At 39.6% G+C, this 137,997-nt stretch overlaps 1 protein-coding gene across 6 annotated transcripts; it reads left to right on the top strand.

Annotated features, from left to right (window-relative positions):
• The first annotated feature begins 1,995 nt into the window (after nt 1-1,995).
• On the top strand, nt 1,996-102,838 carry PGGT1B (protein geranylgeranyltransferase type I subunit beta). 6 transcript variants are annotated; one of them, XR_007516098.1, is made up of 11 exons: nt 1,996-2,158; nt 18,976-19,094; nt 35,563-35,630; nt 40,984-41,135; nt 42,686-42,818; nt 48,523-48,568; nt 74,144-74,328; nt 82,554-82,662; nt 86,777-86,859; nt 88,399-88,601; nt 94,670-94,750. XR_007516098.1 is itself a non-coding variant. In XM_049873622.1 (11 exons), exons 1-10 carry the CDS (start codon nt 2,019-2,021, stop codon nt 94,769-94,771), a joined length of 1,137 nt encoding a protein of 378 aa, XP_049729579.1. In that variant the 5' UTR covers nt 1,996-2,018; the 3' UTR covers nt 94,772-94,778; nt 94,888-102,838. The 6 variants fall into 6 exon arrangements, 5 of the variants coding, with proteins under 5 accessions (XP_049729579.1, XP_049729581.1, XP_049729578.1 ...); XM_049873622.1 differs by lacking the exon at nt 88,399-88,601 and adding an exon at nt 94,888-102,838 and having other exon boundaries at nt 94,670-94,778; XM_049873624.1 differs by lacking the exon at nt 88,399-88,601 and adding an exon at nt 97,343-102,838 and having other exon boundaries at nt 94,670-94,778.
• The last annotated feature ends 35,159 nt before the right edge of the window (nt 102,839-137,997 follow it).

Consider the following 137,997-nt stretch of genomic DNA (forward strand, 5'->3'; position numbering starts at 1 on the left):
TTAAATTTACAAACTTTTGTACATTAAAAATACAAATTAACTTAATTTAACTCAACTTTTTATATTATAAAATCTTAATTCCTAACTTTAATTCATTTTCACTTTATAGAAAGGTACCATATACGTAATACAAAAAAAATACATTTCTTACATGTTTTAGAGTATCTTTATTTCTAATTTGATACTTTTAGGTCAAATGATTATTGGAAATTTACTGTGAGTATAGAGATCAAAACCTTTTCTTATTTTACAGTTAATATCTAAGTAGATGATTTCTAAGTTCTGGCAACTGAATTTTGATTATAGAATTATTGGTGCAGAATGAGAGCATTGACAGAAAACATCTTTTATTGGGAATGCTCATTTATCCTACATGTTCTCTATAACTTTTTTACATGATCTTAGGCAGTTTAGAAATAAAGTAGGACCAAAAAAAAAACAAAGTTGCCATCAAGTTGTTCCAACTCATGTTTCATAGTTCAACTGTGCTCCATAGGGTTTTCAATGGCTGTGATCTTTCGGAAGTAGATGGCCAGGTCTTTCTTTGGTGATACCTCTTGGTGAATTCAAACCATCAACGTTTAGGTCAGTGAAAAAGAAACAAAAACCAGGGAAAACAAGTTGGCAAGGTTGTGGAGAAACTGGAGCCCTCATCCATTGCTGGTGGGAATGTAAAATGGTGCATCCATCGTGGAAAACATTGGCATTTACTCAAAAAGTTGAATGTAAAATTAGGATGACACAGCAATTCTGGTCCTACGTATATACCCAGAAGTGAATGTAGGAATACAACAGAAACCTGCACACCAATGTTCACTGCAGCATTTTTCATAATAGCCAAAAGGCAGCAACAACGAAGTGTCCATCAACAAATGAATAAATAAAATGTAGTTCCTGGTGGCATAGTGGTTAAGTGCTACCGCTGCTAACCAAAGAAAGGGTTGGCAGTTTGAATCTGCCAGGCGCTCCTAGGAAACTCTGTGGGGCAGTTCTACTCTGTCCTATAGGGTCACTGTGAGTCGGAATCGACCCGACGGCACTGTGTTTCTGGGTTCTGTATATATATATACAATGGAGTATTATGCAGCCGTAAAGAGAAATGTTCTGATGCATGGCCCAACACGGGTGAGCCTTGAAAACATTTTGCTGAGCAAAATAAGTCAGTTGCAAAAGGACAAATACTGTATGATCTCACTTACATGAAATAAGCAAATATATGGAAATCAAAGATTATCAATGGTTACCAAGGGCGGGAAGGAGAAGGAAAGGGAAGGTTTTTGTTTGGGGAGCATTGAGTTTATGTTAGTGGTAGTGGAAAGTTTTGGATGAAGATGGCAATAGTGGTAGCACAAAATGAAAAATATAATCGATTTCACTGAGTTGTAAATAATGGAAGTTGTATTTGCAGGTGTTGTGTTGTGTTATGTTTTCACCAATAATAAAACCAAAACCAAACCCACTGCTGTCAAGTGGATTCTGACTCACTATCCCGATAGAACAGTAGAACTGCCCCATAGGGTTTCCAAGGGTGTAATCTTTAAGAAGCAGACGGCCACATCTTCCTCCCGCAGAGGGGCTGGTGGGTTCCAACTGCTGGCCTTCATTAGCAGCCGAGCACTTCAACCCCTGCACCACCAGTTTTCCTTTTCAACACAATAACAAAAAGAAAAACAGTTGCTACGGAGTCAATTCTGACTCATGGAGATTCCTTGTGCTGCAGACTAGAACTGCACTCCCAATTACGGAAGAGAAAAGTTCTGACACATTTGTGGGCTTGGCTGCAAGGTGTTTCCAAACCTTTGGAGATAAGAGTAGAAAAGATGAGCCGTGCACTACCTACGGAGAAATTGTAGAAATAAGGTGCTGCGTACGACTTTGAGTTGACAGTGGCGAGTTCAATCCCCTATCCGCCCGCCAGCCCGCCAGTGCCCGCCCACCCTGCCGGTAGCCCTTCGGGGCTCCTTCGCGGCGCGCTCCAATTGCTTCCGGGTCGCGGTGGACGTTATTTCCGGAGCAGCATGGCGGCCACGGAGGGCGAGCAGTCGGCGGGGAGCAGTGAGGGAGAGCGGCTGGATTTCCTACGTGATCGACATGTGCGGTTCTTCCAGCGTTGCCTCCAGGTCTTGCCGGAGCGTTATTCTTCGCTTGAGACCAGCAGGTAATTTGCGGCCCCAGAAGGACTGGTAGACTTGTGACCATGGTCCCCGCAGAAAGGCGTAGCGGAACCTGATGGCTACCCGGGCGCCCTCAGAGGGTTGCGCCGCCGCCCACTTGGCACCTATCGGGCACCTCCGCTCTCGGGTCGACCCGCGGTGACTGTCGCTCTCCCGAGTTCCTATGGGCGAGTTTAGAATCTCCAGTTTCCGCCTTTTCCACGTCTCATCCATTTTTCCTGTCAACCTGAGCTTCCTTTTTATTCTCCTAAAGCCTGTGAGTCACCACTCTGAGTATCTGAGATAGTTTTTGCCCCGTGATTTCCAGGCATAAAAGGGAAAAGACAAAGCGTTTCTCATTGGTGTTATAGATAAATAGCCTCTTCTGTGCTTCTCTTTCCTCCCCTAAAGTCATTAACCCTTAATTGAATGCCTGCATGATGTTTAGTGTATAGGAGCATCAGAGAGTCTCTTTAAGGTCTGGGTAGAAATTTACTTTCCAGGAATTGTAAACTAATGGGAAGAGAAGACTAGTAGCAAAAGGAGATGCAGCGTCGTGTGAAGCAGCCTGTTGAAGTATATCTGCAATAGGCTTGATAAAGTTGGAGTTGATTGAAGAGTATGATTTGGCAAAGGATAAGAAACTATGGATTGGTCATACAGAGTACAAATTTGGGGATGAGAAGAACAAAAGGCGGCGGCGATCTTTGCTCCGCATTGCTGTTTTTTGTAGTGAGACTCCAAAGCTGTATGGGACTGGGTGGGGAAGAATCAGCCGATTGTTTTTGCTCTGATCTCTTCCCACATTTTTTAATTGTTAGTCTCTGTTATATTTTGAACAGTGCATGAGTGGGTCAGTTGTGGGGGTTTTGTAAATTATTTCTGCAGAGTGGCCAAGAAATATTTTTTGTGGTTGTTGCTGGAGTACACTGCTGAACAAGAAAAGGCCTTTGATTAATTCTGCACTATTTTTTATATGTCAGTGTACGTTCTGTAGGAGCACATAGGAAGGGCAGGCACCTAATCCAGATTTCTTTAGAGAAGCCATCTCTAATCACCCTTTCCAGAAGAAATCCACTCCAGTCACCACGTGAAATAATACACGTATTGGTTTACTTGTTATAATATATTTCTTTCACCCTGGAAGTAAACTTCATCAAGGTAGGATCCTTGTGTGTCTTGTTCACCTCTGTAACACTAGGGCCATCACTCCTATTCGGCTATGTAATATGGCAGCCACTAGCCCTGCTTGGCTACTTTAATTTAAAATAATTAAAATTAAATAAAAATTCATCTCCTCAGTTTGCACTAGCCACGTTTCAAATGTTCAGTCACCACATTGGCCAGTGCTACTATATCTTTTATTGGAACTTTTCCAGAAAGATCTATGGGATAGCACTGCCCTAGGGCCGTGAACAATATCTGGCACATGAGAGGTACTAAGTAAATATATTTGTTGAATGAATGAGCTGAGCCCCGAAGGATGAACAGATTCTGGCAAAACCAAGAGTGAAACATTATTTGTATTTCTTTCGCTATGCATACTGACTAGCAGAGCGCATAAAAACCCAACCCAGTGCCGTTGAAGCAGATAACATACCTAGCCTTAAATTAAGATTTCCAAAATCTGGTCAATTGATTGTGGTGATATGGGATGTTAAAAAATACATTGATAAATCACATTTAGAGTTTTATGAGGATTAATTTTATGTGAATTCAAAGCATTTTTGATAAATTCTTCCGTTTTTGTTACGTTGTGATTAACAGTTGAACTTTGCTTGTAGCTGGTTATAGGTCTCTGGTTGCGTTTTTGAAATGCGGGTTGGTTTTACTCATCTATTCTGTGTAATTTCAGCATGGTTAAAACCACACAGACCAAAGCGTGTTGTCTGTAACAGTAATTCTGCTCACTGCGTAAGTAAAACAGCAAAGATTGTCTAAAAACTAATTTGACAATTGATTTAACAACTTTAGCATAACCTTAGGATCTACAGCAGGTATTCTATATTAGATAATAGATGTACAACACCTTGGTGTATTTGTTAAGAAATATTCAGTATATCCACTTCTATGCCTAGTGTTTGTCACTTGCATAGATTATTTTTAAAATGATTTTTGGTTGTCTTGCAGCTCATATAATACAATAAATAAATTTAAGATAACTTGCAGGTACCAGTTTTTGTAGTGATTTTAAAATTTTTCAGTTTTTCTCCCACCTGATTCAGAGTGCTTACTTTCTTTAGTTTAGCATCCAGTCCTCTTGTGGTGTGTGTAATTCATAATAGACCTTAAGATGCTTGTGAAGAAGCTCCAACCTTTTAAGCAAAGGTGACTGGTCACAAAATTTCTACTGATACTAGGAGTTTTAAGCCAAACAATGCTTTTGCCAGTATTCTCACCCAGTATTAGCAATGTAGTTCCTAATGTGTGTCTGGCCACTGAGGACTCAGTGTTAAACAGTGATTCGGGTGTTCCTGTGCTCCTTATTACTGAGAGAGATGAAATAGCTGGCTCTCAGGACTGGATATTTAGACACATTTTCTGGTCCTGCATTTTTGTGAAATAATTCCATTTCCTTTCTTCTCATAGTCTGACAAATAGGAACAAATCAGAAAATTAGAAAATTAACTTCTTCTAATGACCATGGCTTTATGACAATGAAAAAGTATATTGTTTACTGCTTATATCTGAGGTTTTTTTTATTATTATTAACCTCCAAAAAGTGGTAGTTAACTAGTTAACCCACTTTACTGGTTCAGTGAATATTAAACCTTGAGTTGTGACGTTTAGCAATACATTTCTTTTCTTCATGAATGGTTTGGAGAGGTTCCCCGCCCCCCCCCCCCCCCCACCGCCCCGTATGTGTGGTTATATATTATTGTTGCTATTTGTATTTGGGTAATGGGAATTAAAATACACTTTTTATTGAGGAACAAAATATTAACCATTTCCTATCATTTTATTTCTACTATTGGCAACCTCAATGTTCTAGAAAAGTTTAGGTAATTAACCTGTATTTTATACAACATTCATCATCTACCTACTTTTTCCGTTCTCAAGTCTTACCTTTTTCCTCTATCCTATGTTGTTACCCTGGTGGCGTAGTGGTTAAGTGCTACGGCTGCTTAACTAAAAGGTCAACAATTCAAATCCACCAGTCGCTCCTTGGAAACTATATAGGCAGTCCTGCTCTGTCCTATAGGGTCACTGTGAGTTGGAATCGACTCCTATGGCAGTGGGTTTGGTTTTTTTGGTTATGTTGTAACCGATCTGCTGCCTACCATTCCCTAACTACTGTTTTTGTTTTTTCATTTCCTCCCTTATCTCAAGTATATCACAGTGTAGCAGTGGATTTCTCAAAGTGTGATGGTGATGGTGGGAGGCTCTTCATCAGTAAAAATGGGGGTGCTTATTAAAATGCACATGCCTGGGCCCCTACCCAGATCTACTGCATTGCAATCTCTCCAGGCCTGTGAGTCTGCATTATAACAAGCATCCCACATGGTTCTGATGCACACTAAAGTTTAAGAACTGTTTGCCTGATGCGAGAAAAGGTATGGAAACATTATTATAGCAGTGCTTCCCAACTTTAATGTGCATATGAATCACCTGGGGATCTTGTTAAAAATGTAAGTGAGGATTGCATAGGCCTCAGGGGAGGTCCGAGAGGCTACATTTCAAAAAGCTTTCAGGTGATGCTGATGCTGTTGATCCCCTGACCAGACTTGGAGCAGCAAGACATTATGAAACAGATTGTATGTGCATTATGGGAGGGCCTAACTAGCTCAACCTGATGAGAGCCAGGGCTTCAGGGAAGGCATCCTTGAGGAAGTAACTTTGGAGCTAAATATTAAAAAATGTGTTCCAGTTTTGTGGGGGAAGAGTGTTATAGGCAAATGGACAATAAGGTTAAAGGCAAATGAGTAAGTGTTGAGCAGAGAAACTTCAATCAGTTGTCTAACAGTGATTCAAAATGTAGGATGGATGTGATAGGATCGCCTGGAAAGATAGACTTGGGCCAGATCACAGAGGGATTTGTGTGTAATCCAGGGCTGGATTAAGGCATGTGAGGGCCCTAAGCATTGATAATCTGTGGTGCTGTCTCCTCCATTCACTCACTTACAGACAGGATATGTGAGTTTTATATATATATATATATGTATGTATGTATGTATGTATGTATGTATGTATGTATTTGCCTCCATGAGGCAGAAAGTAGAGAATACCAGAAAGATGTTTACTTGCATTTATTGACTATGCAAAGGCATTTGACTGTGTGGATCATAACAAATTATGATAACATTGGGAAGAATGGGAATTCCAGAACACGTAATTGTGCTCACAAGGAACATGTACATAGATCAAGAGGCAGTCATTCCAACAGAACAAGGGGAAACTGTGATTTAAAGTTAGGAAAGATGTGTGTCAGGGTTGTATCCTTTCACCATACCTATTCAGTCTGTATGCTGACCAAATAATCTGAGAAGCTAGACTGTATGAAGAAGAACGGGGCATCAGGATGGGAAGAAGACTCATTAACCACCTGCGTTATGCAGATGACACAACCTTGCTTGCTGAAAGTGAAGAGGACTTAAAGCACTTATTGATAAAGATAAAAGACCATAGCCTTCAGTATGGATTACACCTCAACATAAAAATCTTCACAGCTGGACTAATAAGCAACATCATGAAAAATGGAGAAAAGATTGAAATTGTGAAGAATTTCATTTTACTTGGATCCACAATCAACACCCATGGAAGCAGCAGTCAGGAAATCAAAAGATGCATTGCATTGGACAAATCTGCTGCAAAAGACCTCTTTAAAGTGTTGAAAAGCAAAGATGTCGCCTTGAAGACTAAGGTGCACCTAACCCAAGCCTTGGTCTTTTCATTCGCCTCATATGCATGCAAAACCTGGACAATAAGGAGGATCAAAGATGAATTGATACCTTTGAGTTATGGTGTTGGCGAAGAATACTGCATATACCATGGACTGCCAAAAAAACAAACAAATCTGTCTTGGAAAAAGTATATCCAGAATGCTACTTAGCAGTAAGGATGAAGAGACTTTGTCTTACATACTTTGGACATGTTATCAGGAGGAATCAGTCCCTGGAGAAGGACATCATGCTTGGTAAAGTAGAGAGTCAGTGAAAAAGAGGAAGACCCTCAATGAGATGGATTGACACAGTGGCTGCAACAATGGGCTTAAGCATAGCAGCGATTGTGAGGATAGTGCAGGACTGGGCAGTGTTTTGTTCTGTTGTACATAGGGTCATAGAAGTTGGAACTGACTCAATGGCATGTAACAACAGATGTATGTGTATGTGCGTACATCTGCCTTAGCTATCCATGATGTGACTTCTTTTTAAATGTGACTAAAATGTCAGCAATTGAACACAAAAGTGGCTTATGCCATTTTAGTGGAATGAGATGAACTGAATTATAAAATTTTTAGAGCATATGGGGTACTAAGATTTTTACTATATACTATATTTTCTACAAAAAGAGTATTCCACATATTCTACAGCAAAGAAAATGAGTCTGTGAACTTAGTTGTTTCAACAATCAATGTAAAATTCTGATTTCCCACAATGAAAAATTGACTTCTACCGACTTTGCTTTAAACAGCTCATAGTTCAGTTTTGATGCGTGTTTTGTAATAAATGCTATAATTATAAATGACCAAATGAAAAGATGTCTTAAAAGAAAAGTTAAGGATCAGAAAACATAACACATTACTATATCGTATATTTAGATAGATCTTTCGTCTCTAAGTTTATAATTAAAAATATTTCTATTCTTTGATCTTACAAATTCTTCAATGCTTTCATCACAGTTAAGCTGCTGAACAGTATCTACTTCCGTACATAATAAGGATAACGAATCGTCTTTTTTGAATCGTTGTATGCTGAGGGTTTTTGAGTCTCTTTAGGGATGAAAATGAGTGCTCTGTTGTACAGTTTGTGATTATTAAAATTAGGAATATATGTAAAGCAGTTTCAACATTGAGAAGTACACGTTGTGTTTTATCTTCTCTTATGGAATCATACATGCCTATATGAGTAAAATTTGTTTTTACTGAATCTGTAAACTTAGTTTTCATGTGAGAATGAAATTGTCACACTTTTCTGTAAAGATACGTATTTAAGTCATCAGGATAAGCTTGCAATAATTTCTTAGGTGCCTTTATGCATTCTTCATCAGGTATATCCACATTGTTTAAGAAGCAAAACCTGTTTCAAAGAACTTCATACACTTTCACCCCTTTTCATGCAAGATTCAATCGTGTCAATGACGGTATAGTATGTGGTTACACGAAATTGATATATGGCAGTCAGTGATATTTCTGGAGCACTTCTGTCATTTACTTGTTTCTTTCTAATGCTTCTACAACAGTGACCTGTTTGATAATCAGTATTCGACAGTATTTGTTTTGCTGTGTTTTCAAAATTTCCTCTTAAATTATGTAAATACCCTGTTAATGCCTGGTAGAGATATGTGCATGTCTTTAAATTTGCTTCTGAATCTTGGAGAGCTTGGGTTCTCCAAGAAATGTTATATTATCCCATATAACCAACATAAATACATACTCTAGTGTTTGCATTTTGTTGGTGATGTTTTCAGCTTCTCCATTTGGCATCTCCTTTTTGTGTCTGATCTTCAGCAGTATTTTCTAAGGCACCTAAAATTTGAGTGTAGGATTCCAGGATGGCACTCATTGCTACAGCATGCACTTCTTAACATGTATTAGAAAGACATTTTAATACTAGATAATTGCCTAAATATGTTTTAAGAACTGCCCACTGGTGAGTAGAGGCAGCAAAAATGTATAGAGTGAACAGTAGGGAAAAAATGAACTGCTTCTGGACAACAATTTACTGTGCTGCATCCTACAAGATTAAGTCAGTCCGTAGCGTGTGGTATGAAAATGGTATATTCATTACGTTCTATACTTTTCTGTTGCATGCCTTTATAACACCCTGACATATTGGCAGCATTGTCATAGGACTGGCCTCTGCTTAAAATATAATATAACAGCATTTGTTCCAAATTCTGCATCCATTCATTGCTGTAGTAAAAAAAATTAATGGTGTAGAAAAGTGAAACTATTTTAGAATCTGAAACTGTCGGATATGCAGGCCCCATAAGTAACAGAAATACAGACTCTGCTTTGTGGAATAATTTTTCTTCTAATGTTGTAAATTATTGCATCGAAAGAGGACAAAATGATTGTAAATATCAATTTAAAAAAATCAATTTTGCAAACTTCACATAAATAGTGAAGTACTTTATTTGCAGTTTCTCCACTGGTATGACTTTTTAAGCTAGTAAATGTGATAAATCACTCGATAGGTTTTCTATCTGTTGAAGACAAGTATCTTTAAAAAATGCTTAGCTGATTTGTATGCGAAAGACCAGGAGTGGAATCTACAAACTGAAATATCGAGCTATACTTTTTTCACTGAAAATAGTCAATTGAACTTAATCACTTTTTAAGCTTATTAATTCTTCCCATGTTCTTTTACATATATACGATGGGTTGCTCTTTCCTGTGTTACCGTATTTTGAGATGTGATCTGCTAAAAAATGAATCAAACTGAAAACAAGTTCAAGTAAACCCAAAAGATTTCCATTTTGTGGGGACCAAAACATGTCGTTTCTTCCTGAAAAGATAATTCACGTTCAGCAATTGTTATAATGACAACAGCATGTTGCAGAATGGCTTTTCAATACTGACCTTCTTCATTAATTTGTGTTTCCAGTTCATGAGTTAAACCAAAACCATGTCTTTGGTTTAAATATGACAACATATGATCTCTGTGAATTGAACTGGTTTTCATGTTTATCAGTCATATTCAAGTTGCGCCTATCACTAAATCTCTGTGTAGCAAATTGCTAATTAAATGATTTGCGACTGAATCAATATGCAGAGCTGACTGATGGAGAATACAGTAGCCACTCCCTCTTATAATTTTCACCATTAGCTTTGCACCCTAGAAATATATTCCGACTCCAGAACCTTGTTTGTTTACCTTTCAGAAATTTTCTATATGAATTTTCAAGTGGCCTGCTATGATGTTTACAATCACTTTGCCCTCTTTCGATGGAATAATTTGCATCATTAGAAGAAAAATTATTCCACAAAGCAGAGTCTGTATTTCTGTTACTTATGGGGTCTGCATATCCGACAGCTTCAGATTCTAAAATAGTTTCACTTTTCTACACCATTAATTTTTTTTACTACAGCAATGAATGGATGCAGAATTTGGAACAAATGCTGTTATATTAGTAATTTCAGCATTAGCAGTACTAGTACAACAATTTGCACCCATTAAACTCAAGCAGTCAACAGAAGAAGTCTCTTCTGATTCATTACATTTTAAAAAGGAAGTTAATTTTGGAATTGCTGTAGGGATTCACAAATCATTTTCTTTTTATCTTCTGTGAGCTTTCGTTTTTGTGCTCCACTTAGTTGTTGCCATTTCATTTTTACCTGGATATAAAATTATGTTGCTTTTTAAATTTGGTTCTATTGTAGCAAATGAATTTGAATAATTGAAAATAAATAATGAATTTGAATAATTGAAAATAACATTTATGAAACAAGTAAAATTTATAAAATAAAATTTACATTCGAATTTGGATGATAACACAAAAATTTATATTTGAAAATTAAGTAAAAAATTTGATTAGAACATGTAGTTTTGTTCAAGTTTGAAATAGTCAAAAGAAATAGTGTTTACATGGCAGTTGGAAATAATTTCATATGTTTGTTGGTGGGCCCTTCACAGATCTCCATGAGTATTTTTTTGTCTTGAGATAATACTTTAAAATTCCATCTTTTGATGCTGTGTCTTTGCAGTTCATTGGATTACTGCTGATCACAAAGAGCAGGGTACAAATACAAGGGTATGCTTAACCTGAAGACATGTTTTGGTTCACTTTACACAGAACTAGATTTACAAAACATATTTTGCAAGATAAATAAGTATTTAATTTTGCATCCTCTTAATGTGCCTAATGCCTCATTTATTAGCATATACAGAGTAATATCAGGCACTGTGTCCCAAGCAACAAACAATAAAAAACAAAACTCACTTGATAACATACAAAACTTTTCATGTTAGATAAATATTAATATTTCCAGTATGTTTTAGACATTTGCTATGTTAGTATTAAATTATTACTGATGTTAGTATTATATTAAATGTATGCTAGATTGTTCCTGCATGTAAGCCAAACACATTCTAAAGTTAAAGTTATTGTTTACAAAACTTAGGACATAACCCTGTAAATGCTAAATAGTTTAAAAGTAACTTGATTGAATTCATTGCAGTTGTCGACTTATTTGAGCTCCCTCATTTTTGTGCCTCATCTGGGACTGGAGTTCCCATTGGTTGTTTACCAGGATGTGTGCGAGAGCATATCCTTGTGTTTGTGTCATGGCAGAGTGTTGCTGGCCCTCCTGGCTGGAGTTGCTGGATCAGCAGGCATGGATGTATATATAAGACGGTTTTCTCAAAATGGATCAGAGACCTGTTATCTATTAATATAATCCATCCTTGCCCAGTAACCACTCGTGTTGGATGCAGTTGAATACTGGGTGAATGTGGCAAGAGTTAAACTTGACAGCTCCCCCTCCCCCAGCCTCTTCTTTATTAGAAAAAAAATAGTATACTCCCAAGAAACCCACCGAGATAAGGAGTTTCAGTTACATTGGATGAGACAGGTATCAGCGAAGGTGTTGAAGTGGTAGGGACCTCGTAGCTTAAACAACCCTGCACATGGGCACCCTCGTGACCCTGTGTGAACTTTTTTCCGGCTGGCACATTCTCACGCACAGGAGCTGGCATCATTTTCATTTAGCGCCCATTCAGTTCCTTTCTACTTAAGTGCTCACATTTCCTTGTGTCCTGTCTGCTTTGCATCTATGGATTTTTGCTTTGCACAACTGGTACCCCTGTTTTGTTGATGCCCTAAGCACTTACCTTATTGGGTAATCCATTTCTGGTGTCATGTCAAGGAACTTGAATTTGATATGATCGGAAGTAAATGATAGGAAGTCACCAAGCAGTGGCTCCTTATGGTTAGATAAGCATTTCAGAGTGATTATGGTATTTGAGATTTACCCTTGTATTGAGTGGGAAAAAAACAGGACCAGGAAGACCAATAAGGAAACTGTATGATGACTTAGTCCAGAAGAGGTGCTGGGGCAGTAGAAGAAGGGATAGAAAGGAGGAGATGAAGGAAGAAGGAGGAGTCGCAGGTTCTCAGATTGGGCCTGGTCTAGAGAACGAGAGACAAAAGGAGCAGTTTTATAAATGAAGAAGATGTTTTCTACAATAGCATTTATCACATAGATGCTTATTTATTTCCCCTGTAATTTCACCTGCCTAAGGTTTTTGTTTGTAAGGTTAGGAGGTTTGTTTTATTCATTTTTGTTAAATGACACCTAATCTGTAGTAGATGTTCAGTAAATGTTTCTTACTGAATAATTACGATGGTGATAGTAGAAAAACTATTTCGTGTGTAAAATAGTTTCAAAGATGTGCAGCTATTGTCACACTTACTAAAAATACCTACTAGATGAGTCAGCCCTATATAACAGATGAAGAATAAGCTTTAAAGTCCTAGAATTCATGTAATCTTTTAGTCATTCATTACATAATATTTCTTGGGGGCCTCTGTGCTAGTGCAGTGTGATTAATTACTTTTGTGTGTGGCCTTTCTACCCATGGTCTTATAACTCCCACCCAGGTTATTGGACAGGACTGTGTAGTAGAGTAATTGTGGCCTACCAAGGGGATTGGTCCATTTTGCCTTAAAAAAGAGCCAGTTCCAGAGCAAAGAGGATCCTACCAAGGAAGAACAGCCAGGAGCCAGCACATCCTTTGGACCTGAGATCCCTGCACTGAGAAGCTCCTTGGAGCAGGACACTGAGAAGAGGGCTAGCTGTAACCCTGAAGACAGTGAGAAGCGGTGGCAGGAGAGACCTGGCAGCAGGAGATGGCGTGATGGACTTCCCAGCCCATGGAGAGAGAAAGTTGAGTGCCTTTGGGGAGAGGCCTAGGGCCAGGGAGAGGTGTGTCTGCAAGCACCGCTGGGGAGAGGCTGTCCTGATGGAAGAACTGTGTCCTGAGTATTCCTAAGCCTGAATTGTAACTGTTACTTCACTAATAAACCTCATAATCGTCAGTATGGTCTGTGAGTTCTGTGTGGCCATTGCAATGAATTATCAAACCCAGCAGAGAAGTAGAGAGTGCTGTGGGAGGGATGGTTGGTGTCAGAATTGGTAAAGATGGCAGAGAGAGGAGGCTTGTCTGGCCTCCACCACGTGGGAGTCAGCCTTGCTCTGTTAATTTTGGTTTTCCTTCCCCTTTGTGGGGTTGGAGGAGGTCAGACACTGTCCCCATGCCATTTTTACATTTTAACGTAGTATTTTAACTTCATGATCAATTCTAATGTATTCTTTAAGCCTAAGACTCTTTTCTTTTACTGCTGTCATCAGTTTTTTTGAGCATCCGTGTTCTTATTTCTTAATGTAGCTGCTTGATAGAATTTTAGAACTCTTTACAATTTGATTTAGCCTACGAGAACTAGGCAGGAATGGAATCCACTGTTAAAGACACTTGGAGATGCAATTTGTAAAGGAATCATATTAGAAAGGGGCAGAGCTTGTGATCCAGAACTTGAGTATCTAATCATAAAGCACTGTTCCCAATTTTACCCCCGAATTATCACTCACTACTCTAGTCTAATGGAAACCCTGGTGGTGTAGTGGTTAAGTGCTACAGCTGCTAACCAAAGGGTCGGCGGTTCGAATCTGCCAGGCGCTCCTTGGAAACTCTATGGGGCAGTTCTGCTCTCCTATAGGGTCGCTATGAGTCGGAATCGATTCAGCGGCACTGGGTTTGGTTTAGTTTTGGTACTCTAGCCTAACAGCATTTACTCATTCAGTGGCATAGGAAAATCTGTCAGTACGGTTAAATCCTTTTCTCTCCTTGGACTGTTTGTTTTTTCTTTTGTTCTTATTTAATCTTTGTTTCTTTTGTTCTACTGCTTAAGCCTGGAAAATTTGAAATATTTTGAGACATTATTTAGTACCTCCCAACTGCAAATTGGAAACCCTGGTGGTGTAGTAGTTAAGAGCTACGGCTGCTAACCAAAGGGTCAGCAGTTCAAATCCACCGGGCACTCTTTGGAAACCCTATAGGGCAGTTCTACTCTGTCCTATAGGGCTGCTATGAGTCCCAGTCAACTCAATAGCAGTGGGTTTGGGGTGGTTTGGTTTTTTTTTTTTTTTGGTTTATCTGCAAATTGATCTACTAGTAAAAGAATTTAAGAGGGGCATGTGTTTTCGTCCATGTAAATTAAACTTTTTATACGTACAAAGGCTTTGTACAATATCACCTTTGGAGAGTAGGAGAAGGGGCAGGAAAACATGGCTTACTTCTTTGGGCTTTTCAGGCTACACACTCAGATTGAATTCTAGGGAAAAGATGTTCTCCAAAAGAAGTTTTAAAATAAAAATCTTACTTTCCTGGGTTTTAGGGCATTCGTTAACAAGATTATCCCTATATATGCCTGCACCAGGGGTGGCAATGCAGCAGTTGATAACCTAAGTAGCAATCACCTGGGTACCATACTCTTTGCCGTGGTGTCGATTCCTACAACCAAGGCTGTAATCTCTGCAGAAGCAGACTGCCACATCTTTCTCCCTCGGAGTGGCTGTGGGTTCAAACCACTGACCTTTCAGTTAGCAGCTAGTCATTTAACCACTGCAACACAAGGGCTCCTTGGGCACCATAAATTTCTCCCAGAGGCCCACAGCCCAAATTTCCCTTGTATTTCTTTTGACATTGTTCCAGGGCTACTTGAGAACTTTGAGCAGAGCCTTGGTGGCTCAGTGGTTAAGAGTTCACCTGCTAACCAAAAAGTTGGCACATTGAATCCACCAGCCACTCCTTGGAAACCCAGTGAGGCAGTTCTCCTCTGTCCTATAGGGTCAATGAGTGAGAATTGACTCGACGGGAACAGGTTCAGTTTTTGGTTTTGAGAACTGTGATATGACCAGATAAGGAATTTTAGTCCATCTTGGAGGCTGGACATTTGCCCCCAAGTGAGGACTTGGTTCTGTCTGCTAGCTACTGCTGGACACTTCTGACAAACATAAGCTATTCACTTTCCATGTGTTAATCTTATAAACCTAGCAGTCTCAACTGCTGTGAGTTGAAAATGGTGGACTGGCAGGAGCCATTAATAATTAGGTATGCAAGATATTTAAATTACCACCAGATAATTGATTTCTGGTATATGATACTTGCTTATAAGTAAAATGCATTCATATACAGGAGCAAGTGAAAAATAAACCATTCAGATAACCTTTACATACAGGTAATGGTATGACTTCAGAGCAGGATTTTTCATCCTTGGCATTATTGATATTTTGGCTGGATAATTCTTTGTTGTGTGGGGTCAGAGGCCTTACTGAGGCATAGGGAGGCAGGGGTGGCCTGAGCAGTGCGTGCATACTTGCCCAGGGTGTCACTTGAGGCAGGGCGCCAATTATCAGTTTCTGTTGGCCCTTAGAGGTTCCATTGCCAGCTGTGAGAGATCATTCTGCAATTTAAAACTAATTGCCCTAGGCGCTGTTTTCTGTAGTTAGGCCACTGTGTAGGTTGTCCTGTGCATTTTAGGATGTTTAGCGGCATCCCTGGCCTCTGACCCTCTAGGTATCCGGTAGGACCCTTCCTCCGATGGTGACAACCAAAAAATGTTTCCAGACATTGCAGAATATTACCTGGAGGGCAAAATTACTCCACAGTTGAGAATCACTGCTCTAGAGCAGTAGTTCTAAAACCTGCATATTAGAATCACCTGAGGAGCTTTTTAAAAAGGCCAGGCGCCCAGACCCCACATCACCCAGAGGTTCTGAATTAATTGTTCTGGAATAGGGCCTGGGCCTCCATAGATTCTGTTGGTGGTGATGTAGTCGTCATCTGTTTTTAAGCTAATTGTAACACGTAGTCAGGTTTGAGAGGCATCGCTGTGGAGAACACCACAGTACCACTCAGAATTCCTGGTAGTTTTGATTCATTACCTAGCTTTAAAGTCTTGAGCAAATTACTTGAATTCTTTGGGCTTTATTGTCTTTAGCTAAAAAATTAAAGACCAGACTAGATGATTTCTGAAGTTCTTATCATAGAAAAGAATACCAGCTTAAGTTGTGGCACTTTGAATATGCTTTCTTATTATGTCATTTTGACTGACAGGAAGGTCATGTTTCATCCACCCTTGTTCTTCATGTTGTTCACTTTTATCTCTGTCGTCTTTTTGCTTTTTTGTATAATAATGCTTTTAATAAACTAAATTAGATGTTTAATTTTATCTGACTATAAAGGTAATTTTCAGTTTCTGGATTACATTAAAACTGAAAACCCTGTTAGACCTCTCCAGGAGGGTTTGTTAGTTTGTTAGATGTAGTATTGCAGGAAACCCTGGTGGTGTAGTGGTTAAGTGCTATGGCTGCTAACCAAAAGGTCTAGCAGTTCGAATACATCAGGCACTCCTTGGAAACTCTCTGGGACAGTTCTCCTCTGTCCTGTAGGGTCGCTGTGAGTTGGAATTGACTCGACAGCAGTGGGTTTAGTATTGCATGTCTTTTGTTTGTTAGTTAATACAATAAATATTTGAGTGCAGACCTTATTTCATGAGCCATAATTACCACCAAGAGCAGTGATTTTCAAAATTGGCTGCTGTTGTGTAGAGATTTTCACATGTCCTAAGTATCATTTTGTTTTGGAGAAGAAAGTTTCCCTGGGAGAAAAAAAAAAGGTTGCCAACCAACAACCTAGACAAAAGGCCTGATAGAGTGAAATTAGATCCTAAGGTCATTGTTGGTCCTGTTCCTCTAAATCAGGGAAAACATCAGTAATGATAATAAGTTAAACCCATTACCATGAAGTCTGTTCTCATAGCAACGCTGTAGGACAGAGAACTGCCCCATAGGGTTTCCAACACTGTAATCTTTATGGAAGCAGACTGCCACATCTTTCTCCTGCTGAGTGGCTGGTGAGTTGGAACTGCCAACCTTTTCGTTTGCAGCCGAGCACTTTAACCACTGCGCCATCACAGCTCCTTAATACTTTCCATTTATTGAGTGCTTATGCGCCAGGGGAAACCCTGGTGGCATAGTGGTTAAGAACTACAGCTGCTAACGAAAAGCTCAGCAGTTCAGCTCTACCAGGTGTTCCTTGGAAACTCTGTGGGGCCTGTTCTGCTCTCTCATATAGGGTCGCTGTGAGTCGGAATCGGCTTAATGGCAATGGGTATGGTATAGGCCTAGTAAACAGTGACTGTGAGGTCTAGTCGTGATTTACAGGTGAGGAAACTGAAACTTGGAAAGAGTCTTGTGGCAGGAAATTGTCAAGCCTCTGATTTGAAACCATCTCATTTGACTGCAAGGTCTGAGTTCTGAACTATTGCGTAACACTGCTTCTCACATAAAGGGTTCCACCAGTCTTAATTACAATTTGTCCAGATAATCTCCTCCCTAACTAGGTGGATCTCAATGGGTGGTTAGAATTAAATTGAAATAATGTATGAGAAATTTCCAAGCTCCGTGCCCAATGCACCGTTAATAGTCTCTCAGTAGTTTGTTTCCCAAATATATATTGTTCTTAGGTATACCGTTATCACATTATTTTTAGTTTTTGTCCTTAAGCTTTGGTTGGAATTAAATTACTCTGATTTCTCCTCCTGTTGTCTAATGGATACCAACCTTTTTCAACCATGGATCAGAGAGAATTAAGCCCTGTAAAAACCTGAGTGGCTGTTTCCTCGATTCTCTTAAAGTTAGTACACAGTACCGTTCTAGATGCATAAGAGAGAAATTAATTTATTAATGCAAGGGATGCCTTAGGATATTAAGGCTTAATTCTCAGTTGAAAAGACTACAGAAGTCTTTAAGGGCTTCTATTATAAGTTTTTAGACCAGATCATTTGAAATATTAATTCGTTGGTATTAGTCATAGGAATAATTAGAATGTGAAAATGAGGTAAAGTGTTTTAACAAGCAGCATTATAGGTTGCATCTCAACATGAAAGGAAATATGTATATACCAAACTCTTATGTAAAAAGCATCCATGCTGATTTTCATATAACAACACAAGGTCTAGATCTCTGATTCAGTGTATAATCTGGAAGGAGGAGGGTATTGCCTTATAGTTTTTATTCTATTGAAAAAATGTTCTTCTTTGGGAAAATGGAGTTTAAATGCCTTTGTATTTATTTTTAAAAGTGTTCCTATTTCTTAAAGCTTAATTTAAATTTTTTCCAAGGAGTCACTATTCATAAGCAAATTTGAACAAAGGTAATTTTGTCTTGACTTTCCTCAAGAATTACGCACCAGCAATTAAGAATAATTCTCTTGGGAAGTGAGTAAAAATTGAGATTTTTTATATATTTTCCACCCTTTTGTCTATATATTTGTATTGAACAGGTGCAGGGAATTATTTTTAAATCTACTTTTAGCCTTCAAGTTACAGATACTCTGGCTTCAGTGAATTCATGTATGCCTCAGTTAAGTAGGATTGGTTTCCTTCCCTTCTAACCCTCTAAATGTTTCTTTAAAAAGAAAATTTGAAACAAAGGTTTGACTGATACTATTAAATTAAAAGAATAAACTGTATTGGCTATTGCATAGTTGGAGTGTTGTTAAAGCTGTTATAAGATTAGAATGAGTTAATTGTTTTTCTGAACTAGAAAGAGTTCAGTGGTTTGATAGTTAAGATGGAATTTTACGTTTTTTCCTTTTAGGTTGACAATTGCATTTTTTGCGCTTTCCGGGTTGGATATGTTGGATTCGTTAGATGTGGTGAACAAAGATGACATAATAGAGTGGATTTACTCCCTGCAAGTCCTTCCCACAGAAGACAGTGAGTGAGTTTTTAGCATTTTATTTTTAGTGTGACTAGTCGTACCTGGCGTATCATGTGCTGGATAACAAATCTTAATATTTATTCATGTGCTGTTATGTAATACATTTTATTCATCTATGTTTTTCCTGTAATACAAAACTCTCATTCTGTTCAAATACAACACTTAATAAATCTAATGATCAGTCTCTTAAGAGAACAAATTAGAGTTGCCTGGAATTAAATAGAGATATGGTGATTTAGTGTCAGCCCTCATAGTTTCAGAAGTCTTTGTTGGCTCGTACTCTCATGTGTTTTCCCTGTAAATGTTCCCTTTGTGTGGTTCCCCAGTGAGCAGCTCCCAGGCCGTGACTGTAATGAAGCCTTACCATCAGGACAACGTTCAGTGTTTAACTCTTGTCTCTATGTCTTGCATTGTATTGTTCACAGTTGTAGCACCATTCCATGATGTGTAATTCCACACTGATGACTGCTTGTCAATTATTGGTATTTGATATTTATATTTGATTAGTTCTGTAGCATTCACTCTTTTTTTCATTTCCAGATTCTTTAGTGAAAAAAATCTTTCTTGGCCATCAGAGTCTCATTTCAGCCTCCTGGTCGTTTCCCTCTAACGTGTCATTAGCGTTTCTTTAATGGTTTTTTAGAGCTTTTACTTATACTTCAATAATTGTTATACTTCTTAAAACTAAAAATTTTGAACAACTAAATTCTAAGAAGTTTACAAATTATCTGATCAACTAAATGCATCTATATACATTATTTAAATTCTTTAATTCACTCTATTAAGTTTAAAATACCTGACATAGTTTTCACTTAATACGTGTTAGAAATTCTAACCTCAAAAAGATCAAGCAAATAAATTCCCAGAAAAAAATCATGTACTTTTTATCAGTGGTAACCACTTAGCTACCTTATAAGGGTCAGGATTTATAAATTAACAGCGTAGATCATTGGTTGGAGTAATTATGTATAAATCTCACCCAGATGAACTTTGGACAAATAATAACCTAATGATTTTTTATTTTTAGAAAGAAAGAGAGGTTTGATCTATGAACAGATGCTCCTGGGCCCGTGGACATAGTTTGTGGCTTTTTGTTGTTTTTTAAGTTCATAGTGTTTGTATTTTTATATAATTTTTAAAATTTCTACTTGCTGGCATATTATTTTAAAAAATGACCAAGGACAAAACCACAATGAGATATCACTTCATACCCACCAGAATGGCTATGATTAAAAACAAAACAAAAAACTGAAAGGCAACAAGTGTTGGCAAGAATGTGGAGAAATTGGAACCCTCATCCATTTCTGGTGAGAATGTAAAATGATATAACCACTGCAGAAAACATTTTGGTGGCTACTCCAAAAGTTAAGCATAGAATTACCATTTAATCCAGCAATTTCACTCCTAGGTATGTAACCAAAAGGATCAAAAGCAGGAATGCAAAAAGGTACTTGTATATCAATGTTTATTGCAGCATTTTCCACAATGGCCAAAAGGTGAAAACAGCTTAAATATCCATCAACAGATGAATGCATAAACAAATGTAGTGCATATGTACAGTGGAATATTACCCAGCCATAAAGAGAAATGCCCTGATACATGCTACAACATAGACGAACCTTGAAAACATTATGCTGAGTGAAGTAAGTCAGTCACAAAAGGACAGATATTATATGATCCCAATTATACGAACTGTCTGGAATAGGCAAGTGTATAGAGACCAAAGTTTATTAGTGGCTAATGAGGTAGTGGGAGGGAGGAGGGAAAGAAAGGCGTAATGCTTAGAGAACACTGAGCTTCTGTTAAAGGTGATGGAGAAGTTTGGGAACTGTTCATGGTGATGGTTGAACATGATGAATGTAATGTCACTGAACTGTACATGTGAAGATTGTAAAACAGCAGTAGTTCTGTTACCTATATACTTACCAAAATAAATAAAAGAAAAAGTGACTTAAGGATTTTGAAATAGATCTATCAGAATTTAACACATGTAGGGGTCTCTGCTAAGTCAGGCTCCTCTACTTTTATGGTGCTGTTCATGTCTGTTCTGAAATTGCTTCACCTTTATAATCCATTCAAAACCCTTCACTGCTGCTCCCTTCTCCAAGATGCATACGTGCACAAGGATTACACTCAGAATATGGGGACCTTGTACTTTTGGAACCAAGTCATTGTTTTACAGTTATCACCCAGATAAATAAAACATCTTGGGCCAAATACAGCCCCCATTTTGTGACCCAATGCCTTACTCGACTCATTTAGCACTTTAAAATAATTTGAAGAAAGTCTGTGAGTGGCACAAATGGCTATTAACTGAAAGGTTAGCAGTTCGAGTCCACTCAGAGGTACCTCAGAAGAAAGGCCTGATGCCTACTTCCAAAAGATCATAGCCATTGAAAACCCGATGGAGCGTAGTTCTACGCTGAAACACATAGGACTGCTATGAGTCAGAATTGATTTGAAAACAGCTAGTAGTATAAACTAATTTGAATTAGTTACCAGTATTTTAAAATCAAGAACTTTCCCGTTAGAATCTGTAATTCTGGTTTCTTTGGAAAAGTTGGAAGATGTGGTAGTGCTGGACCTGTCTTCCTCCTGGTAGCAATTGGCTGGAACTGCCCCTTTTGACTGCTCTTGTTCTCTCCAGTCACTACCCCCCACCCCACCCCGGCCAGTTACCTCATTAGTCTACATTTGTTCAGTGCCTCTAAGCATCTGCATTTACAACCTTTGCTGTGGATAAAAACTGAGCCCTTCAAGCAGGAGATGTTAATGAGCAAGGGCCTTGAAGCTAGAAAATGTTTGGTACAGTGAAGGGGCTTGGAAAAAGAGCAACCTCCACAGTAGCAATGATGCTCTTTCATTTTATGCTATTAGCTTTCCAGAAAAATTCAGTCTTTATAATCTAATAAAACTTGTATATTAAAAAAAAAAAGGTTTTTCTTAAAAGGAAACTTTGTGAGGTAGGGGCAATTTATCCATTTTAAATAGCACAAAGATGCCTTAAAGGAGAATTTTCCTTCATGGAAGCACCCCCAACAAAATTAGGGAATGGGGAAGAAGCAGGTACTGATGGTGTATTTTGTGTGACAACCTGCACAATAAAGGTGTCACAGCATTTACTGAGTGCTGGGCAGTTAGAATGTATGTACATTTCAAGCAATTCTATAATTTCAGAATTGGGATTATTCTAATAGAAATAGCCTCCTTTGCAGGTTTCAGAGAGACACTTTACTGCCGTAGGCCACCATTTCAGGCTGTGGGTCATGAGTAAACTTCTGACAATGTGTTCCTTGCCCTTGTAATCTGTGGTTGCTGTTATTATTGTTAGCTGAGTCTGTTTGACCCATTGCTCATGTCGTGCCCATAGTGAAAAATTGTTCATCCTACTCCTTTCACACCTGCTGCTTTTGGAAAAAGTAAATAGTTGAAATTCTGATATCTTTGGTTTGATTTTGAACCAAAACTAAAACTCTTTTGAAATACAGAACATGAGTGTTTCGTGTTATTCAAGTATACCTCTTTGACTTTAAAGTGAAAAAACTTGTCATTTTACTAAACAGTAATTAGGGAACAGATTTTTAATGTATATTATGTCTTAGTTTTTTCAGAGCTGTTCTAAATATGTTTTTATTTATAAGATTTTTCATCGCTATGCTTTCAACAGTTTGTTGACAATGATTAAAATAAAATGTTATTTACACATTTTCTTCCCAGCATGCAAAATATGTATGGTTTGTTAATATCCAGAATATAAGAAATTCTTAAAGATCAAGAAGATAATGCACCCCCCTTTAGAAAACAGCGAAATTTATAAGTATTCATAAAAGAAGGAATGCGGGCAGTCAGTCAATATGAAAAGATGATTAACTTTACTAGAAATCAAGGAAATGCAACTGAAATGATGGTGTTAAACATTATTTTTTTACCTAACACATCAGTTGAGCAAATCGATTTTAAAAGTTGGCGACAATGTGGGGGAAAGAGTATTTTCATATTTTGTTGATGGAATAAAAATTATTACAACCTTTGAAGGGCATTTTAGCAGATAATTTTTTATCCTATCTGACATTCTCATGTATGCACAAAAATATATGTAGAAACATGTTTGTTTTAGCATCATTTGTCACAGTAACAGAGTAGAAGCAAAGTAAATATTCATCAAAAGTGACAAAGTATGGCACAGTAAATAATACTGTGCGGCAGTAAAAAGAATGAGTAGATCTGTATATGTACTGACATGGGACTCTGTCCATCATATGTAGTTAAGTGATAAATTCTATATGCAACAAGTGTTTTGGTTTTTTTGTTTTTGTGATCTGTTTGAATATAAATGTGGAGGAAATCTCTGAAAACACATACAGAAAACCTTTGTGGAGGGGGAAATACACGGGAATGGAGGTAGGGTCTCGGATGACAGGATCAGATACTTAAAATTTTTCTCTGTATACTTTCGTTCTTTGAATGTTTACAATAAGTATGCATTTTTATATTTAAACATTTAAATTAGAAAGATTCTTAGCTGAAGCTCACTTCAAAATAAACAATTAAAAACTAAAAGTTGCATTGGTTCTATACAAAGATTAATATTTTGCTGTATGGCTGAAATAATGCCATATACTATTTAGTATTTTTTAATTTTCAAAGCACTGTCAAATACATCATCAAATTTGTTCTTTACTTCGTCTCCCTTCCCCAGAGGAGGAAACTGAGGGATAAAGTGATTTAAGAGCCTTGCCTTAGGCCACACACAGATACTCAGTGACTGAGTGAGACTGAAATTGGGGCTTTTGATTCCATGTCCCAATGCCTGTTTATTGTTTACGTGTATAGTTCCCTAGTGGAGACTCGTGTAACAAGACTAGCATGTATCAAGTACATTGTGAATATTTAATCAGCATTAACCCAGACCACCACATAATGCCAGTGTTGTAAAGACCCTAGTGGTGTCATATTAATACGTGAGCAGTCAGACCACTGGGGAGTTGGAGCCCTTCTCATTAGCCTCAAGAAGAAATTTTTAGGAAATAAAGGCATTAGGCTGGGAATAGTATGTTGCCTTCTCTGGTCAAGGGCACAACCAGAGAATTAGAGCTAGAACAGAGTGTGACAGACATATTATAGTCAGTCATTTTACAAATGACGATACTGAGGTCCAGAGAGATGATTAATAATAATTGACCACAGTCATAAACTAGTTCATACTGGAAACAAGATTAGAATCTAGCCCTTTGATATTTCCATTACACAGTGCTGATTCAATGCAATAGGTGTTTTGTTTTATAATGTGTCTTTATCTGTGAGATACAGAATTTATCATGAGAGCTCTGAAGCTATTTTGTGGCTGTAAAGGAAAATGCATTTAGTATCTTTTCCTTAATAAAACAAAAAAAACTAAACCCATTCCTGTCAAGTTGATTCCGACTCATAGTGACCCTATAGGACAGAGTTGAACTTCCCCACAGTGTTGCCAAGGAGCGCCTGGTAGCTTTGAACTGCACCTTTCGTTAGCAGCTATAGCTCTTAACCACAATGCCACCAGGGTTTCCTTTCCTTAATAGATTCCTGAAAATATTAGGATTAAGTGTTTAGAAATGTAGATGAAGCATGTTAATATTAAAAGATAAAAGTGCTTAATTACTTTGTAGTAGATTTTTTGGTTGGATTGCTGGCTTGTTTTTAAATAACATGCATAAAGCATAAGGATCCTTTCATATGGCTAAATCAGGAATGTTGCAAATGTTAAAAATTACAGAGCACAGCTTTTGGAAACATTGTAGATGAAGAATTTTTGCTAAAATCATCCATAGTGGTTGGTTTATGTCCATAACTTTCCAAATTATATTCTTGTAGTATGGAATGATCATATTCTGTAGATCGTTCACAGTCCGTCTGTAATTCTAAATCCTCCATTTACTGTTATGTTGGAGGAAATGATATTAAATCTCTGATCTCTGTGAAAGAAAGTTAGTCTTCCATCTGCCTTTTCTTTAATTGATCTGGGCCCAATGTCTAAAACTGATTAGTGAAATTTAAAAAACAGATGTAGAAAAAAATATTTTTAGCTCTTGTCTGGGTCTCTCTTAACACCTTTTTTTTATTTTTTATTTTTCTCTTAACACCTTTAAATAAGGACTGTGTATGATATGTCCTATTTCTAGGAGCCCTTGTGTTTTTTGACACCTGTTGTTGTCAGGTGCCATCAAGTTGGTTCCGGCTCATACAGACCCTATATATAACAGAACGAAATAGTGCCCGGTCCCACACCATCCTCACAATTGTTATGTTTGAGCCCACTTTTGCAGCCACTGTGTCAGTCCATCACATTGAGGGTCTTCGTCTTTTTTGCCTACTTTCTATCTTTTTTTTTTTCCTGTCAAGTATGGTGTCCTTCTCCAGGTACTGGTCCCTCCTGACAACATGTCAAAAGTACCTGAGATGTAGTCTCACCATCCTCGCTTCTAAGGAGCATTCTGGCTATACCTCTTCCAAAACAGGTTTGTTTATTCTTCTGGCATTCCATGGTAAATTCAGTATTCTCCACCAAAACCATAATTCAGAGGCATCAATTCTTCGGTCTCCTTGTTCATTGTCCAGCTTTTGCATGCATATGAGGCGATTGAAAACACCAAGGCTTGGCTCAGGCATGCTTTAATCCTCAAAGTGACATCTTTGCTTTTTAACACTTGAAAGAAGTCTTTTGCAGAAGATCTGTCCAGTGCAGTGTGTTATTTGATTTCTTGACTGCTGCTTCCATGAGTGTTGATGAAATCCTTGACAACTTCAGTATTTTCCCGTTTTATCATGATGTTGCTTATTGGTCCAGTTGTGTGAGGATTTTTGTTTTCTTTATGTTGAGGCGTAATCCATACTGAAGGCTGTGGTCTCTGATCTTCATCAGTAAGTGCTTCAAGTCCTCTTCACTTGCAGCAAGTAAGATTGTGTCATCTGCATATCACAGGTTGTTAATGAGTCTTCCTTCAGTCTTGATGCCATGTACTTCTTGCAGTCAAGCTTCTCAGATTATTTGCTTAGCATACAGATTGAGTAAATATGGTGAAAGGATACAACCCTGACCCTCACCTTTCCTGATTTTAAACCACACAGTATCCCCTTGTTCTGTGCGAATGAGTGCCTCTTGGTTTGTATACAGGTTCCTCATAAGCACAATTAAGGGTTCTGGAATTCTTATTCTTTGCAGTGTTATCCTTAATTCGTTACGATCCACACAAATACTTTTGCATAAACATCTCTCTAGTATTCTCTGCTTTCAGCCAAGATGTATCTGACATCAGCAGTGATACCCTTGTTCCATGTCCTTTTCTGAATCCGGCTTGAATTTCAGGCAGTTTAAGAGTATGGCATCTTATGTTCTTGTAGTAGGGAATGATCACAGTCTGTAGATCATTTTCACAGTCCAACTGTAATTTTAAATTCTGAATTTACTGTTATGTTGGAGGAAATGCTGTTAAATCTCTATTCTCTGTGAAAGAAAGTCAGTCTACCACCTGCCTTTAATTATTCACCCATTTTTAAACTATCTTTAGCAAAATTTACTTGTGTGTGATATTAATGATATTGTTCAATAATTTCCACATTCTGTTGTATCACCTTTCTTTGGAACGGGCACAGATTTGGATCTCTTCCAGTTGGCAAAGCAGCTGTCTTCCAAATTTCTTGGCATGGATGAGAGTCAGCGCTTCCAGAGTTGTAACCGTTTGTAGAAATACCTCAGTTGGTATTCCAACAATTCCTGGAAACTTGTTTTTCACCAGTGCCTTTAGTGTAGCTTGAACGTCTTCAGTACCATCGGTTCTTCATCATATGCTGCCTCCTGAAGAGGTTGTGTGTCAACCAATTCTTTTTGATTCCGTGACTCTGTGTATTCATCTTCTTTTGATACTTCCTGTGTCATTCAATATTTTGCCCACTGAATCCTTCAACATTGCAAATAAAGGCTTTAATTTTTTTCTTCAGTTCTTTCAGCTTGAGAAATGCCAAGTGTGTTTATTCCTCTTGGTTTTCTCACTCCAGGTCTTTGCACATTAGATTATACTTTGTCTTCTCGAGCTCGCCTTTGAAATCTTTTCAGCTTTTACTTCATCATTTCTCCTATTCACTTTAGCTGCTCTGTGTTCAAGAACAAGCTTCAGAGTCTCTTCTGATAGCCATTTTGTTCTTTTCTTTCTCTCCTGTCTTTTAAATAACCTTTTGCTTCATGTCTGGTGTCTTTGCTGTCACCCAGTAACTCATCTGGTCTTCTGTCATTAGTGTTCATTTTGTCAAATCCATTCTTGAGATGGTCTCTAAATTCAGGTGGGATATGCTCAAAGTCGTTCTTTGGCTCTAGTGAACCCGTTTTAATTTTCTTCACTTTTCAGTTTGAACTTGTAGGTGAGCAGTTGGTGGTTTGCTCTGCCGTTGGCCCTTTGCCTTGTTCTGACTGACAGTATTGAGCTATCCATCCCCTCTTCTCACTGATGTAGTCGACTGATTCCTGTGTATTACATCCAGTGACGTCGATGTGGATAGTCGCTGTTTATGTTGTTGAAAAAAGGTATTTATAATGAATCAGTTGTTGGTTGTGCAAAATTCTGTGATGCGATCTCCAGCATTGTTTCTGTCACCAAGGCTGTATTTTCAAACTACTGATCTTTCTTCTTTGTTTCCAACTTTTGTATTCCAGTCACCAGTAATTATCAATGCACGTTTATTGTATGTTTGATCAATTTCAGACTGCAGAAGTTGGTAAAAATCTGCAGTTCATCTTTGGCATTAGTGTTTGCTGCATAAATTTGAATAATATTCCTTGTGATGGTTAAGGTTGTGTGTCAACTTGCCTGGGCCATGAGTCTCAGTAGTTTGGTAGTTATATAATGATATAGTTGGGCACTTATGTAATGATATAGTTATCCCCCATTTTGTGATATAATCATCTCCATGATATGATCTGTTGTAAGGGAAGTTTCCTCGGGAGTGTGAGCTGGATCCAGTATATATGGATGTTCTGGCAAAACTCACTGGATTTTGCTCCTTCTGGATCCTGTGTCCAGCTCATCCTATTGAAAATGGCCGATACCAGTCAATTTCAATGGCCCACTAATGCCTAGGGTGTCGATGTTTTTGCATTCTGTTTCATTTTTGATGACTTCCAATTTTCCTAGATTCATACTTCATGCATTCCACCTTCCAATTATTAATGCGTGTTTGTAGCTGTTTTTTCTTATTTTGAGTCATGCCACGTTAGCAAATGAAGATCCTGAAAGCTTTACACCTTCTACGTCATTAAGGTCGACTCTACTTTGAGGCAGCAGCTCTTCCCCACTCATGTTTTGAGTGCCTTCCAACCTGAGAGACTCAGCTTGTCACACTTTTATCAGACAATGGTGTGCCACTATTCATAAGGTTTTCACTGGCAAATCTTTTTAGAAGTGGATCACCAGGTCCTTCTTCCTAGTTTGTCTTAGTCTGGAAGCTCCACTGAAACCTGTCCACCATAGGTGATTCTGCTAGTATTTAAAATACCAGTGGTGTAGCTTCCAGCGTCACAGTAACACTCAAGCCCCCACAGTACAACAAACTGATAGACGAGTGGTAGTCTGAGACCTATGAGGTTTTATTTATACACCTACTTCTCACTTATCGACTGTCACTTTATCAGACATTTCACGTTTACAGCAATAGAAAAATCTGTCTGACTATTTTGTGCATTAATGACGTGCTTCTGGCAATAACAAACACTGAGGTGAGAGGCAAGAATAACACTGGCTGTGATGGTTGAGGCTATATGTCAGCTTGGCTGGGCCATGATTGTCAGTGGTTTGGCAGTTATGTAATGATGTAGTTAACCCCTCACCTTATGATCTGATGTGGTCATCCTCCATTTTTGTATAACACCGATTTTCATGTAACGACTTGGACTTTAGACCCTAACTAACCATGTTGATAGAAATTTGTGTATTAATAAGATGTAAATACCTAATTTTACATTAATAAAATTTTACATTCTTTACTTGTTTGTGTAGTGTAAAAACCTAACTTTTTAAATGGAGATCAGAAAGTTAAGAATGTAACTAAATCAGATCTTTCATTACATTTAAGCAGCATGACCACCATTATTTATTTATCAGTATTGTCTGGTGATATTTTAGCCTTAGAGTTGTCCTTTATTTAAAGTACCCATATATAATTTGAACCATGTTTTTATTTTATATTTTATAATACTACTGTCTTTTAAAAAGAAGGGACATGCTCTTCTTATGGAAAGCAGCTTCTCTGGTTAAACTCTAATTGAAGTTTAAGCATCCTACAAGTTTATAATCATTTTGTATTTTTTAAGAATAAATACAATGTCTTTATAATGCTTGACACGTAACTGGTTTTTAATATGAGTTTAATAATAAAACCCTAAGTTTTATTTTAAGTTATATGACCAAGCTTAATAATTGTCTTCCATGTGTACACATACAAATAAAGGTGGCAAAATGCTGTGAGGGCTACTTCATGAGGGAAAAGGAGAATCAAGATCAACAGCCCAAGGCTGAATCCTATGAGGCGGAGGTCAGACATGCCTCCTTTCTCCACCATCTTTACCAGTTCTGACACTAACTGTCCTTTCCACTGCGCTTTCTACTTCTCTGCTGAGTTCAGTAATTCATTGCAATGGCCACACAGAACTCACCAAGAATACTCATGATTATGAGGTTTATTAGGGAAGTAACAAGGTACAAGTCAGGTTCAGGAATGCTAAAGATAACAGTTTTTCCACCCGGACAACCTCTTTTCAACTCTGCCTGCAGGCACACCTCTCTCTGGCCCTTTTTCCTCTGCCCTACTTGGGCAAGTGTTACAAAACTCTTTCAGCTCTGCCTGTAAGTGCCCAGAAGCACCCCACCCCTCCAGTAAGCCCTGGCCTAAAGGTGCTGAACTCTAGCTCTGTGGGTTAGCAGCCTAGCTCCACTAAGTTGCCTGGAGGCACTCTACCCCTCCAGCAAGCCTCCTGCCCAAAGGCACTCATCTTTCTCGCTTGTGGGTCAGGAAGCCCAATGCTCCATCTCCTGCTGGTCTCTTCTGCCATTTCTCTCCCACTGCTTCTTGCTGTCTTTAGTGTCACAGCTCTTTCTCTTTGACTCTCTCCCTCTCTTTCTCTTTCTCCCACTCTCAGTCTCCTGATTCCAGGAGCTTCTCAGCACAGGGATTCCAGGTCCAAAGGATATGTTCCATTCTTGGCTCCTCTTGGTTTTGGTGAAATCCTCTCTTTCTGCTTCTAGGATAGGTCATTTTAAGTCTAGCAGGGTGGCAAAACTGACCAGTCCCCTTGGTGAGTCACAGTTACCTTATTTGCACAGTCTCACCTAGTCACTTGGTTAGGAGTTAAAGGACCATGGTGAGAAAGTCCACATAAAAGCAATCCATTTGCACTGCAGAAGGGATTGTTTTTGCTTACAGTTGACAGGCTAAACACATTACATTCTTTAATAATACACCCCTATACATACCGTATGTATATCTCTATGTATACAGATCTGTCTGGGAAGAAGTACAGCCAGAATGCTCCTTAGAAGCGAGGATGGTGAGAGTTTGTGTCATGTACTTTGGGTATGTTATCAAGAGGGTCTAGTCACTGGAGAAGGGCATCATACTTGGTAGAGGCTCAGTGACAAAGAGGCAAACACTCAGTGAGACGAATTAACATGGTGGCTGCAGCAGTGACTCAAATATAGCAACGATTGTGAGGATGGGGCAGGACCAGGCAGTGTTTCATTCTGTTGTACATAGGGTTGCTATGAGTTAGAACCAACTCGATGGCACCTAACAACAACACATACACATAATCATACATACACCTGTTACAACCATATACATATTCCCGTTTTTGCTGCTGCTGTTTTTTTTCCTACCTACCGAGTTTTCACTTTTGTGAAGTAATATGATTTTTGTGATATGTTGCTTTCTAAACTATTTCTGTATAAGAAGATAAACTAGTTTGACTATGACTGCAAAAGTGAAGGATGTATTCACCAAATCAGTGGTTCTTAATTCTGACTGTGTATCAGAGATTTTTTTTTAGTATGCTTGTCTGGGCCCCACCTTCAGAGTTTTGATGCAGGCCTGGGCTAGACCCAGGAGGCATATGTATTTTTTTTCACACTATACAGTTGATTCTGATGAATAGTCAGACCACACTAGGAACTTGTTTCATTTGCTCCCGCTGAGTAGAAACACTAGATGGAGCTATTTAATCACCTTCGAGGGAGCTGAAAAGTTTACCAAAGCATACATCCAGCTGTAAATTTGGAATGAATTCCATGTTTATACTTTAATAATTTTCATGAATAGATAGGTTTACCAGGATTATAAAGGAAAGTACAATAGCAGACAAATCTTGACAGGAATCGGAAAGGAGTGCCTATTGAATTAAAAGTGTTGAAATGTTACTTAATAAGCATCATTTAAAAAAAAATTAGAATTTAAGCGTGTATCTCTAAACTCAGTTGTGAATCTTTTTTCTTGGTTTCTTATGGCATTTAATGTTGATCAGCTTTCCATAGACAATATTAAGATATATCTCTTTTTTTGTTGTTTTTACTGAAATAAACTAAGCTTTGCAGTTCGTTTGCATTCAGAAGAGGGGAGAAATACTGCGCTGTCTTTTCCATATGCTGTGACTCTTGGTGCCTAGGTTCATAAATGCTTTTTTCACTGCAGCATGATGTGTTCTCTTTTTTGAAAAGGGGAAATTAAGGCATTTTTACTTTAAAGACACTTTTCTGCAAACTGCAACAGAAGCTGTTAATTTCCTCTGGTTTCACTTGTCAGATAAAATCCAACCCATCTTAAATGGTTGCTGTTTGTTAAGCTTTGGTCAGTCTACTAAGGACTTTAAGATAATCCTTTAACCATTATTAGAACCCTGTAAGATAAGTATACTGTTACTAGTTTAAAAGTGGAAGCAACTGGCTCAGAGGTTAAGTTACTTGGGTACAGAACACAGTGCTAATAAGAGTAGAAACTTGAGTTTGATTCTAAGAGTCTGTGCTTTTAACTACAACCTTCTGACTTTATATAGTATTTTTGAGCATCATTTTTTTTTCTACTTTTCAGAAAAGTTATTAATTTAACCAAGCTAAAAACTCAGAGATAAGCAAATAGAAATGCCATTCATTCAGTCATTTATTTATTCATCGCTGAGGAAATGATACTCCATTCAGAAACAGGTATTTACTATAAGAACTCAAGAAAAAGTTTAAATACAGAACAAAGCAGTCTTTGGTGGTGGAGGGGTGGGGTACAGTTCACTAACTAAATAGTAGACAAGGATCATCTTCGGTGAAGGGAAGGACAGCACACAATACAGAGGAGGTCAGCAAAACTGGACCAAAGCAAAATCTAACAAGTTTCCTGAACACATCCATGCACTTTGAGGGACAGAGTAGCTGGGGCTGGGGCCTGGGCCTGGGGACCATAGTTTCAGGAGTTATCTAGGTCCGTTGGCAAAACAAAGTTTATTAAGAAAATATTCTGCATCCCACTTTGGTGAGTGGTGTCTGGGGTTTTAAAAGCCTGAGAGTGGTCATCTAAGATGCATCAATTGGCCCCAAACAAAGAAGAATGAAGAACACCAAAGACACAAGGAAAATATTAGCCCAAGAGACAAAAGGGTCACATAAACCAGAGACTCCATCAACGTAAGACCAGAAGAACTAGATGGTGCCTGGCCACCACCAGTGACCACTCTGACAGGGAACACAATAGAGAGACCTGGGTGGAGCAGAAGAAAAATGTGGTGCAGAACTCAAATTCATGTAAAAAGCCCAGACTTCGTGGTCTGACAGAGACTGGAGGAACCTCCGAAACTAGGCCCCCGTGGCTCTGTTAACCCAGAATAAAAACCATTCTTGAAGCCAACTGTCCAGGCCAAGATTAACCCCCCCAAAAAACCAAACCCTTTGCTGTTGAGTCGATTCCGACTCATAGTGACCCTATAGAGCAGAGTAGAACTGCCCCGTAGAGTTTCCAAGGAGCGCCTGGTGGATTCGAACTGCCGACCTTTTGGTTAGCAGCCGTAGCTCTTAACCACTACACCACCAGGGTTTCCAGGCAAAGATTAGACTGGCCTATAAAACAAAAAAATAGTACTCATGAAGAGTGTGCTTCTTAGTTCAGTCAGATATGCGAGACCAGATGGGTGACTGCTGTCCAGAGACAGGATGAGAAGGCAGGAAGGGATAGTAGGAACTGGTTGAGTGAACACAAGAAACCCAGGGTAGAAAGCGGGACTGTGCTGTCACATTGTAGGGATTACAACTAATGTCACGTAACAATATGTGTATAAATTTTTGTATAAGGAAATAACTTGAGCTGTAAACTTTCACCTAAAGCACAATTAAAAAAAGAAACAGGTATTTATTGAACCCTTACTACATTTCAGCCTCTGTGTAACACCTGGGAGAATTATCTAACCTTAGCAAGGGGCTCAAGAAAGCCTTCATAGTGGAAATATAAGCCTAGACTTGAAAGATAAAATGAGAGCATCCTTTCTTCAAAAGTGAAAACAGGATCAAATTTTTATGGAGGGCTACCAGTGAGTCAGTCATCCCTGGGTGGTGCAAATGGTTAAGACTACAGACTACTAGCCAAAAGGTTGGCAGTTTGAACCCACCCAGAGGCACCTTGGAAGAAAGGCCTGGCAGTCTACATGTACAGTTCATTGCCATAGATTACATTCTTCACATTGTGTTACCATTCTATCTCTACCCATATTGTTTCACCACCATTAACTTTTACTCTCTGTGCCCCTTATAGTTCTCATCTGTGCTTTAGAGTTACTGTTGTCAATGTTATCTCATATAAATAATTCTTTAAAAGAGCACAGTGCTGAAGGCTGACATTCTTTATTGAGCTAAACGGTTTTTTTAAGATGACTATGGGATAGTTTCAGTTCAGGGTTTAAAGATTATTTCAGGACAATAGATTTCGGGGTTCACCCAATTTCCATAGATCCAGTGAGTCTGGTTCCATAAGAATTTGACGTTCTGTTCCAAATTTTTTTTTCCTTTTGATCAGGATTCGTCTATTGGGTCCTTGATCAAAACCTTCAATAATGGTAGCCAAGCACCAAGCATTTCTTCTGGTCTGGTGGAAAAGGAAGTAGTTGTTCATGGGACCTGCAGTCTGTTTCCTTTCTAATTCCTGGCTCTCCTTTTTCTACTGCCCCAGGTGGTTAGAGACCAGTTATTGTATCTTGTATCTCCAAAGCTTTTAAGACCCCGCGTGCTGTTCTCTCAATAAGGAGGTAGAACAGAAACTAAAAATAGCATTAGACCAATTGACCGGATAGACCCATGAAGCCATGACCCTAAACTTTGAACCAAGAAATCTAATCCCATGAAGCACTTAGTTGTACCTAAGTAGTGTCAACAAGTGCATCCTTTTTTTTTTTTTTCCTGACTGCTGTTGTTGGCGTTCCTTGGAAACTTTACGGGGCAGTTTTTCTCTGTCCTATAGAGCCACTGTGAGTTGGAAATCAACTCAGTGGCAACGGGTTAATGGGTTGTTGTTGTAAAATTGTATATAAAACGGTATTTGCAATTTCGCCCATCTAAGAGAAGAGCTATTTTCTTATTGCGAATGTGGTTGTTTTCTTATATTTTCAATTTAATATCTTAATACCCATTGATATCTTAAAAAATGAAAATTTTACATTAAAAAAATTTGTGTGAGGGCACATACCTTGAGTGAGTAGAGGTTAAGTGCTAATTTATAGTGCTCTGTATACATCAGCCCTTGAAAACTTTGTGGATCACAGTTCTACTCTGACACGAAGGGTCACCCTGAGTTGGAATTGACTTGATGGCAACTGTTTTGTGTGTGTGTACGTAAAGTGAAGTAGGTTATTGGATTCAGAATGAAGGCCTTATACTAAAATACAAATTATATACTTTTTTCCCCTGTGGTTATAGAGCAGTTTATACTGTTCACTTGGTCACACGTAAGGAAGCAATGAGTTAAAGTAGAGGGACACTGGGTGGCAAGTTAGGATTCTGCACCCTATTTTATCAATAACTGACTGTTACCTTGAGCATATCATTTAACCTTTGGCCTTCTGCTTTATGTTGTTTAGAATGGGAGATTGATTCTGTTGACCACATAAAAAATCGTCACATAGGAAAAGTATGAAAGCATTTTATATACTGTAAAGTGGCTACAAGTAAAAGGTGCCTGGTAGAAAGTCATTATTTTGTCTATGATTGATGTGGGAATTAAATGAGGAAATTCTCGTAAAGCACCTAGAATAGATCTGGCTTATAGTAAGCATTTAACATTAGCAAGCGTAAAAACTGAAACAGTGACAAAGAATTAGGTACTAAAATATTCTGTTTTTGAAAATTGTAAAATTGAACTACTTTAAGATTGTACAAAAACAAGGTATACTTTATATAACTACATGTTTTAATTTTCTAGGATCAAATTTAAATCGCTGTGGTTTCCGAGGCTCTTCATACCTGGGTATTCCATTCAATCCGTCAAAGGTTAGTTCTTTTTGGGTCAGGAGGAAGGAGAAGGAAGATGGGGAGATTTTAGTGAGAATGAAAACTAAGAAATTCTACAAAAAGAAACAGGTTTCCAAGTTTCAGTATAGCTAAATACTGTCTAGTGTATATTATAATCTGAAAACACTTGTCGTGGATTGAACTGTGTCCCCCAAAAATATCTGTCAACTTAGCTGCTGCATGAGTCCCAGTATTGTGTGATTGTCTCCCATTTTATGTGATTTCCCTGTGTGCTGTAAATCTTACTGCTGTGATGAAATGAGGTAGATTAGTGGCAGTTATATTGATGAGATATACAAGATTAAATAGGGTCTTAAGCCAATCTCTTTGAGATATAAAGAAGAGAAGCCAAGCAGAGAGACGGGGAGACCTCATACTACCAAGAAAGCAGTGCCGGGAGCAGTGCATGTCCTTTGGACCTGAGGTTCCTGCACTGAGATGCTCCCAGATTAAGGGAAGATTGATGACGAGGACCTTCCTCTACCGCTGACAGAGAAAGAAAGCTTTCCCCTGGAACCAAAGCTCTGAATTTGGACTTGTAGCCTACTGGACAGTGAGAGAATAAATTTATCTTTGTTAAAGCCATCCACTTGTGGTATTTCTGTTATAGCAGCACTAGATGACCAGGACACTCCTTGAGGGAAAGCTTGCTCACTTTACCTTCTAGAAGAATGCGTATTACATATAAAAAAAAAAATACACATGGAAATTTCCCTTAATCATTACAAAAAAAAGTGGCTGTGGTGAAGTGAGTACTTTATGTGGCCTTTTACCTTGGGTGTTTGGAGGAACAGCTTGAGAGATTGTTCCCCTAAACCCGGAGGAATACCTTTGCCCTAGTCTTCTAACCCAGAGGGTTTGTTATATTTCCTGGGTAAGCTGTAAACAACTTGGTTAATACTTTTTGTCTGGGCCTGGGCTGCAGCCTGCCCTGTGATTGGTGTGCACCTTGTAGGGTTTGGTCGACATACTATGCAAATGAAGTGGCTAGGGACTGTACAGATGAAGTGACTATAGCCTACTATGCAAATGGCTGCCTGGCCTTCTGAGAGGGGATTGGTCAGTTTAAGACCCCTCCTGGGAGGGACTGTGCCTTGAAATTGACAAGGAATTGCGTATGTGTGCATCCAACCCCACAGAAGCTTTTCAGACAGAAAGAAGCAGGAAAAGAAGCAGCAGGAAAGAGCAGAAGAAAGAAGCAGCAGAGAGAGAGGATTCAAAGAACCTCCTATAAGAGGTGTAACACTGAAGATAGCCAGGGGCCCAGTGGCAGAGTTGATGCTGACAGACGGCAGGGCCAAGAGGAGCCTATCCTCAGGGGACTAAGAGGAGCCTATCTTCCGGGCTGAGAAGAGCTGAGAGAGCTGCCCTGCACTGAAGAGGAGAGACTTTGCCTGTATGCTTCCTGATCCTGATGCTGAGTTATAGCCTGTTGAACCTCGTTCTATACCGTCCCTTGTTCCTTAATAAACCACTTAACTCTAAGTCTGGTCTGTGAGCTCTGTGTGGCCCTTGCAACGGATTATCAAACCCAGAAGAGGAATAGAGAGTGCCGTGGGGGGTGGTATCAGAATTAGTAAAAGGTGGAGGTATGTCTTACCTCCACCTCATAGGAGTCGGCTTTAGGCTGATCTTGATTCCCATTATTCCCCCTGAAGTTAGACAAGTTCTGATGCTATTACTACTATGGCCACATTATACATTTCTTAGAAATAGCTATTGCCAAGGCAGTGATTAAAGACCCCAGAAGTGAATTAGATGATGTTTGTGGCACTGGGCAAACTTCTTCAGGGTGAGAGGCAGAAACTTTGGTATCAGCACATGCCAGGGTAGAAAGCAGTGAATCCTAACAAAGTGAGGGCTTTTTTGCTTCAAGGAAGCAGATTCAGATGTGTGATCAAGTTGCGGATGTTAGGAGTCTGGGTAACAAAAACGGTTAACCATTCAGCTACTAACCAAAAAGTTGGCAGTTTGAATCAACGCAGAGACCCCTCAGTAGCAAGATCTGATGGTCCACTTCCAAAAGGTCAAAGCCATTGAAAGCTCTGTGGAGCATAATTCCACTCAGACACGCAGAGTCACCAGGCGGCAGAATTGACCTGATGGCAGCTGGCTTGGGTTTTTTGGTTTATTTTATTTTATTTTATTTTTTGACCTATGCACAAAACATCAGTATTTTTCTTCAGTAGAAAGCAAAGAAAAACTTTTTCTGCTCTTGTTCCAAGAGGCCTCAGACAATAGGAGCTTTTCCTTGATGGTGTCAGTAGGCTTCTATAATGGTTACAAACTAGTAGTATTTGACTACACTGACTATGTCAAGATTTGTACCCAGTTAAAAGTTGAAGGCAGATGGTGTGCTGGTAGTTTTCCCTTAGTCCGTCTCAAATTTTTGAAATAAATAGTGGTAGTTTTGGAGAAGATGACATGATAGAGCACTGCTTCAACTTTATTCCACTGCCCCAAGCCATACACAGGCTTGCCTGTGTCAAGGTCATATGTGTTTACAAGATGTCTCCAATTATGTGTACTCATTGCTCTTAGTAGAGAATGTAAAAACAGTGGATTCATAAGATTTGTCTTTTTTTCATCTATGTAATACTTTCCAACTTAAGTCAGGCCTGAATAAAGCTGGCTCTCCATTTAGTTATAACAGAGCATCTATATATCATGATATTGACAGAGCACTAGACCATATATAGATATATACCTATACTTGTTGGAGTACATTACTTATAAAAGATTCTTTCTACCCCCGCACCCACCCTGTCAGGCATTTTCAAAATAAGAGGAATAAAATTGAAGAAGAAACTATTTTTTGCCCTTCACAAATTCTCCTGAAAGTAGTCCCTTGGACACTTGCCATCTTCTGGGGAAGCTAGGCCCTTCTCCATACTATGTTGTAGTTCATCTGAATTCCGAGTGCTGGAAGAAGCTGGAGATTCCAGGTAGAATCATACAGTCCCACAAGGAATTATCACTGAGAGTAGTGGCTGAGAATCCAAAAGACAGATGGGGCCAAGAGAATCTAAGGAGGCACAAAGGATTGTCCAGGGCAGTATATAAATAAAATAGTGTCATTGCTTTTTCTTCTGAACCCACCGAACTACTTGTGGACCATTGACTTACCTGACATACGTGCAGGACCTTCAGTGGCCACAGAGCAAGTTTTGAGAAGCACTAACCCACTTTTCTCACTATTTTCCTTCCTAAATTCCGTCCACTTTTTTGAATTATGTATTGTCCTTGATACGTGTACCTTTGCCTGTATTTTTTCTTATAATGCCTCCTCCCCATCTAACTCATCCTCTGCTACAGAAAAGAACCCCTTATTTAAGTCCATGTATTACTGCTTATCTCTCATGGCATTCATACATTCTTATTTGAGCAGAGCTCTTTTCTGCCCTTAAAATTAAAATCCGCATTTGATTTATGTTTGGATCCCCCACACTGCTTTTAACATAGCGGTAGTTTGAAGTATCAAAAAATGATACATGTTACTGGAGTTCACAGAAGGCAATTATAAATGTAGAATAGAATAACCAGCAGAGTTAGAAGTTCACTTGCAAAGAAGAACTTAGAATGAAAGAGGTGTCAAGGTTAAAATTTGCTTGGTGTGTTTGTGAGACCATGTAAAGAATGGTGTATAAAAGAGTGAATGGGTTGGATGGGTTTATGTTATAGATAGTATTGAACACCATGCAAATTCTGTGGAACCACAGAAGGTCATTGAGCAAGAAAATAATGTGAGTAGATGATTTGTGTTGTGATTCCAAGACCCTTGGGTAATGATTCCAAGGAAGTAGTGGCCTTTTTGATATTTGCCTTGCTTTTGTATATCATCACAATAACTAACATCTTTACTGATAATAACTTTATTTAGTCCTCACAATGATCTTATGAGGTAGGTACTAATATTTTGTTTTCCAAAATGAAGCAAGCCCAGATACTTCTTGAGCCAGCATTTGATGCCTTTCACTGGTTGTAGAAGTTAACATTTATTATATAAGGCAGAGGAGTCTATTTTAACCGAAACCTTGGTACCAAAAAACTAAGCCATACCCGTTGCCGTCGAGTCAATTCCGACTTGTAGTCAGACCCTATAGGACAGAATAGAACTGCCCCACAGAGTTTCCAAGGAGTGCCTGGCAGATTCGAACTGCCGACCCTTTGGTTAGCAGCCGTAGCACTTAACCACTATGCCATCTGGGTTTCCAAAACCTTGGTACCAATTTCATTTTAACACTGTAGCATTATGAGCAGTTATTCTAGTATTTAAAACAATTAGGATAACCTAAACTAAACAGAGGGAAAACCTGTAAGAATGATCAGTTAAAGATATGCTTTTATTCTATCAAAAGTAAAACTTTTTTAAACTGAGAAATAAATACAACATGAAATTTGAAATTTTTCAAGAGAAATCAGCTTTTCAGAATAGTCAGTTAATTGAATTGGCTATTTGAAATGATAAAACTCTGAATGCTTTGTATATTGTGAAATATGAAGTTACCTGGCATACTAAACAATTTTTAAAATCAAATTTTGTCTATGCTAATGCCTACTCCGAGGGCCTTTTACAGGATTTCCTGCAAGGTATCATATGTTTTATAAAGATTGAAGAGATCTTTGATGACTCAGCAGCTCTGGGGGTTTTGTCTAGGTGTTTTTGATGACTGTTTATGGTTATCTTTTGTTGGAACAGTCAAATCAATTGTACTAAACCAACTCATATTATGATAATTTGGGCCTCCTAGTCTGACTTCCCAGCTCCGCCTGGCCAATTGCTAGGCTAATCTTCCATCTGTAAGGGCGTGGGCTTCATAAAACACTTTTTGTAAGCAATACCCAGTTAGGCTCTAAATTTTAGAAACCATGATTTATTTGTAGAGAATTTGTCACTATTTTCAGCTGTACTTTTTTTTTGCTAGTCTAAGTGCTCGTGTTGATTAGATACTCAAATAATTCAACTATATGAGAGAAGAATGATAAGGTTTTCTCACTGTATTGGTTTTTAATATTTTTATGTGGTGACTACAGTTGTGATATTTCATTATGAAGTTCAGATAGTTTGGTTTATTTGAGTATCACAAATAGTTCCCTGAAGCTTGAGATTTCTAGGATAAATTTAAAAGCTGTATAGCCTAGAATGCATGTGGTCATACTCATATTGAGACTTATATAAATGCAGGTTTGGTTTTCTTACTTAATCGGATTATCTTTACAAATCAGTATAAACAACATTTAATTTTACTGTTTATAGAAATTTTATGTCAGGTTATTTAATGGAATGCTATAATTAATTTATTAATTAACATTATATTAATTTTGAATTTAGAATCCTGGGACAGCTCATCCTTATGATAGTGGCCACATAGCAATGACCTACACTGGCCTTTCATGCTTAGTTATTCTTGGAGACGACTTAAGCCGAGTAAATAAAGAAGCTTGCTTAGCAGGCTTGAGAGCCCTTCAGCTAGAAGATGGAAGGTATGGATCATTCTTCATTCCTTTTTCTTTTTTTTTAAATGAAAACTCATTTGAACTAAAAAAAAATTGACTTAATACTATTCTAAAACTTAAAGGATCATAAACTTTCATTGGAACCACCCTAAAAGTTCACTGTGTAAAGTTAAGTGCCTGATCAAAAAAAATCTGAGCTTTCTTATATGAATGAAAATAAAAGTAATCACGGTGGCAGAACTTTTTCTTCTTATCCTTTTTTTTTTTTTAGCTGAGATGATAGATCCATAAATAGATGATTGAATAGCTTCGGGATTAGTATCTACTTTAATTTACCTTGTGGGTAAAAGAATGGATATTTTGAAGTGAGCGTACATTTAGTCTGAACTTTTACTCCTTAAGACAGTACTTAAGGGAGGAGAAAGAAAAATTGAATATTATACTCTATGTAGGTAGTGGAAACCCTGGTGGCATGGTAGTTAAGTGCTACGGCTGCTAACCAAAGGGTCGGCAGTTCAAATCCACCAGATGCTCCTTGGAAACTATGGGGCAGTTCTACTCTGTCCTATAGGGTCGCTATGAGTCGATATCGACGGCACTGGGTTTGGTTTTGTTTTTGTTTTTATGTAGGTAGTTTCAGTGACATTTTTAAAGACTAGAAAAAGAAGTTAGCAAGTTCATTAACAATTAATGGCTCATGTGCTGTTTCCAACTTGAAAAGAATCTTCCTAGAATTTTAAGATATATAAAAAAGCTTAAGCTAGAACGCAATAGAGCAGTAATGATACTGTCTGAGGAAAAGACTTCGTAGACAAATCCAGCTATGTTGTCACATCTTTATGCTCCATCTGCTGATATCTCTGTTACCTTCCAACAGTGTTTTTAAAACCACTGATCTTGTTGAGGTAAAAATTAATGTAGACACAGGCTGAATTGACAGTAAGTCATAAATACCATAAAGCTAAAGATTTACCTCAGCCAGTACATGTTACTATGTAATGTTTCATTATCTCAGTATAGTGTGATTACTGCTACCTGATCCTCGTTTATAAACAAAGGAATAAATACAAGACAAAATATTACCTCTCCAAAACTAATTAAATAGATAAAAATTAAATTAGAACTTAATATGATAAATCAACTAGTTGTTATCTGTATATGCATTTAGGAGAAATTTCACATAGCAAAACTTGGGCTTGGGAATGTATACTGCTACCCAATAGGTTCTGCATTTACCTGCCGTCAATTATCAAGCCTTTATACCACAGCCTTCCCTGGCTGGGAGCAAATAAAGCTTACTGTGAGTGGTGACATCCAGGAAGGAGTAACTGGTAGTGTATAAAGCTACTCAAAAATCAGAACATTAGGGTGATGGTTTAAAAATAGTTTCATATTATTAAAATTAATAGCCCTGTTCTTTATTGAATAATATAAATAGAATATGGTTTTTAAATCAATGATAAGTTTTTCTGAGAGTAAAGAAACTCAGTAGGTATTTCTCACACCTCTGCCCCTCCTGCAAAAAATTAAATTATAGTAGCAATTTATATAGCAAATCTTATTGTTCTTATTTTCAGTTTTTGTGCTGTACCTGAAGGAAGTGAAAATGACATGCGGTTTGTGTACTGTGCTTCTTGTATTTGCTATATGCTCAACAACTGGTCAGGCATGGATGTGAAAAAAGCTATTGACTATATTAGAAGAAGTATGGTAAGTTATACTGAATAAATTAACTATTTAAGGTTGTAATTTTTGCTGGTATATGGAGGTAGCAGTATAATGCATGCCTCATCTCTTCCGCCAAGAATTTGTAAAAAAGCACAATAAAATTGCATTCTGAGTAAAGTATCGGAATAGGCATACAGAAATAATCTTAAAGGACGTATTGACTCAGTGCCCATTATAATGTAAGTGTGGTCTGACTGTATGTAAAAAAAAAAAAAAGATGTTTTTTATCAGAAAGGGATTGTTCAGCCTTAGGGGCAAAAAAAAAGTACAAAGGCAAATGTTGATAGCCTATCCTAGCAGGGGCCTGTGGGAGCCCTGGCCAAGCCAACTGGAAGACAGTGGGGTCCTTAATGAGGCCACTCCTATATTGGGTATGAGTTCCTTAAGCCATTTTGACTAATAAGACCCAAATATAACAAGATTGGAAACCCTGGTGGCGTAGTGGTTCAGTGCTACGGCTGCTAACCAAAGGGTCGGCAGTTCGAATCCACCAGGCGCTCCTTGGAAACTCTACGGGGCAGTTCTACTCTGTCCTATACGGTCGCTATGAGTCAGAATCAACTCAACGGCACTGGGTTTGGTTTGGGTTTTTTTTATAACAAGGTTTAGTTGACTAGCAATAGACTTTTGGATCACGTTTTTTTCTTTTAGTATTTTTATGTATTTTTTAATTTAAGGTTTTTTTTTGAGGAAGATATCAAGTAGAAAATGTTAATTTAAAAAATAGTAGAGACAAAAGGTTGATCTCAGTCAGAATTACTCTTTGGTCTACTTTTTAATCTTATGTAAAACTGGAGAAAAGAAGTGCTACTTTGCAGGTTTATTTGTTCCCATATATAAAGTTTTTAGTTCTGTGGATTAGAATAATTTGGGCTGTTGATTCAACAGTATCAAATGAAAATGTAAATTCTCTGAGGAATGGAATTGTTTTTAACTGAATGTGTGACTGTTAGATCAAAAATGTTGGAATGTAGATCAGATTTTGAATAATCTACAATAGCACAAATTTAAATAAGCCCTGTGGGAGCAGAAAGAGCAGACCTTTAAAGGAGCTTTAAGGGGAAAGGAAATTCATGTTAGATATAGGAGTGGGTAGTGTGCATTTTAACAGGAATACTACAGAAGTGATACTGTGTCCTTGTTTAGTGCATTATATTGGGAGGTGCATGATGTTCATTTGCCCTGTTACTGATGATAGTAACTTTTTTTTCATGATTATGGGGTTTATTATAAGGGAAGTAACAGTTACAGTTCAGGCTCAAGAACACTCAGGATACAATTCTTGCATCAAGATAGCCTCTCCCTGGCATGCTCACAAGCACGCCTTTCCCAGTCCCTCAGTCTCTGCCCAAAGGACTCAGCTCTCTCTCTCCATGGGCCGGGAAGCCTACCGTGCTGTCGGGTCTCTGCTGCTGGGTCTCTCCTGCTGGTCTCTCCTTCCTTGGTGGTGGTGGGCTCCTCATTAGCTCTCTTTCAAGGCAAAACTGACCAGTCCCCTTGGTAGGCCACAGTTACCCTATCACACAGTCACCTGGGTGAGAGCTGCAAGACCATGGCTAGAAAGGGCACACACAAAAGTAATTAATCTCAGTAAATTATCCTCATTTAGCCACTGACTGTCATCAGTCCGTATGTTACTTAGCTTTATTACTTGGTTCCCATTATGTTGTTGTTAGGTGCCGTCGAGTCGATTCCGACTCATAGCGACCCTGTGCACGACAGAACGAAACACTGCCCGGTCCTGAGCCATCCTTAAAATCGTTGTTATCCTTGAGCTCATTGTTGCAGCCACTGTGTCAATCCACCTCATTGAGGATCTTCCACTTTTCCGCTGACCCTGTACTCTGCCAAGCATGATGTCCTTCTCCAAGGACTCATCCCTCCTGATAACATGTCCACAGTATGTAAGACGCAGTCTCGCCATCGTTGCCTCTAAGGAGCATGCTGGACGCACTTCTTCCAAGACAGATTTGTTCATTCTTTTGGCAGTGCATGGTATATTCGGTATTCTTTGCAAACGCCGCAATTCAAAGGCATCAACTCTTCTTCAGTCTTCCTTATTCATTGTCCAACTTTCACATGCATATGATGTGGTTGAAAATACCATGGCTTGGGTCAGGTGCACCTTAGTCTTCAGGGTGACGTCTTTGCTCTTCAACACTTTGAAGAGGTCCTTTGCAGCAGATTTGCCCAATGCAATGTGTCTTTTGATTTCTTGACTGCTGCTTCCGTGGATCCAAGTAAAATGAAATCCTTGACAACTTCAATCTTTTCTCCATTTATCATGATGTTGCTCATTGGTCCAGTTGTGAGGATTTTTGTTTTCTTTATGTTGAGGTGTAATCCATACTGAAGGCTATGGTCCTTGATCTTCATCAGTAAGTGCTTCAAGTCCTCTTCACTTTCAGCAAGCAAGGTTGTGTCATCTGCATAATGCAGGTTGTTACTGAATCTTCCTCCAATCCTGATGCCCCATTCTTCTTCATATAGTCCAGCTTCTCGTATTATTTGTTCAGCATACAGATCAAATAGGTATGGTGAAAGAATACAACCCTGACGCACACCTTTCCTGACTTTAAACCAATCGGTATCCCCTTGTTCTGTCCGAACACCTGCCTCTTGATCTCTGTAAAGGTTCCTGATGAGCACAATTAAGTGTTCTGGAATCCCCATTCTTCGCAGTGTTATCCATAGTTTGTTATGTGGTTCCCATTATACTTTGTCCTATTTGTCCTATTTCATGAGGGCATGTTTTTCCGCTTAGCTAGCATTGCATTGCTTTAACTTGCACTGTAACTGAGAATTGGGTTTAGTGGGGCTTTAGGAACCTTTCCTTTCACTTAGTGTTTTTTTTTTTTTTAATTGTGCTTCCAGTGAAAGTTTACAATTCAAGTCAGTTGCTCTCTCTACAATGTGACCTCACACTCCTACTCTCTATATTTCCTGTGTCAATTTAACTAGTTCCTGTTCCCTTCTGCCTTCTCATCTCACCTCTGGGCAGGGGCTGCCCATTTAGTCTCATGTATCTACTTGAGCCAAGAACCCCACTCTTTGCCGGTATCATTTTATGTCTTACAGTCCAGTCTAATCTTTGTCTGCAGAGTTGGCTTTCGGAATGGTTTTAGTTCTGGGCTAAAAGAGAGTCCAGGGACCATGTCTTCTGGGGCCCCTCCAGCCTCATTCAGACCATCAAGTCTGGTCTTTATACTAAAATTTGAGTTCTGCACCCCAGTTTTCTTCTGCTCTTTCAGGGACTCTATTGTGTTCCCTTTTGGGGCAGTTGCTGCTGGTAGACCTGCCCCATATGGTTTCCAAGGAGAGCCTGGTGATTCAAACTGCTGATCTTTTGGTTAGCAGCCATAGCTCTTAACCACTACACTACCAGGGTTTTCAATATGTATTTAGTAGACTGTAATTTAAAACTTTAGAAACATCGAAGATTAAAGTGTTTTAGTTCTTTGTTAAAAAAAAGCTTATCAAGAATATTTGAAGTGCCCTCTTCTCATCACGTAACTTAAGACATGGAGTGAGCATAATTTCTCTGCCTTGGCAAATTGTCGTACCTCTTTGTAAGTTTATATCACCTTCCAACATTTGATCCTTCCCACTTTTAATGTCATGGAATATCTCTGAGTGTTCCATTAATGTGAGATTTTTATCTGATTTTTTTCTCCAGTTTGTCGGTGTCAAGTGCTTTATCTTCAGTGTCACTAATTCTCACTTCATTTCCTCAGTTCTGCTCCTATGACTTTCTATTAAGTTGTCTAATGCTGAAATTTTATTGTTAATCTTCTGGATTTCGGTTTGCTGTCTGTGGGTTCTTACAGCTGATTAAATTTGCCATTATGCTCTTCTCTGATCTTCTTAAGTTCCTCTAATGCTTTGTGTGTTCCCTGGCTTGCTCTGCATTTTGCCTGATCTCCTTCTTGATCTCTTGAAGAGTACGGTATATTAATCTTTTGTATTCTGCCTCTGCTAATTCCTGGAAATTCTCTTCGTCTGGAAAATTTCTTGATTCTTTGTTTTGGGAGCTTGTTGAAGCCGTCATGGTCAGCCTCTTTATGTGATATCATATTGATATTGACTCTTGTCTCCGAGCCATCAATAAGTTATTGTATTTATTTATGTTTGCATACTGTGTCCTAGCTTCTTGTTTTGTTTTGATACGCCCAAATAGGCTGCTCGAGCGAGCTAGTTTGATTATTGCCTTTGAAGCTCTAACATCCTGTCACCGGGTGGTTAGAGCTGTTACTAGGCATATGAGGCCAGGAGGCTTCTGAACCCTCCCTCCCTCTGCCGCTCAGTCCAACTCCTCAGCTTTGCCTTTGATGTCCAGGGCTCCCAGACTGTCATATATAATCAGTTCACTTGTTATTTTGGGTCTTTGTGGTAAGAGGGACCACAGGAAGCATCTGACTGCTCCGCCATCTTGGCCTTGCCTCCCTAATGTAAGATTTTTGCTGCCGTCGCTTCCCCTGGAACATCTTCATCCATTTCATGATACCTGCTTTTCTCGTTTATGTAGATAAGTTCACCTTCACTTCTTCTGGGTGCATATGTAGAGTCTCTTGAACAGTGGAACTGTTAACATTCTAGCCAGCTGTGTCTTCTGTAACTCCATTTACGTTTTACTTGAATTTCACTTCCAGCATTATCAGTTTTCTTTGCTGCACTCCAATCTTTGGTGGACAAGTCTCTTTCTACCCTTAGCTGCCCAAAACTGCTTCTGAATTGATTTTTTCATGTTATCGTGTTTTATGAGTATAAAATCCTTACTTTTGTAAAGTGTCACGAGTTTATTACTGAAAGAAAAAGAGACAAAACAGCCACACACTTTGCTTTCTTCATGAACTGAATAGCAGATGAGCAGTGACCAGTTACTAACAGACTTTGAAGAAAGTGACATTGTTAGTCACTGGTGATGAATGATGTGCGTCTGTTGTTTTTGTAGTGATTTGTGACCTGAAGAGCTAGCAGCAGCGTTTGTAGTTCATGCAGTTATTCATAGTTGATAACACTGTGATAACTGAAATTTGAATGTGTTGTGTTGCTTAACTAAATCATGGGATTTGAGGATTTTAGAATTGTGCAAAGTGAGAGCTGTCTGTATTTTTACACTTGTGGTGGACTTTCTCATTTTGACAGTGATGTTAGATCAGTCTTAGACCTGACATTAGCTCCTGTGCTTTTCTCTTCCTCAATATTTTTTACAGACTGCCCTGTTTTGATTTTGGAGGATATGTGCACAGATTCAAATTTAGGCAGCTGCCATTATCCTTGGCTACCCAAAACTGCCTCTGAATTGCTTTTTTCATGTTTATCATGTTTTATGAGTATAAAATTCTTATTTTTCTTCAACTCATATATACTTGCAAATGGGAGAGGAGTAAGGGTTGGGGCTTCTTATTGGGTTGAAACTGAATATGTAAGTACCACCTTTAAACAATCTGATCCCAGACTGTGCCCTAGTGTGTACCATTTATTGAGTTGACTTGGTGAGTAAGACAAGATCAGTACTTGAAATGCCTCAGTGTATCTCCTCGTTTGTAGAAAGGAGTGCATAGTTTGGAAAATATAAAAGCGAAATAATGAATAAAATCTAGAGACAAAAATTAGCATAATGGCAACTTACTTACTGGTACATCATTATTATTTCCCTATTAAAATAAACTTTTTTTTTTTTCAGTCCTATGACAATGGACTGGCACAGGGAGCTGGACTTGAATCTCATGGTAAGATATCTTAAAAATAAATGAATATATAGTTCCTTTTGTTCCTTTAAACAACATTATGGTACCTTCGGTAGGGAGGACCTCAGAAGTTTAAGGTATAGCCTGATTATCTTCTATGCCACTTTTTCTGTTTCTTTCTTTTGACATTTTTGTGCCTATTTGAAGCTTCCTCTTGGGTGGGTTCTAGGCCAGTAATTATTTACAGATTATTCAGATCCAAAATTTTCATACAATATATTTTAGTAATTCTATCCATGCGTTACCTGCATGAAAATGTCTTTGGATAATTTTTAAAGTATTGTTAGAAAACAATAGGTTTTTTTCTTTGGCATAAGTGAAAAAGCTAGAATGAACAGAATATTAAACATGAAGCAGTAGATTTGTGAAAAAATGAAAGTTTTTTATTTACCTCCCTGAATATAGTTATCCTTAGTTCTAGTCATAAAAATTTTGCTGCATAGCGTATGTTCAGTACATATATTAACACTTAACCATTTTTCCACACTGTGGCAGAACTGTAATAGATGATAGTTACTAAATTTATCAGCACATCCACAGCCTTAACTCTCTCAGATTGAATGTTTCCATTCAAAAGTAAATAAGTTTTCGTTCTTCTTTTAAAAAAAGAAAGAGCCCAGATCAAGGAGGTCCTCTGAGTGAACTTCTTCAATTTCCTCTTCATCATAGCAGATTCCATATGCATATCTGTTGAGCCCATTCCTCTGCCAGTATGATAGGGTGAAAAGAACAGAAGACCAGTATTTTGGTCTGTTAAATAAAAGAACCAAAGATGGCCTTCCGTATATTGACCCCAGGTTGTATATTTCTTCATAGAAAGCTGAGTCCCGCTAGCCCAAAAACCTAACACCAAGTTGAAATTTTTATGAATCCAGTTGTTTTAAAAATAACCCAAACAAGCAGATTTTTAGCCATTTAAAGCCTGCCTGTTTTGCATACCTCACAAAACTGCACCCGACGTTTGCTAGCCATAGATAACGTAAACCCTGTGGTTATAAAGATCCCAAACTGCTCCTGCCCTTTGGAGCTGTCTGATTCAAAGATTTCTCACCTTGCTTTCTTGAGGGACATCATCTAGGCATGTAAATCGCCCTTCCAAATTCCCCTTTGTCCCAGGAGTTCCCTTGCCTTCTTCCCCTCTGGTAGTGCTCTGTGCTTCTTGCCTGTGGAAGATTTTTTGCTGACACAGATAGCCCCCAGGTGCAAACTGTTTATGTCAGCCTTGGTAAATAGTTTGTCGCCATCTCACGGTTGTATTTTTTCCCTTGGTCATTCCTGAACACCCTCAAAGTCACTGTAAGGTCTCAGCCCTGTTGCTTACTACTGTGACCTTGACTCGTCTCTTAATCTCTCTGAAGGGTCCCTCACCAACAGAGTAGAGAGAATTGTATCTTTCTTTGGAATTGTTATCAGGATTGTAAGATAAATATATGGGGAAGAGCAGTTTCTAAACTATAAAACATGTACAAAAAAATACTTTAATCATAAATACCTTGACCCTATATCCATGTACATCCCTGGGGCCTTGTCCTGTTAGGTATCTTCTCCCTCTTTCTCACATTTTAGTGAGAAATATCAGCTTAGATATTTGTAGTGTATTTGTCACTAGAGGTATAGAGAAGGTGATAGTGAATTTTCTTTGAAGCTTACAATAATTCCCAAACCCAAAAACCCAGTGCCGTCAAGTCAATTCCGACTCATAGCGACCCTATAGGACTGAGTAGAACTGCCCCATAGAGTTTCCAAGGAGTGCCTGGTGGATTTAAACTGCCGATCCTTTGGATAGCAGCTGTAGCACTTAGCCACTACGCCACCAGGGTTTCCCTTACAATAATTAGGCCACCATAATTCTTGTATGTGCCTGAGTCTGTATGAAATTGGGGGCTGGCAATAATAATTATGTTGCTGGTCATGCCACATAATAAGGAGGGATTATACAAAGACAAAATATGCCAGCTGTAAGAATTCCTAAGAAAACAAAGGTCTTATACTCACCGTTGTAAAATGGTGTTAATAGGACTCTTGCTGAGGAAATACCTCACCAGCACCAAGGGGCCTGTGGAATAGGTACTGTAGTTTCCAAAACGTCGGAATTATGTTTTCTGGGGTATGAAACAGAGAGCTGCTCAAATATGATACTCTCTGACAGGACCTGTTAGGAAAAGAATCTTCCTGAATTATATGAGTAGTGAATTTTAGTCAGTATGACTTGAACAGGATTGCATCCATCAGGATCATCAGTGATGAACTAAGGCTTATGCCCCAAAAGCTTATAGCTTCCTTTCTTCTCTAAATTTGGCTGGATAGGTTTGAGGCCTAAAACTCTAGTCGGGCCTTCCCAACCAGAGTGCTACAGTATACTAAACCAAGAAAAAGCCAAACCAGTTGCCGTTGAGTCAATTCCGACTGATAGTGACCTTATAGGGCAGAGTAGAACTGCCCCATCAAGTTTCCAAGGCGTGCCTAGTGGATTTGAACTGCAAACCTTTGGTTAGCAGCCGTAGCGCTTAACCACTGGGTTAAGGGTTTTGCCTCCCCTCAGCCTTTGGTTCAACCAAGCAGACCTGGGTGGCTGGAGCCTCTAGTAAGATGGCCTCTGTCCAAGAGCACCCTCGTCAGTTTCCATTAAAAAAAAAAATTGCCATGGAGTCAATTCCAACTCATAGTGATCCTATACGACAGAGTAGAACTGCCTCATAGGGTTTCCAAGAAGTGGCTAGTGGATTCGAACTGCCAACCTCTCGGTTAGCAACTGAGCTCTTAACCACTGTGCCACCAGGGCTCCTCACTAGTATCCCTATAGATATTATTATTTCCTTTGTGTGCTGAGGTTAGACAGGCTGTGGAACACTGCCTTAGAGGACTTTGGTATAGCTTTCCTTCCATCTCTCATCACTATCTATACTTGGAGGTGGAACCTCTTCCTAAAAAATTGGCCACCACATCAAGTCATTGTGTCCTTTTTCCTTCTTTTTGTTATTAATGCTCTTGAAAAAGTAATCCAAATAGATTACTTGGCCTTCTTCACAGCTTGCTTTTTAATTGTGTATGTAAGCCTTCAGCAAATTATGACGTATCTTTTTAAAGTCATGAGTGGTCTATATTTCACATCCACTGTCTTTTTCTCATTCCTCATTTTCCACTATGGATTAAGGTGTTTGAAGCTGTTAATCTCACCCTTCTTTCTTAAAAAATTGCATATTCCTTGTCCTACTTCGTGACAAGTTGTTTCTGACTCTCACGTCTTTGTTTCTTCCTCTCACCTCTTTACATAGATAGATCGTTGGAAAGTTTTTTCTGTAACTCAACTTTTTTTTCCCCCTCAGTTCATCTTCCTAAATCTCAGGGATTTTGTATTTGCTATTCCCTCTACAGGAAACCCTGGTGGCGTAGTGGTTAAATGCTACAGCTGCTAACCAAGAGGTCGGCAGTTCAAATCCGCCAGGCGCTCCTTGGAAACTCTATGGGACAGTTCTACTCTGTCTTATAGGGTCACTATGAGTCAGAATCAACTCAACGGCAGTGGATTTGGTTTATTCCCTCTACAAGGAGCCCTGGTGGTGCGGTGGTTAAGAGCGGTGACTGCCAACCAAAGGGTCAGCAGCTCAAATCCACCAGCTACTCCTTGGGAACCCTGTGGTGTAGTTCTGCTGTGCCCTATATGGTCAGTGTGAGTCATAATTGACTCAAAGGCAACAGACAGGTCTTGGTTTATTCCCTCTACGTAGAATGTTACTCATCTCTTCATACCCTTGAGTTTCCCTCCCATCCTTTAGGTTTTTGCTCAAATGATATTTTTTCAGTGACCCATTCTCTCACCCCCAAATTCCTATGCCCTTTCTGTTTTTCTTCATATCACTAATATTTTATAAATGTCTATGTTTTATCTATTTGATTATTGCCTGTGTCGTCCCCCCCCCATAATACAAGCTTCAGAAGAAGAGCTTTTAGCATGTTTTATTCACTGCTATATCCCCACACCCATAACACTCTTGACACATATTGAAAGAGTTAACACATGGTTCTTCATCAATCATCTCTGTGTTGATGGCACTGAACACTGTTTCCAAATGTTCATGTTGCACCTGAGCTGCATAGCCCCCTTTCTATCTGCCTACCAGGCACGTTACCTTGACGTCACATCACGTATCTCAAACTACACATTTTCACAATGATCTTCTCTTTCCTTCCTCTCAAGCCTGTAGCTATGCAGGAATGTGGAACAAGTATTACTAGATCTCCTGATATTTCAGGTGAAGCTAGAAATGCAAAATTTTAGGTGTTTAATCTCTTACTTAGATTTGTTATTTTGTTTTTAATTTGCCGTTCAAACCATTTATCCTCCATAGGTCACCAGCTTATAATCCCTGATTTGCAAATTAACAGGAAAATTACTTGTTTATTAAGCATCTGCTGTGTGCCAGATATTGTGTGATACTTTATGTACAGTCTTATTTCATCCTCACACTAGCCCTCTGATGATAGGCGTCTCTGTATTAGGGTTCAGTCAGAGAAGCAAAACCACTACGAACATTAAAGAATAAGAGGTTTATTATAGGAATAAGATTATACACAATTGTGGAAGAAGATAGAGAAGTAAGGGCCTGTAAAGGGTAGTTGGTGAATCAGGGAAAAGTCACACTAGCCCTCCTGAAGCAATGGCACAGGTGAACAAGGCAGACCTTGCAGGGAAATCTGGAAAGCCAGGCACATCCAGCTGCCAGAGTGTGATCATGGTGGTTAGAGAAGGCTGTGGAGGATGGTGGCTTCTGCAGCTGTTGGTGGGCCTGAGCTCAACAGGGCCAGAAGTAAGGAAAAAGAAACTTGGATGCCAAGTATGTGGGAGAGTAAGGGCAAGCTGGAATCTTACGGCAACTCTGCATTTGTCCCTTACCTCCTCTAACCATAACCAGGGCAATAGCTGTTGCTTCACTTCCACCTTCTAAATCTCACACCGATTTCTCTATTTTCTAACTCTTAACTCCAGACCATACACTGAAGGGGATTCTGGGAAACAGAATTCCAGCTAAGACAAGTTGACATAGCACAAAACCACCACAATAATTATTGTCATTTTACTCAGTACCTAGGCTTAGATATTAGGTGTTATAACCCACCTTAACCCGTGTGCTTATGCAGTACTGTTACTCAGCGTGCTTACTCATTCCCCCACATTTAGATCTCTTAGTTTAGTATTTAAGGTTTTCTGTGATCCAGTTCTTGCTTAGTATTGTAGATCTGTGTGTGAGTGATCCTTTCCATGCACTCTAACCTGTAAATTTTTTAAAAAAATTAAGTGTTCTCCAAATGTTTTTCCCTCTAAACCTTGCTAATATTCTTTTTCCTTTCCTTGAAATGCTTCCCTAGCTGCCTCCCCTCATTTTCCTTTGCTTAATCTTCAAATTTTTACCCATCTTTCCTTGTCTAGTTCCAGTATCCCTTCTCTGTTTAAAAAAATAAAAGTTTTTTAAATATTGTGTTTTAGGTGAAAGTTTACATAGCAATTTAAGTACCCATAGTAACAGTTCCTATACAACTTATTCCATGACATTGGTTATATTTTTCACAATGTGTCAACATTCTCAATATGTTCATTCTATTTCCATTTACCTAGGTTCCCGGTACCTCCTTAGCTTTTCACCTTTGTTTTAGGATAAATGTTGACTGTTTGGTCTCATATAGTTGATCATTTAAGGGAGCACGGTGTTCACAGGTGATACTATTTATTTTATATGCCAGCCTATTATTGGATGAAAGGTGAACCCCAGGAGTGGCTTCAGTTCCAAGTTCAACGAGTATCTTAGGGCAGTAGTCTCAGGGGTTCTTCTAGGCTCTGTTGGTTCAGTAAGTCTGACCTTCTTTAGGAATCTGAGTTTTGTTCTACATTTTTCTCCCTTTCTATCCAGGACCTTCTATTATGTCCCTAGTCAGGATGCTTGGTAGTAGTAGTTGGGCACCATCTAGTTCTAGTCTCAGGTTATATGATGCCAGGGTTCATATGGCTATTAGTCCTGTGGACTAGTTTCTTTGAGTCTGCAGTTCCTTCATTATTTTTTGTTCCAGATGAGTAGAGACCAATAGTTGTATTTTAGATGGCCACTCACAAGCTTTTAAGACCCCAGAAGCTACTCACTGAATTAGGATGTAAACCGTTATCTTTATGAACTATTTTATGCCAATTATCTGAGTTGTCCCACAAAACTATGTGCCCAGGCCTTCAAACCCATTTATCCAAACCCATGAGGTATTTGGTTATGTCTGGGAAGTATCCGTAACTGTGCCTCCCATGTGATTAATTATATATGTGACTATATATGCAGCATACATAAACATGTATATACATATGCTTACAGATTGCACCTGTATATGCACACCCATATATAGATATATTCACATGTGCCTTCTTATACACATATGCTCATATGTGTCTCTTTGTGTAACTACACATTTTTGGTTGTTACTATTGTTGTTGTAAAATTGTGTGTTTTAACATTTACCAAAATTGTCCCTTGCTCTTGCGTACTTCCTTGTGTCTTCATTTACCTTGGTCAGGTTGTACAGATTTCACCCGTTTTGGGTATTGCCGTTCCCATCACCCAAAATTACAAGTGTCTACTGTCTAGAAAGTGATTCCCCCTCCCTGCCCTTCCCTTCCTGGTAAGCATCTGTCTTAGAATGTGTTCTCTAGAGACAAAAAACCAGTAAAGAATATGTATATGTAGAGAGAGATTTATATCAAGAAAATGGCTCATGCTGTTGTAGAGGCTGATGAGTCCCAAGTCTGTGGAGGCTTCTGCCTTCTCACGAAACTGCAGGAACTAATGAACCCAAGATTGATAGGTCAGACAGCAGGCTGCTAGCTCACAGTCTCCAGAGGCTGACAAATCCCAACATTGGCAGGTAAGATGGCAGGCTGCTGGCTCAAATCCCAAGAACCAGAGGTCAGATGATGATGACCCTGATGCAGGATCTGGAGCAAGTGAGAGAGCTTTGCCAGAGCATCTATTTATATATTGTGTTTATTGGATGCAGGCCACAGCCCTGAAGAAACTCGCCTTCAACTGATTGGCTCATCCCATCATGGAAGATGACTGCATCATTACATAACACTCAAACTACTGAGAATCATGGCCCAGCCACATTGACACACAACTGTAACCATCACAGTCTACCCCTTGTCAACCCGGCACCTGTACACATCTCCTTAAACTATACACGGTCTCTAAATAAAGACAATTACAAACTCATACTTGCTCCTAACCTGATACAACTAGCATGCGTACAACTGAAAACGTACTAGCCCTGTTTACATCGTGTATATAAGTGAAGAAAACAAAAATATTAGATGCACACATACAAGGAAGAAATACTGATAACAATTACAGTCCTCATTTATGCAGCTGATCACATGGTCATAACTGGTATTTAAAAGCACCTCCCCCCACCACCCACTTTTGCTTCTAGACCGATAACTATACTTAAGGTCCAGCGAGCCCCAAAAGGTAAAGTACAAAATGTGACCTGAGAGGAGGTACACTACACTCCAAAAGAACTGGTTGACTTTTCTAATATGTACAAACAAAAACGTGGGGGATATGTGTGGAAATGGCTATTAAGGGTATGGGAAAATGGTGTAAGGAATATAAAGGTGGACCAGTATGAATTTATTGATATGAGCCCACTAAGCACAAATTCTTTATTCAGTGTTTAAGCTCAAGAGGTTAGGAAAGGATCTGATAGTTTATTTAGTTTGCTAAAGCATGGATTATGTAGTAGCCTACATTAAATCAGGTTGAAGTATCAGACCTGCCTTGGTATACTGTAGAAGAAGGTATCTAAAGGCTTAGGGAAATTGGTGTGTTAGAGTGGATTTATCATGTTAAACCCCCAGACCTGCAGATGGAGTGCCCAGAGAACACATCTTTTGCCACAACGGTGAGGAACAAATTTTTGAACGGAGCCCCAGCATCCTTGAAGACTGCTGTGATTGCTGCTTTATGTATGCTTTTTGACAGTGGGGACTGCCCTAACTGAATTAAGACACCTAACCACGAAGAGTCTAATTGGACCCCATGGTGGTAGGGGCCAAGTGGCAGCACTCAATCAACAAATACAAGTTGAGTGTAGTTACCATAATTGACAGCAGAGTCAAAGCAATAATCAGAAGAGTCCGACTCATATGGACTTGTGGTGTTGGCTACTTAGTCATGGTGTCCCTAGCAGTTAAAAAATGGGAAATCTACTAAATATTTACTTGATCTGTACAAGCAGAAGATTTCTAGGTCAAGTGAACAGCAGTCTAATGCAAATCACCAAAATAGAGAGTCACGGCCCCTCAGTCAGTTCCCAGACTTGAGCAAGTTGACAGACCCACAATCCCTTTAATGAAGGGGAGCCGAGACCCCACTACATTGCCGAAAATTTGTACTGTTAATCTTTCTCCCAGCCTTCCCCAAAGGGATCTGCAGCCTTTTTCCGAGAGCAGCTGTTCATTAGGGAAAAGGAATAATCTGACTTTTCATGGATTACTGGATACTAGCTCTGAACTGACACTAGTTCCAGGAGCCCCAAAACGTCACTTTGACCCACCAGTCAGAGTGAGGATGTATGGAGGTCAGTTTGTTAATGGAGTTTTAGCTCAGGTTTGTCTCACAGTCGGTCCAGTGGGAGCCTGAACCCATCCTGTCATAATTTCCCTGGTTTATAATGCATAATTGTAACAGATACGCACAGCAACTGGCAGAACCCCCACTTTGGATTCCTGACAAGTGGAGGAGGGCTATTGTGGTAGAAAAAGCCAAGTGGAAGCCATTGGAACTGCCCCTACCTAGGAAAATACTAAACCAGAAGCAATACCGCATATCTGGAGGGATTGCAGAGATGACTGCCACCATCAAGGACTTGAAGGATGCAGAAGTGATGATTCCCACTACATGTCCATTCAACTCACCTGTTTGGTCTGTGCAACAACAAAAAAAAAAATAGATCTTGGAGAATGACAGTGGATTATTGTAAACATAACCGAGTGGTCACTCGCAGTTGCTGTTCCAGATGTGGTTTCATTGCTTGAGTGAATTAATTCATCTGGTACCTGGTGAGCAGCTATTCATTTGGCCAATGCCTTTTTCTCAGTTACAGTTTAGAAGGACCTCCAGAAGCAGTTTACTTTCAGCTGGCAAAGCCAGCAATCCAGCTTCGCTTGTTCTACCTCATGGGCATATCAGCCCTGTATCATAATTTAGTCCGCAGGGACGTTGATCGCCTGTCCCTTCCACAAGATATCGCAGTGGTCCATTACACCATCAAAGAATGTTGCTTTCTGTGTGTACACCTGTTCTTAACTTTTTGTAAAAATGAGACTATGTGATATTTTTCTTTTTGCGATTGACTTATTTTACTCACCATAATGTCCTCCAGATTTGTTCATATTAAAAGATATTTCACACACTGCTCATTATTCTTTATAATTGCCTAGTAGTCCATTGTATGTATGTACCACAATTTGTTTATCCATTATCTGTTGATGGGCACTTAGGTTGTTTCCATATTTTTGCTATTGTGAATAGTGTTACAATGAACATAGGTCTATTTGTGTCACTGCTCTTAAGTCTCTAAGATATGTATATAGGAGTGGGATTGCTGGATCATACAGTATTTCTATTTCTAACATATGAGAGTTCCAATTCCCCCGCGCAATCTTGACAGCATTTTTCTGTTTTTTTAATTGTTGCCATTTTTGCAGGAGCAATGGTATCTCATGCTTTTTTTGATTTGTATCTCCCTAATGGCTAATGGAGAAACACTGGTGGCACAGTGGTTAAATGCTACAGCTGCTAACCAAGAGGTCAGCAGTTCAAATCCGCCAGGCGCTCCTCGGAAACTCTATCGGGCAGTTCTACTCTGTCCTATAGGGCCACTATGAGTTGGAATCTACTCGACGGCAGTGGGTTTTTTGGCAGTGGCTAATGGTGGAGCCCTGGTGGCGAAGTGGTTAAGAGCTAAGGCTGCTAACCAGACGCTTCTTGGAAACCCTATGGGACAGTTCTACTCTGTCCTGTAGGGTTGCTATAAGTCAGCAGTTTGAATCCACCAGATGCTCCTTGGAAACCCTATGGGACAGTTCCGCTCTGTCTTATAGGGTCGCTATAAGTCGGAATTGATTCAACAGCACACAACAACAGTGGTTAATGATCATGAGCATGTTTTCATGTATTTGTTAGCTGCCTGAATGTCCTCTTTGGGAAAGTGTCTCTTCTTGTCCCTTGCCCATTTTTTCATTGGATTGTTCCTTTTTGTTGTCGAGTTGAAGTTTTCTATATATTTTAGAGATTAGACCCTTATCAGATATGTCATTGCCAAAGATTTTTTCGCAGTCTGTAGGTTCTCTTTTTACTCCATTGATAAAGTCTTTGGTGAGCATAAGTGTTTAATTTTTAGGAGGTCCCAGTTATCTAATTTATCTTCTGTCGTTCATACATTTTTAGTTTTGTTGGATAGACTATGCCGAAAATTAGGTTCCCTAGTTTTGACCGTATGCTATCTTCCAGAAACTTTATAGTGGTAGCTTTAATATTTAGGCCTTTGATCCATTTTGAGTTATTTTTTGTGTATGATGTGAGGTATGAATCCTGTTTCATTTTTTTACATTTGGATATCCAGTTTTGCCAGCACCACTTCTTCCCCATTGAATGGACTTTAACCCTTTGTTGAAGATCAGCTACCTGTATGTGGATGGGTTTTCTTTTGGGTTCTCAATTCTGTTCCATTGCTCTGTGTCTGTCATTGAACCAGTACCAAGCTGTTTCAGTTACCATGGCTGTATAGTAAGTTTCAAGATCAAGAAGTAAGAGTTCTCCTACTTTGTTCTTCTTCAGTATTCTGTTAGCTATTCGGGGCCTCCTTTTCCATATAAAGTTAGAGATTAGTTTTTCATTTTATTAAAGAATGTTTTGGGGATTTGGATCAGGATTACATTATATCTGTAGACCGCTTTTGGTAGTATTGACATTTTCACAGTGTTAAGTCTTCCAGTCCATGAGCATGAAATATTTCTCCATTTATGTAAATCTCTTTTGGTTTTTTGCAGTAGTGTATTTTAGTTTTCCTTGTATAAATCTTTTATGTCCCTGATCAGGTTCATTCCTAGGTGTTTTATCTTTCTGGGGGCTATTGTAAATTGTATCGATTTCTTGATTTCCTTTTCCGAGTCCTCCTTGTTAGTGTAGAGGAACCCAACTGATTTTTGCATGCTGATCTTGTACCCTGCCACTTTGCTGAAACCTTCTACTAGTTCCAGTAACTTTATTGTGGCGTATTTGGGATTTTCTATGTATAGGATCATGTCATCTGAAAATAAGGATAGTTTTACTTCTTCCTTTCCAATTCAAATATGCTTTTTTTCCCTTTCTTGCCTTATTCCTCTAGGTGGAACTTCCAGTACAGTATTGAATAAGAGTGCTGATAAAGGGCAACCTTGTCTCATTCCCATTCTCAAGGGGAATGTTCTCAGTCTTTCTCTGTTAATGATGTTGGCCATTAGTTTTGTATAACAACCAAACCTGTTGCCATCAAGTTGATTCCGACTTATAGCAACTCTGTAGAACAGAGTAGAGCTTGCCCCATATGGTTTCCAAGGAGCAGCTGGTAGATTCGAACTGCCAACCTTTTGGTTAGCAGCCGAGCTTTTAACCGCTGTGCCACCAGGGCTCCGGTTGGTTTTGGCATATATGCCCTTAATTATGTTGAGGAATTTCCCTACTATTCCAATTTTGCTAAGAGATTTTACCAGGAAAAGGTGTTGGATTTTATGAGATGCCTTTTCTGCATAGATTGAGATGATCATATGATTCTTTTGCTTTGTTTTATTTATGTGGTGAGTTGCTCCGATTTTCTCCTTGCTTCTGGTGTTAATCCCACTTGATCATGGTGTTTTGTTTTTGTTTTTTTTTATGCCATTGAATTCTGTAGGCTAGAATTTTGTATCTATATTCACGAGGGATATTGGTCTGTAATTTTCATTTTTTTAGTGGTGTCTTTTTTGCTTAGTTTTGGTATCAGGGTTATGCTGGCTTCATAAAATGAATTAGAGAGTATTTCTTCCTTTTCTGCGTTCTGAGATAGCTTGAATAGCATTGGTGTCAACTCTTCTGAATGGGTAGAATTCTCCAGTGAAGCTGTCTAGGCTGGGGCTTTTTTTCCTTGGGAGTTTTTTTATGATGTGTTCAATTTCTTTTTTTGTTATCGGTCTGTTCTAAGTTTCTATCTCTCTTTGTATCAGTTTAGGGTAGGTAGTGTGTTTCTAGAAATTTGTCCATTTCTTTTAGGTTTTCAAATTTGTTGGAGTACAGTTTTTCATAATATCCTGGTGTTTTAGTCATCTAGTGCTGCCATAACAGAAATACCACAAGTGGATGGCTTTAACAAAGAGAAATTTGTTTCCTCACAGTGAAGTAGGCTAAAAGTCCAAATTCAAGGCATCAGCTTCAGGGGAAGGCTTTCTCTCTCTGTTGGCTCTGGAGGAAGGTCCTTGTTCTCAGTCTTCCTGTAGTCAAGGAGCTTCTCAGGCACGGGGACCCCATGTCCAAAGGACGTGCTCTGCTCCTGGTGCTGCTGTCTTGGTGGTATGAGGTCCCCAAGTCTCTGCTTGCTTCCCACACCTCAGGGAAAATCCTTTTACATTGGAACAGGAATGTGGCCTGAACAAGGGTATTTGCATCCCACCCTAATTCTCTTTAACCACAGGCAAAGATTATGATTTATAATACATAGGAAAATCACAAAATGGAGGATAACCACACATGGCCTAACCAAGTTGATAGATATTTTTTGGGGGGACACAATTCAATCCATGACATCTGGTATGATCTGTTGGTTCTGTTGTAATGTCACCTGTCTCATTTCTTATTTGGGTTATTTGCACCTTCTCATTTTTTCCATTGTCAGTTAGGCCAGTACTTTGTCAGTTTTACTGACCCTCTCAAAGAACCAGCTTCTAGCCTTGTTGATTCTGTTTTCTGTTTTATCTCTTTGCTCTAATCTTTAGTACAGTTTTCTTCTGCTATCCAAAAGTAGAGTGTTCCTGTGAAACCTTTTGTTAAGATGAAATGGCATTACCATCAATTTATATGGGAAGTTTTTCTGAGCGTTCCCAGACCTTAAAAAATAACCTACCAAGTCATACTAAATAACACATAATACCTAAGATAACACTAAACCAAAAAAAAAATTGCCCTTGAATTGATTCCAGCTCTTAGCAACCCTACAGAACAGAGTAGAACTGCACCATAGGGTTTCTAAGGAGCGACGGGGGATTTGAACTGCCAGCTTTTGGTTAGCAGCTGAGCTCTTAACTGTTAACCACTGTGCCACCAGGGCTCCAAAATAATACTAGCATATGGTAACAGTAGGAATTATATGATAAACAGCCTAAATAAAGTAGAAATAATGTCAACAGCTTTCATGATTCTTTTTGCATATACAAATACTATGAATGGTAAAAGACACAAGCAAATTCAGTGCATGCACAATGTCTTTATTTTGTTCACTTTAGGACACATCTTGCTAAAGGATCCACAAATCGAATTAAAGCACAGATGCCTACAGACACAGTTCAAAGCTGTCGGGGCTTGATGCTGAAATGTTGAATGTGATTCCTGTGGAATGAGCTTGGCTTCACCACTGTAGCTCCTCAGGGTGTACACTGCCTCTTTAACAGCTCATTGCAAAACAAATGCTGGACCTTATTTCTGCTTTTTGCCTTTCGTCCTAAAAGCAAAAATCCTCTTTGTATTTCTTTCAGCTAGTGAGAACAGGTACTAATGTAGGTCTTTTATAAAAGCAAAGCGTCTTGAAGCAGACCTTCAAGAAGTGGAGGCTAACTGTATTTCCTTTTTTTGATGACTGTGGGCTTCTTTGGCTGCTCCTTTTCTATTTATTTTGGATACCCTGCTAACCAAAAGGTTGGCAGTTTGAATCCAGCAGGAACTTCTTGGAAACCCTATCGGGCAGTTCTGCTCTGTCCTGTATGTAGGTCGCTATGAGTTGAAATTGACTCGACAGCAATGGGTTTGGGTTTTGTTTTGTTTTTTGAAATATTTTTGTGTCTAAGGTGTGTCTCTTGTAGGCAACATATTGATGGGTCATGTTTTTTTAATCCATTCTACCACTGTCTGTTGACTGGTACATTTAAACCATTTGCATTCAATGTGCTTATCTATAGGTATGAATTTACTGCTACCATTTTGTTACGCTTTTTGTTGTGGTGTTAATGTTTTCTTTGTTCCATTTAATTTTCTGTGCTGAGTCTTTTTGATTTTCTTCTTTATTTTGGTGAATAGGTTTTTTTTTTTTTTTATATTGTTACTCTGAGATTTAATTTCCTAAAGTTTAAAACTGTCTTATATTTAATATCACCGTAACTTCCTGTCCATATGGAACTTCTATAACTCCACCATTTATTTCCACTTTTTGTTTTGAAGTTGCCGTCATCTACAGATTGACATCACCAGTTCCCTGTTTTCAGTTTTTAGCTTTATTTTAATTTTGTGAAGTATTTATCTGGATTGGTATCTGTGAGATGCCGTCATGTGTCTTTGTCTTAGGTTGTTGTCTCATGTCATTAGTTCTCTGGCTGAAGCACTCCCTTTAATATCTCTTGTAAGTTTCCCTAATTTCTGTTTATCTGGGAATGTCCTAGTTTCTCCATTGTATTAGAAAGATCATTTTGCTGGATATATTATTCTTGGTTGGCAATTCTTTTCTTTCCGGGTTTTATTTATGTCATCCCACTGCCTTCTTGCCGTCATGTTTTCTGCTGAGAAATCAGCCCTTGGTCTTACAGGTGCCCCCTTGTAGGTACTAATTTTGTTTTTCATGAGTTGCTCTCAGAATTCTCTTTGTGGTTTTGGAAAGTTTGATTATGATGTGTCTTGGTAACTCTTTCAGGGTCTGTCCTTTTGGGGTTCATTGAGCTTCTTGAATGGAATCCTTCTCATCTTTCATGATATTAGGGAAGTTTTCTGTCAGTAAATCTTCAAAATTTCTCTGCCTTGTTTTCTCTCCTCCTGTTCTAGAATTCCAATTACGTGTAAATTCTTCCTCTTGGTAGTGTTCTGTGTAACTCTTAGGCTTTCTTCGTTCTTTTTTTCTAGTTGTTACCCAAACAGATTAGTATTAAGGGATTTATCCTAAATTTCGTTGATTCCTTTCTTCCGTTGCTTCAATTCTACTTTTGTATCCTTCTATTGAGTTATCTATTTCTGGTATCTCATTGTTAATCTTCTGGATTTCTAGTTTTTGTTTTGTATGGTTTCTAATTGTCTATTTCTTTTGACATTTTGTTCTTGTATTGTTTTCCTGAGTTCTTCTAGGATTTTGTCTGTGTTTTCCTTGATCTCTTTGAGGATCTTATATATAAGTCTTTTGAATTCCATATCAAGTAGTTTCATTACCATCTCTTCCTGAGGAAGATTTTCTGCCCCTTTATTTTGTTCACTTGTTTGAGGCATCTTATGCCATTTGTTCATATGATTTGTTATTGTCTGCTGTCTTTGCGGCATTGGGTGTCTATTTATTTATATATTTCTTTATTAATTGTATGTATGTTTGTGCTGATTTTTTGTTTGTTTTGATGTCTCCAAGCTTTTTTTCTTCTCTTTCTCTTTTGAATGTTTTCTTCCTTTGTATTATTTTGATTTTTGTTGTTTTGTGGTTCTTTTCTATGTGTGACTTTGGTGGCGTCTGTTGGCTGGGCACAATTTCCTCTCACTAGATGGTCTTCCCTTACTGGATTGAGTGGAGGTGGGAAAGCAGGTTCTTTCCCTGATATTATGTGACAAGTGTTGAGTGAACAGGGTTCCTCCACAACCCTTGTGGGACCATGAGGTCTTTCCACGTTGGTGGTAACAGTTAGTGCATTCTCTGGAGATCAGGTCATGATGTCTTCGTATCCCCTGTGAACGAGTGCTACCCAAATGGATGGGGTAGTCCTGCTGTTAATGCAGTAACTGGTGCAGTTGTGCTGGCCTCCTTTGCCTGGCGGGGGTGGAGGCGGGCTTCTAGCCTTGGCTCAGCCTGCACCTCAGGACACACACTAATGATGGCAGGCAGGGTGCCTGCCTGTACTGGGGTGGCTCTTGGAGTAGGGGCTCCAGTTGTTACTCTGTGAGTTGACTTTTCACTGGGTGGCTCCCATATAAATGGCCGGGTGCTCCACTGACAAGCAGTCCTTGTACCAATACCCATCCTCCTTCCATTCCTTCAGTCACCAGAGTTACTGGAGCTCTCACTTGCCCCTGTTTATCCCTTTTACTTTCCTGGAAATATGCCCCCCCCCCCCCCGTCTATACTTTCTCCTTCTCTAAGGCTCAGGTGACTCAGTCTATCTCTCGCTCTAGAGGTACTTTCCTGTGATTCCCTGACTTCAATGTTATACCTCTCCTGTGCTTCCCTCTGCCACCGGCTGTGGTTACTTTCCTGGGTTCTTCACCCTTGGCTGCTCCATGGCAACAGGCAGAGGGCGATTGATCCACGAATCTCTTTTCCTGCCAGCCTTGTTCTGCCTCTCCTTCCACTCGGTGCTCAGTCCGTTTCCTCAGCTCTCTGATGCTCTAGAATCCAAGGTTGTTTTTTGCATCCATTTTACCTAGTTTCACAAGTTTTTATTGTTAGGGGGTTATTACAGTGTGTGTATCTAAAGCATCAAATTGACTGGTCCACTTCTGTAAAATTTTTCCAGTGTCTTATCTACCCTAGCCCTAAGAAGCTTTTCCCTTTATTCCCATAACAGTTGGTTCAGACCGTTTTTATGGTACTTATCTCTGTTTGGATAGTGGCATACTGGTTAAGAGCTACAGCTGCTAACCAAAAGGTCAGCAGTTCAAATCCACCAGGAAACTGTATGGGGCAGTTCTACTCTATCCTACCGGGTCGCTATGAGTCGGAATTGACTTGACGGCAATGGGTTTTTGGTTATCTCTGTTTATCTTCTCTGCTAGACTGTAAGCTGATCATGTCTTCCTTATTTCTTACATGCTCTTGTACATTGTAGTCGTTCAGTAAGTATTTGATGAATTGTTTTTCTGGTATCCCAGTTTGCATCCCCTGCCTTGAAGGCTGAATTTTGGATGTGTACCTCTACTACAGTTTGGTGATAATCTCCTTTCTTTATGTGTATGTGTTTTTCTTCCTAATTCCCTGATCCAAATGTTAATATATTGACCGTTTTTTTTTTTTGAAATTTTTTTTAATTGTGCTTTAAATGAAAATTTATAGCTCAAGTTAATTTCTCATACAGAAATTTATACACGGCCCTATAAGGTGACAGCACATTCCCGCTTTCCACCCTGTGTTTCCCGTGTCCGTTCAACCAGCTCCTGTCCCTTTGTACCTTCTCATCCCACCTCCAGACAGGAGTTGCCCATTTAGTCTCATGTATCTCCTTGAACTAAGAACTATATGTTAGAGTCCAGTCTAATCTTTATCTGAAGAGTTGGCTTCAGAAATGGTTTTAGTTCTGGGTTAACAGAGATTCCGGGGGCCATGTTTTTTGGGGTTCCTTAGTCTCAGTCAGACCATTAAGTCTGGTCTTTTTACTGGGGTTTGAGTTCTGCACCCTACTTTTCTCCTGCTCCGTCAGGGACTCTGTTGTGTTCCCTGTCAGGGCAGTCATAGGTGGAAGCCAGGCACCATCTAGTTCTTCTAGTCGCGGGCTGATGGAGTCTCTGGATTATGTGGCCTTTTTGTCTCTTGGGCTAATATTTTCCTTGAGTCTTTGGTGTTCTTCACTCTCCTTTGCTCCAGGTGGGTTGAGACCAGTTGATGCATCTCAGATGGCCCCTCACAAGCTTTTAAGACCCCAGACGCCACTCACCAAAGTGGAATGCAGAACATTTTCTTAATGAACTTTCTTATGCCAGTTGACCTAGATGTCCCTCGAAACCATGGTCCCCGGACCCCCACCCCTGTTACTCTGTCCCTCAAAGTGTTTGGTTGTGTTCGGGAAACTTTTTAGCTTTTGGTCTAATCTAATTGTGCTGAATGCCCTATATTGTGTGTTGTCCTTCCCTTCACCTAAGAATTGTTGTCTACTATCTAGTTAGTGAATTTCCCCCTTCCGCCCTCCCCAATCTCCTAATCATTAAAGAATTTTTTTTCTTCATTTAATCCTTTTCTTGAGTTTTTATAATTTGTCCTTTTGTGACTGATTTCACTCAGCATAATGCCTTCCCCATTCATTCATGTTGAGATGTTTCACAGATTCATCATTGTTCTTTATTGTTGTATACTGTTCCATTGTGTGAATATACCATAATTTGTTCAACCATTCATCTGTCAGTGGACACCTAGGTTGTTTCCATCTTTTTGCTCTTGTGAACAGTGCTGCAGTGAACATGGGTGTGCATATATCTATTCGTGTGATGACTCTTATTTCTCCAGGATATATTCTAAGGAGTGAGATTGCTGGATCATATGGCAGTTCTATTTCTAGCTTTTTAAGGAAGCGCCAGATTGATTTCCAAGTGGTTATACCATTTTACATTCCCACCAGCGGTGTGTAAGTGTTCCAGTCTCTCCACAACCTCTCCAACATTTATTACTTTGTGTTTTTTGGATTAATGCTAGCCTTGTTGGGGTGAGATGGTATCTCATTGTAGTTTTGATTTGCATTTCTCTAATAGCTAATGATCGTAAGCATTTCCTCAAGTACCTATTAGCTGCCTGGATGTCTTCTTCAGTGAAGTGCCTGTTAATATCCTTTGTCATTTTTTAATTGGATTATTTGCGTTTTTGTTGTTGAGGTTTTATAGTATCTTGTAGATCTTAGAGATTACACCCTGATGAGATATGTCATAGTCAAAATTTTTTCCAGGTCTGTAGATTGTCTTTTTACTCTTGTGGTGGAGTCTTTTGATGAGCATAAGTGTTTGATTTTTAGGAGCTCCCAGTTACCTAGTTTCTCTTCTGGCATTTGTGCATTGTTAGTAATGTTTTGTATTATGTTTATTCCATGTATTAGGGCTCCTAGCATTATCCCTGTTTTTTTTTTTTATGATCTTTATTGTTTTAGATTTTATACTTAGGTCTTTGGTTTGAATATTTTGAGCTAGTTTTTGTACATGGTGTAAGGTATGGGTCTTTTTTTTTTTTTTTTGCAGATGGATATCCAGTTATGTCAGCACCATTTCTTAAAGAGATTGACTTTTCCCTAATTAACGGACTTTGGGCCTTTGTCAAATATCAGCTGCTCATGGGCAGATGAATTTACTTCTGAAATTCTTGATTCTGTTCCATTGGTCTGTGTATCTATTGTACCAGTTCCAGGCTGTTGTGACTACTGTGGTGGTATAATAGGTTCTAAAATCAGGTAGTGTGAGGCCTCCCACTTTGTTGTTCTTCTTCAGTAATGCTTTACTTATCTGAGGCTTCTTCCCTTTCCATATGAACTTGGTGATTTGTTTCTCCATCTCGTTAAAAAATATCATTGGAATTTGGATCAGGATTGCATTGTATCTGAAGATCACTTTGGGTAGAATTGACATTTTCACAATGTTGAGTCTTCCTATCCACGAGCAAGGTATGTTTTTCCACTTATGCAGGTCTCTTTTAGTTTCTTGCAGTAATGTCTTGTAGTTTTCGCTGTATTAAAGTCTTTGGTGTCTTTGGTTAGATGTATTCCAAAATATTTTATCTTCTTGGTGTCTTGTAAATAGTATTGATTTGGTGATTTCCTCTTCAGCGTTCTCCAACTGATTTTTGTATGTTTATCTTGTATCCTGATACTTTGGTGAACTCTTCTGTTAGTTTCAATAGTTTTCATGTGGATTCTTGGTGGTTTTCTGTGAATGAGGTCGTATCATCAGCAAATAAGGATACTTTTACTTCTGCCTTACCAGTTTGGATACCCTTTATTTCTTTCTCTTGCCTCATTGCTCTGGTTAGGACTTCCAGGACGAATGTTGAATAAGAGTGGTGATAATGAGCATTGTTGCCTGGTTGCTGTTCTCAAGGGGAATGCTTTCAGACTGTCTCCATTTGGGGTGATGTTGGCTGTTGGCTTTGTATAAATGCCCTTTATTGTGGTGAGGAATTTTCCTTCTGTTCCTATTTTGCTGAGAGTTTTTATCCTGAATGGGTGTTGGACTTTGTCAATGCCTTTTCTGCATCAATTGATAAGATCATGTGGTTCTTATCTTTTGTTTTATTTATGTGGATGGATTACATTGTTTTTTCTGATGTTGAACCATCCCTGCATACCTGGTATGAAGCCCACTTGGTCATAGTGAATTTTTTTTTAATGTTATTAAATTCTATTGGCTAGAATTTTGTTGAGCATTTTTGTGTCTATGTTCATGACAGACATTGATCTGTAATTTTCTTTTTTATGGCGTCTTTAAAAAAAAAATTTTTTTTTTTTTTTTTTTTTTTTTTTTTTTTTTTTACCTAGTTTTGGTATCAGGGCTATTCTGACTTTGTAGATTGAGTTCAGGAGTATTACATTCTTTCTACACTCCGAAATACCTTTAGTAGTACTAGTATTAACTCCTCTCTGAAAGTTTGGTAAAGATGACGTTAGAACAAAAAAGAGGAACCAAATAATGTAGTCGTGGAACTTTCATACAGAGGGGAAGTCAAGGCGATATCAAGATATAAAAGATTGCTTTAAACTTAGAAAAATAGAGGCAAATACTAAGTTAACCACAAAGGAAATTAACAATCCTATACATCAAAAGAAGAGAAAAACAATCACTCAGTGAATACAAAATCAACAACAGTGACTAAGACAAAAAGAAAATACATAATGACTTCTTTCATTTTAATTTTTTTTTTTTTTAATTCAGTTGCTCTTTTCCAGCTACTGGTTAGCCAGAGCCCATTTGTCATGAAACAGGCACATTGTACCCTCTCAGTCAATGATTATCAAGTATGATGATGCTGTTTTTCCCAGTGATTCTTGTGTGATAGTACTGTACGAATTTAGGGTAAAATGTTCATGTATTTTTGGAAGAATTGAATTTTCCCTCTTTGCTAAGGCTAAAACTGTTTCTTCTGTCAGGATTCACAATATTTTAATTTACTTTAGTAAAAGTTCAGATAAATTCACTTGATTCATTAATTTGATTCTTTTAAAATATGTCTACTTCTTAATCAGAAGAGAAACTGTACTGTGTACTTCTTAATCAGAAGAGAAACTGTAAACTCCGTTTGGCCTAACTTCAACTAAGCCTTCTGTACCCATGAATTTACCTCAGTTTACCTGATTTTAACTGTAAATGATATACTTACTTATGCACCTATTTGTTTGGTTTTCTACTTTATCTATAGCAATGTCATTGTTGACCATTCTAAATTATACATTTCAGAGGACATGGATTCTTTTAGATAACTTGATATATACAAATGATATGAAAATGCTTGAAATAAGCAGTAAAGCCTTGTAGGTACAATAAGTTAATGTATAACTGTTATACTATTAAAATATAAGTCACTGCCATGGATTGAATTATGTCCCCCCAAAAATGTATGTATCAGTTTGGCTGGGCCATGCTTCCCAGTGTTATATGATTTTCCTATATATTGTAAATCCTGCCTCTCTGATGTTAATGAGAGATGATGGGTGGCAGTTGTGTTAGTGAAAGCCAAAAACCAAACCTGTTGCCATCGAGTCAATTCTGACTCATAGTGACCTGCAGGGCAGAGTAGAATTGCCCAATAGGGTTTCCAAGGAGCACCTGGTGGATTCGAACTGCTGACCTTTTGGTTAGCAGCCATAGTTCTTAGCCACTAGGCTGCCAGGGTTTCCAAGGCAGGACTCAATCTACAAGATTGGGTTGTATCTTGAGGCAGTCTCTTGAGATATAAAAGAGAGAAGTAAACAGAGACGGGGGTACCTCATACCACCAAGAAAGCAGTACCAGGAGCAGAGCGCGTCCTTTGGACCCGGGGTTCCTGCACCTGGGAAGTTCCTCGACCAGGCGAAGATTGAGGACAAGGACCTTCCTCCAGAGCCCATAGAGAGAGAGCCTTCGCCTGGAGCCGATGCCCTGAATTTGGACTTTTAGCCTACTGTACTATGAGGAAATAAATTACTCTTTGTTAAAGCCATCTGCTTTTGGTGTTTCTGTTACAGCAGCAGTAGATAACTAAGACTAGGGTCAGGAACACCACCTTTACTGCATCTGGAAGAACTGGGATAGATCCCTTCCAGGTATGATTCTTTATGACTGAGGTATTGTACATGTGTTAATTATCCATATAACTGAAGCATATCGCTTTAGGTGGCATATTTAACCATTTCAGGTGGGAATCTTTCCTTTATCTTATTATTCTCTTAATTAGTATGTGTCTGTCTTGGCTATCTAGTGCTGCCATAACAAATACCACAAGTGGATGGCTTTAACAAAGAGAAATTTATTTTCTCACAGTCTAGTAGGTTTCAAGTCCAAATTCAGGGCGTTGGCTCCAGGGAAAGGCTTTCCCTCTCTGTTGGCTCTGGAGGAAGGTCCTTGTCCTCAATCATTCCTTCCACTGGTTGAGCTTCTCAGGGATAGGGACCCCATGTCCAAATGACGTGCTCTGCTCCTGGTGCTGCTTTCTTGGTGGTATGAGATCCCCAACTCTCTGCTTACTTCCCTTTCCTTTTATCTCTTATAAGATAAAAGGTGGCACAGGCCACACCCTAGGAAACTCCTTTTACATTGGATCAGGGAGGAGACCTGGTCAAGGGTGGTGTTACAATCCCACCCTAATCCTCTCAACATAAAATTACAACCACAAAATGGAGGACAACCATACAATACTGGGAATCATGGGCTAACCAAGTTGATACACACATTTTTGGGGGGATATAATTCAATCCATGACAGTGCGTTAATATTCTTTTATTACTATATGCCTAAGGTAAAAAAGATTATTTTCCTTTCTTCTCTCAAGGCATAATGAATGTAATTTAACTTTTTCTTGATGAATTCAGGTTGTTATTATGAGAAGCAGTTCTAGTATTGTACTTTAATATAGTGTTGTGATATTCTTGAAGTATTTTTAAGATTTTAGGCATCATTGACCTCATCCTGTCTTTGCGTTCTTGTGCCTGCTTTTTTATAATACTTCTCAATCTACTTATTGTCAAACTTCTTGGCTGGTTTTATGTCTACCTCTAACACCCTTCTAGCATACTGCGTTTAGTCCAGTCTTTTAGAACTAAGTTTTTACAGTTTGTGTAAAACAGAGAGACTGTTGGGGATAGGGACTTACCTGTTGGTAAGTGAATTTTGGCTTAAAGCATTGTTGTTGGCTACCATCAAGTCGGCCCAGACTCATGGTTGGTGACTCCAGGCACCATAAAATAGAACATTGCTAAATTCTGTGCCATCCGCTTGATCAGTTGCAGGTTGGACTCTCGTGAGCCTTAGGGTTTTCACTGGCTGATTTTTGGAAATAGATTGTGAGGCCTTTCTTTCTAGTTAATCTTAGCCTGCAAGCTCCACTGAAAATTGTTCAGTGTCATAGTAACACACAAACCACCACTGACAGACGAGTGGTGGCCTTGCATGAGGTACATTGGCCAGGAATGGAACCCATGCCTGCCACATGGGAACCACCAAATACTCCCATGCTTTAAAGCATAGACTGTTTTGGCTGCTTAGAGCCTGTCTTAGTCATCTAGTACTGCTATAATAGAAATACTACAAGTGGATGGCTTTAACAAAGAGATATTTATTCTCTCATAGTCAAGGAAGCTGGAAGTCTGAATTCAGGGTGCCAGCTCTAGGGGAAGGCCTTATCTCTGTCGGCTCTGGGGGAAGCTCCTTGTCATCAGTCTTCCCTGATCGAGGAGGTTCTCAGTGCAGGAACTTAGGGTCCAAAGGACACACTGTGCTCCTGGTGCTTCTTTCTTGGTGGTATGAGGTCCCCCTGTCTTTCTGCTTGCTTCTCCTTTGTATCTCAAAAAAGATTGACTTAAAAAACACCCTAATTCTATAGGTTGAGTCCTCCCTTATTAACATAACTGCTGCTAATCCCACCTCATCAACATCATAGAAAAAGGATTTATAACACACAGGAAAATGACATCAGATGACAAAGTGATGGACAGTCACACAACACTGGGAATCATGACCTAGCCAAGTTGACAGACATTTTAGGGGGGACACAGTTCAATCCATGACAGAGCCCAAGATTACTTCTGGTGTTAACATTTTCAAAATCTGGTGATTTGAGCAAAGTAATGAGTGTTTGTACTTTAAATTGTGCCAGTTTGCTTTAAAGAATTCTCACAAGTAGTTTGAAGAGTAACAGTTAAATTTCTTGAGGAAAGTAATTATTTTTGTTGGCATATTAGTTTCATATTGCTGCTGTCACAAATCATCACAAACCTAGGGACTTTAAACAAATAAATTTATTCTCTTACAGTTCTGGAGACCAAAAATCTAAACCAAGTCTTACAAGGCTAAAATCAAACTGTTAGCAGAGCCACCAGTTCCTCCTGGAGGCTCCAGGGGAGAATCTGTTCCTTGCATCTCCCAGCTTCTGGTGGCTTCCAGGATTCCTTGGCTTGTGGTTGCAGCACTCCAGTCTGCTTCTGTGGTCACATTGCCTGCTCCTCTTTCTGTAGTCTAATCTTTCTCTGCACACACCCAAATAATACAGGATGATCTCTCCATATTGTCTCCAAGGATCTTAATCACATCTGTGAGATCCTTTTGACCATAGAAAGTAACATTCACAGAGTCTAGAGATTAAGACCTAGATATGTTTAGGAGCCCTGGTGGCACAGTGGTTGAGAACTACAACTGCTAATCAAAAGGTAAGCGCTTGAATCCAGCAGCTGCTCCTTGGAAACCCTATGGGGCAGTCCTACCCTGTCCTGTAGGGTGGCTATGAGTCGAAATTGACTTGATGGTAGTGGGTTTATAGTGAGTATAGATAAATTTTAAAATCTGCTGTGCTTGTATTTCCATATATTTTTTCTCCTCTCCTTTTTAATTTTTTTCCTTAAAATTCTTAAACTGACTAGATATCGTATCTGCATACCAGCTCCTAGCTTGTTTATGTTGTATGTAAAAAATCAGTCTTTAGGTTCAGGCAGATAGAACCTCAATTCATGAGCAAGAACATTGTAACATACTGTCTTTAAGGGAATTAAAATCAGACTCTGGTGAGAGTCATGGACAGGGAGGGGGTCAGTAGACCTAGATTTATTTTCAACTTTGCTATAAGCCATGTAATTCTAAACAAATTCCTTAATCTCCGTGAGTCTTAGTTTTTTTTTTCATAAGTAGGGTCTCCGTGAATCAGAACCAACTGGATGACACCTAACAACAATAACAGTGTTTCTTATAGCTCTAATTTTTTTTTATTATTTTGGCAATCAACTTACTGTTGAAGACACTAGTTCTTAGTGGTTATTCTAAAATTATAATTAATTGCCTTTTAATTTATATTAGTTTATTTCCCTATTCTTCTAGAATTGTTTAAACAGTTGTTTTTCACAACCATTTTGTACTCTTTTCGTAGACATCTAATTTGAAGTTTAAAGCATTGTATCATTTTGATTAACAGGAGGATCGACATTTTGTGGCATTGCATCACTGTGTCTGATGGGTAAACTAGAAGAAGTTTTTTCAGAAAAAGAATTGAACAGGATAAAGAGGTGGTGTATAATGAGGCAACAAAATGGTTATCATGGAAGACCTAATAAGCCTGTAGACACCTGTTATTCTTTTTGGGTGGGAGCAACTCTAAAGGTAAGAGAACTAATAAAAATGAGAAACGTATTCTCCATAATATGAAATGTGCTAAAGGGATTGGTCCTTGTAATATACATTAAATATTATTAGGTTTAGGGTACTAAGTTTTTCCTGTTGCTCTAGCTACTCTTGTGTGGTTTTTCCATAGAATTCACTTATCTTCTTGTGCTACTTGAAAATTTCCATTCTTAGGAAACTCAAGTAGCATAGAACCTAGGAATGAAAGTAGGTATTAAGTCATAAAAAATATCCTTACTGAAACTGACCATCTGCCCATCCAGAGCAGGAATCTGTCAGAAAGTCATACTAGTAAAGGTTTGAGGGGAGGGTGAGTCCCTGGGTGATGCAAATTGTTAAGTGCTCGATTATTAGCTGAAAGGTTGGCAGTTCAAACCCACCCAGAGGCTCTTCAGAACACAGGCCTGGCAGTGTGCTTCCAAAAGGTCACAGCCTTGAAAACCATGTGGAACAGTTCTATTCTATACACATGGAGTCACCATGAGTCATAATTGACTTGAGGACAGCTAACAACGACAACATTAATCTTAAAAGAGAAACCATGGATTATTCCTTAAAAAAAACATTTAAGATTTTCTATTATTCAGTAATTTGTCTCAAACCTTCTGAAACTCAATTGATAGATATACACAGTAGAGATTGATTCCCCACCTCTACTACCTTTTGATATGCTTAATGCTATAAGGTTATTATCCACTAGATACCCAAAAGTTTTTTTTTTTAATGTTAAAATTGCCTTTTCATCTTTAAGAAATATCACCTAGTTCTGGTCTTCTGGAATCTAACAAAAGTCTACACTGCTTCTTCTGTATAATATCTCAAATTTTTTTCTTAACAAAACTCATGCATATGCTTGAAATAAATTCTGAATATGGAATGATTTAAAATGAAATCTTGTTTCCCCTCACTTCCAGTGCCATTCCTTAAAAAAAAAAAAAAAATTAGGCGTACCTTTTTTTTTTTCCAATTATAGAAATGTTCAGGCACATTCAAAAGTAGAGAAAATAGTGTAATTGTCTTCGGATTCTCTGGAGGAACAGAACTAATGAGATATACATACAGAGAGAGATTTACTTCAAAGAGTTGGCTCACACAGTTGTTGGAGATGGGCAAGCCCAAAATTCATGAATAGGCAGCAGGCTGACTCCCACAGGCTTATGTCCCATGATCTGTTGCTCAGGTGACAGAAAGTGTGCAAAGTGAAGAAAACAATATCTGTCAAAATATCTATTTATAGTCTGGAGGCAGAACACATCCTAAGTGAAGTCCCTTTTTAACTAATTGACTGATTACATTAGATTAAATTAAATTATGAAAGATGATTATATTATGTTAGGTTATGTTATGGAACAGCAACTAGACTAGTGTTTGGCCAAACCGCTAGGAACCATGGCTAGCCACTTGACATAAAAAATTAAGCATCACAATAATGAACCCCCATATGCCCAACAGCTTTATCCCAAAGCCAACATTCCTTTATTCTCCTACCCACTTCCCTCTCTATCACTATATTTCTTTGAGGCAAGTCCCAGATACCATTTTTTTATACTGTCTGGAAATTCTTCAGTATGCTCTTTAAACAAAAATAACTTTTTAAAAAACATATCCTTAGCGTTATTATCACACCTAAAAAATTAGCCGTAATTCCTTATTACAGGTAGTCCCCGACCTATGACAGGGTTCAGTTCCAGTGATTCTGTTATTAGTTCTGATGTAAGTCGAATACCCCTTTTTTCTTCTTTTTTTTAGTTTTTATTGATTATTGCCATAGCCTGCTATGTGACCGTGTTTTGAACAGTAAATCGTAACATTAACCATCTGCAAGTGAACATCTGAAAACGATAACATCAGCAGATTACATGCTGCAACACTGTATGTAGAACATATTACTAACAATGAGATGTGCAAAAAAAGACAGTTGTTAAGTGCAGTTTGTCATAACTTGAATACGTCATAAGTAGGCAACTACCTATGTCATCAAATATCAGGTAAATTATGAGGCATATTTATCAACCTGAATTATCCATTATATACTTCCTCAGTCATGTTTTACTGGAGAATTTCAGCAACCATTGCAGATCATTGCATAGATCCATTATGTCATTGGATGTTGCAAATGGTGATATTCTAATTCTATTATGCCTTCTAAATTTATTAGCTAGGATTCTTTTATAAAAAAGAATTTCACCTTATCATTTGCACCCCTGACGTACAGCTTATACAGGAAGATGGATAAATACTTAATTCTTTCTTTTTTTTTTTTTTAACAGTCTTCAGTACAATGAGTTGGTTCTCTGGGTTTTGGTGTTTGTTTTTCTTTCAGTATCATTGTGATCTCATAGATTTTTAACATTTTATGTTTCAATCCATTATGGTTTTTCTTTTTGATGCTTAAATTGTCCCATCTTTAACCACTAGGAGCCCCTTAAAGTTGGCTGCTGAGCCCTTTTTGTATGACCCCAGCAGTCTTTGTCAACTTTCTAGAGGCGGCCACTTTTAAAGCTACTTTGCTATTTTAATTATGGTGGGTTTCACCATAACTATAAATAATATGCTAGTTTCTTGCTTACTCCCTTTAGATTTTATTTTTTATTCCCAAGTATGAAAAATGAAGATTTAGCCTCTTCATTTTCCAGCAAATTATTACCGGTTATGTTATTTTTTATTCATATTCATCAGGTTTTCACTGGCTAATGCTTTTCAGAAGTAGACTGCTGGGTCCTTCTTTCTATTCTGTCTTAGTCTGGAAGCTCAGGTGAAATCTCTTCTCCATGGGTGACCCTCCTGGTATCTGAATACCGGTGACATAGCGTCCAGCATCACAGCAACACACAAGCCCCCACAGTACGACGAACTGATAGACACTTGAAAACCTTATGAGTAGCAGCGGAACATTGTCTGATATAGTGCTGGAAGATGAGCCCCCCAGGTTGGAAGACACTCAAAAGAGGACTGGGGAAGAGCTGCCTCCTCAAAGTAGAGCCGACCTTAATGACGTGGATGGAGTAAAGCTTTCAGGACCTTCATTTGCTGATGTGGCACGACTCAAAATGAGAAGCAGCAGCTGCAAACATTCATTAGTAATCGGAACCTGGAATGTACGAAGTATGAATCTACGAAAATTGGAAATTGTCAAAAATGAAATGGAACGTTAGACATCGATATCCTAGGCATTAGTGAGCTGAAATGGACTGGTATTGGCCATTTTGAATCAGGCAATCATATAGTCTACTATGCTGGGAATGACAACTCAAAGAAGAGTGATGTTGCATTCATCGTCAAAAAGAACGTTTCAAGATCTATCCTGAAGCACGACGCTGTCAGTGATAGGATAATATCCATACGGATACAAGGAAGACCAGTTAATACGACTATTATTCAGATTTATACACCAACCACTAGGGCCAAAGATGAAGAAATAGAAGATTTTTATCAGCTGCTGCAGTCTGAAATTGATCGAACATGCAGTCAAGATGCATTGAAAACTACTGGGGATTGGAATGCAAAAGTTGGAAACAAAGAAGGATCAGTAGTTGGAAAATATGGCCTTGGTGATAGAAACAATGCCGGAGATCGAATGATAGAATTTTGCAAGACCAGAGACTTCTTCCTTGCAAATACCTTCTTTCACCAACATAAACGGCGACTGTATACATGGACCTCGCCAGATGAAACACACAGAAATCAAATTGACTACATCTGTGGAAAGAGACTATGGAAAAGCTCAATATCATCAGTCAGAACAAGGCCAGGGGCCAACTGTGGAACAGACCATCAGTTGCTCGTATGCAAGTACAAGCTGAAACTGAAGAAAATCAGAGCAAGTCCACAAGAGCCAAAATATGACCTTGAATATATCCCACCTGAATTTAGAGACCATCTCAAGAATAGATTTGACCCATTGAACACTAGTGACCGAAGACCAGACGAGTTGTGGAATGACATCAAGGACATCATCCATGAAGAAAGCAAGAGGTCACTGAAAAGACAGGAAAGAAAGAAAAGACCAAGATGAATGTCAGAGGAGACTCTGAAACTTGCTGATGTCAGATGGATCCTGGTTGAAAGCAGAGACTACCAGAAGGATGTTCACCTGTGTTTTATTGACTATGCAGAGGTATTCGATTGTGTGGATCATAACAAACTATGGATAACATTGTAAAGAATGGGACTTCTAGAACACTTAATTGTGCTCATGAGGAACCTCTACATAGATCAAGAGGCAGTTGTTTGGACAGAACAAGGGGATACTGCATGGTTTAAAGTCAGGAAAGGTATGCGTCAGGGTTGTATTCTTTCACCATACCTATTTAATCTATATGCCGAACAAATAATCCGAGAAGCTGGACTGTGTGAAGAAGAACAGGGCATCAGGGTTGGAGGAAGACTCATTAACAACCTGCGTTATGCAGATAACACAACCTTGCTTGCTGAAAGTGAAGAGGACTTGAAGTACTTACTAATGAAGATCAAAGACCACAGTCTTCAGTATGGACTGCACCTCAACATAAAGAAAACAAAAATCCTCACAACTGGACCAGTGAGCAACATCATGATAAACGGAGAAAAGATTGAAGTTATCAAGGATTACATTTTGCTTGGATCCACAATCAACAGCCATGGAAGCAGCAGTCAAGAAATCAAAAGACGCGTTGCATTGGGTAAATCTGCTGCAAAGGACCTCTTAAAAGTGTTGAAAAGCAAAGATGTCACCCTGAAGACTAAGGTGCGCCTGACCCAAGCCATGGTGTTTTCAATCGCATCATGTGCACGTGAAAGCTGGACAACGAATAAGGAAGACCAAAGAAGAGTTGATGCCTTTGAATTGTGGTGTTTGCAAAGAATATTGAATATACCATGCACTGCCAAAATAACGAACAAATTTGTCTTGGAAGAAGTGCGGCCAGAATGCTCCTTCGAGGCAACGATGGCGAGACTGCGTCTTACATACTTTGGACATGTTGTCAGGAGGGATCAGTCCCTGGAGAAGGGCATCATGCTTGGCAGAGTACAGGGTCAGCAGAAAAGAGGAAGACCCTCAACGAGGTGGATTGACACAGTGGCTGCAACAGTGGGCTCAAGCATAGCAGCGATTGTGAGGATAGTGCAGGACTGGGCAGTGTTTTGTTCTGTTTTGCCTAGGGTTGCTATGAGTTGGAACCAACTTGATGGCACCTAACAACAACAACAACAACAGCATATTTTTAGTTCTGAACTTCTTCTCCCCTTCCACCTTCCAGTTCTATCAGCTTACCTTTACTTTTATAATGTCATGTTTGGAGCATTCATATTCTGTTTGGTAACCATAATACAACCTTTCGTGCTTTGCATATGAGTTGATTCTCAAAGTGGAAAAGCAATAATCAGTACTTATTATGATAGTATAAATATTGTTCATTGCCTAACCAAGCACAATGTTAAATTATAACTGCTGCTTTTTATGTAATGACCCATGTGACATTTGATGTAGAATATTCTTAGCATGAAGGTCCTAAGGAGTCTCTTTCTTTATATTTTTTTAATTGCTAAAAATTTATGTTTCTATTAGTTTCTTATTTATGCCAAAACCTTCTTACAGATTTTGCTTTTCTTGGAATTTCTAATTGCAATTCATTTTCTTTTTGAGAAGGATGTCTTATTAATTGGTATTATTTAGCTCCTTATACAGTCTAAATGTTACATGGACTCTCTTTAAGACATCGTTCTTGGAGTTGAAAGGCATCTGTCCTAATTTGAAAGAATTACTTTATAGACCTACTTTGGAACTGTCATTTTGAGATTTCTTTCCATTGGATTCATGGGTTAGTTCCATCTAAGAACAATACTTAAAAGGTTCACATCTGGTATAGCTTGGAACAACTAATCAAAATAGATGCTTTCCATATAGTAGCACCATGGCTGTACCAGTGGTAAAACCAAACCAAACCCGTTGCCATCAAGTCATTTCCAACTCATAGCAACCCTATAGGACAGAGTAGATCTGCCCCATAGGGTTTCTAAGGCTGTAATCTTTATGGAAGCAGACCACCACGTTTTTATCCCCCAGAGCAGCTGGTAGGTTCAAACTGCTGACCTTTTGGTTAGGAGCCAAGCACTTAACTAGGGCTCATCTACCGGTGCATAAGGGCTGCATTATCAGCCCCAGCTTTACCATTTTGTGTATCCCATTTCATCGTCTTGGCTTTTAACCTCATCTTTCTTAAGTAGTTCTTCAAACATCTTTGTCAGAAAGTGTATGTGATATATAAACTTATGAGCCCTTCTATGTCTGCAGAACATCTTTATTCTGTCTTTACACTTGATTAATCATCATTCAGCTTGATATGGACTCCTAAGAACAAAATCATTCTCTCTTGCAATTTTATTGGTATTACTTTATTTTCTTCCTATCAAATTACTAATTTTAATCCCAGTCCATTACTCATTGCTAACAGCTCCTCCCTGCCCTCCTCTCCCAAAGCTTTGTAGAAATTCTCTTTATCCCACTTCTGAAACTTTAAAAGAATATTCTGTTTTGGGTTTTTTTTTTTTTAATTCTGCTTTTTGGTTTGAAGATATATGTCCTTTCAGCTTCATCAAAATCTTTTATTTCCTTGCTAAATTTCTTTGCCCTCTGTTTTTTCTCTCCATCTCTCTGGAAATCATATAAGAAGGGGAGCTGGCAGTTAAGATGGGGGGGGTCCCTTATTGTTAAAATGAGAAGGATTTTATCCCAGGGTGCCAATAAGCTCCCATGCAATTCCTTCATTTTTTTCAGAGGAGAGTTATTTAACATCAGGCTGTGTTTGAACTGTCATTTGCTTTGATTGCAGGGAAGTAGAAAAGAGGGAGCTATTCCACTGATAAAGAAAGGAAAGAAGGGAGGGGGGAAAAAAGGAAAGCAGAAAGAAAAAAAAGCACTTTATTTTCAACTGCTTTCTCAATCAGTTTCTATAAGCTCACAGCCTAGAACCCCTCCAGGGATTTTCTGCTGTGTATTCTGGGCTGCAGTTTCCTTGGCTGTCTGTGATTTGTTAACTCATTTATATCTGCTTTGTGTCTTACAGAAATTTGTTGATCTCTCTTGTCTACTGCTCACCCTCTCCTGTTCCTTCCACAGTTTGATTTATCTTTTATTTATTTCTATTTAGTGGGATCCTGGGAAAGCAAATGCATTTCCTAAATCTTTGAGCTAGTTAATTTTTTATATTGCCGTTACTTTTTCTCTCACCTTTTACCTTTTCTAATTAAAGATGTATAATACTTTTACTGTTCTCAAACAAAACTGTCTCTAACATCTGATTAGTAACTTTTGTTGCTCTTTTTTAAATACTTTTTGTTCAAGTTACTACCAGTTTGTAACTAATAACTCAAGAACCTACAATAAGAATCAAATTATGGGTTGATAAAATTGCACGTTTTATTTGTTTATTTATTTTTATTGTACTTTAGATGAAAGTTTACAGAACAAACTAGTTTCTCATTAGACAGTTAATGTACATATTGTTTTTATGACATTGGTTAACAACCCCATGACATGTCAGCACTCTCCTTTCTTGACCTCGGGTTTCCTATTACCAGCTTTCCTGTCCTCTCCTGCCTTCTAGTCCTTGTCCCTGGGCTGGTGTGCCCATTTAGTCTTGTTTTGTTTTATGGGCCTGTCTAATCTTTGCCTGAAGGGTAAGCCTCAGGAGTGACCTCATGACTAAGCTGAAAGGGTGTTCGGGGACCATACTCTCAGGGTTTCTCCAGTTCCTGTCAGGCCAATAAGTCTGATCTTTTTTGTGTGTGTCAGAGTTTTGTTTTACATTTTCCTCCAGCTCTGTTTGGGACCCTCTATTGTGATCCCTGTCAGGGCAGTCAGTGATGGTAACCGGGTACCATCTAGTTGTAAAAATTGCACCTTTTTAAACGATTGCTTGAATTAAGTGGGTTGGGGAAATTGTGTCTTAAGCCTAGCTTAAAGAGATACATAGAGCTTAGTTGGGCCTGGATCAAAAAAAAGAAATGGCAAGTGGGTTGAGAAAAGGACAGCGGATTTGGTGAGATGATAAGAAAAGACAATAATGTGGTTAGCTAATTTTAAGTGCCCAAGTCCCCAGAGACTTGCTCTGAGAGCCTTAGTTTTAGAAAAATGTATTCAAATGATATTTATCTGAATTTGGAACCAAAGGTCCATATGAAAGTTTGATGTCAATAAATTTATATTTGTCATGTCATTTCAGCTTCTGAAAATTTTCCAGTATACTAACTTTGAGAAAAACAGAAATTACATCTTATCAACTCAAGATCGCCTAGTAGGGGGATTTGCCAAGTGGCCAGATAGTCATCCAGGTAATTAATTTTTTTGTATGAATCCGGAAAAACTTTTATTTCTTTAGTAGATCCTCCTGTGTTTTATATGGATATTAACAATATTTTGCTATGAATCCAGAAAGAAACTTTTATTTCTTAGGTAGATCTTCAGGCATCTTGTTCAGAAAGGGTATGTGATAGAAAATTTAGACACAGTTGTAAATTTACAGTAAATGATATGTAAAAAGAAAAATAGTAGATTATTTTTTAAGTTTTTGGTAACTTTAGGATGTTGAGTGATATGAAAGAAAGCTAGTTATCAAGATGTATTAGTACAGTGTGCTTTTTTTCCCTAAGTATTTCACTTAGCAGTGTTTTATTTCATTTGAGTCAATAAGACAGATGGTCTGAGTGGGTCCTGTCCAAAACAGAGCATCATTTGGCTCATCCAAAATTGTTACAATTATGAGATATGACTTAAAATAAGTAGAATAAATTACTCTCAATCCACCAGGGAACCTGTTCTTATCCTCTTCAGAAATCATTAAGTCAAAAGCCTCAAATTCTGAATGCAAGTGTCCCTCACTGGCTAAACTCTTGCTCTCTGAATTTAGGCAGACTCAGGTAATCTTCTGATGAATACCTTGCTATGTGAACTTTCACCACTCACTTTCTGAAAGTCAGGAACCAGATGGATTCAGCCTTTGTGGTATTCCATGCTTTCCAAACCTGGGAAGTGCATAGATACGAAGAGCAAAGGATTCTTGTGTTTCACAAGTACTCTCAAGTCAGCCCTCTAGAAATCATGAAAACTGGCATTTTAAAAAAATATTTAGATAATTCTGCTGTTTCCTAAACTTAGACAGACCTCATGTCTAAGCTGCATATTATAAAACTTCCTGCCGAGTAACTACATGGATGCCATCAACAGGCACTTTAGACCCAGCCTGTCTGCTGAACTCGTCGTCTCCATGCCTCCCTGTCACCACACCTCGGTGGCACTAACTGCCCATCTTCAAGCCTAGGATTCTGCAACAGCCTTAGTGTTAGTCTTCCTGCCTCTAGCCTAGACGCCCTCATATTGCTACCTTGTGTATCTGTATGTACATGTACTTAAATGAGAGGAAAGGGGCCAAAGCTTTCTTCAGACTCTGAAAGAGATCTCTATGCAGAAAAGACTAAGAACCTCTAATCTAAACCCTTGTATTCAGTCTTTTAGAATCACTCAGACTTCCTCAGCACTCAGAGTTCTTTAACATTGCAAGCAGGCTTTTCCAAGATTTGGCTCCTATCCCAACTCTAGCATCATCTTTCTCCACACTCCCTGCTCCCCACCCCCACCTCTTATGTTTTCATCTCCAGCAAAACAAATCTATTTACGGGTTTCTCATAACAATCAATAAGAGAAATTGTTAAAATAATTCAGAACAATGAGATTTTTGATAAACAAGTTGGCAAAGTATTACTTATAAATACATAAAACTAGACGGAGGGGATGATTGTTTTTGCAGCATTGCAATAAAATCACGGTTTTTAAAATCACCTGTCCAGAAAGTACCTCCTCAACTCATCTGTGATAGAACTGCCATGGTCAAAAAAGGTAGTTGAAGCCAGATATAAATAAAAACAAAAAAAAAACAAACCCAGTGCCGACGAGTCAATTCCGACTCAGAGGGACCCTATAGAACAGAGTAGAACTGGCCCATAGAGTTTCCAAGGAGCGCCTGGCGGATTCAAACTGCCGACCTTTTGGTTAGCAGCCGTAGCACTTAACCACTACGTCACCAGATATAAATAAGGGACTCAAAATCTTATGGTTGTACTTGAAATGAGCGGGAATATTTCCATGCATCCATACTACTTGTGTTTTTATGTAAAGCGTGCCTCCTTTGAAAAAATGTACAATGCTTTCAAAGTCATGGGCTAAGTATCTTTTCACAACCAAAAACTTAGATATTATTTTGCTTTAAAAATTAAAGTATGTTTTCACAGATTAATTTTTAAAGCAAAATAATATCTTTAAGGTTTTGTTTTCTATATACATAGCTATAAGTACATTAGAAAAGTGCCTCAATAAGAAAACTATTTTTAGTCTTGATGCCACTTGTTTCGATTTATGCGTGGTACTACTTTAACAAAGACTATACTATTTTAACAAATGGGAACAGGGAAACGACAGTCTCTTGGAAAGCATTTCTTGTATAGACACACTTGAAATACATTTTAAGTATTTAAAATAGCTTTTTTTCAAATATAATGCTTGAAGCTTTCTTTTTAGAGAGACCAGTTGTGAACTTTTAACATTTTGTGAATATTTGGACATAATACTAACTTTACAGATACGTTACAACATTTTCAGAGCCTGTATACTACGGACCATAGAAAGTTTTTGTTTGATAAATTTATCTGGAAAGACTTCTTCCCAGAGCCTTTAGAATAATCATTTTAATAAGATTCTTTAAATTTAGCATGTTCTTGGGCCTAGAAAATCTAGTAACAGACTTGACACAAACAGATTTTGTATACATTTGTAGAAGAAACCTCTGAAAAAATGAAAAATTATTAAGTAAATATGTATTCCAGCATCTAAAGTGCTTGAATACATCACTGCTGGTAGATAAGTTTGTTTTTGTTTTTTTTTTTAAACTGAATTTTGAACAGTAATGCTCTGGTCTCATTGGCTTTTATGGAAATTCCTTTGAGGGAAAAAAAAAGTTTTATTTTTACTTTACCCTGAAAGATTTTACACATAACCTGTTGTTGTTATTGTTGTTGTTGTTAGGTGCCGTCGAGTTGGCTCCAACTCATAGCGACCCTGTGCACAACAGAACAAAACACTGCCCTGTCCTGAGCCATCCTTACAATTGTTGTTATACATAACCTACTTTGTGTTATTCTGGATACATATTATTTCCCTTTCTGCTGAACTTTTTTTCCTAGAAAAGTTTCCTAGTTTCTAGAAAATAAAGCTTCATATGGCTTTGTACCCTTTGTACTTTTAGGATAACTACAAAGAAAAATGTAAAAATATAAGGGAAGTCAAATTTATTTTTATTTTTGGTAGTCTGAAAATTAGAGGAAAATGAGCCAGAAGAAACCTAAGCATTTTCAGAAGAGACCTAAAAAGGGATTAACGTGGGTATGCAATAATGAGATAACTTTGTCACAAGCAACTTTGAGGAAGCACAACCATTTGTCATTCTTATCTTGAAAAGTAAATGATGCTCATCATATAAGTAAAACTTTTTCTTTAACTCTTTTGACAAAGTGGTCAGATGTTTTGAACCTTAATAGCTATTGAGGCCATAAATGATGGCTGATTCAAAAATAGAATTCTTGACTGCTACAAAACTGGTTTTTTGTCGTGTTCCCACAACTGCAAAGCTCTGTGCTCTTCAGAAGTCCATATAAGGCTCTCAGGCAGGAGACAGCCATGTGATTTCAGTGGCCACTATAATGGGAGAAGGTTGCTGCCCCTGAAAGATGGAAAACTGGCAAGGTCCAGTGCAGAAGAGTTGTTATGGTATAAACACTGACATTATTATAACCAAATAGAATGTGAGTCTGTTTTTATTGTCAGGTCAGATATTTTTAGAATGACTGACATTACCCTAAATAGAGAAATATAAATATAGTACGGCATTCCAGAATGGATTACTTTGCTTAAGCTCCTTTCATTTAGCACAGTGTTAAGATATAGTATACACTTTAGGAACTGTCAGAGATAAAACTGGGGGAAGGTGCTGCTAGGAAGACTTTCTTTTTATGATATATAGTTAAAGCCATTTGTTTCCATGTTCCGAAATAAGCAAAAGGGAAAACCCGCTAAGGCGAGAAGCGTTTTATATTACTATTACTCTTCCTCTCTGTCATTTAATCACAGAGAATGTTGAGAATGTCATTGTTCAGCTTGGAATGTTTTACTTTGTTAATGATATTTTTATGAATAAAATATCTTGGGTGATTTTGATCATCCGGTTTACAAAAAAAAGCTGTTTGGGACTTTAAGAAAGCAAATATTTCAAAAAATACATTTAATGTTTTTCAAAAAGTATTTTTTAGTGTAATGATATGCTGGTAGATATGCATCTAGAATGTTTTATAGAATGTCCAGGTAAGAGTGTCTGTTATGATAAAAACGTCTCATTTTCAGATGCTTTACATGCCTACTTTGGGATTTGTGGCCTGTCACTAATGGAGGAAAGTGGAATTTGTAAAGTACATCCTGCCCTGAATGTAAGCACACGGACTTCTGAACGCCTTCAAGATCTCCACCAGAGTTGGAAAGCCCAGGACTCTAAACAATGTTCAGAAAATGTACACATCTCCACATGATTGACTTTAGATTGGGACAGTGGGGGCGGGGGGTGATTTATAGCATAATTGTAGCCCAAGGTTAAAAGCCATGTATAACCAAGTGTGTGCTTTTTTGAGAAGTGAAGGGATACAATCAAATATCATGCTTATGTCACTTTGGGGGATATGGTCTTGAGCCAGTAACCTTTGTACTGGGTTTCAAGAAAATCTTTGTTTAAGTCTGAACCACAGTGGACTCTGTCATAGATCTTAAATGTTTATACTGTATTTCTAAGAAGTTCTTTAAGGCAAATTAACTGTATGTAGTTACCTTCAAACAAACTTCAGTACAAATTGTATCATGTTATAAAATGGACACAAAACTTCAGAACAGTTTACACTTCATATAGCATTGATAATCTTCCGGTGAACACTTAGTGATTATTTTTAAAGTTTGATTGCTGATGGTAGAAAATTGCTTGAAGAATTAAGTATCTGGGATTATTCTTTGAAAACAGATAATCCCATAATTTTTTTAAAGAATGACTTATTTTATCTTATTCTTAAGTAAAGTGTGCCAATTAAATTTGTGTGGCCTATATAAATGAAATTAATGACTTCATAGGAAGAATCAATAGGCTTAACTAATACAATAGTTTTCTAAAGGAATTTTGCTTTAATAAGATTCTATCATGTATTAAAGTCACCGCAACTAAGAGAAAAGCAAATTAACTATATGTGATTATGAAAGGGAAAGTTCTGTGTTATGCTGGGGGGAATACTAGCTATGTTTGATTTTAATCTGAAATCATTAGTTGCCTTTTTTTTCTTTCTGGGGAGAAAATCTTTCATATACTGAAGGAAAGATAATGAGTTTGTTTACTTTATTGAAATATGTGATGTTGTAAATTATATTTGTACTTTTATAGCTGAGTTATTTTTACCCATTTGGATTTTTTTTGTTTTTTTTTCCCTCAGTTTGAGTTAGCTGCTCTAATTTCAAACTAATAATTTTCTAATGTTTTCAAATTAAATAAGTGAAAATGTAAGTACAAAAATAAGAACCATGCGAGTAAATTCAATGGTGCAGCTCTATACATAGTCATTTATATTTTTATATTTTGAGGCAAGTGGGAGGGAGATGTACCCATTTAGGGGGTAAGGGCTGAGGTTTCACTTTTGTTCATTTATTTTCTTAATTCTGTGAACTATCTAATTGTAAAGGAGATAGTGTAAAAATTTATCTTCATTACTAATCAGTTTATCAATAAATCCTATCCATCACTCTTGATCAGTGGCATTCAAAGATATGAGTCTAGTATTAAATGAAGAAGAAAATCTCTTAAGGAGCTAGGTTTAAGTTATAGTCTTGGTGATAATAAATGTTGAATTCTACAAATATCAATATAAAAATGAAATTACTAGCATCACTGTTTAGATAATATTTTTAATTTTATTTTCGTTTCTCTCCAAAATTAGAGAAAACCAAACCAAACCCATTGCCATCGAGTCAATTCCAACTCATAGCGACCCTATAGGATGAGAGTAGAACTGCCCCATAGGGTTTCCAAGGAGAAGCTGGTGGATTCAAACGGCCGGCCTTTTGATTAGCAGTTGAACGCTTAACCACTGTGCCACGAGGGCTCCAGTATATTCTTGGAGAATCAATTCACTCATTATTGGTATGCTTAGTTTTAAACTTGAGTTTGCCAAATCAAAAAAAAAAAAAAAAACGAAACCAGTTGCTGTCGAGTCAATTTCGACTCGTGGTGAACTTATAAGACAGAGTAGAACAGCCCCAAAGAGTTTCTAAGGAGCACCTGGTGGATTCAAACTGCTGACCTTTTGGTTAGCAGCTGTAGCGCTTAACCACTATGCCACCAGGGTTTCCAAAGTCAACCTAATAAATTCTAAGCAACAGCCATCAATGGATACTGAAACCATTAGGAGAAAGCTTGATGGACAACTTTAAAATGGAAACCTCAGCTACCACTGCTTGAATCCACTGAACAATCCTAGCATCTCTACAACTGGAACAATCACATATTATATGCCTTCTGATATAATGCAATGTGAAGTACATAATACAGTCTATAAAGTATTTTTGTTAAAAGAAAAAAAAAAGTTGAATCTGATTCTAATCAGTCTTCTAGATCTAACTTCTAGACCTAGCAAGTGAAATGGAAACAAACAAAAATGACATTAGGAGGAAGCAATCGGACATTCAGAATGTGGGGCATCCTACATGGACAGTCTGGTTTCTTCAACAAGCCTGTGGCATTAAAGGGGAAAAAAAAAATGGGGGGGGATAAAGCAGACTGTTTTGAATTTAAAGAGAGACTTAAGAGACATACATACATACAAGCAAATGTAACATGAGGACCTTGTTGTTTAGATTCTAATTTGAACAAACTGACTTTTAATAGACATTTTTGAGATAATTAGAGAAATTTGAATATGGACTAGAAATTAGATGGTATTAAAGAATTATTAATTTTGTTAAAATTACATTCAGAATTTGGATTGACACGCTATGGGACTTTGCTTTAAAAAGATATGGTAGGACTTCCAACCAAGATGGCGTAACAAAGATTGTGTTTACTTACCCTCCTACCTGAGAAAACTAAAAACCTGAACAAAATAAATGAACCAATGATTATCAAGACACGGAGTAAATCTGAGTATCTACAGGGTTCCTTTTTGAGTATTTAATGGATGTGTGTAGGAGACTACATGAAATTTGTGTGGGGGAAGGTCGCACTAAAGGATTAGAGGGAACATTACCTGGAACTTATCCAGGTCCCAAAATAGTGCCTGCTCCAACCAGCCAGACTGGAAAACCTCAAAACTCACAGGGCATTGAGCAGAGTACTCAGAATGATCTTGCCTTAGTGGTGGGAATAATCAGCCCTGGACTAAATGCTGCTCTAGTCCGCTTAACAAGTCTTAAATGTAAGATCCCGAGACTCCAGGACAAAAATCTTTTTATGCTATAAAGTTTCTTTGAAGTGTTGTTATCTTCTTGCCCCTTTTCACATTTTTTCCAGATGTTTAGTTGTAATGACTTCTCATTAAAGCTCTTGTTACAGCTTAAACTAAATTAAGGGCTGCCATTAAAAGTATGTGGGATTTTCTTAAATGATTGATACTGCACTAGTTATATAAGATGTCACCATTGGAGAAGCTGAGTGATGGGTACAGGAAACTTCCCTGTAGTATTTTTGAAAATTATTATGAGTCTTTGATTATTTCAAAATAAAAATTTTTTTTAAAGTGTGTATGAGAACATGGAAGGCACATAAATAAAATCCACTGGAGAAGCTGAAGTGAAAGTAAAAGAGTTTATTCTAAAAGCCAATTTTCCTTTCATTTAATCCTAGATGAGCAAATCAGGGAGTTTTATGAAGAGCTGTATGAAGTCTCTAAGGAGTGAAGGAAAATAATCACTAAAATAATCAATTTGATAAAATGTACATGATATCAAGATAGCCTGATAGAATTTTAAAGGACTTTCATCTTGCCATTTGAATTTCACCAATTGAGTACCACATTAGAATATTCACAGATTCTCTGCTACAGAACATACTGTAAAAAATTATTCATTGGTTATAGAAATATACATATACGTATATTTGGAAACCCTAGTGGTGTAGTGGTTAAGTGCTATGGCTGCTAACCAAAGGGTTGGCAGTTCAGATCTGCCAGGTACTCCTTGGAAACTCTATGGGGCAGTTCTACTCTGTCCTATAGGGTCACTATGAGTCAGAATCGACTTGATGGCACTGGGTTTGGTTTTTTTTGGTTTTATACATATAAGTTGTTCAGGTAATATTTTTTACCATTATGCTCTTGATAATTTGTTTTAATGTTCATGTTAAGGGACGTTTAGATTATTATTTCCAATTCACAAATGTTGCTGTAACATTATGTAGAATATATATGTATTTTATATATATTCCTTTGTGTGTGTACACCAAACACGTATCTGTAGGATTTCTAAAAGGAAATTCTGGATCAAAAGATGTATCCTTAAGAAATATTGGTAGTTAATACCAAATTGCCACCCAAAAACATCATAACCATTCTTAAACTCACCAACAAGGTATTAAAGTACCTATTTCCCCATACCCTCTGCAACACTGGATATTAAGGTTTTCCATTCTGAATGGGGGGAAAATGGTATTCCCTTGTTGTTGACAACATGTGTAGAAGACAAGGTGTGCTAAGCTTTGGAGAAGGCTTATTTATATGTGCTGTATGAATGAATGCTAATTGTTGTATGCCTGGAGAGTGAATGCAGAAAAATGTCTCTCCATTAACGTAGTACTTGGAGCAATAGTTTTCAATGTGGTCTGCAGACAAGACCATTGTGACTTGTAAGAAATGCAAATTTTTTAATCCTACCTTCACCAACACCACCAGTTGCTGTTGAGTCAGTTTCAACTCATGGCAACCCCATGTGTGTCAGTAAAACTGTGCTCCAAAGGGTTTTTAATGCTGATTTTTCTGAAGTAATCACCAGTGCTTTTTCCAAGGCTCCTCTGGGTGGACTTGAACCTCCAGCCTTTTGGTTAGCAGCTGAGCACATTAACTGTTTCACCACCCAGGGACTACAGGAGGAGCTTAAGGGGTGGCTATCCAAATAACTGTACCCTAGAACAAAGATCAAGAATTTTTGTGGAAATATAAAAATATCCAGGACCCAACAAGGTAAAATTCACAATGTCTGGCATCTAATAAATTTATCAAGCATACAAAGTAGGAAAATATCCAAAATGAGAAAAGAATCAGTAGAAAAATAATACAAAAACCAAACCAGTTGCTGTCGAGTCAGTTTTGACTTGTAGCAACCACCTGTGTTTCAGAGTAGATCTGCATTCCATAGAATTTTCAGTGGCCGTGACCAGGGAAACCCTGGTGGTGTAGTGGTTAAAAGCCTCGGCTGCTAACCAAAAGATGAGCAGTTCAAATCCTCCATGCACTCCTTGGAAACTCTGTAGCACAGTTCTGCTCTGTCCTATAGAGTCACTGTGAGTCAGAATCACCTCAACACAGCAATGGGTTTGGTTTGCTTTTTGATGACCTTTCAGAAGTATATTGCCAAGCCTTTCTTTTGAGGCACTCTGCGTGGCAACCAGCCCACAAATAACACAGATATTAGAATTGAAAAACAAGGGCATAAAAACAGTTATCTGCATATTTACATATGTTCAAAAAGCTAAAATTATTGAACATGTTAAGGAGAGACAAGATATAAGACTCAAGCTTACAGAAATGACTATAGTGTCTGAGGTGAAAAATATACTGAATCTTATTAATGGCAGATTAGACATTGCAGAAGAAAAGATGAGTGGGCATAATGGAAACTACATAAAAAACAATAGAGATAGCTGCCATGGAGTCAATTCCAACTCATGGCAACATTATGTACAACAGAACAAAACGTTGACTGGTCCTGCATCATCTTCATGGTTGCCAGCATGCTCACAATTGAGTCCATCATTGCAGTCACCTAAAAAACAATAGAAACTGTAAAGTGAGACAGAAAAAAATTACTTGAAAAAAATGAAAACATCAACAAGCTGTGGGACAGCTTCAGGCAACTGAATGTACATGTAATTGGAGTCCCCAAAAGTGAAGGAGAGGAAGGCAGAAAAATATATTTGAAATAGACCCTCAGATCCAAGAATCTCAACAAATCCCAAGCACAAGAAACAAATTGCTTAAAGCCAGTAATAAAGAGAAAAATCTTAAGGCATGTTATGTATAAAACAGAGAAAACAAAGGGTGGCAGCAGATTTCTTACCAGAAACAATGCAAGTGCAAAGTAAGTGGCACGAGGTCTTTAAAGTACTGAAAGAAACTGTCAGCCTAGAATTCTATACCCAGTGAAATTATCTCTTTAAAAGAAAAAAAAAAGAGGTGAGACCAGTATGGCAAAATATTGTTAATAATTGTATCTGGGGGTTGGGTTAATAGGTGCTGATTATACTCTTCTCTGTTTGAAAATACAAAGTTTTAAACAATATTCAGTTGTATGCTTTTAGACTCTGCAAGCTGTTTCTAGTCCCAGTTAACAGCACTTCCTTGGGCTTTACAACTAGTTATTCCTAAACATCAATTCACAGACAGAAGGTAAGTTTCATTAGAATCTCTTAGTGAACCCAAATTAAATACAAGGCCCCACTCTTATGGAGAAGGCTGTGGTGGAGGCAGGGTTTTTTGTTCATTTGTTTTTTAAGCTCTATAGGAAATTCTGATGAGAAACTAGGTTTAGGAACCACTATATTAAATGGCAAGGAGCCCTGGTGTCTGCTAACCTGAAAGGTCAGCAGTTTGAACACATCAGCCATTCTGCAGGAGAGAGATGTGGCAGTCTGCTTCGGTAAAGATTAGTCTTAGCAACCCTATGGGGCAGTTCTACTCCATCCTATAGGGTCGCCATGAGTCAAAATTGACGAGATGGCAGTGGATTTGGCTTTTGTTTGTTTTTGTATTAAATAATTTTTAAGGCCCCTTCATGTCATCTTAAGGTGACTTCAAGCCAATGAATGCACTGTCTGTTAAGTAATGGTTGGAAGCAGTACCTTTATGGGGGAATTAAGTTTCTAGCAAAATTTTTCTTCTCCTAGGAGGTTCATCAGGAATAGGAAGCCTGAAGATTAAAAAAAAAAAAAGCCCAGCAGCTCTTGACTTTATACCTGAAGCTTAGCTGAACCAGGCTACATCCAACACTAGAGAAAGATGTTTTTATTGAAAAAAATTAAGAAATGAGGGTTGGTTCAATGTTAGTTATTATACTGAAAACATTTATATTTTATCTCTACATCCCTCATAGATGACTTTTCAAAAGAGATTGTAGTACCTACTTGAAGGATAGGGAACAGATTACAGAATGATGGAGTCCAAGCCAAATTATTTTGACAACATTTCTCATTTCTACAACAGGCATGTACTAACATCAGTGTTTAAATGAGTTTGTAGAGCACACTCCAATTAAAATGTGATTTTATTTAATTCATTGCAGATTGCAAACTGGGTTTTAACTGTTGAATGTTTAATACTCAGTATAGAGGACACAGTAACACTTCTATTGTGCTTATAAATATATAATAACATAATGGAATTTATCCATTAAATGTTAATAACTTATATAGTAGTGTATCTGCAATGTGCTTTTCACCAGAGTTCTATGATATTATATTTGGGAGGAGAGAGAAGGCAGAGTGTTGGGGGGCATCAATGAAGATTCTTAGCTGTGTTAAAAACAAATACCTTTTCTTCCAGTTCCATTTTATTTTGTAAAATTACATCTCATTTTTATTATGTTTTACTTCATGGGGCCTCCATGAGTTGGAAGTGACTTGACAGCAACTAACAACAACATTGTTTGAAGACAGGGCAGACATTGTCAACTGAGGAAATAATTGGAAAAAAAAAATTCTGACTTAGGGGAAATTTTTTTTTATTATTATTTCAAAGATTGATTTCCTCACCTAACAGACTCTAGGCAATTTAGAAACCTTAATTTAAACTTAAGGAAACCCAAAGACTTTAGCTCTTCCCCTTAAAGACAGTACAAGGAGAATTTCAGTACTAGATGACCAAGGAGGAAACACTTGTTACCAAACCAGCAGAACTAAAGGGTAAAAAAAAAAAAAAAAAAAGGGTACAAGGGTAAAATTCACCTGCAAGTATAATACTTTTCAACTATTAGGAAACGCTTCATTTTCTATTTCTGTTTTTAAAGGTAAGCCATCATATGGAGAAAAATTTTGAACAGGACAAAAGGGGTGCTCTTGACAAGATCTTCCCATTCGTGACCCCTGTTTTCCAGTTTCCCTCTCCATAAGCAACAGGTATGACCCCATGTGTGTGCATATATTTATATGCACATACATACAATGATGAACCAAAAGAAATTAAAATTTCCATTAATTTGACCCAACCAGCATTTTCCTATTGCAGATATTACAGCTGGAGCCCTGGTGGCACATTGTTTGAAGCACTCGGCTATTAACCTGAAAGGTCAGTGGTTCAAACCCACCGGCTGAGGAGAAAGATGTGAAAATCTGCTTCTGTAAAGATTACAGCCTTGGAAACCCTACGGGGCAATTCTACTCTGTCCTATAGGACAGTTATGAGTCAGAATCAGCTTGACAGCAACAGATTTGCATTTATTACAGGTTATTAGAAAAAATGGCCAGCTTAATTATGCCATATTTTGAAGATGTACTAAGGAGTGGCTTAAAATAACTTATAAACCCATTAAAATAATAATTAATAACTTGAAGGTCATAGAACAAGATTTTTGTGTTTTAATTCCATTACTACTTTGTTGCCACTGCATAACAGACTCGTAACTTTGAATCTGGTAGAGTTGGGCTGCTGCAGAAACCATTGGCTGAAATGAACAAAGCACACTGCAGAGGTGAACTGGAGCCAAGATTTTAATCTCCAAAAGCGTATAGCTTGAGGGCAGAAGGCTTGGGGCCACATTGACAACCATGTCAGCTGCTTTGGGTAACTGGGACTATTTGTTGCAACACTGTTTCTTAATACAAAGCCACCTTAATGGTTTTTACAATGCAGAGTGGGTTATTAGTACTGGTATTGCTTCCCTACCATCCATCGTCACATAATAGAACACATGTTGTTGTCAAGTGCCGTCGAATTGGTTCCGACTCATAGCAACCCTATATAGGACAACAAAATACTGCCCATTCCTGCGCCATCCTCATGATCATTATGCTTGAGCCCATTGTTGCAGCCACTGTGTCAGTCCATCTTGTTGAGGGCCTTCCTCTTTTTCGCCGACCCTCCACTTCACCAAGCATGATGTCCTTTTCCAGGGACTGTTCCCTCCTGGTAACATGTTCAATAGGTCCTTCTAAGGAGCACTCTCGTTGTACTTCCAGGACAAATTTGTTCATTCTTTTGGCAGTCATATTCTTCGCCAACACCATAATTCAAAGGCATCAATTCTTCTAATATTTATAGGTAACAGAGCCCTGGTGGCACAGTGGTTAAAAAGCTCAGCAATTAACCAAAGGTCTGCAGTTCAAATTCACCACCCACTCCTTGGAAACCCTATGGGGCAGTCTGCTCTGTCCTATAGGGTCTCTGTGAGTTGGAATCGACTCGACGGCAATGGATTTGGTTTGGTACCTGCAGTAAACTCAGGAGGCGTCTTATAGCCAGAATCCACCAGCCTTGGAGGCTGTAGTTGCAAGGTCCCACCTCACACCCTTCCTCTCAAAGGGCTGAAGGTATCATATCTTAGTACACAGGTAGTCCATTCCAGGTACTTCTACTTGCTACCTAAAATGTGGTCTGAAGACCAGCAGCAGCAGCATCACCTAGAGCTGAGGTTTAGGCCCCAGCCCAGACCTGTTGAATCAGAATCTACATTTTAAGAAAATTCCCAAGTGATTTGTATGAACATTAAAATTTGAGAAGTGCTGGTCTACTGGGTAATGTCTAACTTCTTATCATGCCTTACAAGGAGGTAGGAGATCCAACTCCTCCGTGCCTTTCCAGCCTCATCTTGGGTCACTTATCGCCCCCAACCCAATCATAGTATAAAACAAAAACCAAACCTGTTGCCCTTGAATCGATTCCAACTCATAGCGACCCTATAGGACAGAGTAGAGCTGCCCCCATAGAGTTTCCAAGGAGCGCCTGGAGGATTCAAACTGCCAGCCTTTTGGTTAGCAGCCATAGCTCTTAACCACTACACAACCAGGGTTTCCAAATCATAGTATAGTATGTATAATACCTTAAGGTACTCTGCTCTCTCCACCTTCTTTCCTTTGCACAGGCTGGATCTCAGCCTAGAATTCACTTTACCTTCCTTTCTGAGCTCTTTCTTATCCTTCACCTCTCAATTTAAAAGTCAGCTTTCACCTGCCCCAGCTGAATTAGGCAACAGTAAGTGATGGGGCCATAATAAAGTCTGACTTCCACCCTTCTTTTCCTTAGTCTGATTATGTGCCTGTATTATAGTACCAAAAAAAAAAAAAAAAAAAAAAACGGTTACCATCGAGTCGACTCTGACTCACAGTGACCCTATAGGACAGAGTAGAACTGCTGCATAGGGTTTTTCAAGAAGCAGCTGGTGAATTCAAACTGCCAACCTTTTCATTAGCAGCCAAATGCTTAACCATTGTATCATAAAAACCTGTTGCCGTGGAGTCGATTCTGACTCATAGCAACCTTGTGGGGCAGAGTAGAACTGCCCCATAGGGTTTCCAAGGAGTGGCTGGTGGATTTGAACTGCCTACCTTTTGGTTAGCAGCCAGCCACTCAACCACTATGCCACCTGGGCTCCAGTACTTATAAAATAGTATACCATAATTATCTGTTTTCTGTCTATTTTATCCTCATGTCAGGGACTTTGATTTACTCAACTTTGAATTTCTAGAATTCCCTGGATGGTGGAAACGGTTAATATGCTTGGCAGCTAACGAAGTTTGGAGGTTGGAATCAACCCAGAGGCACCTTGGAAGAAAGACCTGGTGATCTACTTCCAAAAAAAAAAACCTCAGCCATTGAAAAACCTGTGGAGTACGGTTCTATTCAGACACACATGGGGTCTCCATGAGTTGGAATTGACTCAGCAACTGGTTTTTGGTTTTAACACAGCACATGGTGGTGGCTCAAGTAATGTTTACTAGATAAGTCCATTTCTGCTGGCCATTTCTACCAGGAAACTATTTCTTCTTAAAAGCAACAGTGTATATAATGTTTATGAATCATTTTAACATCTATTTGTGTTCCTCTTGATTTGTAGCCAGTTTCATAAACTGCAGGATATCATGTAAACCCATTTTTATCCCTCAGGCCAGATGTAAAATTCTAGTCTATCTATTCAAGATTTAATGTATTTTAAGTGTAATAAAGTTATTACAAGAAAAAATCAAATCATTAAAATAAGGTGTAGAAGAAATACATCTTCTGACATGGTCACTGTCTACCAAACACTACTAAATCACTGTTCAATGCTTTCTTTTGAAAATGTAAGCCTAAATAGTGATTGCTCAGTGTCTCTTTTCCATAAAGATATTAAGAAAAGCTTCCTTATTCCTAGCTGACCTATGTCCACTGTAAAAATCATATTCTCCCATTGTATCCATCCTCATCTCCTCTCCTCCTCCCCACCCCCAAGGATTGTAAACTTACCTCCACAGATAACAACTTTACACACATACCACATTTTAAATGCACCTGGATACTAGGGCCATTCCACCACCTTAGGGAGACTCATGAAGATTTTATAAAAGACTAATTTTCTCCTGATAACTAAACAATTATTGGTGTAATTTATCACAGAATTGTAGCCTGTTGGGACCATGCCAGGTGCTGAATAAAGCCAAGCAGATAGGGTTTCTTTCCTCTTCTGAGCCTAGGAAAGTCTGTATCAAGGAAAGGATGTTAACTCTCTGAGGATATGATTGTGGGCATCTACCTTTGAGAGAAGTTGTTTCTAGAATGTGGGAAGGGGAGGCAGGGGTGACGATGAAGGCTCCAGGCAGAGGGAAGAAAAGGACCCAACAGTCAGCTGCTCTCTGTGCTTCAGAAAATGATGTGGAAAGAGAGCAAGCAATTTGAAAATATATAGAATAAAATTCAGACAGCTCGAGTGACTGATTTGGAAGCCCCCACTGCAGTTTAGGAAATTGTCTAATGTGAGACTTAATATTAAAAAGAAAGAAGAAAGTCTCTCACACTTGCAAAATGGGCTTTGTACAGCACCTTGAACTGAGGCCTAGAGGCCTAAAAGAGTTAATATCTCTCCTTAAATCTCTCACTATCTAACAGGGAGGAAAAGAGCCCAGAGAGTATCTCCAGATCTGGATCACAGCATAAAGAAAACAATGCCTATGCCTTACTATCAAAGGGTATAAGAAAATAGCATTAAATCTCCATTGTCCCAATCAGCTAATCAGGCACTGAAAGCATAAACAGCAGGAAATTTGGGGCTGTTTCCACTTTCCTGAGAGAGCCAACATATTATACAGAAAGTCCTGCACAAATCTCCCTTCTTCGTTCATGCTTCAAAGACACGGGAGTAAGCCAAGTTACTTGGACCGTGATTTCACTGCTCTTGTTCATCAAAGCCCTTTCATGTTCTTACAAGAACTGAGCCACTGAACGTAAGATTTCTGTCCTGCCAAGAAAACAGGCTTTAGTGTGGTCCCACTACCACTACTGAGTGACCTCTTCAGTAGAGTTCTTGGTGCTGTATAAGAAATCACTCACATATTTTCCATAACCAGGATTCACCTTCAAACCCACATGTTAAGGCTTTCTCAGACCTCTCCTGTCTGCTTTGGTGCCTTTGTCCCGAGCTCCCTCTGCACCCTTCAGACGTCTGCCTCAGCACTTAGCTTCTTGTAATGTCTCTCCCCGACTATACCACATGGTCCTTGAGCAAGAGACAGAGCTTTATTCATTTTTAGAATCCCAGTGCATACAGTACATTGTAGGTGCTAATTAATATTTGTCAAATTGGAGTGAATTCACTAAGCCAGTTTCCCTGCCCAGCCTGTACTGGTACTGAGAGAGATAAACGGCTCCACGCCCAGCTATGCCCCATTCTGGTGACCTTTGGCAAGTCGTTGCCTATGCCAGAGATCTCATTACTGTATAACACGGGAACCATAAAATGTACCACGTAGGTGAGTAGAAACAATGAGACGGATGTGTCACACCCAGTCTAGAAAGTGCCCAAAGCTCTTCAAAGGAGAGGAGGGGGTTCTGCTCAGGCGTTTCTAGAAAGAACAGTACCTGAGCCAGCCTAGGAGGATTTCACAAATACAACAGAACTTTACCACATCACCCTGTTTTTTTGTTTGTTTGTTAGCTGATGTTTAAACAGCTTTGATTTACAGGAAAATTGTGAAGACAGCACAGAGCTTCCACGTATGCTGCACCCAGTTTGCCCTGTTATTAATATCTTACCTAGGATGGTACATTCGCTATAACTAATGAATCAATCTTGAGACATTATTAACTATATTCAGGTTTCCTGTTGTCCTTTTTCTGGTTCCAGGATTCCATCCAGGCTACCACATTACATTTAGTTGTCATGTCTCCTTAGGCTTCTCTTGGCTGTGACAATTCCTCAGGCTTTCCTTATTTTGATGACTTTGAAATTTTTGAGGAGTACTGGTTGGGTATCTTGTAGAATATCCCTCCACTGGGATTTTTCTCATGATTAGACTGGGGTTGTGGAAGGAAGATCACAGAAGTAAAGTGCATTTTTCTGCTTTTCTATGTTTTAAAAATACTGTGTCAACTCCCAACCCACCTTCTCTCTCCCCCCAAAATACAGCTGTTATTACATTGATAGTGCCTCTTAGTATCAAGGAAATGAAGTATTATTCTAGTATGTATTAGATATTCTAGTATGCATTGGATATTACTACAGGAATGGACTCCTTAGAACAAACACCTCTGTGTGGGAGGGTGGCCTTAGAGCCACAGGCTAGAGGCTCTCCTGGGCTTTTGACCTTAGTAAGCTGAGATGAAGAGCCAGCCAAAGGCAACAGAAGTCCCAGAACAATCTGGACGGTTAATGTAGTAGAAGGTACCGCCTCAGGGATTTTATAATCCTTCCCGAGTAATGAAAAACTGGAATAACAAGTGGTAAAAATATGACCACAATCAAATGCACCTGGTCAAAAAAACACACCTAGGTCCTCCAAAGTGGCTGAAACTTGAAGAGTACAGGAAGAAGTGGAGAACTTAACAAATACAGGACAGGGCTAGTGGGTGGTAGTTAAAAACCTGGACTCTGAGCTCAGACTCTAGTGGCTGTGCTGCCGCTTCTTTGGTGACTTTGGGCAAGTTTCTCAGCTGCTTACAGTGCCTCTGGTGATCATCTCTGAAAGTACCTGCCTTGTAGAGCTCTGTGGGGATCAAGTAGGATAACATGAGTAAGCACTTACAATGGTGTGAGACCCATAGTGAGTGCTCAACACATGCTAGCTATTGTCATTAAGATTGTAGTGGAGCTAATCTGGGAGTCATCCTAAAGTTAAAACCCTAAGGCTCAGAAGGCTTCTAAATTAACTGAAAAAAAGTTCAGATTTCTGGAAAAGATTCAAGAGTCCTCTCTCTTAAATAACAAAAACACCTTATTTACAACCCAGTGCACCTGTTGCCAGGTGGAGTCAGTCACAGTGGAAGATGCACATGCTTAGAGTTTCCCAGGAGTATGGCTGGATTCTATTTCCTCATGTCATCCCTCACATGATTAAATGTGGGATCATATTCGAAGGACAAGTAACCAGTGCTGAGTATACTGTGGAGTCCCTGGGTGGTGCAAATTGTTAATGCTCTCAGCTGCTAAACTGAAAGGCTGGAGGTTTGAGTCCACTGAGAGGCACCTCGGAAGAAATGCTTGGCGATCTCCCAAAAACTCAGCCATTGAAAACCCTACGGAGCACGGTTCTACTCTGACACACATGGAGTCACCATGAGTCAGAGCTGACTCGATGGCGACTAGTTTGTCTAGAAACTATACTGCACTGTCTGGAGCCATGAAATGCAACTAAGCCAGCTGGCCCCCACAGGAACAGTGAACTTGGACTATGACTACTGAATCATCCAGCAGGCAGGCTTCAACATTCACCCTCATCTCAGAGCTCTGCTAAGAGAAGAATTAGAGTTTCTGAAAGCACGTTGTAGTCAATGAGCTTTTCAATTGAGAGGTGTCATCAGTGTTTTGTTAAGCTCCCTTCCCAGGTCCCTGTCTCTGAAGTATGTGGCAAGAAACAAATGCAGTGATTTCTCCTACTCATATACCCTTTCACATTTATACTAAAGGTATTATAGATCCAAAAGGAAAAACCAAATCCATTGCCAGTGAGTTGATTCCAACTCATAGCAAACCTATAGAACAGAATAGAACAACCCCATAGGGTTTCCAAGGAGCAGCTGGTGGATTTGAACTGCTGACATTTTGGCAGTCGTAGCTCTTAACGATTGTGCCAGCAGAGTTCTATATTATGGATAGTACAAGTGAGTAATAACAGAGGATTCTTTGAGTCCTCAGTCTGTGGTAGTTGTGGTTGTAAGCCCTTTTCACATATTAACTCATTTGGTCCTTGCAACAACTCTGAGTATTATTGGGCCCATTTTACAGATGAGAAAATTTAGGTGCACAGAAGTTAAATGAATTGCTAAAGGTCAAGCAGCTAGAATGTGGCTATATCAACTTGGACGAGGTTTGGTTGCATGTAACAAAACTCAAATAACACAGTTTAAATGAGATAGAGTTTAAGTTTCTTTTAAGAAAAATACAATGGGAAGTAGGTCGTCAGGGGGTAGTATGGCAGCCCCACCATCCTTGGAGACTCGGGCTTCAGCTTTCTTGTCTATTCATTCTAGTGCATGAGCTTTCACCTCAGGTACTCCTCATAGTCCAAGATGACTGTTGGAGTGCCAGGCGTCAGATCTGTGTTTCAGTTAGAAGGAAGGTAAGGAGAGGGCAAAAGGGCTTTTCCAGAAGTCCCACCCAGCAACTTTCATTGACATCTTATTGGCCATGCCTATCTGCAAAGATGGCTTGGAAATGTGGTTTTTATTTGGGCACATTTGTCAAGGATTTGTAACAAAGAAGGAGGAGAAAATGAATATTGAACCCATGCACCATAAAATACAGTCTCTCAGATTACAACTGTGGTTGTTGGTTAGCAGGTAAAGACAAAGCTGTATTAGTGTTTCCATTTCCCACTTGCAATAGTGATTTGAAAAGTACAAATAATGTGGTACATGTGACTTAAAAAAAAAAAATTAAACTTTTTACTAAGATTTCCAGTTTTCCTTTACCCCGTATTTAGAGTTATAATTGATGAGATTCTGTATTTTCGTAGTATTTAAATGGTTAATTTAGAAATCTTACAATCAAGAGTAAAAGACAGAAGTGGCATTTAGAGAAAATAATTTTCCTCTTTATTTTTATTCTTAAAATTTAATCTGAAGCTGTTTTCCCTAAAACATTACTCTCAGATTTTCCTTTGAAAGAGTAAATGTCCAATATTAAAAGTTTTCATTTGTCTTTTGAGAAAAGAAAGGAAAAGGAAATTTGAATTAGATATTTATAGGATTTCTTAATTGGGTTATACTGTACTTGATTGTGGCTAAAACCTCGCTTTTGACCTCAGTTTCTCAAGTTGTAAAGTGGATATACTCATTCATTTAGATAAATATTTGTTTGGGGCTTACTATGTGCTAGATACTTTATACTTGTCAATTCTGTTTCATTGTTAACAAAATAATGGAATAATGTGTAACAAATTATTTAAAGTTTGCAACTCAGTGACGAACTTCACAGTTAAATACAAAGTATTTCTTTTCACACAGGTAAACCAAATTTATCATAATAGTGTATTGAAAAAGTAACTTAAAAGTTCTTTTGGAGTAAGATGAGATACAAATATTTCAACTAAGTACACATGACAAGTAGCAAAACATTGTATATTATGAATCTCGTACATGTAAGGTTATTTGAAGATAAATATTAATAATTTTCCTTTTTAAGAGTAAACAACATACTGTGAAATGCCTTTGTGAAATACAAAGCTCTACTCTAGCAAAGCTGATGCTACTCTAAAATTTGCAGAAAATACTCTTCTCATTTATATTACTGTAGCCACGTGGCTTGTCTAAGGAAATGTTTATAAACATTGCTACTGTGTTCCACAAATGTGTTAGAAAGAAAACAGTAGTTAAAGAATCTTGTACAATGGAAAATATTATGTTTCCCTTGATAGAATTCAGACTTGTGCGTGTCACAGTAAATAAAGAGTTATGGCTTCAGAGTCAGAGCCTAAGGCTATGCCTGGGGTGTTGTGAGTTATTTTCAGTTTTGTTACTGATTCTGACTACCTTCTGGCATTAGACTAAATTCTTAACCTTTTTGCTTTCCAGAGTAAATAGCCAACAGTGGCTGCAGCAGGGACTTCAGAGCACCTAAGAGCTCCATACACCAGCTGGTGATCTATTTAAATGTTGTGGGTATGAGGGAAAGGTACCACAAAAGTGGTTTGTTTGCTTAAAATAGACTATATTTACTTCAAGTTACAACAGACACAGAATCCTCTATTTCAATATGGATCCAAATATGAAGCAAATGAAATAAAGCAGAGTTAATGAGGAGCAGGAAGGCAGCAAGAATTTGCAAGACGTAGGAAAGACATGTTCTTGCTGAAAGGGGGTAAATATGGCAGTTACTGAAAAGCAGTCAGTAGGCTAATAAATACAACTCTTGACATGTTTCCTTCCACGTGCCCTTGAACTTATTCAGAAAAGGATGTTTTGTTTGTTTGTTTTAACATGCACCATAACTTTCTCACTTTGTCTTGGCTGACCAGTTTGTACTTTGGGGACAGGTCAAAAAGTGCCTCTCTCTTAGCCAAAAGCTTGTCCTTCCTGCTCCTCAAAGTCAACGTTATTTTTATAGTATGATGATTATAGAATCCCTTTCTTAGCACTTTTTTCTACTCTAAGAATTTTTTTCCTAGGTATTTTCCTTCCCCATAATAGAACAAAAATGCTTGGCCCTACCAAATACTTAATAAGTCAGTATCTTATATTGGTGATGTTAACATTCTCAATTTCAATTTCATGGAGACATGAGCTGTGTCTTTTGTTGAAGAACCCCTGGTGCAACAAGAAGGAGATTTTTAAAATATGCCTTGGTAGCAAAATTGACAAACACACACTATAATTTTTTATGATAATTTATCAGACAACAGCTTGATCTTATACTAATTATTACTTCTCAATACAACCTTTTTTTTTTTTTTTTAATACAACCTATCCCTTCACTAGCTACTACAAACAACAATACTGGATTTGGATCTGAGATTCTGTAAGTCACCCCTCCTCCTTCCTTCTCCTGTCTTGCCTCCTCCCACAAAACAAACCCACAAAACAAACGACCTTCTAAAATAAATAAGGAAGAACAGGTAACTTCTTATACTTGTTAGAACCGGCATAGAACATCTCAACAATGCACTCAAGATCCTTCAGTCCGGTAAAAAAAAAAATTGATGTTTTAACATACGTCATGGATTGAATTATGTCCCCCAAAAAACGTGTGTATCAATTTGGCTGGGCCATGATACCCGGTATGGTGTAATTTTCCTATATGGTGTAAATCCTGCCTCTGTGATGTTGATGAGGGGGGATGGGCAGCAGTTGTGTTAGCGAGGCAGGACTCAATCTACAAGATTGGATTGTGTCTTGAGGCAGTCTCTTGAGATATAAAAGAAAAAAAGAGCTTAAAGAGACAGGGGAACCTCATACCTCCAAGAAAGCAGTGACGAGAGCAGAGCACGTCCTTTGGACCCAGGGTTCCTGCGCAGAGAAGCTCCTAGTTTGGGTAACATTGATGAGAAGGCTGACAGAGAAAGCCTTCACTGGAGCTGACACCCTGAATTTGGACTTTTAGCCTACTTTACTGTGAGGAAATAAACTTCTCTTTGTTAAAACCATCCATTTGTGGTATTTCTATTATAGCAGCACTAGATGACTAAAACAACATAGTTCATAAAGAAAATGTTCTGCACCCTACTTCAGTGAATATCTTCTGGGGTCTTAAAAGCTTGTGAGCAGCCATCTAAGATACATCTATTGGTCCTATCCCATCTGGAGCAAAGAAGAATGGAAAAAAACACAAGGAAAATATCAGTCCAAAGGACTAAAGGACCACATGAACCATAGCCTTCACCAGCCTGATCCCAGAAGAACTAGTTGGTGCCCATCTACAACCACCAACCACTCTGACAGGGATCACAATAGAAGGTCCCAGACAGAAAGGGAGAAAAAGGTAGAACAAAATTGAAATTCACACACACACACAAAAGATCAGACTTACTGGTCTGACAGAGGCTGGAGGAACTCCTGACGCTGTGGCCACCAGACACCCTACTAAGAACTGGAGCCATTTCTGAAGTTCACCTTTTAGCTAAAGATCAGACAGTTCGTTTAAAGATAAAACAAACAACACACATGAGGAACGTGGTTCTTAGTTCAGTCTAGTGTATGAGGCCAAATGGGCAACACCTGCCCAAAAGCAAAGACAAGAAGGCAAGAAGGGATGGGAAAACTGGGTGAATGGACACACGGAACCGGGGTGGAAAGGGAAAGGGGGAGAGTACTGACACAATGTGGGGATTGCAACCAATGTCACAAAAACAATTTTGAATGGGAAACAAATTTGCACTGTAAACTTTCACCAAAAACACAATAAAAAATTAAAATTTATATATTGATGCTTAACTATGAGGCAAGGGGATTAATACACAGTGGACATTTACTCCAATATGATGACTGAGGCACTGCAGTCAGCTGGAGGCTCTTCAGCCTCCCAAACAGCAAACTTTTGTGGCGGTAACATAGCCAGGCATAATGACAGAAGCAGATCAAAGAAACTAAAAACGGAGTATGTGGTTAAATTATTTATAATGATGCCACAACTGTATTGATCACAGGCAGTTTTCTTTTTTTAACCCTACATTCTCCATTTCTATAGTAACTGCCGTATGGAAGGAATTATGCCCCAATTTGAAAGCCCAGGAGCAAGGGGATACTCATCAGGACCTTAGTTATTAGAGGACTTGTTATCCGACATAGTTCTACCGTATCTAATGACAAACAAGCCAATGATCTCTTTGCATATCTTGTTTCCTAGGAAAGAAATGGTGTATCATTTCACAGCGAACCCTGAAGTAAAAAAGGTTCTGCCCTACCTACCAAGATCACATTACCTCGGCATGAAAAAGCCCAATACAAAACTGAAGCTTTCAAAAAACAGCATGGTTTTAAAAGAAACTTTGTATTTTAAGAGTCTTGTTTATCTTGTTCAGTACTGAATCTTTACTACCTGAACACTCCGCACAGTAGATGGTTGGCCATGTTGAATGAACGAATGATTATTATTTGTATGTTGGGATTCAGTGAATTGACTTGGGATCGAGATACTGAAGACCATGTGCTGAGGAGAATGTCTTAGGGGAACTCTGGAGCCTGTGATAGCCTGGACTGGCCATCCTTAGCTTCCTCATGGGCAAACTCTTGCTTGCTAGAAAAATAACTTATCATCCTCTGATACTGAGGATCAATTTAAAATATCAGCACGCAGTTCTAACTTTGCCATTTAGGAAACGCTAAGGTAAGGATTAAGGTGCTAGGTGGTGCAAACAGTTAAGCACTCAACTACTAGCCAAAAAGTTGGCAGTTTGAACCGACCCAGAGGCACCTTATAAGACAGGCCTGGTGATCTGCTTCTGAAAGGTCACAGCCTTAACAGTTCTACTCTGCACACATGGGTCACCATGAGTTGGAATAGACTCGAGGGCAACTAACAACAACAACAAGGTAAGGGTTAACCCTTTGTCCTTATGCAAATAATCCCAAGGCAGTTTGCCACCCTTTTTGGACCAAAGATTGTGTGAGAGAAACTTCTGGAGAATAGACACTGTTAGAAGATGGATTGTCCTTTTCACCTCAAGGAAAAAGAGACTTGGAAAGAAAACTCTATTCTTATTACTACTGAGACAATCAGCACTGCATTTAACAAAAAAAAGTTCCTGGTCTGATGCAGAGGAGAAAAAGTATTAGTACTGACCAAGCTGGTTCGTTCCAAGAAGAAGTTCTAAGAATTTATCCCAAATGGGTATTGAAACCCACCTAGGAAAGATATGTTGTGACACATCTCCATTAAAGACAACTTCGATTAATATACTACCTTTCTTTTTAACAGTAAACATTTTATGGAATTAAATTTAAAAACCACATTATTGAAAGAAAAGGAAACATTTAGGTGTACTTAGTTTCTGGTGATCATAAACAAAAAAAAAAAAAAACCAAACCCATTGCCGTCGAGTTGATTGCAACTCATAGTGACCTTATAGGGCAGAGTAGAACTGCCCCATAGAGTTTCCAAGGAGCACCTGGTGGATTCAAACTGCTGACCTTTTTGGTTAGCAGCCGTAGCTCTTAACCACTAAACAACCAGGGTTTCCAAACTGATCATAGGGTACTAAAAATAATTGAGCACCAGCATGAGCACAAAAATGATATCAACCCTGGATCCCAAGATGGAGGACAGAGCCCATGCTGCAGCCCCTGCCTTTCCCTTCCCAAATTCTTAGAAATGACAGAAAACTGATTTTTAAAAAAATCCATACCAGTACTGGAAAACAGAAATGAATACACTAGATTGGCCAGAAATTATAAGTAATCCCTGAGATATTGAAGGGAAATGAAATAATACTAACAGAGAAAATCTAATACCCCAAAATGGGGATGACTCCAAAAATGTGCCACTAAATCATAAAGGACTGGTACTGGGAACAGGAGGGGCCCTAGGCCAGCAGAAAGTGGTCAGATGGGACAAATTTGAATCTTAAAGTAAAAATGCTAAAGAACACGTTAGTACATCAGGTTCAGTAATGTGTTAGTAGAATTATATATTACAACCAAGCAGGATTTGTTCCAGGTGAGGTTTAACATTGGGAAAAAAATTACTGTAATTCACTATATTACCAGATTAAAAATGGAAACCATACAATCACGTAAACAGATGCCCCAGAGAGGTTTTTGATAAAATTCAACATACACTTCTAATATAAAATATTTTTAGCAGAGTGCAATAGAAAGAACCTTCTTAACCTAATAAAGGATATTCACTAAAAAACTCTCAGCTACAAAGTGAAATATTAGGGCTGTTTCCATTAAAGTTATAAATAAGACAAGAATGAACTTTAATTACTTCTACTATCTAACATATTTGAAGTCCTATAGATTATTTCTAAATCATGGCAAAAAAGGGGGGGGGGGTGGGACTGGTTATATACATTCAGACAATATAATTGTCCTTTTAAAAAATTCCAGGATAATCAACTAACAAACTACAGGTAGTCCCCAACTTACAATGTATTCAAGTTATGGCAAACAGCACTTATGACCATCTATTTTTTTGTGGGTTTTGTTTTTTTTTTTGTACATCTTATGTTAGTAATATGTACTATATATAGTATTGCAGTATGTAATTTGCTGATGTTATCATTCTCAGATGTTCACTCACAGATGTTCAAAAAATGGATTTATAAAGATACTGATAATCAAAGGCAATAATGATGAAAACCAAAAAAAAAAAGAGATATTCAACTCACATCAGAATTGAAATACCACAGAGCTGTCAGAATGGAGCCCCATCATTAGGGACTACCTGTATTAGTAATACAGTAAAACCTGTGAAAGCCAAAACCTGTGTAAGGTGGAAACCTGTCAGAGAAGGAAAACTCAAATATTTTCCGCTAACAGAGAGTGATAGAAAAGTGGGAAGACTGTACCTTGTCAAAGGCTGAAGACTTGTGAGACCTGGAAAAACAAAACAGTCCTGTCAAGTTCCAGCTCTCACTGGTTTCACTGTATTAAGAGAGTTCAAAAGGTGATCAGAAACAAGACTAACAGATAAAATCTATAGCCTTCATACTCACCAGCAATATTCATGTAAAGGATATATACTTTAAAAATTCCAATATGTGTATGAGAACAGTACTTGAAACTTTCCCTGAAAGATATAAAAGATGACCTGAATAAATGAAGATACATACTGTTATTAGAAAAGAAGATTCCAGATTGTGAGCATTAATTTTTTTTCCCAAAGTATTGTTTAAATCCAAAATAATCAGAATAAAAACCTCAAGGATTGTCCAGGAACTTGTTAAGCTAAATCTAAAATTAGTTCATAATAAAAATGCACAGAATATCCAAGACAATTTATAAAATAAGGACAATATTTTAGCACATACAGAAACAAAGTCATAATGATTAGTTATTACAGTATATTATCTAAAATGTCCATTTTTCAAGAAAAAATACAACATGCAAAAAACAATAAAGTGTGAGCCATACTCAGGCAAAAAAATCAGTCAATGCAAACTGAATCTGAGTGAAACAGATGTTGGATTTAGCAGATGAAGGATTTAAATCAACTTATAATTACGTTCAGTGAATTTAAGGAAACTGTTTAATAAAGAAAAGAAAATATGAAAATGGTTCAACAAGTAGGAAATCTTAACAGAGAAATAAAAACTCTAAGTGCCAAATAGAATTCTAGAGTTGAAAAGTAAAACACCCCAAATTAAAAATTCACTAGATGGGTTCAACATCAGATTTGAAAGGGCAGAAAGTAGATCAATAGAAATGATCCACTCTAAAGAACAGAGAGGAAAAGAATGAAGAAAAATAAATGAAGCCTCAGAGACTCATGCAACTACATCAAGTATGCTATATATCCCACTACCCACCCACTGCCATTGAGTCGATTACAACTCATAGCGATATAATATACATATATAGTATTGTGTATATATATGATTGTATATATATGATTGTGTATATATATGATTGTGTGTGTGTATATATATATATATACACCCAGACCACCCAGTGCCATCGAGTTGATTCTGACTCATAGCAACCCTATAGGACAGAGTAGAACTGCCCCATAGAGTTTCCAAGGAGTGCCTGGCGGATTAGAACTGCTGACCCTTGGGTTAGCAGCCATAGCACTTATCCACTATGCCACCTGGGTTTCCATATATATATACCCCCAAACCCAGTGCTATATGTATATACACACAGACACACACATACATATACATACCAAAACCCATTGCCATCAAGTTGATTCCAACTCACTGCAACCCTATAGGACAGAGTAGAACTGCCCCATAGAGTTTCCAAGGAGCAGCTGGTGTATTCAAACTGATGACTTTTTGAGGTGGGGCCAAGATGGCGGAATAGATAGAAGCTTCCGTTGAGCCCTCCTACAACAAAGACCTGAAAAAACAAGTGAAATGACTATATTTATGACAAGCTAGGAACCCTGAACATCAAAGACAAGCTTAGAAAATGACCTGAGTGGCAAGGGGAGGAAGAGACGGTTGAGAAGCGGAGAGGAATTACTGGACCTGAATCTCCAGGAGCCCTCAGGCACCATCCCCCGGAGTGGCTACAGCGGGCTGGTGCTAGCGTTCAGCCACAGTTTCCTCAGGAAGAAGCAGCCAGCCACACAGCCTACTCACACCTCCGGAACCAGAGAAGAACAGTGCTCTCAGCAAAAGCTAAGTATTAGCATATATTTTACTGCGCCCCTCACCACCAAGCCAGCCTTAGTGGCTGATTTCCCTGGGCCTGAGATAGACAGGCCCTGTTGAGCGCCTAGAGCCATCCTCCAGGCCTTGGAGAAGGAATAAATTCCCAATTGAGGGGAAAGATAATTTGCCAGCTCCACTAACCAGGGGAGTTTAGGACAGAAGCGGCTCTTGTCCAGGTATAAATAGTCCGTGGACTTTCCCCTCTGCGTGGACCTGTGTGGGCCTATTTCAGGAGAATAGGCCCTTGTTGGCAGAATACAACTGTTTCAGCTGTGCAGCAGAGAGGTGGGTGTTTGATGTTTGACACTGCTTTACCTATTAAACAGGGTCCTCACCTACGCACATCAGGGGCCTAAGGAATCGTGGCTCCACTCGGGTCACCCAGCCAACCACAACAGTGGTCCAAGGATAACTGGTACCTCCCAGTCCTTACAACAAAAACATTGGGTGCCCATGGTCCATCTGCAGAACCCACCCACTTGTACGTTCTAGGGAACAGGGACACGCTTTCCTCAGAGACACTTGGGGAACGATTCTCAGCCCCTTGCCTTGTTCAGAGCGAGACCTCCGGCTGCAACCAGATACCAGTTCCTACACCAATCACCCCTGCCCCTCTAGGACAGTAGGACAGAGCCCATACCACACACTTGATGATCAGCTACCTGGACACCTGAGCTGAATTCATATAAGAGGTAATATGTATGACAATGAAGAGGGGTGGGTGGAGCTATATTGGAATAAAGTTCCTATATTTTACCAGCATTAAGTCAGTATTAAGCCGAAATAGATTGTGATCAGTTAAGATTTATAATTCCTAGTGTAGCCATTTGTCTTAGTTATCTATCTAGTGCTGCTACAACAGAAATACCGCAAGTGGATAGTTTTAAAGAAAAATTTATTCTCTCACAGTCTAGGAGGCTAGAAGTCTGAATTCAGGGAGTCAGCTCCAGGGGAAGGCTTTCTTTCTCTTTCGGCTCTGAGGAAGATCCTTGTCATCAATCTTCCCCTGGACTAGGTGCTTCTCAGCACAGGGAACTCGAGCCCAAAGGACGCGCTGTTCTCCCAGCTCTTGCTTCTTGGTGGTCCGAGGTCCCCTGTCTCTCTGCTCACTTCTTTCTTTTATATCTCAAAAGAGATTGGCTTAAACTGTAGATTAATCTTGTCGATTGAGTCTACATAACTTCCACTAATCCCATTTCATTAACATCACAGAGATAGGATTTACAGCACGTAGGAAAATCATGTCAGATGACAAAATGGTAGACAATCACATGATACTGGGAATCATGACCTAGCCAAGTTGACAGGTATTTTTGGAGGACACAATTCAATCCATGACATCATTAAGAAAAAAAATACTTAAAAATCAACAGAGGAATGAAATTGGTACACTAAAATATTCATTCAATGCAAATAATAACAAAGTAGGAAAAGAGGAAGAATAAAGACATTATATGTATAGAAAACAAATACCAATATTTCAGACTTCATCCATATCAATAATTATACTAAATGTTAATGGACTAATCACTGCAGTCAAAAGATTGAGATCTTCAGATTGATAAAAAGGCGTGATGTAACTATGTGTGTCCTACAAAAGACACCCTTTGTATTCAAAGACACAGATAGGTTAAAAGTAAAACAATGTAGAATGATATACCAGGCAAACAGTACCCATAAGAGAGATGGAGTATTTATATTACTATTAGACAAAATAGACTTTAAGACAGAAGTATTACTAAACACTAAAAGGTACATTTGATCATGATTAAAGGGCTAATATATCAGGAAGCTAAATAATTATAATGCATTGCACTTAGGCACAAATTCCCCAGATACCTGAAGCAAAAAGTATAGAACTGAAAGAAGAAATAGATAATTTCAACAATTATAGTTGGAGTTTTCAATACTCTATTGTCAATAGTTAACAGAACAACTGGGCAGAAATTCACTAAGAATGTAGAAGACCTGAACAACACTCAGCCATATTACCTAATCGACATTTATAGAACACCCCACCTAACAACAGCAGAATATACATTCTTTTCAAGCGCACATGGGATATTCTCAAAAACAGATGATATTCTAGGCCAGGAGTTGGTAAAATACAGTCCAAGAGCCAGCTGCTTGATTTTGTGAAGAAAGGCTTATTGGAACATGGCCGTACCTATTTGTTTATTTTATCAAATATCTTAATAAATAGCACCAATCATACACAAAGTTTTTCAGAAAATAGAAGAGGGAATATTTACCACTCATTTATAAGGTCAGTATTGCTCTGATACCAAAGCCAGACAAAGACATCACAAAAATATAAAACTACAGACTAATATCTTTCAGATAACTAGATACAATTTTTTAACAAAATATTACCAGGTGGTTCCAGCAATATATTTAAAAAGAGCATACCATGATCAAGCAGGATTTATCCCAAGAATGCAAAGTTGATTTCACATACAAGGAACCATTCATATAATACAGTATATTAATAAAGGACGAAATCATACAATCACCTCAAGAGAACCAGAAAAATCATTTGACAAAATGTAACACCCATGCATAATAAAAACTCTCAAAAAACTAAGAATAGAAGTAAACTTTCTCAACTTGATAAAGATCATCTACAAAAAAAAAAAAAAAAACAACACTTCTGTTAACATCATTCTTAGTGGTGATAGGCTGAATGCTTTCCTCATAAGACCGGGGAACAAGGCACCACTTTTATTTAACATTGTACTGGAGATTTCAACCAGAGCAATAAGGCAAGAAAAATAAACTAGAGGCATACAGATTGGAAAGGAAGAAGTAAAACTTTAATTATAGATGATACGATTCTGTATATAGAAAATCCTAGTGAATACACCCCCACACATACAAAATACTATTCAGCTGGAATTAATAAATTTGCAACATTGCAAGATATAAGCTCAATATGTAAAAATTAGTTGTATTTCTATATATATATATATTTTTTCTATATATTAGTGTCATGGATTGAATTGCGTCCCCCAAAAATATCTGTCAGCTTAGCTGGGCCATGAGTCCCAGTATCCTGTGACTGTCCACCATTTTATGTGATTTTCCTATATGTTGTAAATCCTATCACTATGATATAATAAGATGGATTAGCAGCAGTTATATTGATGAGGCCTATAAGATTAGGTAGTGTCTTAAACCAATCTCTTTCAAGATATAAAAGAGAGAAGTGAGCAGAGATACATGAGGACTTCATACCACCCAGAAAGTGGTGCTGGGAGCAAAGCGTGTCTTTTGGACCTGAGGTTCCTGCACTGAGATGCTCCCAGACCAAGGGAAGACTGATGACAAGGAGCTTTCTCCAAAGCCAACAGAGAGAGAAAGCCTTCTCTGGAGCCAGTGCCCTGAATTCGGACTTCTAGCCTACTGGACTGTGAGAGAATAAATTTCTCTTTGTTAAAGCCATCCACTTGCGGTATTTCTGTTACAGCAGCACTAGATGACTAAGACAACTAGCACATAACAATCAAAAAATGAAATTAGGAAACCAATTTCAATCAAAATAGTATTAAAAAGGGGATAAGATACTTAGAAATGAGGTGGGAAGCCACCCCATGGCAGCTGGGCAGAGTTAAGCCACCATTTCCCCTCTGTCATGGCCCTAGTGTTACTGCCCCGACCCTATGACATCAGCATCATTACAGAAGCTGTCCACCAATCCTAATGGACCATGCTCTGAACACGCCCATATTCTGTTTCTTCCCCATGTATAAATCCCTGTGCCTGCCAATCACAGAGCCATCTTGGCGACGCAAGTCACGGTGAGCTGCTTTACTTGGCCAACCAAATGAAGTTTTTCTTCTTTTGCTTTCACCTGACTCGTACCTTAGTGTTGTGCTGAGCAAGACCATATTTTTGCAAGCCATTCAGGAGCTCTGCTCCATGTTTTGGGCATGCGGGTCCCGACCCGTCAAGGACCTCAGCAGCCAGCAACAGAATCATTTGTTTTGTCTGGGCGCCTCTTTGGACTCTGGGCAGACTTACTCTGAACCCAACAGTGATGCCAGAAAGCAAGTGAAGTAATCTGAAGTAATCAGGTAAGCTTTATTTCTGGCGGATTCAAATCCTGGCATGCCTGTAAGGTGGTCTGTGGTAGACAGGACTAAATCCCTGCCATCTGGTGGGCATTCCTCTGAGTTGAGGGAATGCCCTTCTGGTGGGTGCCCCTCTGGGTTGAGGGGAGTTCCTTCTGTCTGAGTGCATCTGGAACCGGTGTTCTTTGTGCGAGTGTGTAGGAGTAAGAACATGGGTAAAGCTAAAAGCATTTCAGAGTGTTCACCCTTAGGGCGTATTTTAAAGAATTGGGGTAAATTGGCTCTGATCCTATGAAAAAGAAGAAATTAATTTTCTCATGTAATACTGCCTGGTCCCAGTATTGTTTAGGGGACCAAGAAAGGTTGTGTTCCACTCTGCAAAATCAGGGACAAGAAACAATCCGTTTTCCTTGCCAAGCCACGATGGCAAAGATTAACCTGGTACTGTGGGCCACTCAAAGACCAGGCAGGGCACACAGTGTAGACCTACTAAAGGTTGAGCTACTGCCAGGAATAATCCCGCCTAGGCTAAAACAATACCCGATAGAACAAGAGGCTTGGTTGGTAGTACGGCCTTTAATACAGAGATACTTAGAATTTGGACTGCTAAGACCCTGCCGATCTGCCTTTACCACTTCCATCCTGCCTGTGAAGAAGAAAGACAGCGCCTGTCGATTAGTCCAAGATCTGTGTGTCATCAACCAGGTAACAGTAATGATACACCTTACCATGGCTAATCCTTATATCCTGCTCTTAACACTATTACCTGCTTGGAAATTTTTCTTGGTCTTAGATTTGAAGGATGCTTTCTTCTGTGTGCCCTTGCATTCCAGTAGCCAAGAGATTTTTGCCTTTGAACGGCAAGACCCACACACTAGACAAAAACAAAAATATTGCTGGCAGGTTCTGCCTCAGGGCTTTAAAAACAGCCCCACTCTTTGGAACCATCCTGGCCTGACAGTTCCAAAGGCTGACACTGATCGATGGTACCCTGTTGCAGTATGTAGACAACTTAATGATTGCCAGCTCTGTTGAGTTCAGCTGTGCAGAGAACACTGTGACTGTGTTAAACTTTTTGGCAGAGGCCGGGTATAGGGTGTCGAAAGAAAAGGCCCAAGTGGTCCAGCAGAAGGTCACTTATTTGAGGTTTATCATCAGTGAGGGAGAGCGGGAGCTCCATTCAGACAGGAAAGAAGCTATGTGTACAATAGCACCCCCAGAGAACCAGAAACTGCTCTCAGGGTTCTTGGGGATGGCAGGCTTCCACAGGATATGGATCCCTAATTCTGGACGTACCAAGCCCTGCTATGCCCTCCTAGAAGGAAAAGAGACAGACTCATTTCTTTGGACCAAACAAGAACAAAACTGCATTTGAGTGGGTTAAAAAGGCCCTTAGTAGAGGCCCCAGCATTAGGACTCCTGGTCTTACATAAACCTTTTGATATTTTTGTGCACGAACATCAGTTAATAGCTGCAGGGGTCCTCACCCAAAATTTGGGCTCCTGGAGGCAACCAGGAGCTTACTTCTCCAAGACTATGGACCCAGTCACCCGTGGGTGGCCAAAGGACCTTGAAGCAGTAGCAGCCACTGTACAGATCCTGAAGGCAGCTGAAAAGCTAACCTTGGGCCAAACTATTCGAGTTCATGCCCTTCATTTGGTACTCACTATACTGGAACAGAGGGAGAGTCATTGGCCATCCCAGACTTGAATAACTCAATACCAGGCCAAACTGGTCCGATCTGCTGTTGCTCTAAATCCAGCCACCCTTCTTCCCGCTCTGCCCCTGGGAGACCCCATCCACCATGACTGTGTCCAGACGGTGGACCCGGTCTATGCCAGCTGCCCAGACCTAAAAGATCAACCTCTAGTGGACACTGACTTAGAGATCTTCATGGACGAGAGTAGCTTCGTAGAGGGTGGCCAACTGAGGGCATGCTATGAAATTGTCAGCCGCATCGAGGTCCTTGAAGCAGATGTTCTCCCCAACAGAACCTGGCCCAAAGGGTCGAGGTAGTTGTGATGATCCAGGCTTTGCAGCTGGCGAAGTCCAAGTGAGTGACCATTTACATGGACTTGAAGTATATATTTGCAGTTTTACATGTGCATGGTGCTTTGTGGAAGCAGAGGGGCTTTTGAATTTGGCTAGTAATTAAATCAAACACTGCCAACGGATTTTACAACTTCTTGAGGCAGTGTTATTCCCCCCAACTCTGGCTGTGGTACACTGCAAAGGACATCAGCAGGGAGATACAGCAGTGGCCAAGGGCAACCGAAGGACTGACTTAGAGGCCAAGCGAGCAGCAAGAACAGTGACCCCAGTGATAGTTGCTGCCCTATTTTCCACACCCTATCTTGCCACAAGCCACGGAAGACCCTGGTTACAGTGAAAAAGACCTTTATGTGGTCTATCAGTGGCAGCTCCAGAAAAAGGATAAGTGGTTCTGCACAGGGGATGGAAGGCTATTCATCCCACAACACAGGAACCCTGGCATCCTAAAGCACCAACACGAGGCCACCCACTACAGGTGGGAAGCAATGTATGATTGGGTAAAGAAACACTTTGTCAGCCAGAATTTGCAGGCTATTATCAGAGACATTATTAGACAGCATGCCACCTGTCAGAAAAACAATCCCAAAACCTTGTCTGCAGCTCCAGAGGGGACCCAGTACTGAGGATATGTTCCAGGAGAAGATTGGCAGATAGATTTCATCAAGATGCTCTGGGCTTTAGGTAATTACAGGTATCTGCTGGTGTTTCTAGACACCTTTTCCAGTTGGTCCAATTTGGCCACAGAAGTTGCCAAAAAGACTGCTGGAAGACATCATCCTCAGGTTTGGCCTTCCCCAAACCATCAGGAGTGACAGCGAACACAATTTACTGCTCCGGTCACACAACTTGTAGCCCGACAGTTGGGGATTAAGTGGTGCCTTCACAGTGCATGGAGATCCCAATCCAGTGGAAAAGTAGAAAGAATGAACCAGACTATTAAAACCCACCTGACCAGACTTTGCCAGGAGACCAAATTTACTTGGCTCTGTTCAGGATTAGAGTTGCACCTTGAACCAAACATAAGGTAAGTCCCTCTGAGCTTATGTACAGGTGTCCCCTCCTTTGTAACTTTTAAGGGGGCTTAAATACTTGTGGCGTAGTAGTGAAGAGCTACAGCTTCTAACCAAAACACCGGCAGTTCAAATTCACCAGATGCTCCTTGGAAACAGTATGGGGCAGTTCTACTCTGTCCTGTAGGGTTTCTATGAGGCAGAATCGACTCGACGGCAACGGGTTTGGTTTTTTTTTTTTTTAATAGTTTGGATCCTGTAAACACTCTGGAGGCTGAGAACATGCATGAGCAAGGCCAGCTCGCTATTAAACAATATTTGTATTCTGTGGCAGGGGTGCTTGACTCTTTTCACAGGCATGTGACGTGGCAGATTCTTCCACAACCTCAAGTCCCTCTCCACATTTTGAAGCCTGGTAGTTGGATATAGGTCAAGACCTGGAACGCTCCAGACCTGGCAGAAAAATGGAAGGGACCTTTTGAGATGCTGATGTCAACCCTTACTGCAGTCAAGATCGCAGGAAAGGGAGCATGGATAGATCTACCACTCTTGCATCAAACCACTCCTACTCCCAATATTGACCAACAAACCCTGCAAAATGGTAAGAATTGGCAAGACAGTGATAATTGGGAGACTCAGCCTCTAGAGAGTTTAAAGCGGTTGCTTAAGAAGAAATAGGCAACATAGACAATTGTGCCAGTCGACTCTCATCCCCTGGTGGCTGTGTGGGTTGTTTTAGCCTTATTGGCAGTCATTTTCTGGTTTTGCATGACCTGGTGCTTGTTTCTTGCTGGGCTCAACAACTGACTGCCAACAACCAAGGCCCAACTTCACAGGATATCTGGAATACAGTAAAGGCTGCAATCCCAGACTTAACATGGTTTCTTCCCCTTCTAGGACCTTTGATCACAGTTGTCCTGCTGCTTGTATTTGGGCCTTGTTTATTTAACCTTTTAGTAAAGTTTGTGTCTTCCAGACTCCAGAAGTTCCATCTGCAGATGATGTTACAACATGGATATCACCCCATCTCCCCTGAACTGGTTACAGTCAGAGCCTATCCAGTTCTTTGCCAGTGCCCCTAGCCAGCATGAAGTAGTTACAGAAGAATGACCCCTGGCCCATGTTCCCATCTGGCTCAGAATTTGGACTTTATCCTGACCAAATCCTGAAAAGAAAAGGGAAGAGTGAGTCAGGAAGCCACCATTTCCCCTCCATCATGGCCCCAAGTGCGACTACACAGGATGTCAGCATCATTACAGGAGCTTTCCACCAATCCTGATGGACCACACCCCTGAACACACCCTGAACACCCCCTGAAGAAGAGCCTGCCCCTGTTCTTTTTCCTCCCCATATATAAACCCCTGTGCCTGAAACTCTGGTGGTGTAGTGGCTGCTAACCAAAAGGTTGGCAGTTCAAATCAACCGGATGCTTCTTAGAAAACCTATGAGGCAGTTCTATCCTGCCCTCTAGGATCACTGTTAGTTGGAGTGGACTCAATGGCAGCAGTTGGTTGGTTGCTTGGTGCCTGCCAATCACAAAGCCATCTTGGTGATGCAAGTCCCGGTGAGCTCCTTTGCTTGGCTGAGTGAGACCTGGAGGTCTGGTAGTAGCAGTACTATAATTAAAGTACAATACCTGAACACTAATTCTGCAGAGCATTGCTGAGAGAAATTAAAAAAAAATCTCAGTAAATGGTGAGACATTTCAATGTTTTAAAAATGGATTGTGAGATGATTATACAACTCCATTAATTTAATAAAAATCACTGAGCTGTGCGCTTACAATGGGTAAATTTTATGTATATTATATTTCAATAAAGCGTATTTTTTAATGGTCTTTCTAGGTACAGGTGCTGGGATACATTTCTTTCAGAAAGTCATATTTTATAATTGCAGCTTTAAAATAAAAAAAAACAAAGTAAATGTGAGGGTTTATTCAAACCAAGATCATTGGATATCCCTTATTCCAGTCTCTAAAAGGCTAAATATTCATCACCATAGTCTTTAGATAAAAACCTTCAGGGATACAGCTATTTCATTGCAGCCACAGTTTTTAAAAAGTTGGATTTTGTGTTTTGTTAATGTTATTTGTTAAAACTACTATGCATTATGTTGTTTACCACCAGAAGGAGAAAACAGGGTGTTGTTGAGCAAAATGAAGTCAAAAGCTGTGGATCTATTTAAAAACAAAAAACTCGTTACTGTCAAGTCAATTCCAACTCATAGCAACCCTATAGGACAGAGTAGAACTGCACCATAGGGTTTTCAAGGAGCAGCTGGCAGATTCGAACTGCTGACCTTTTCGGTAGCACCCAGGCTCTTAACCACGGTGCCACCAGGGCTGGCAATAGAGCAGTTATATTGAAGAGATTTTTCTCCGTTGGATGGAAGTTGGCAATTAGCAGATTTTCCCCAGCAAGGGACCGTTTAATATCGCTGGTCTTCTTAGTGTGAAAAATTCACACACTACATAATTCCCCTATTAAATACCCTTCTCTTAGGTGGGGAAGTTTCCTGTGAAGCAGCATCTGTCACGTTAGTTAATTTCATTATTTTTAAAGGAACAGAATTTTTTTCTTAATTGCGGCTCCTTTGGGGGAGTGAAGTTTGACATTAATCTCTGTGATTTTAATCTTATTTTGTTCTTAGAAGAGAAATAATAAAACAATTTTTATTTGGTATGTCTTGACAGTCAGTCTTTGAAGTGCAAAGAATTTCAGGGGAAATTTTGAAGTGGTCTTCAGTTTGTGTGCCCGTCATCTTTGAAAGGTCTTTAATGCCCTGCAATGGTCTTCATGCACGGACAACAATAATCCGAAACCAAACCCACTGCCATTGAGTCTATGCCAACTCAATGACCGTATAGGACAGAGTAGAACTGCCCCGTTTGGTTTCCAAGGAGTGGCTAGTGGATTCAGACTGCCGACACTTTGATCAGCAGCCGAACCACCAGGTATCTGAATAAATACTCAGGATTCAACCCATGTTCTAACTTCTGGACACTGCAGTGGGACACTGCAGCAACTAATTCTAAGACCATCTTGGTATTTTGCCTGGAATACTTACTAGTAGCAAGTGACCAGGTGAACAGACCTTTTATAATAGCAACTTTCTCAGAGAGGAGAGTGGCAGCTGTTGTTTTTGTTGTTAGGTGCTGTTGAGTCGGTTCTGATTCATAGTGACCCTGTGTACAAAAGAACGAAACACTGCCCAGTCTGTGCCATCCTCACAATGGTTGTTCTGCTTGCACTCATTGTTGCAGCCACTGTATCAATCCGTCTCGTTGAGGGTCTTCCTCTTTTTTGCTGACCCACTACTTTACCAAGCATGATGTCTTTCTCCAGGGTCTGATCCCTCCTGATAATATGTCCAAAGTATGTGAGACGAAGCCTCGCCATCCTTGCTTCTAAGGAGTATTCTGGCTTTACCTCTTCCAAGACAGATTCCTTTGCTCTTTTGGCAGTCCATGGTATATTCAATATTCTTCGCCAACAGCACAATTCAAAGGCATCAATTCTTCTTCAGTCTTCCTTAGTCATCGTCTGGCTTTTGCATGCACATGAGGCAACTGAAAACGGCTAGTGCTGCCAAATGGCAAAAGGATCCCTGGGTCAGAGGTCTTTAGCATTACGAACAGAATGGAAGCTATTTAGTTCAAACCGGTCATTTTACAGAAGACAAAACTGAAACTCAGGAAGTTGAATGGACTTACCAAGGTGTAGCAGAAACTCATAGTTCCCTACCCAATATCTGTCTCCTCTTCTTCCTTACTGACAGAACCGTGATTTTATTTAGGGTGGTAATGTTCCCAGAATAAAATAATTGCCTCTCCAGCCTTCCTCAAAGCTAGGGGTTGACATATGACCCAGTTCTCACAAAGGAGATACAAGTGGAGGTCAATGGATTGAGGTTTTGGGGAAAGCTTTTATAAGGGAAAAAACTTAGTCTCTATGCCCCTTTGAAGGAGCCTTGATGGTGCAGTGGTTAAGTGCTTGGCTGCTAACTGACAGGTCAGCAGTTTGAACCCACCAGTTGCTCAATGCGAGAAAGGACCTGGTTATCTGCTCCCTTAAAGATTACAGCCTAAGAAACCCTATGGGGCGGTTCTACTCAGTTCATAGGGTCACTATGAGTTGGTATCGGCTTGATGACACACAACAACAACATGCCCCTTTGTATCTCTCTACCTTCACTCTTCCTCTTGCTTGTAATGCAGACATAAGATTAGTTGAGGTTCCCTTCCAGTTCTAACGCTACAATTTTTATCATTTGCCAGAACACATTCCGGTTATGAAAAACTTTCACTTTTAGAGAAATATCTCTCTCTAGTAATCTGGCAAATATTGCTAATGTTAGGGAGGAATCCATTCATGGGTGCAATAGACCTTATTTGAATTCTACTAGTTTTTTTTTTCTAAAATTTTGCTTAAGATAATTCAAAAGTGGTTGCAGCTGTATATCAACAGGGACCTGCCAGAAATTCAAGCCGGATTCAGAAGAGGACATGGAACAAGGGGCGCCATTGCTTGATGTCAGATGGATCCTACCTGAAGGCAGAGAATACCAGAAAGATGTTTACCTGTGTTTTATTGACTATGCTAAGGCATTCGACTGTGTGGATCATAACAAATTATGGATAACATTGTGAAGGATGGGAATTCCAGAACACTTAATTGTGCTCGTGAGGAACCTCTACACAGATCGAGAGGCAGTTGTTTGGACAGAACAAGGGGATACTGTGTGGTTTAAAGTTAAGAAAGGTGTGCGTCAGGGTTATATCCTTTCACCATACTTATTCAATCTGTATGCTGAGCAAATAATCTGACAACCTGGACTTCATGAAGAACAGGGCATCAGGATTGGAGGAAGACTCATTAACCACCAGCCATATGCAGATGAAACAACCTTGCTTGCTGAAAGTGAAGAGGGCTTGAAGCACTCACTGATGAAGGTTAAAGACCATAGCCTTTGGTATGGATTGCACCTCAACATAAGGAAAGCAAAAACCCTCACTATTGGACCAATAAGCCACATCATGATAAACAGAGAGAAGACTGAAATTGTCAAGGATTTCATTTTACTTGGATCCACAATCAATGTCCATGGAAGCAGCAGTCAAGAAATCAAACGACAGGTTACACTGGGCAAATCTGCTGCAAAAGACCTCTTTAAAGTGTTAAAAAGCAAAGACGTCACTTTGAAGACTAAGGTGTGCCTGACCCAAGCCATGGTGTTTTCCATTGCCTCACATGCACATAGAAAGCTGGACAATAAAAAAGGAAGACCAAAGAAGAATTGACACCTCTGAATTATGGTGTTGGCAAAGATTATCAAATACACTATTGACTGCCAAAAGAAGGAACAGATCTGTCTTGGAAGAAGTATGGCCAGAACGCTCCTTAGAAGCAAGGATGGTGAGACTTCGTCTCACATAATTTGTACATGTTATCAGGAGGGATCAGTCCCTAGAGAAGAACATCATGCTTGGTAGAGGAAAGGGTCAGTGAAAAAGAGGAAGGCCCTCAACAAGATGGATTGATACAATGGGCTCAAACATAATGACTGTGAGGATGGCGCTGGACCCACGCAGTGTTTCATTCTGTTGTACATAGGGTTGTCTGAGCCGGAACCAATTCGACAGCACCTAACAACAACAATTTTCTTTACGGTTGAAAAATGACCTTGAAGGAAGCAAAGAACATACATGAGGGTCTACAGAACTTGAGAAGGACAAGAAGCTTCTAAGCTCTACACTCAAGGAGCATTATGATTGTGTCCCATCTGCTACAGAGCCCCAACTGCTAACACGCAGGACAGTATTAACTTCTGCCGATTGCTCTCTGAGGCTATCAGCACCAGATCCAGGGGGGGACTACCCACGAAGCAAGGCAAGCACACCTTTACTTGGGCTTATTTACTAATCTGTAGTGAACAACTTCACATTTTTTCACCACATCAAAGATTCGGCTTCTAGGTATCCCAAGCCCACAGCACCTTTCTTTAGAGCCAAAGCCTCTTTTCAAATTTACAGTCCCTGATGGGGATGGATTACGTTCACTACAGATTAGTAAGTAAGCACAAGTAAGCCCATGCTTATCTTATTTACTGGGCAGTCCACCCCTGACCAGTTCATAAAGGAAAGTAACTCTGAACAAGGAGAAAAGTTTGGGAGAACAACAGTTAAGGAGCAATATTGAAGCTTAAGGGGGGATGGACGTTAAGAAGAAAAGAAATCGTGTATGGACTTTTGGATTTCTGGGGTAGACAGGGAAATGAGAAAAGGGCCAAATGAAGAGGCAAACAAGAAAAACCGTAACATCTTATGGAGCCTGCAAAAACTCCTATGGGCCTACACAACAGGTCATTTCCACACTCGGCCCTGCCTACTGATGCTGAGTCCAGTGCAAATTCTGCCAACCTGCACAAAGTGTTCCACTCTTGTAGCAAATCATGTATTTGGGTCTAATCTAATTATCAACGACAGATTTTTTTTTTTTTTTGAGAAACAACTCAAGCCCTTATCCACTTTCTTCCTTTTTAAGAAAGATAAGAAATTGTCTAGAGGAGAGTTATAGACTTCTCTTACTTTTTCTGCCAGGTTTTCTTTTCAAGAGAAGCAAAGATTGTCACCTATGAATAAAGAGGGAGACTGAGAGGCCATTTCAGCTGCAGCCTCCTAGGGGAGCTGCTATTTTACAAAAGAAGTATAAAATGTGGGAAACATGCCCAGAATGTTTAACTCAATGAAACGAATAATCCTAAAAGTGAATTAGTCATAACTAAAAGAAAAAAAAAATTTTTTTTTCTTTTTTAAGGGCGAGAATGCCTGCCCAGGGACCTTACTGGCACGAACGCCTTTTTTTTTTTTTTTTTTAATTAAGAGAAAGTTGAGTATCAAGAGGATATGGAGATACAATCGACCTTACACACTTAAGAGTGTTTAAAATACAATCCTTGTATTTGTTCTCAGAAACGCTGGGCTTGTTCTGTGTTACCTATTGGATTTCAGGAAGGCTGACTTGAGATGCGGCGTTGCCATTTCCTCGGCCTTCATTTATTTATTTTTTTTCCGGCGCTGGCAGCCAGATCCTTTGTTGTGCCTCCTCTGCATTCATTTCTCTCTGCCCTCACACCTCCAGACAGTGTGATGGGCTTTTTCCTGCTCCTCACGCTGACAGCCCGGGACGGCCACCTTGCGCTGCATTCGATAAAGGGCCATTCTAACCGGCCAGCCTGAGTCTCGGGCTGGGAACGCGCGCCGCCGGGTGCGGACCGGCTTTGTGTGCGTTTGTTTGTCTGCTCAGCGGTCCCACCAGGGCGGGAGGCGCCGGCCGCGACCCCCGAGGAGGCGGGGCCTCCGCGCGCCGAGCTCCGCCTGGAGAGGATCTCACGACCGCCGCCGCCCTCGTTTGTTCCGTTAGATCTCGCTTCCCAGACCGCTGCACCCAGGGGCAATTACGCCGGACGCGACGGCCGGGTCGCCTTCTATGGCCTTCGTCCCACCCAACCCTCTTTTTGCTTTTTTCCTCTGCTTCTGCACTTTCCCAGTAGACAGCACTGGCGGGGCGGTTGACAAAACTAAGACTGAAAACAGAGAGAGAGAGAAAAAAAAAAAAAATCGATGCACCCACCTCGGTCCTCCAGAATTTGTGAAGGGTCGTAACCATGTCTGAGTCGGGCGACATAAGTGAATTTGGTTACATCATGGAATTGCTAGCCAAAGGCAAGGTAAGTTCTGGGGCGCGCGGTGCCGCCGCCTGGGCACCCACGGGGCACTACCTGGCCTGTAGCTGTGCGCGTCGGGGTTCATTCCAGACGCCAAGGAGGGGGCGAGCCCAGGAAGCCCGAGGGTCCGCGCTCTCAGAGTCGGGGCTTCCCAGGAGCTGCAGAATGCAAAGTAGACGCCTTTTATTTATTGCGCTGCATCTCTGAAATGAGCCAAGAGGGACTGTTTAAGGCGTGTTTGAGGCCAGCTGGTCAGTGGCTGGGGCTCCGAGAATGTCGACAGGCGGGCGCCCAGCATGCGAAGATCGGAAGCAGGCCCGGGCGTTGGCCGAGGAGACGCTCAGACGCGGCCAGAAAGGCTAAGCGTGGTGACTTCGAGTGGGTGATCCCGCCTGTCGCAGCGCGGGGCGCGCAGGTCAGACCCGCGGGAGAACAGGCCCAGGGGGCGGAAGCGGGTTTAGCACCGAGTCCGACCTTGTGGCGGGTAAATACGGGCCGAACCTCCGTTCTCCCTGCCTGGGCGTTTTCAGCCGTCGTTTTAGATCCTTAGCCCCTGCCGCCGGCAGGGAACATTTCAAGTGCCTTCTTTTGGAGGGGAGTGGGGGTTGCTGCAATAGCCGGATCGCAGCCTGGCACCTGTCTCCAAGTCCTTTCGGAACCCGGCTGGCGCCGTCGGGTTGCCCCGCGACCACGCCCTCGGCCAGGCAGACGGTCTAACGCGAGCGGAGGCTGGGCTCCGCGTCGCATCCGAGAAACTGCCCGCCCTAAGTGGTTCGCAGGCGGGAGGTGTCGGGAAATGCAGAAGCTGCACAGAGCGCGGGGCGCCCTGGGGGAGCCAGCTGCGCCCTTCCAGACTGCCAGGCGGCGAGAAAGCGGGAAATGGCTTCCGCCTTTGCATTCTGCACCTCGAGGTTCGAGGTTCGAAAAGAGGTGATGGCACAAAGGAGAACCGGGCTCCCTGTACGCGGCCACCGAAAGGATGATTCTGCAACTCGCGGTTACGCGGTTTTGGTGTGAGCACCTGAAACTTGTCTCACACCACCTAATCCTGACTCTGCAGGTATGAAGTATGCAGTGGTTTTAGCTTCAGGCCAGAAGGTCCTGCGGTTCTCCGGGTTGGAGAGCCCATCTAATGTACCCTCAGCCTAAAGCTTCCAAATCCAACCCTATGACCCCTAGGATTCTGTCCTATTCTGCGAACAGTGAATACATTCACCCAAGATAGATTACGTATTAACATTTTGAAGCTAAGCGCTGTGCCTCAAGCCGCCCCAGCCATTTGCAGCCTCCACCAGGGTACAGATCGAGGCCTCGGTGCTCTTCTTTTCCTACCCCTTGCTCTATCTATCCTGCACCTTGAGAGACTTACCGCGCATGCGTGGGGAAACCCTTGTCAGCAGGTCCAAGGTCCAAGTCCCACCAAACAGTCGCCTTTTGGCCACCTCCGGGCCTAGGTGCACACCACAGCCCGCTCTGCCCTCAGAAGACGAAATCTGGGAAGAAGCACACACAGCCCTGGAAGCAAACTCAGAGAAGTTAGGAGTGTGAAATTCAGGGTCCTGATATCCCAAGAAAATTCCAGAAGGAAGGGCTGACCCTGGGCGAGGAGGTACGCGGCCAGAGGAGGGCCTCTAAAGCCCACGGCTGGACCTCGGTTACCCAGATCTAAGAGCCATGTCTAACAGAGGGTAAATTTCTATTTGAGAACTCTGAGGAGGGGAAAAAAAGACGGTTTTGTTGATTGCAAAATAAATAGACCGTTCATGATGGCTTCAGGAATGGGATGATAGATGAATTTATCAGGCTTATAGTCCTTAGGCATTCTTCAGAGTAAGGCAGAACTGTTAGTTGGCTAGTAAAACCAAAACCAAACCAAACCTAGTGCCGTCGAGTCGATCCCCTAGTAAAAAAAACCTAGTGCTTTCTTTTAATTCCAGGCACAACCTGAAACTCTTAATGAAGAGTGTTGAGGTGGGGCTCAGGATCTCCGTGTTAACAACACTCCAGGTGATTATGAAGCAGGCAGGTGAACTTTGGATAAATGGGGAGGTAGGACAGAACCATTAGTGAACCCTTAAAAGTCTTTATAAAAAAAACCGTGTAAAATCAAACAAAAAACCTCTCAGAATGGCAGTGTGGTCACCATAATGTGCTCACTCTAATGAACAACAAAAACAAAATAACCTGCTAGCTTCATCCATTGAATTTTGGTGCCTCTTACTCTTTTTTTTCTTACTCTGACTAGGCAGACCCTCTTCATTCTACTGCAGCAGTGGGCTTGCAACCAAACACAGGGGCATTACATATGAGACCTCCTGGGAGGTTGGAAAGCAGGCTCTCACAGCAAGAATTTAGAACTCTTGCTGTCTCTGTCTTCCTGCCCCACCTCCTCAGGAATAGTTCCCTCATCATTTCAACTCAAGCCTACTCCCTGCCCACTTTCCTCATGCACCACTCACAAATCCATCTCAAACCCCAGTTCTGTGTGTGATTATACTGAATTTGAACACTGAATACTTCGCTAAGTATCAGCCATGGAATAGTAGACTCTTTGAGTTTGTCTGCTTTATTTTCTTCTGAGGAATTAGGTTCCACTTAGTAGTTCAGGTTTGGAATGTAATGAATGATGTTAAACTGGCCCAAGTTAAAGGAGAGCAGAGAGGCGTGTAGTCTTCCTGCCCCCTTTCCTTCCACCCAAGTTTAGACTAGTGAGCTCACTGTCATAATTTCTTTCACTTCCCACCAGATGTTGTCTCATTTTTTGTACTGAAATTCTCAAACTCTGTAAATGAGCTAATTTAAAATACATACCTTTAAGATTTTACAAAATCAATACATGAATACATGCTTGTTACAAAATATGCAAACATTACAGGAGGTTTTACAGAGTGAAAGGTGGAAGTTTCACTTTCTCCCCCAATCCGCTGCTCTCCTCGGTGGCAGCAGTTTGTCCTGTGTCTGTTTCAAATGAAATTAAGGTATTGTGTATTCTTTGATTGTGGGAGGTGAACCTTTCATTTTAGGGTAATCTAAAACCCACATGACAAACTTGATCAGCTTATTTTACTCTACTGTGATGACTACTTTAATATTTAAAGTATATAGTGATCTCTACCATTATGCTCTGTCTGCTTATCACATAATACCCTGTAAGTATAGCTAGTACTTATGCTAATTCTCAAGAGGTTTGAAAGTCAATGTAAATGTATTGCCTTATCCTTCTCTACCTGTGAAATGTTTACCATTTCTAAAAGGTTCCTTTGGAACTCATCTCTTTGGACTAAAAAAAGACCTTCATAAAACTACGATCAATTTCTAGGATTAATCAAGGCAGTATTTTCCAAACTGTCTAGAGGCTGTTTTGCATCTCAAAAGATTTGCTTCTTTAATTTTTTATCATCTTCATACACCCCTTCCCTTCACACCGTTACACACTCTTCTGGAATCATATAACAGAGATTTGCTAAAAAGGAACATAGAATATTTACAGTATGTAGCATATTTATATTTAGGTAAATAGCCAGACCTGCCCAGAGGTGTTTCAGAACTGAGGCCTGGCGATCTGCTTCTGAAACATCACAGCCTTGAAAACCGTATGGAGCAGTCCTACTCTGCATACATGGGGCTGCCATTAGTTGGAATGGACTCGAAGGCAACTGAGAACAACAACAAAATAGCCAAAAGTACTTCCCATTTCCTGTCTGTCAGTAGTCACTGTCCAGGCAGCTCCACAGAGCACCACAGTTTGAGCAAATAAGAGGAAAGGGTTTTGGAAAGCTTACATTTAATTTTGACAGTGACAGGCAGTGATGCCATTGCTTAGTGAACTGTTATTTTAACTTTGAACATGTTTGAGGCACAAAAAATATTCAAGAACTTTTACAGATACAGCTTTTATATTAAAACAAGAAAGCACTTATACTCGGAAAGAATTAGGTTTAGAAAATCCTCTAATCTAGACTAATGTAAAGTCCTAAACATCTCCTGGGACCAAAACAAAAATACCACCAAATGATCTGTTTCAGCCGGCGGAATAGATAGTTAGTTGCTCACACAACTGAAATCTAAATTGGGGGTGATAATGCTAAGTTGTGCCCACTGCAGAGTTTTCTTGAAACATATTTTTTTTGTATCCTGAGATTGGGTGAAATGTGTATGTTTGTGTGGAGGCGGAGGGCAAACAGAGGATTTAGACTTTACCAATATCATTTGAAAATAGCTAATTTCATAAATATCACTATAATTTTCCTACATTTGGGAAAAAAGTATCTCTTAAACTGCTTTGTAAGAGAATGCTTGAATCAGATTTTTTAAATGAAATTATAAATTATATGATTTATGCTTACCTGTGGCCAGTGTTCTAACTACTAATCTAAAGGCTGGTGGTTCAAACCCACCCAGAGGCACTGTGGAAGAAAGGCCTGGTGATCTGCTTCCATAAAGATTATAGCCAAGAAAACCCTATGGAGTAATTCTACTTTGTAATACATCGGTTCGCTGCATTGCGCACACAGGTGAAATTTAAAGGCTGTTTCCAGATACCAAGAACCCACCAGAGTACTGGGCTGAGAATCCACCCAGTGGTACCAACCACTCCATGGGTGTTATATCCATTTATCTTGATCAAGTCTCACACACAAGACACATACATGGTATTGGCAACAGAGACTGTCATTTTAATACAGACAACAGACACTGTCCAACAGAAAAAGTTTCCTTACTAGGGGCCCTGTCTTGCTCAAAAGCTGTCTGGACAGAATGGAAAACCTCCACAGTGTCCCCTCTCTTTCCATCATGAGAGGAAGGACCCTGAGGACCTTCCACTACTCGATTTTATATTCCAGGGCTTGTGTATTTCACTGCACAGAGTGCAGTGCAAATTTTCCTCCCAGATCACCGGAAGAAGTGGGTAGTGAGACACAGGGGCACCAGCCTGCAATCGTTCGTCTGGAATTGAGCTTTAGCTCTGCTGCTTATTTAGACAAACCGTTAGGCTTCAGAGGTGAAGGTGCGATTGTTTGTTCCGAAGCCCAAGGATGCTAGCAGGGCGGAAGGAATGGGGAGTAATTATAGCCATTTGGACCATCTGGAAGAACTACCACCTCTTAGTTGCCATGAGTCAGAATCAACTCCACAGCAATGGATTTGGTTTGGGGTTTGTTGGGCAGTACAATAAGGGCTGCCGGAATGAGACCCAAGTTTGAATCTTGGCTTTTTGGTATCTAGCCATGTGACCCGGAGCGTGTTACTTCACCTCGGGGTGGAGGTGGAGCCGTGATTATACGATGTCTCCTCTGAAGGGAATTATACCTAGGTCAGAGGGCTACTGCAGGGATTAAATGAGTATCTTATGCAAAGTTTCTAGTGTATAGTCGGGTCTCAAAAAATAAAATCTATTACATTTAGCTACTATGACAAAAGGGTTGAGTCTTGAGACACCTTATATCCAAACTGTGATCATTAACAGGTAGAAAAGGGATTGCCAGATAAAATACAGGGCATTTGGTTAAATCTGAATTTGAGATAAATAACAAAAAAATTTTTTTAGTATAAGTATGTCCCATGCAGTATTTGGGACTTACTTGTACTAAAAAAATTTCATTGTGTGTCTGAAATTCAAATTTAACTGAGTATACTGTATTTTTATTTGCTAAATCTAGCAACTCTTAAGTGAAGAAATAAGATGTGGTCAAAAGTGACCTAGTAAAAGCCAGTTGCTGTCGAGTCGGCTCTAACTCATGGCGATCCCATGTGTGTCAGAGTAGAATTGTACCCCATAAGGTTTTCAATGGCTGATTTTTGGGAACTAGATTGCCAGGCCTTTCTTTTGAGACACCTCTGGGTGGACTCAAACCTCCAACTTTTCTGTTAGCAGCTGAGTGCATTAACTGTTCATACCACCTAAGTGACCTGCTAGACAATCTCAAAATACTACCAATAATGTCCACCACAAGTTGGCCAAGACCCCTTAGCCTAATAGTTATGCAGCCAGTATGCTCCTGCTATTAATGGAAAAATGTCTGCTAGAGCCGTACTATATTCCTCTCATCTTCCAAAATTAAATTGTAGATCTAGTACTACTATTTAGTAGAAAAATGCCTACTGGATTTTGTCCTAAAACAAACAAAAAAATGGGAAGATCTATAAAACATCAAACATGGGTGTATGAAATGAAAGTAAGTAGTTGTGTTACACTGAGCAGTAAGGCTAAGTGCTGAAGGAGTTCAGAGTGGGGCAAATAATCAATGAAAACCAGATTAATAAGGAAGGAGGCTCTGGAACTGCAGTTTGAAAAATGAGTAGGATTTGGTTAGGCAGTGAAAATCTGAACTTCCTGGCTCTCTGGACTCCTCTCCCCTGAGTTTATTTCCATAGAAACGCTTTATGTCTGGTAAGTTTGGTCTGTCAGAGGCTTGAGTCAATAATTGATAGTGCCCGCCACCTGCACCTCCTAACGCCCAACAGTATAGACAGTGAATGTGTTACTCTGCTGTGAAACCCTGTGATTTACCTCATTGCCGTCTTCATTTCCTGAAAGTCCAGAGACTCTTTTCACTTTGTACTCAGAGTTGCTTAGTGATACCGAGTCCCAGCAGGGGGCAAAGTTGAGGGCTATGTGGCCATATCTCCTTGTTTCTTCCTGTTAGGGATATACTAACAAAAATGTTACCCTGGCTGTTTGATCTCAGACCAAACAGATTAAAAGCTGGGGTGCCTCACAGCACTGACTGAAATATTCACCATTGTCACCAAGGAGTGACCCAGTCAGCAAATGAATCACTTGTTGGGTATTAGGAGTCAGTATGGTATGGAAAGAGACCAGGTCAGCTTAGTGAGTAGTGTATAACCTGAAGGGAACAGGTTTATGTTTCAAATGTCAGGTAATAAACATTTATTGAACCTTTATTTTCCCCAAACCTGAATGGTGTGTGTGGGTGTGGGTGTATGGGGGAGAGATGTTGGTAGGTGAAGTAGGATAAAACTGATGACATCCTTACCTGACATTTCAGAGTTTATGGTGTGGAAAGATGTGAGACAGCTCATACCCCTGTGATACAAAAGCCATTTTAAGTAACATCAACAAGTGCAAGATACCACGATGAAGGCAAAAGTACTGAAGATTTGCAGATTTAGGGGAGGTGACATGAGTGGAGTAATTTCCTTATGTTCAATTTTGACCCAGATTTTAAAAGAAACTATTGGAAAAGGGGAGCCCTGGTGATAGCTTGGCTTCTAACCGAAAGTTCGGCAGTTCGAATCTACCAGCCGATCCTTGGAAATGCTATGGGGTGGTTCTACCGTGTCCTGTAGGGTCTCTGAGTTCAAATCGAATTGATGGCAGCGGATTTTTTTTTTTTTTCAGTTTATTGGAAAAAGAGGCAGTAAGATAGTTCCAGCTGGGGAGGGGTAGGAGACAACAGATACTGTCCAACAGTATCTGTTTTCCAATGGAAAATAGGAGAATAATGATTTTATTTTTTAAAAGCCAGATCTTTCATATCATTTGCCTGCTTAAAAGCCTTCAAAAGCTTCCCAACATCTAAAAAGAAGCAGATATTTTAGACCCTCCATCTTTATCAGATTTATTCGGTGTCACTGCAAGTTTACTGCCCCTCCACAAACACACATTCAAATACACATACACACACCCCTCTTATATTCTCACACCAAGCTGTTTGTGGCCCTGGACCATAGCTTAGTCTGCCCCTTGTGCACAGTGGAGCTGTGAGGACAGTGCTACACATATGGAAGTTCATCCATAAATATTTAATTGATGGGCTGTTGCTGTAATCTAGGCAGGTGGAAATGAGGTTCAGAGTGGGCAAGGGAATTACCTGGGAGGATGAAAAGGGCAGGATCTGAAAAGAAACAGTAGGATAAGAAGGCTGACCTGAAGTAGAGAGGGAAGAAAATGATTTAAAAAGAGATTTAAAAAAAGACAACCACACAGGTTTTTAACTTCAGGAAGTTGGAAGGGTTTTGGTGTCTTTGATAACTCAGAGACTGAAATGTATGGGTGTTTGAAGGAAGGAAGTTGATGAGATGATGCAAAGCATAGCAGCCAAGGGGAAGAGAAATGACTAGAGAAGTGGGGAGAGCGGTGGTCTAGAACCATGGTTTTCACAGTTGCTATCTTCTTACCATTATATTCCCCCTTCTTTTTTGCTTTCAGAATTTTATGAATTAAAAATGATTTTTTTTACATCACAAACTGTTTTAAAAGTAAAACATGCACATACTATAAAATGCAAGTGTAAGTGAAATGCAATGTGGTTAAAAAAGTAAGTCTTCCACACCTGACTCCAGTCCTCTACTTCTATTCCTGGAAACTGTTACCATTTTTTGTGCTCTACTCCAGAGCATTTTTAAATTTTATTTTGTCTTTGCCTATATAAGCATATAGGAACCCTGGTGGCACAGTGGTTAAAGTGCTTGGCTGCCAACTGTAAGGTCAGCAGTTTGAACCCACCAGTTGCTCTGCTGAAGAAAGATGTGGCAGTCTGCTTCCATAAAGATTGACAGCCCTGGAAACCCTACGGGGCAGTTCTACTCCGTCCTATAGAGTCACTAGGAGTCAGAATCAAGGAATCAACCCGACGGCAGTGGGTTTGGTTTGTTTTTATATAAGCGTATATACCTGCCTGGCCTTTTTTTTTGCAGCATAAAGAATCTATAGGTTTTTTTTTTTTTTTTTAACGCTATATTTTAGAAGTTTTTTCTCAGCAGTACATTATTTTAGCGGCTGCATAGTATTCTGTGGTATGCATGAAAGATATTTAGGATGTTACTACAAATAAGGCCTCAAGATCTTTGTACACAGGTTTTTGTGCACATGTGCGAGTATTTCAGAAGTAAAATCCCTAGAAGTGGGCTTGCTTAGTTATAAAATACAAGCATTTAAAATGTTCGATAGAATTTGTAAAATTTCCCTTCAAATAAGGTGCATCAATCTAAACCGTCACAAAAAAGTTTGAAAGTGCCTAGTTCCCCACATTCTTGCCAAGTGTAAAAAAACATAATTTTTGAATTTTGCCAACTGTTGTTGTTGTTGTTAGGTGCCATCGAGTCAGTTCTGATTCATAGTGACCCTATGTACAACAGAACAAAACACTGCCCAGTCCTGCAACTGCCCTCAATCGTTGTTATGCTTGAGCCCATTGTTGCAGCCACTGTGTCAATCCATATCGTTGGGGGTCTTCCTCCTTTTCATTAACCCTCTGCTTTACCAAGCATGGTGTTCTTCTCCAGGGATTGGTTCCTCCTGATGCACATCCAACATATGTAAGACGTAGCCTCACCATCCTTGCTTCTAAGGAGCATTCTGGTTGTACTTCTTTCAAGACAGATTTGTTCATTCTTTTGGCAGTCCACAGTATATTCAATATTCTTCTCCAACACCACAATTCATAGGTGTCAGTTCTTCTTCAGTCTTCCTTATTCATTGTTCAGCTTTTGTCTGCATAAGATGTGATTGGAAATACCATGGCTTGGGTCAGGTGCACCTTAGTCTTCAGGGTGACATCTTTGTTTATTAACACCTTATAACGAGGTCTTTTGCAGCAGATTTGCCCAATCCAATGCATCTTTTGATTTTTTGATTGCTGCTTCCATGGCTGTTGATTGTGGATCCAAGTAAAACGAAATCCTTGACAACTTCAATCTTTTCTCTGTTTATCATGATGTTGCTTATTGGTCTAGTTACGAGGATTTTTGTTGCCTTTATGTTGAGGTGCAATCCATATTGAAGGCTGTGATCTTTGATCTTCATCAATAAGTGCTTCAAGTCCTCACTTTCAGCAAGCAAGGATGTGTCATCTGCATATGGCTGGTTGTTAATGAGTCTTCCTCCAATCCTGATGCCCCGTTCTTCAGTACATAGTCCAGCTTTTCAGATTATTTGCTCAGCATACAGATTGAATAGGTATGGCGAAAGGATACAACCCTGACACACACCTTTCCTGATTTTAAACCACACAGTATCCCCTTGTTCTGTCCAAATGACTGCCTCTTGATCTATGTACAGGTTCCTCATGAGCACAATTTAAGTGTTCTGGAATTCCCATTCTTCACAATGTTATCCATTAATTTGTTATGATCCACACAGTTGAATGCCTTTGCATAGTCAATAAAACACAGTAAACATCTTTCTGGTATTCTTTGCTTTCAGCCAAGATCCATCTGACATCAGCAATGATATCCCTGGTTCCATGTCCTGTTCTGAATCCAGCCTGAATTTCTGGCAGTTCCCTTTTTGCCAGTTAGATAGGAGGAAGTTGATATCTCATTGAAATTTGATTTGCATAACTGAAGGGCTTTAAAATTTATTTTTACCCAAATATTGTCTATACAAATTTTATTTTTAGCTCCATGTTAATGAAGCCTTCTAATCTCTTTAGGAGCCCTAGTGGTGATGCAAAGGTTAAGTGCTGGGCTGCTAACCAAAAGTTGGCAGTTGGAATCCACCCAGCCCTTCTGTGGAGAAAGACATGGGGGTCTGCTCTTGTAAAGATTACAACCTAGAAAACCTTATGGGGCAGTTCTGTTCCGTCAGTGGGGCCTTATGAGTTTGATGGCACCTAACAACAACAACTATCGCTTTTACTGTCTTAACTAGTTCATTTGGGTCAAAGGCATTATCCAGGTGTGTTGTGAGATTACAGCCAATGGGGAATTATTTAACCCAAGGGCTCAGAAACTGACTTCTAATGCTTTTTAATGCTCAAGCCTTTTAAAATCTATTAGGAACATGGTGTACGACATGATTTGGGTGTCGACATTTTTGGGGCATTTATTTTCCTCATTTCTCTCCTGATTAGGACCCTTCAGAACCTGTGGGAAGGAAGCAGCCTCAGCTCCACCATGTGGGGCCACTGGACGGGCATTAACAGGGGAACAAAGTAGCCCAGTCGCTGCCTGGCAAAGTGTTCATCCTGTCTGCACCTCATCTGTAAATTCAGGGTATTGGATTAAAGACAATCGCTATGGTCCCTTGCTGTTTTTAATTGTACACTGTTACGGTTACTTAACTGCAGTCTTGGAGAAGAGGCTGCTGCTGCTCACGGGGTTGTGGGGAGATGACAGAACTTGCCACAGCGAGAGTGTTATCCCAAATAGGAAACAAAAGGGGAAGCATTTCAAAACCTAAACGGGATACTTCGGTACAGCTCTGTGGTCCCCTCTATCCAGCCGTTTAATGGGCCTGTTCGCTCAGTCTCTATGTAATGATGGAATTATTTAACCAGTTGGGAAGGCAGTGGCCTGGTCTAACAATACTAGTTTGGACAGTCGCAGGTTAAGTTGTTCTCTGTTTACCCTGAAAACAAGATAGAGGAAAAGCGCTTCAGCGAAGGTAGGTGGAAGGTACCCTGAACTAGTCCCAGAGCTGCAGCAGCAAGCGAGCGAGCGTTCTAACCCTTGGCGGCGCGCACCGCGTGGATGGCGGGTGCGTGAGCAGCTAGGGACACGCTGCCTGCTTTCCCTAGGGGAAAGTCCCCGCGCCTTCTTCCCCCAGGGGGAAAACAGTATCGCGACCTCGGGGTTGGGGCGCTCCTTCAGGTCAGGGGTCGGCTCCTCGGAACCCTCGCCGGCGACTGGTGTGTAAAAGCAGAAGCTGAATCCGAGTGCTCGTGAATGAAGTACACCCAACAAATCGGGCCAGGAGGAAGAGAGGAGCCAGGCAGAGCCAGGCAGGGAAAGGGACCCAGAACGGGAAATCCCCAGAGCAGCGGGGGGCGGTGGGGGGTGTCTGTGTCGCTCTGGTCGCCTCCGGAGCACGCGGCTCTGCGGTGCTTAGAGGGAGGGTGGCCCGCCCGGCCTCACCCCACCGCCCGGTCCAGAAGCAGGAAATGGGGCTTTTCTGTGGTCGTTTGACCCACGCCTCGTGAAAGCGCCACCACTCCCACTGCCCTGGAGCCCACTGCGACTCACAGCGACCTTATAGGACAGAGTAGAGCTGCCCCACAGGGTTTCCAAGGCTGTAAATCTTTATGGAAGCAGATTGCTACATCTTCTTCCCATGAGCGGCTGGTGGGTTCCAAC

The sequence above is a fragment of the Elephas maximus genome, chromosome 2 (genome assembly GCF_024166365.1).
Source record: "Elephas maximus indicus isolate mEleMax1 chromosome 2, mEleMax1 primary haplotype, whole genome shotgun sequence".
NCBI classification, from domain to species: Eukaryota; Metazoa; Chordata; class Mammalia; order Proboscidea; family Elephantidae; genus Elephas; species Elephas maximus.

Bases quoted from the DNA above. Each gene is read 5' to 3' on its own strand.
- PGGT1B (XM_049873621.1), top strand. From the start codon at position 2,019: ATGGCGGCCACGGAGGGCGAGCAGTCGGCGGGGAGCAGTGAGGGAGAG. The intron at 82,663-86,776 runs GTAATTAATTTT...TCTCATTTTCAG, and splicing joins GTGGCCAGATAGTCATCCAG to ATGCTTTACATGCCTACTTT. The intron at 86,860-94,669 runs GTAAGCACACGG...CTGTTTTTAAAG, and splicing joins AAGTACATCCTGCCCTGAAT to GTAAGCCATCATATGGAGAA.